Source organism: Diadema antillarum, unplaced genomic scaffold (genome assembly GCF_040938485.1).
Source record: "Diadema antillarum isolate AM-2024a unplaced genomic scaffold, OU_Dant_1.0 seq00001264_RagTag, whole genome shotgun sequence".
NCBI classification, from domain to species: domain Eukaryota; kingdom Metazoa; phylum Echinodermata; class Echinoidea; order Diadematoida; family Diadematidae; genus Diadema; species Diadema antillarum.
Genome location: NW_027272046.1, coordinates 266,955 through 411,133, shown reverse-complemented (window position 1 = coordinate 411,133; position 144,179 = coordinate 266,955). Strand labels below are relative to the sequence as shown.

General features: G+C 39.1%; 1 protein-coding gene across 1 annotated transcript; it reads left to right on the top strand.

Annotated features, from left to right (window-relative positions):
* The first annotated feature begins 64,196 nt into the window (after positions 1 to 64,196).
* LOC139745409 (B-cell lymphoma/leukemia 11A-like) lies at positions 64,197 to 128,074 on the top strand. The gene is made up of 2 exons (XM_071655800.1): positions 64,197 to 64,245; positions 125,189 to 128,074. Exons 1-2 carry the CDS (start codon positions 64,197 to 64,199, stop codon positions 127,399 to 127,401), a joined length of 2,262 nt encoding a protein of 753 aa, XP_071511901.1. The 3' UTR covers positions 127,402 to 128,074.
* The last annotated feature ends 16,105 nt before the right edge of the window (positions 128,075 to 144,179 follow it).

Genomic DNA, 144,179 nt, shown 5'->3' with positions numbered 1-144,179 from the left:
ATCCATTATTTGCATTTTGCTTGATAATTTGATCATTGTAGAAGATGTTTTTTTAAAGGATGTGGTTCTTTCCTGGAGATAGTAAAATGGCTATATACCGCAAAACATTTAAAAAATAAGATACCTTAGATGAGGCTTCACATTCATATGAGGACAGATCAAAGTCTGAGTTTAAATTAACATTTAAAAAGAAAGTGAACTGCATTGCTCACCAATGCAATAAATGAGTTTCCTCTTTCCAGTTAGATGCAAAAACAATAATAGATTCTACTCTAAAAATGTTTTTTTTTTTTTTTAATAAATAGGATCAAATATGAGTTAACTAGAATATGCATATATTTATTCCTGAGATTAATATTGAGAAAGTCATGGACCTAGCACTACCTAGTACTTCTGGAGTAGGAAAGCACAATAACACATTATTGTTTTTGTAGTCACATTGATTGGTACATTACTCAATGTTAAGAAACTTTTTATATCAATAACACTACATACTATGTGGAAGACACAATGAAAAATGGTTAAAGTTTTAGTACAATCATTGCTCACCTGTGCCAGTTAGTTGAGTAAGATTATTAATATCCAACAGATTAAAGCAGGGGCATTTTTTGAAACTTTTAGATGATTTGTAATAAATACTTTCAAGCAGATAAAGAGAAAGAAAACTTAGACTATCTATCCTTTCTTTATTTCTCTTTCACTCAAAAAAAAATGTTTGAAATATCAATAAGAATCCATACTCAATATATCCTTCAGTAATGTAATGCTCCAATTTGACATCAGAGCATGTACAGATCCTACCATCAAACCTTGTCTGCTCATATTCCACTGAAAATTCAGCTTTACATTCAAATTGTTCCTCAAGTTGCCAATGAGCTGGTAGATATGTTCTACGTTGAATCAGACAAGCTCCATAATGTTCAATGTATCATTTCATGCCTGAGCCAGCAACATATGGACATACTGCATGATATGGCAGGGTATGATTTGGGAAGTTGTTTATGTAATGTTGAAATATCCTCAAAGCAGAGTTATACGTGGCTGTTATCTTATTTCTCTGTCCTCACGTAAAGTGCAGTCACTTAATTGTCAGCCATCTGGTAGCCAGACAGACCCCAGATAAGTGGCTAGCAACCAGAGCTGTGCTTTCCCAACTTTCATGATGAACACTTGTAAATATAACAATGCAAAGAGCAAGAAAGAAGGAACGGTGTGGACAAACGAGAGAGGAGAGAGAGAAAATGGGGAAAGATGCTTTTTTGACGTGTATAATGCCATGGAATAAGTGAGACAAAGTTTGTTTTTTTTTTTCTGAGAACAAGACACAGTTACCTGTAAAAATTATGCAATTTCCTGGTTGCTGAGTGGAAGAAATATTGTGCTTAACCATAGATTCATTTAAGCATTTTAAGGAAGAAAATCTGTGGATGTGACATACTAGTTAAATTTCTGTAAGAGCTTCATCCCTGCATTCACATTCAGCTCCTCAGGTGGTACTTTATTCGTTTTCTACTATCTATGGCCAGCACAAATTGAATATGATCAACATTCTTTCACACTCAAAACAAATTAGTGAGGCCAAGAAAAGGGCATTCACATACTTCTGCCCAGCCACACAAGAAAGTTTGTGCAGCCACATTGAATGTATCTTACAGCAAGCAAACCCTTTAGGCTCTGTCCTATATTTTGATATGCTTATAGTGCATTCTATCAGATAAACCCATTTAGTACAGAAATTGAAAACAAAAGCAAAGAATATTGTTCCTATCATTCATTTCATTCAAATGAGCCAATGGAAAAAAAGAAGAAAAAAAAGAAGAAGTGCATTTAAAAGACTGATCCATAATCTCCAGAAATGTCATGTGACTCTTTCATTTCTCTGCGCTGCATTCTAGACCTGACCTATCAATTTCACCTCTAAGCATGAGGCCAGGAAAGGCAAAGGTTACAGACTGCGACCCTCTACATCTTACTCTTCTGTCTCTCTGTTCTCCTCTGTCTTCCTTTGTCTGTCTCAGTCTCTCTGTCTGTATCTCTTCACTCTTCTAATCCTTCTGTTTTCACCTCTCTCAATTTCTTTTTCTTTTTTTTTGCCATCTTCATCATTCTTTCTTCCAAACTTGAAGGTCTAAAGATACTTGAGTTCACACCCTGTAATATCTGTGTTACATTGTAAGATTATCATGTAGTGTAATAAGGATGAAAATATTGTGTGTCAGTTTTTATCAGGTGTCTTATGTTTTGGTGAACTTGAGTATCCTGGCTGTGAATCCCCGAGACCTGAAATTTTGACAGCCATGATGGGGAGAATAAACATGGCGACAGTGTATTAGTGTGCCCTGTCGCACAGATGCACCAACATGCTCAGGTGCTGGTTGCAGATCGGTCTGTATTATGCGATCATGGTCAAGAGTTCTATTCCGTGTCTGGACTGTGTTTTATTTGCACTTTGTGCTGCCTATGTTTGCTCATTTCTCTTTGATAAGAAAAGCATTCGGGCAAGATCTGGTGTAGCGTCACTGTCTGGCGCACATGGACGTGGTATGTTGCTGTTATGTCTGTATCAAGGTGGATAGATATCTTGTGCGCACCATATGCATGCGTACGAGGCACAGCGTACATGGACATCCATGTGTGATACCATGCAGTCAGTGAAAAAGAACATGGCTACCAGGATCTCTTCTGCCCTTTTCCTTGTTTTTTCCCTTCTTCTTCTTCTTCTTCTCTTTGCTGAGTCTTTTGCCCTCACCGCATGACCTTGAGTCCCGGGCGGTGAAACGTGACGGGCCAAACGGGGGCATGTTTTTTGGACATGATTTGCATGCTCTGAATCAAACATTAACTCCCACCCGGCTGGGTTGTCTGTGGGGCGGGAGGGAGCATCGGCCAGAGTGCGCCCTTACCACTGCCTTCCAAGCTTGAAGGGGGTCAGGTTCATTTTGACCCTGTCTGTTGTTCTCCTAGAAACCCACAAACAAAACGTGCACATGGTAGAGCACACCAGGGGTATGCGCACCATATCTTTTTGTGGTCCACATATTGCACACATCGCCTCCATGCTATCAGACGTGATCTGGACACAGTTGGCTAGTCAAATTCACTCTAGAACCAACCTCATTGGTAGTTGTCTCAATCCCTGCTTCTTTTCTTTTCTTTTCTTTTCTTTTTTCTATTATTATCTCTTTTTTGGGGGTATTCATACACATTGTAGTTGCTCTGTCTCTCCAAAGTGGGCATAGGTCTAGAAGCTATTATTCTAAATTTCCCATAATTCATCACTCTGTGCCCTTCAATACAAAATTCTATTACCCAGACTTTACCTGTATAACTTTTGTGCTTCTTTTCTCTATAGAAAACTTAGCCTGCAAGTATGCATACCATTCCCAGAGACAAACTCTTTGAAAGGCTCTGTATTAATCAGAAATACTAGTAGCTCATGTCAGTGTCTATTTCATGATGTAACATTTTCCTCTGGTGACATTATCATAAATGCTTTAAATCATCCTAAATCCAACCATTGTAACCTCTGATTACCATCATCTTTCAATATTAAAATGTACAGATTGTTATCACTTAGAATTCAAGCAAAAGTTTGTGACAGGAGATAATGATGCTTTTAATCAAGCGTGAGATACATGGTATCTACTACACATGGAATTTGCAACTTAGATATTCGTCTTTAGTTTCCTCTAACTTTGACCAAATTTCTCTTTTTAGGATGTTTTAAATCAAAGTAAAGATGTAATTGATGCAGTTTGAAAATAGATCTTAACATGTTAAGTTGTTGTTTTGTTGTCTTAATCACATTCAAAGAAAAGTGAATTTTGTGGCAAAGTTTCTGTTGATAATCACTTCATTCACATCCAGTTACATGATAGTTAAAATGTCTGTCTCAGCACATTGCTTGTAGGATCCAGAAGTCCAGCATAATAATTGTATGGAAATTACAATATTGCAAAAAGTTAAAGGTTGATATATATACTCTGAGCAGTTACGCTTTATACAAACCAGATTGTGGACATGCTGCATATTTTACCACTGGTCAGCTTGATGAGTAATGACTTTTACGTAGATACGGCCTTCTGCAAAGTATACAAAGTTTGTTCTAGAACCTGACAGTGGACAAAATGCCTGTCCCATAATGACACCCCTAATAATGGATTCAAGGTTTTTCTTTATTGCCCATCCCATTTTTCCCCTTCCATTCCTCGATGCATCGTGGCCACAAACAACAGACTGCGCCCATCAACTTTACTCCAAGCAAATACCTGGAAAAGAGAATTTTATGAACTTCCATAGGAAAAATGAAAGCACTGGCAGTCACCCGCTCATAACACTTGTTTGAATTTTCATCCTGCCACCCTGACAGCAGTCAACTGCCGCTCTTTTCTCCAGCACGTGCAGTTGGTCTTCGTATCGGATTGTTGGTCTTTCGATTCAAAAGCTATAAACTTGTGTGAACATACTGTTTGTCTTCCCTCACACACGTTAGTTCCCTCTACATGTATCACCAGAAGATAGGGATGATTGGACACCTACTGTGACAAAACAAAGCATGTGACATTGACAAAATTCTGCTGATTAGCAGTGTTATGATTGCTGGAGCCGTGGTTTGGTGCAATTGATGAGGTTTTCAAGATGTGCTTTGCTGTCCAAATTTGCTTTCCAACTTCAAACTCAGATGCATAGGGGAAACCTCGCCCACCTGAGCATATCCGGCATGGTAGAATTTGTACATTTGAGAGTTTAAAGATCTGAATAGAATTACTTTTTCCTGGTTTTATTGCTTTTTTTGAGATGATAATGAAAGTGTCATTTCTTGAACCAATGCTTAGAATTTGCCAGAAAATTTGTTCATATATAAATTGCCTTCAAAGATAATTTCAAAAGAGAGAGACTTTGTTAGAAAGTAGTAAAACACAGACAAAAAACCTGAGATTCATGGAAGTTGGAAAGGTAAATAGAAAGAAAAATACATGACCATCTCCAAGTCATGAAAAACTAAAAGATTTTGATCTGTCATCTGCTTGACAGTTGTCATCTTCTTGGTTTAACTCACTGAGCCTTTCTTCATAATCCTCAATTGTTGTGTACATAAAATATCATATCACCATTTCTCAGCAGAAGTATTTTCCCAAAGAGTCTGGTAAAGAATATGTCATGGACATTATATTCCCATTCTTCAACGCAAAATTAGCTGGAACTTACATTCAAAGAAATTAAGCATTTTTTTAAAACCAATACGAAGGACTGGCTCAATGCAAAACAAGTGACATACACATGATGAGGAACTCGTTGCTGGTGTACATGTATGTTTTAGTAAGAACAAAATGTAAATACTTCCGTAGACTGGTACCCTCTTGTCTGGTTTTAATTATTTCCTTCACATATGTCATAATTCTCTCTGTGGTAAGATTCTACCACAGGAATTTTGTTTAGGGTTTTCCTTGTTTTCCTCTCTCTCTCTCACTTTTGTCTGCTTCTCTAATGATTATGTGCTGGAACTTCCTTTAGTCATTACTTGCATGTATGTCTGCTGTATGTTGTTGTCCTTCCATTAATATTATGATGATCCATGCATTGGTAATTTGATAGGATGGCCATTAAATGAAGAAAATAAACTGCTAGGTCATTCTACCAAGGCTAAAACACTCGTACAATGTGAGTGGAGAGTGATAATGCAAATGTATACATGAAGCATAGATAGGGCAGGGTAAACAGCAAAATGAAAGAGGATATAGATACTTTAACAATAAACTCTTGTACTGCACCTGTTTTTAAAATTACATGTGATACACACCAGTAAGTTCAGCTTATGAGGGCAGTGTTGTTTACTGCATTATGAGTATGCAGTATCTATGTATATAATTCAGCATTAATAGAATCTTGTCATTAGCAGAGCCCCATATAGGTTCATTAATTGGTTCATCAGAGTTCATACATTGTTTAATATTCATATGTTTGTTATGAAAATGTGTGTTGGAAAAAAATGGATGTTTCAAAATCCTCTCTCAGCACCACCAGGTCAGCAGTTATCATTTGTTTTGTCAGTAGATTTCTCACAGTCAAATCTCCTATATGGTGTCAAGAAATGATTGAAAAGTGTAATGGACACTGTTTGTATAAAAGTGACAGCTCTCTGATCTCCGTCATGCAAAGCAAACAAAAGAAAATGGAGATGGCGTGACTTCTTTGCAGAAAATCAGAGCCACATTCTTCATGAAATCTACTGATTAATGTCAGAATTCTTTGGCCTAATATTGTGTTAACTACAAGGCACTAATTCAATCACTTACTGATGACACAAGCAACATCCATACCTCAGTGATGGTTGACCTAACTCCAGGGGAGGGCACAGTGTCAGCACAAATTGAAACATTGTACTCCGTCAACAACTCTCGATGAGCTCAGTATATGCAAATAGAAACCTTCCCAGAAATGCATGGTGTCACGTCTAATACGGGAAAAGTTGTTGCTTTCATTATCACATCCGAAATGATCACGATGTTACTGAAGAAAATGAAAAGGTAAATATTTTAAGATGCTACATACCTGTATTATGTCGAAGAACCAATCACCATTTTCACTTTACTTAGGGATGTCTAGCAAGCAACAAACAAAAAGCAAAAACAAAAACAAAACAAAAAACAAACTATCATTGGTGTACCACATGCAAGGTTCTAAGGTTTTGTAACCTAATGAACCACCAGCTAGACAGATATCATACCAAAAGCTAGCAAAGCAGAGTATCAATGTTTTGGTGGTCTTTGATTTTCTAAGAATAAATCAATATTATTTATCAGCAATCTCAAATCTAATCAGATCAGTGTTCATCGAGTAGTGACGCTCAAAAACTTAGATTGTGATATTGTACAATTTTATTTTTTATTTTTTGCAAAAGAAATAAAGAGCAAAATTGAATCGGCACCGTCCAAATATTTCGTAAGAATAATTTCTAGCAGTTTTTGTAGGTATTGTATTTTGTATAATATTCAAGGTGATTACAACACAATCTAATTCATCAACTTGATATCATTATCAGTAATATTGCACTACTACTTCTAGATCTACTACAAAAATTTCTGCTATTATCTTTATCCTCGTAATTAGCAGTATTACAATAATCATTTAAAGGAATCACAGCATCATCAGTATCATCTCTTTTATATTCCAATTCTTATATCTCATTTTCTTTTTCTTGCCTTACTTCTCCTTCTTACCCATTCTCCTTTTTTCGTCATTGATCATTTGCTCGATCTCTTCCTTCGGTGTTGTCTTCTGTCCATTTATGTGTATCATGTAGATGGATGCCACTCCCCTTCCCCCTTCCCAGACACCATTTGCTCTTAAAGCCTCAATCATCATCGTCCCTTGCATCCTCCTCCACCATCTCCCGGTATCCGGTCCACCATCCATCTCCATCTCCCTCCCGGTCCTTGCACCCCAACACTTAACCATGGCTTCCTTCCGCCACACCTCCTCTTGTTCATCATCCAACATCTTTGGGCTACAGCTCCGAACCCCTGTCATATTTTTCTCTCGCCACCATATTTCCCGCCAGTGATGTATGACCTGTATTTGCTCATACACTCTGATTTCCTAAACCTTTGCTCAAATTTATCCCAATCTCCTTTTGTCTCAGTATTTCTTTGTTCAATCCTTAATTTGTTGTTTAATTGATCAATGGACTACCTGTCACCCTTGTGGTGTTTTCCTTTTCCCTGTCTTCCTCCAATCAGTAACCCTCATCAATCTCTAACATTTTGTGGAGTTGTCTTGTTGCTACTTGTATCAACTCCTTTGATACCCACCAGAAAATGCAACTTCTCTGCTACTGACTTTGGATTCATAAAAAAAAGTAAAGAAGAAGGAAAAAGGTGCTGCTGTCTATAAATTGCCTCAACCCATTAGTAAATGCATAACTTCAACTCTCCTGAGCATTGATTACTAGATGACAGGTCCAAAGACTGAAATAATATTTGTACTCCACCTCCAGCGACTTTGCATTCTGCAAGAATACATCGATAGCACGGGGAACATTACATTAAACAAAACCAGCTTAAAAAGTTTCTTCGAAAAGTATAGAGTATGATTTGTTACCAAGGTCACCAAGTTTTGGCTTGTTTTCCAAATGTCTTAGATTCCTTTAGGGGTGTGTTAGAGTTTTGTAGAGCCTATAATGAGTAGAAAAATTCCCTATTAAAGACTGGATACTTCCAGCATTTAGTTCAACTTGTTGCCAACAGGAACAGGATGCATCCGATGTCAAATCCGTAGGATTTATTTTACCTCAGAAACAATAGGTTAAAGGGCTTGCCATATATCAAGGCCAGTTTTCTAGAAACAGAAGAACAACTATAACCAAATATCCTTCATTTAAATGCTTAGGCATTGAATATCAATCATTCTTAACATATTTAGTACAGAGATTTCACATTAGTACAATGAAACAGCAAGATAAGTTTTCAGTAATTTAAGGATAACATTAAATCTATAGAAACTTATTTCTCTGGCAACCCTTTTACAGTTATGTTTGTGTTGAGAAGAGTACCTCATTACTCAAACTCCTCAGTAATATCATATTATATGTAATAGGAAAAAGCATTTGCATACCTGCCAACAGTTCAAATAGAAATGTTCCTTTTTCCAAGGAGAGACGAAGCTTCATTCAAGCTTGTGGTTCCTATTTTTGTCAACACCTGCCAATAGTGATGTATGGGAGATGGTGGAAACTCCTTTTTTTTTGCATTATTTTCTGTCAGTTTTCCCTTTTTACTGAATTTTAGGGTTGGTAGGCATGCATTTGTTCATTTGATTCATGTGCACACACCAGTGATAAACTCAAAGGGTGAATACAAGGTTTTGTGCCTTTATCAGCAATATAATGTAAAATATAAAGACAAATATTTGTGCTATGAGCTTGTTTCGTCCTGACAGTAAATCTTAAAAAAGACCTGCCCGATATGCTGGATGTGGTGTATCCTTTATCACATCACCCAAACAATAGCTAATATGGAAAGTATCAGAACCAGTTGGTTTGCCCAAAAGTAAAATGTATGATCAATTCAAAATCCTGCATGGACTTAACCTAGGCCAGGGAATCTAAATCATCGTAAGTCAACTGACCATGTATTTTTCTGGGAAATAGATGCTCATTATAAAGTAGGTGGATGAATAGATGTGCTGTTCTATCTACAACCATAACCCCTTGCAAATGCAGTAGAGCAAACATCATTTGATTATGATAAAGTGTAATGATTTATACAAATGATCTTAGTAAGATTAAAGGGTCTGATGTCAGAACAAAGTTGCATAATCATAATCACATTAAAAACAAAATGTTTAAACAATGCATACCTTGCTTGCTTCATCCTTACATTTGTAAATAGTCTTAAGAAGAGACAAATGTATATTTTATCAGCATTTAAAGAGAAACGTCTTGTCAACAATTGTACATTACACATCAAACTTAAATGCCGGTAATGTATTGTTCTTTAAAAGTATAGAGGAGGAGCCTATAACTGCGATGAGCCAACTCCAAGGCGACTAACACATGTAGTGAACACGTCCTACAAACAATGAATGTACACGTATGTATTGAGAACGGGCTTTGCATTGCATGTCCAGTTAATAGTGTGTGAGCGGTTTATGGAATCTTACACGAAGAGTTACACCCAGTTGGGTATTTCCCCCCAACCCTGACAACCTTAAAATGAGCCTTTATAAGTGACATCATCATCTTGAAATGGCAACGCGTCAGAGAGCCATCATTCCTGCTGTCACTGAAAACAGGAGTTATCCCCAGAGATGTATTATGATTTCATCATTTGCCATTTTCCCCCTTCTTCCTATGCTGACAACAGACCTTGAAAGTTACCCCGCTCTGTAGAGAGAGAGAGAGAGATAAATAAAGGATAAATGTGTGGTTATTATCACTAATACTGAGATACAAACGCACTCTCTGAATTGTGTGCTTTCATCAGGAATAAAAGTTATTCAACTGCACTGTAGGAGAAGAAGTTTGTGGATACAAAAAAAAAAAAAATGGAAGAAAAAAAAATATCATTCCAGTGGTAGCCACTGCTGGCTCCTGGCTTTCCTAATGCTTCAAAGGCAGTCCACAAGCTGTGACAAAGATAGTCCCCTCATGTGCATACAGTCTGCCTTCAAGAAGAATGCCGAGCAACAATGGGACTTGTCCAGGAATTGGAAAGGGGGGGGGGGGGGGGGGGGGGGGGGGGGGGGTGCCATGGTTTTTGAGCGATACTCATATAGAGCATGGAGTGTGCGGTTACCTTCACCAACCCATTTTAGCACTTCTAAGAAGAGGTCAGCAAAGAGCAACATGTGAGTTGGCTGATCGAACTGTGAGTACTTAGCACGTTGCAGCCATGAACCTCACTGCATGAGAGGATGCGCAGTACTCTCCCTCCCTCTTTTCACTTTTTTCTCTCTCTCTCTCTCATTCCCTCTGTCCTTTTTTTTCCCAAGGTTAGATGATTCATTGACTGGCATACATGCAAAGTAAAAGTAAGAAAAGTCTTCTAGGACTTGAAATATTTTTCTATGTTTACGCCCTCTTCACACTGGAGTATTACAAGGAGTATCTTGGTTGTTTCATGTAGATAGGGGTCAACAGCACTAATTTTTCATCAGAAGAAGTCACAAAATAAGCCAGCTTCTTAACTTTCATTTCGCCACAACGTGCTTGCATAGGATGATGACCTGTGCAGGTCAAATTCTCTGGAAAAAGTGGAAGTGCAAAAGGTCTCTCATTTGATATTCTTGTAGGCTGAATATTCTGGGAAAATGGCTCGCGTGTCAGGCCTCAGCATCCTAACCACATGCATGAATTTACAATTAAGATAATCTGTATTAGAATTCCTAGTAAGCAGGCATCGCCATTGAAAGTAGATGCTTGGCGGAGATCATGCCCAAGTACGAAATCATGTTTCATATATATGTGTTCAAGGGGCAGCAATGTATGTTTCCCTAGAATATATGTCCCCGCTGAAGTGTAATGGTGCTCTGAGTTTTGAAGGAAATTTGAATACCAGTATAGGTACAGCAGAATTCACACTCGCGGGTGCCCTGTACACGATATCTCAAATTGATTGCCTGTTCTCACATAAACATTGGCCTCAAAAGACAGCGCCCCAGACCTACACCTTATGATATGGCATCTGGTCCCACGCTTCACCACCTGACACATGAAAAGTCACCTGCTTCGCAGAGTTCTCCCCGAATCTCACTTGAAATAGATTGTTTGTGGTCCTATTTATCTCGCATGTGCCATGCCTTCTGACATTTCTTTGTCATCAGAGATATAAATAACGTGACACAGTTTAAAAGTCATGGAGAAATCTAGGAAATTAGCGTTTAAGGGTTACGTTGATCTGTTTAATGACAGCAGGCTCCATTACGAGACATATCTTTATTCCACCCTTCAAGGCAAAAAAATCAAAGTATGTTTTCTTCAAAATGTCCTCCCACGTAATACCAATATTATCCATTCTTTTCTGAAGCCAGGAAAGTTTATTGATACAAAGCTAGGGTATATACTGTGGTACTTATATTTCATATCTATTATTCTAAGTAAGTCATCAAATGGAACATGCAAGGTCAAAATCAACTGTCTTGTCATCAATAATTTGATGTCATATTCCTTTTTCTGTTTGGGCAATATTTGTGGAAACAAACAAAATATTGAAACAAAAAATCTAACCAATCTGTGCTGAAGTTCAGATATCCAAGAATCCATCATAGGAATTTAAACCTACTGCAATAAAAACAAACATTTCATGCATCTAATATTTGTTAACAAAGAAAAGCATTGCTTCTATTAGGTTAATCTGTTGTTTTTACAGAAATCTTATGGATTATAATCTTTTCAGTGAGTTTAATTTCTGGATATAATAGGCATGAATTTGCATCAGTCCATCTGTTTGATTTATATTTTCATTCTTAGCAACTGACAACAGATTATCTTACTCTCATATTTGATATCTGTCATGTATATCAAGTTTTGATATTTTGTCATGGGCTTGAACTTGCTGTACTGCAATGGCATTACCAGGCCTTTGCATTATAACAAAGTCCTTGGGAACAACAGTTGTGTTTTTTTTTTATATCAAAACTTTGTTATAGCTGACCAAACAAAGTGTATAAAGATATATAGATTATGATTTTGGGACGTGAATTTTTAAAGAGTTGTTATGAATTTCGTTATAACTGTGTGCGTTATATGAGAGCGCACTGTATTATTCTGTTTCTTGTTGTTATTGTCTGCACTCGTATCCATGTGCCATCTCTATGTCTCTTGTCTGTGTCTCTACTCTTCGTCCCCCAATCTCATTCTCCCCCTCCCCCCTTCCTCGTTCTGTCTGCCCCACTCTCTCCATCCCCCCCTCCATGGGTTGGATTGGATCTTTTCCCCTCTCGTTCTCCCTCCGTTGCTTCCTCGTCTGTTCTGTCCCTCCTCAGTGTCAAGTCTAATTAGCGTTCCACATCCTTGAGTGCTGGCTCTGCAACGTATGGTTCGGTTTATCATCTCGGTAGGCTTCAAAGTTTGTCAAACTCATTAGAAGAGGTGACTTGTTGTCCGACATGACACATGTCATTCATGTGAATAATGCCAGGGTGATGTTGCGCGATGCCTGCTTGCGTCTGTCCGCCTCCCATTCTCACATTTGTTGTCGTCGGCTGTTACCGCGATGTCCAACAAACCAAAATTATACCCTTTGAGCTATACCTGGAAGTTTGTAATTGTTTTAATTCAAGGTGACGCAAATCTTGTTAGTGACATAACAAGCATGAAAACAGTAATAATGATAATGATAATAAAAAAAAAACACATGTGGGGCACCTGTAAGAAATTATTTCAGTTGAAGGTGTGCTTGGCTGGTGTCATAAATCCGTGCACGCAGCATTTTCCCCATTTTCCCCTAGTCTACGTATCATTCCAAGGGTTCCTCGTTTCATACACCTGCATGCACGCATACAAGCACGCAAATATAAGAAACCTTTCAGGCATGTTTAATGTGACCAACTTATTGCAAAAAAAAAAAAAAAAAGCAGAGACTTCAGCGCTCACATGTGGTAACCCACGGGGGAAAAGGCTCATACATCCAGGTCAAATTGACACAGTTACTAAACAAGTTGTAATAAGACCATGAACTAATGAATTAATGGGTAGTGTGAGTTTAGGGACAGAAGTCAAGGCCATATCGTTTTATTCTCCCCATGATGCGGGCGCCAGTTTGCTTCAAGTCAGCAACATATTTCCTCTCCTGTTTTTTCTGTTCCTTTTTTTTTTTTTCATTTCCTTCACAATTTACATTGAACTACATTTGCAGAAAATAGCCAGAGGGTGCTCACTGAAAGCAAACAAACTCACATGGATATGTTCATGTCCATGAAAATGAGAAAAGAACCTGGAATATTTGCCGACATATTCATTTGGAATTGAAATTAATGCGATAAAGTTTCTGGAAAAGAAAAATCAAGTAAGCTTCCGCTAGAAATATCCAGTCCTAGAGGTTTACATATATAAGGTAACTTATTTTTTTGTTTGTTTTAAAGAAACACTCAACTTTTTGTTTGTATAATTCAAAGTAAAGTCAGGCATTTGCAATCAGGCTGCAGGATATAGAAGAGATTCTTTACAGCAACTTTCCATTGCCATGGAAACTACAATACAAACTTCAAAACATAGATCTCAAAATTTGATGCAGTTTAGATTTACAATAGTTTGTCTTGTCATGTTTGTTGCTGTTTTAATTGCTGCAAATGCAAGGGTTGATTTGAGTGATAAGCAGTTGTAAATTAAGGTATTTTGTTTACTCAACTCAGATAATAATAAAGGTACTAGCCTCATAGAAAAAGAGCCAGGATATCATTGCAACAGAAATAGAAGTGTTCATCTTCCTACATCCAATCTTATCCATTTCTGTCTTTATTGATAATAACAATGCAAAGCATTTATCATTCCACTGTATTCTAGTCTATACTATTCTGAGTGGTGGAGGAGTACTTATTCAAACAAAACAAAAATCCAACCTATAACAAATTGATATATCTTTATTGTTTTCCTGCTTAAGGGGTGTGACATGGTTACAGAGTCTATAATACAATCAAGACAGAGTAGAAAAGTGAACATATGAATCTTTATTTTTGAATATGATGCATCAAGATCAAATCTAAACTGAAAAATATCTGTTACATTATTGAATAAAAAATACACTAGATTCCTTCCTGTATTTGTCTTAAAAAAAATCATGATAAAACTCTCATCCCATCTTGGAAAATATTTGGGGCACAATTAGTTTTGTGTATGCTCTGGCCATGTTTAGAAGAACCCTAGATCAACGGCTATGTATGGGTTACTAGTATGTTCACACAATATTTTAAGCAAAGTGCAACCAGCTCTCTCATTGGGGGTGGGGTCTGACATTGTATTGGATGAAGTGTCCACCTTGCAACATTGGTGACAACTGAAAATTCCAAATCCCAATTAAATGTCGCTACGATATTTGCAACTCATTGAATTTTAGTCTTTTAAATATCTTTGTACCAGAGGACCAGAGTTTGATAGCCAATGACGGCATTTTTATGATTTTTTTTCAAAAAAATATATACAGCTGTGTTTTAAGGCCTCGTTGCTGGTTCATGATTTTTCTTTCTTTCTATATGGACCGGGAAATCGTTTCCTTTGTGATATCATCAGTAAACATATGATAGTATCTATAATTACACCTGATCTCCTCTAAATCATTGCATTGTACAGATTGTCATGTGACTTTGAAGTTATGTCAGTTTATGTGCCATGTGACATTCAATTTTAAGATGATTGTAAACACTAGGGAAGTGATTCAAAGACATGCTTTTGTTTACAATTTTCACATTAATCAAATTGCCATTTACAATCACCATATTGTGGAGAAAGAATTTCTTTTTCAAATTATTTTGTTTGAACTAAATCCATGGCCTAGCTTGCTTTGTATTCCTATTCAGCCAAAAAGGAAGTATACTCGCAGGAATAGAACCAGACAGTTTGCCATGTCCCTCCACTACAAATTGAAAGTTTTACATAAAAGGAACAGCAAGTTTTGCTTATTGCTTATGACTCCCAAATTCTCAAAGTAGCAGTCAACATCACAATAATAAGCAATCACTTCTCCTAAGTTTTCTTTTGTTTTGTTTTTTGAAGGCTGTGCAAAAAGAAGATGACAGATAAAAGAGTTTTGAAAATAAAGCACCTGAGAAAAGACATTTCTTTGCAAACTATTAGCAATAAGCAGTTGCCCACCATTTTGTAACACCTTTGCATTGAGAAATCTGTTCAGATTCTTTGCTTATGAAACAGAAATATGAAGTATAATTCCTAATAGTAAAGTCAAAAGTGGATATTTGAAGAAAATTATACTCTTTCTATCTCTCTTGCTCTCCTTTCTTTCTCTTGTTCTCTCTCTCTCTCTCTCTCTCTTTCTGTAGATATATTTTTTCTCTCTATCTATTCATCTGTCAGACCTCTCTTACTATACACAAAGATTTCTAGGAAATGGACATCAGTTGATATGAGTTGAGGACATGGAAGTGGGAAATACTAGCATTTAACAGATATCTCATCGAGTGCTTAATACTGGAATAAAGTGTGAATTGTCAGCATGTTCTGTCATTATCATGCCTGATGCAAATTCAGATTAACAGGCAACATCTCAGTGTCATCAAAGTAGGAATGAGTGCATTGTCACATGCAGTCGTCAATAATTTAGAGCCGCTCAGTGTTTACGTGTTTCATCAGCCAGAATTTGGCATGGTACCAGGCCTCACAGAAGACAGTCAATGACCATGTCAGTAGTCTTAGGCCTGCAGACCTCGCATATCTGTCCTTTCACATCCACCACTGCCATCTCGTGTGCCTCCAGCTAGAAATGGATATGGCAAGAGTGTTGCTGGCAACATCACACGTGGTGTCAGCATCCCCTGCTCATTTGGTAACCGAAAGTGGTACAGTTGGATGATCACAACATCACGCACAAAGACAAAGTATGTTGTGCGATTTTCAAGGGACAGAATGTTGGAAGGTGTCCTGTCAGTGACGACAGCAGCTGAACTTGACCGAGGTGCAAATGTTGCCAATGTTGTCTCTGTGGCAATGAATCATCAGCAACGATTAGGCATAAGCTGATGCAGGGTCACTAATACATTTCTTCCTGTGCACATAACAAGGCCGACAAATTAACCTTTGTGATGAGGCCCAATGTTGTCTGTGCCATCATACTGAAAACACCTCCCCCCCCCCCCCCATGTCCCTTGCATGTCAGTCAAATAATTGTCTACCTTTAGGCACACAGTGTAATGCAAATTGTGCAGATAATAGTGTTGCTGCTTATTGTTAAGATTACATGAGTAATTTATTGACACATCACACTTGCATTAGATATCAGCTAATTTTGATGAGACCTGCTCATCTAACGCCATCAGCCTTAGGGGAGGTCTTTTTCTTTGTCAGTGTTGGAACTTGAAACAGGAAAGCCACATTTGAACTGATGAGTCACTATCAATTTGTGTCGCAGACATTTCTGGAGGTTTGACTCCAAAGAAGTCTTGCTAGGTAGACTAGTACTAGTAGTTGCATCGTTTGGACTGGTACATTGAATGACTGACAGATTTTTCTCTTGATGTGATAAGATTTCAACCCATTGAAAAGATTTTTGCACCATATGGATTAAACGTATTTCCAACATTGCAGTTTGCTATGGTATTCCTAGGGTTAAAGAGCTTCATTTTGCTCTTCTGTGATTAAATATGACAGTCATGCACAGGTAGTTATGCTTAAATCATGCCAAAGCACATTGCTTACAAAAGTTAATCGAGCAATATCCACATAGATATTCAGGCGTCAAGCGTCAAGCATAAGTTTTCAGTAACAGTAGTATCCAATGAATCACTGTCACTGTTTCAGTGTGTTTTGGAATAGCTGGCATACATGGATAGCAACATATTCTGTGTCTTCCCCCCCCCCCCCAATCTGTCTGTTTGTCTGTCTGTGGGAAGGATGTTAATCATATTGAACATTGAAGTCAACATTTTAACTTGGATTTTTTTTTTTTAGTTGTGTATTTTGACAATACCAGAATGTTGGTCAGACAGATGCTCAAGACCTTGACTTTGCTATCAAATATTTGTAATTATGAGAAGGTCTCTGTATCCGAGAATGTTCATGTTAAGATCGTGGCATTCAACATTTATTGCAAAATACAGTCTCAAATTAGAATGGAGATGCCTACTGTATCCATAATCCTTAAGCAGCTCAGTAGGTATTTGCTGAATATGCAGATACAATGTATACTACAGTGTCCCAAGCAAAATATTGCCCCCTGCCATTACCATTGGTCATCAGTTCCGTTGTATGTCATTTTGTGTGGCAAATGTGACATCTCCTATGTCCATTGCTTACATGAATTATACAAATATTACCCCCTAATTTTATTTGATATGTATACGTAAATATATAAAAATCACAATTACATACGTATGAGTATTGGCAAGTGTAAACCCCTACCATAAGTTTTATGATAACCTTCCTTAATAAGGAAATGTTTTGATTCCGTGATCAGCACCTAAATACTGATCTACCGATTGAATTTTGTCCAAGTACTATGTTGAGTGAAGACATTTTCTGAAGTATCATGTTTGGATATCAGAGCGCCAGCAGAAACCGAAAGAATACACAGTTTCAAGTCAAGTAAATACAAATGCCCATCATGAACGAGGTGTTATCCTGTGGAGAAGAGGGGAAAAAAATTATAATGTTATGAATGCCTAAAGAACAATGCTTTAAGGATATGTTGCAATGTTAATATTCTCTGGCTGATGATGAAAGGATATAATCTGATCTTTTTCATGTTTTTTGCTCTTTCACAAGGGGTTTAGTTTCTGTTCTTGTTTTTTCCGTCTTTATTTATCAGCTAATTCTGTTGACAGTTTGCTAGCACAACATTAGCTTACATATCTCTTTAGGGAACAGAAATCTGGTAAGGGGTGCCCCCCCCCCAGTAGTTTGATATTTATGCTGATTTTATTGACATATTTATTGATAATACTGGAACCACAAAATGTTAGTGTTCATGCATTGATGTTATCACTGTCTTAACCAATTGAAGACTAGTCCCGAGTATTCTCAGGCTGGGAAATGGGAAATGCGTGTTATAGGAAAATCGGGTATATCTTAGAAGGGTTAAATTGTACAATCAGATACTGGAGAGAATACATTGAGAATACTGGTTGGTATATAATCATGGGAAGCATACACTGTACATTTGTCCAGAATTTTAACACTCATTTTAGGAATGCATTCTGGTCTAGGTTAGAATGCAAAATTGTGTGTTTCTATGTAAATATTGATTTTAACTTGTCTTAGCAGTGTAATGTTTCTGTTTACCTTGATGAATTAAGAGAGATGTAGCTACTTACGTATAATAGTTTATGCATATGCTGTGTGTATTACACATGTAGCAGTTGTGTATGTATTTATTGATGCATGGATGTGTAATCAGTATTACATGCAGCTACCAGCTTTAGGTATACAATTCCAGTGCCACAATTTTGATGAGTTAATGCATTATGACTTGAGGAGAGTTCAATGCTTTCTGTGTCAAAGAGGGTCACGGCCCCTTGTGCAATCCTTGGGGGACATTTTATGTTCACATGGTACTGATCTTTCGTCCGCTCGGAGGCAGAGGGTGTGGATTTCTTTCGAGTACGCTATGTATGGTCTTGGTTGGTGGGGGGGGGGGGGGGGGGGGCAAGGGGGGAGGAAAGGGAGGTGGAAGAAATGTCATGGCATGGAGAAAAATGATCATTTCCTGGCTGGCTAAATATGAATGAGAAGACAGCGTTGACCCATGACGCCCTTTGTGATTTGATGGTCATACCATTCACACTTCTGGCATCCAGCTTGCGGTATGTTTGAATGAAAATATCCTAAGAGCACTGTTGAGTTAAACCCCCTCTTTCTCTCCTCCCCCCCCCCCCCCCCCATCTCCATCTCTCCCCATCTCTCTGAAGTCTTTGTCATATATGATTCGATATACATGTACATATACATGTATAATACATAATTGTCTTTAAAATGACAACTCACTTGTTTACATTATGCATTCCTGGAATGCACAGTATGACTGAGTATGAGGAAAAGGTCAAATGTGAAATGTTGCAAGATAGAGCAAATGTGTTATGTCAAACAGTATAATATTCCCAATTGCTTTGTCGTTTCAGGGAAGGAATGTGCTTGAAAAGAATGCATTGTGAGATTATCATTAGATTCCAGGCTTCATCCATGAATTAAAAACTGCAGTAGTATCTGCAGATTAAAATTAAACATAAAGGTTGACCAGAAAGTCATCTTATGTCTAGGAAATGGGAGTTTTGCTCTCATTTCAGCATTGCTTATTCCTGTGGCCTTTTTTCCATCAAAACTGTACGTTCTCAATAGCAGAATTGTTGCGACTTTTCACTTTTGATCTGTCCCCATACTCAGCTGTTTTGCACATTCCAAGAACACCCAATCATAGCAAGTGAGGTGTCATTTTAAAGATAATTAATCAGGCTTTCTTATGATGTCGTATTTAATGAAGATAATGCAGGTTTAATAGAAATATGATATATCAAACTTTAATTGCAGAACTTATTTTGAAGAGTTTATTATGTGATATAGAGTTTGCATATCTGTATATTCCTGTGCTAGGCTGATCTGTCAATGACAAACCTAGATTCTTGAAGATCATTTCCTCTTCTATGAGAGCTACATCGGCTTCCAATAAACCAACGAATATAATTCAAGATTTTGCTGATTGTATGCAAGGCACTCATTGGTCAAGCCCCTAGTTATATTGCTGAACTACTAGTAGGCCTACTTGAATCTCATAAACACTTCTTAATCTGCACAGTTCTAAAGATACTTTTTTATTCTAAATCCCAACATGTAAAACAAAAGTAACATTGGGAGACCAAGCATTTGATTGCAGTGTGCAATTACTTACTATTGGAAGTCAGGAAATCCCCGACTGTAGCAATCTTTAAATCAAGACTCAAAACATATATTTTCATTCAACTGTGCATTATTGTTTGCTCACCAACATTAAAGTGCTTCCCCAGTGGCCACATTAAAATGAATCTAAACAAATGATTTAAATCTATAAAAAAAAAAAAAAATCAGCTTGATATACTGAAGAGTCAGTGTGATGAATGTCTTATGCCAACAAATCTCAGTTCATTCATTTAATTAATAAAAGATAAAAAGAAAATCCAACTGCCAACAGGATATAATATACTATGCAGGCTTCGCTGGCATTGCATGACCTTCAGCAATATGGCATCGGTCTGTGAATTGAAACATGAATGCCTATATTCACATCCTAGCCCCACCCACTTAATGTGGCTCTCCTCACAGTAATCTCGAGATCATTCAAAGTGTCGTTGCATTCTCACTTCCCCAAGAAATTGAAATGAGAAGGGCATGAAGATAGAGGGGAGAGAGAAAAAAAGCAGCAGGAGAGGCACCAGGGCAAAACCAGGTCACTTCGCCAAACGGTCAATCCTGTGCAGCTATGTCATTCTCAGCCTTGAAACACAAGTGGATTACACTCTTTGACCATTGGCAATTACATCAGTGGTTCCCTTGCAGCTGTAGACAGGGACAATGGAAAGTAGGTCAGTCCCCAGAGTTAATCCTATTTGAATTGCACATAATTGATGACCACCCACCACACCAGTGCATCCACTGCCCCCCACACCAACCCCCCCCCCCCCCCCCCTTCTACCTTCTGGTCCAGTATAATGGCTAATGCAGATCATGGCTGGGCTGCTGGCTGTAGCTGTAGCCACATTGGTCAGTTTGTGTGTGGTCAGCGTGCATGAGTAATGAGCTGGTGTGACCTGATCAGGACAGGAGGCCCCACAGCTGGGTAGTGCCTGAATGGTTAGATGTTGTCTCCAGACCCATTTGACAGTTACATTGTGCTAGCAATTACAGTAGTTCTGGTGGCTATGTGGACCTGAAAGTACAGAGGCTGAGAATTAGGACTAAACATCAGGGCAGTACATTTAGTTTAGCTCTAAATATTAGTGCTGGTGATTAGTGATTTGCCCAGAGGAATTTGATCGTTTTGCTGCCAATAGCCAGCCTGGATCTGTAGACTATCTTGTGGTCAGTGGCAACTGAGAATGTGGAACAGACAGATTGTGACCTCATGGGGACACTGAGGTAGCTTGGCTGGACAAGGAACCTCTCCATGTGTATATATATATATTGTGTGTGTGTTTGTTCCGTGCATGTGTGTGTGTGTTTGGATGTGTACAGCCTGTACAATTGTATCTCTGTGTCTTAGCATGTATGGCTGGCAGTGCATTTGAGCGTGTGTGTGTGTGTGTGTGTGTGTGTGTGTGTGTGTGTGTGTATCTGGTGTGATTTGTAAAAGGGGAAGACTTGTTTGTTTCAGCCATGGTTTTGAGAGTTGACCACTGCTTGAACTTTGGACATGCCCTACTTTCTTTTTCCGCTGTCCAGCGTGATGAAGGCCACCGCTCCCTGGATTGAATGCCGCCTTTCCAGAAAAGTGCTGGTCAGATTTCTGTGGCTTGTTGTTTATGCGGCGGTGATAAAAACAGAGACCAGTGCCTGGAGCGAGGCAAGCCAAGGCCAGGTGCCGCTTTTCACAGTCAAGGCTAACTTTGTTGTTTGAGTTTCTGGAGCTTGGTCCTTTAGTGCCTCGGCTCATGGGCAGTGCCAGCAAGATTCCCCGAGGGTTCATATTGCACAATAATTCAGTAAACATTTCCTAACCAGTTGCACATTGTCAAAGTCACACACACATACACACGCGTGCATACACACACACATGTGCATAGATGAACACACAACTTCCTGGGAATTCTTAAAGGGTCAGTTAGGCCTATTTAGACAGGTATTGAGGGAAACACAGCTGAGTGAAACTTGGAAGAGGCAGTCCAGTTGTTTTTTGACATCAAGCAGAATATGCCAAAAGTGAATTCCATGAGTGGAAAAAACTTTATTACAGGTGTATCATTTTTCTTAAATGTATATTTTTGATATTGCTTCATAGCAGTAAATCAGGACACATTTTCCTATTTCCTTCTCTCTTTTTATCCATACAATATTGCTCAATGGCACTCCATCCATTGTCATGGTTAGACCCTTTGGTAAAAAAGCAAAAACAAAAACAAGACCAGCAACTGTCAAGGCAGGTGGCTGCATGATGTAGAAGTACAGCACATAGCCTCTTTACTTTTATGCACTGCTAGCCATGTCCACATAAGTGCACAAATAAAAAGAAATGTGTTTTGCACTAACAAGATTACACCAACCACGCCTGAAGGATTGTTCCCGGGACACATAATCCCATAGAAACTGTAGAAGGCCCCACTGCAGGTCTATCAGCAACCTTTGGCCCTGTGGCTCGGGCCGGGCTCTGACAGTCTCTGCCCTTTGCTCTATGGGGGAAAGTTCCCCCGACAACTAGACAGTAAACAAGGCGGTCCTGTGTGAAAGAATGATACTACAATGATGGTACGACCGGACTGCAGTGTGTCCACTGATTCACGGCCACTCTGTGGAGACAGAGTGGCTATGCACAAACACAGATTATTATTTCACGTTCCCCGTCATATCAGCTCACAGTCCGGCGAAATAGACTTGTGTCAAACATGAAACCAAAACCGTCAAGATAGTGTCATTCCACAGTTGGGTTTATACACGATGGTCTTCGCACTTCCAGGTCCCATAAACAATGGGCAACATGAGGAAAGAAGAATTATTTTGTGTGTGGTTGAAGAGAAATTAACTGGGGTGGACTCTAATGAGGTTTAGACAGGCTTGTGCACTGATGTTCAATTGCTTTATAGTTATTCAAATTCAGTTGTTTAACAGTTGCAATTACTTTATAGTTGTCACTGTTGCACAACAGAGTATAGTGAAATCCTTCCAATTCATCGACATACAGCCAGCCATAATTTCTTCTTTTCTGATGAAGATGTGAATTAAGTGTGCAGTATGGACAGTTGCAGTGTGAAGGAGTGCTATTATGCATACTGCGGCCATTCCAGCCAGCAAAAGTAGGTTCCTCCCCTCCAACCTTCGGTGACCTACTTCTGACCACAAAAAGGCAACCAAGCGGCTATCCTCCTCCATTCTGAAGGGGGGGGGGGGGGGGGGGTATGACTACAGTCATGTCATTAAAGCCGCACAGAATCATGGGATACCTACATGTATGGTTTGGCAGCATTGACCATGTCCACAGCATTCTGGCTGGCATGAGTTCTTGGATCCTGCTGTTCTCCCACACACACATCCTCTCTCCCTCTCCCTCTCTCTCTCCTCCGTCTGGACATCATCTGTTATCTTTTTCTATCCTTTTTCATCTCCCTCTCTCTCTCTCTCTCTCTTTGGCCAATCTCTCCATTGCTCTTGTTTCCATCCTCAGTCCCAGTCAAAACAACCTTGCCATTAACTCTCAGTGTTGGGGGAAAGCCGTTTCCTCTATGTGGCTCTCCTGCCATGTGCAGTGTGAACGGGCTTTCTTGAATTACATCCTACTACCCCTCGGGTGACTGTGTGGCACATGGGACTGCCTGGATATACCTGTGTAAGTTTTCACTTACTCCCATTCTCACCCCTCCCTCTCTCCCTCTCTCCCTCTATCTGCTTTCTCTCATCTCTCTTTCTCTCTTTCTCTCTCTCTCTCTTGCTCATTCTTAATCTCTCTATTCGTACAGATCCTTTTCTTTTCTTTTTATGGGTATTAAGCTTAAAGAATGAGGCTAGATTCATTCTGTGCCAGATTTGATATCTAGAAATGACATTGTTTCTAGCCTTGTTTTTTTTTCCAGTGGATAGATCTGATTGCTGTTCTTCCCCCCCCCCCCCCTTCCTTGTCATCACCTGGTTAACCCGTTGAGGACAAGTCCCGAGTATACTTGGGCAGGTGTCTAAGGGAAATGTGTGTTGTAGCAAAATCAGCCCGTCTTCAATGGGTTAAATGAAAAAAAAAAATCATCAGGAGTGTAAGTCCATCTGTTTAAAAAATAAACAACCAGTCATCTTGTTGCTGGTAATATCATTTTGTTGATATTATGCTCTGTTTCTATGTACAAGTGGTATCGTAAAACTGGACAAAACTTTGCAACTCTTGCTGTGTAACAGGAAGTGGCCAACACAAGGCTATTACCATCTTTAACCCCCCCCCCCCCCCCCCCCCGCCATTCTCAAAGTGTTTTAGCTGAATGCTTGATAGGAATGAAATGCACCATCGATATCCAAAGTGCTGCCTGACCGACTAGGCTGGGATAGTGTGCCATTCCTGATCAGTGACCCACCCTTTTGACATCTGTATATTCTTATGACATATGATGTCATAGCAATCTGTTGTTTTCTCTCTCTGTGTATACACTGTATGTATGAGAGAAGCATGTTATTTTGATATTCATTTCAACAATAATTTGTCTTTTATTACCATTTCTTACTTTGAGTAAGTTCTTTAATATACCTCCTTGTATTATATTGTGGATTACCTTCATGATCACAGTTTACTGCACTTAATACTTTGATACAAAGTACAGAGTTTATTCTAATTGATACAAACTTGCAGTGAAATTCCTCACAGAAATTGCACTGCAAGTATACTTCCATTCCAATTAGTTTATTGAGAGCAATAACTGAACAACACATGTAACTGTAAGTCCATACTGGGATCATGTCCACAGCAGCTTTGCTTTGTAACAAGATCTGCCATGCGATGATTTTTCATGTGTCAAAACCTTCTAAGTGCAGAAGTCTTTGACATGAAAGCAGCTTTTGCCACAAAATAATTACCCATTCCTACCTTCCATCTGAAATCCCCTCAACTTAATTTGAACTGCAAACCACAATTTGGCATTCTTTTGGCATAAATCTGAAATGCTTGTTAACATCCCTCAACCACTTTGCCGAATCTACCCCACTCCCCCTGTGGGAAAAAGTACACATTTATGTACATTTACATAATACAAAAGAGGAGAATTAGACAACAAAAAAAAGGACTAAAGAGCACATGTACTACCAAATTTTGTGCAGTGAAGTAGTTGATTGAATCTTTGACATCCCTTTCTTTTTGGGAGGGGGGTGTTTCTGACAGTAACATTAATGTGAGACTGACTATTGGAAAGAGCTTATCTCTAAGGTTTGGGGCCCTCCTGGGCTGTGAGTGATTTCGTAAGTAAACATGTGGTACATTGCTCACTCTCTTTAATTGTTCTACTTCCTGTGGCATGAAGGTCCGGGCTTCCTGACATTGAACATTCAGCGCAACATTCACGCGAAGGTCAAGACCACAAATAACACTGGGTTTCCCTCCCTCCCCCCCCCCCCCACCTCCATTCCGCTTGAGCTCATACTCCAAAACCTTCACATGAATATAGTTACGATGCACATTATATCATGCTTTATATGCTCTTGCCTCTGCTTGTTGTGGCCCCTGCATAGTCGCTTAAATCATTGGTCGTGATGTCCACCTATTCAAATGCAAATGTAGAATGGAGTGAATTAAAGTGTTCCTTGAATGTTCAGTCTATTCTTAGCATTTCCTTCCAAATTGAAGGACAAGAAATATGGATTACCAGCTCCATCATGTGCTGCTGGAGACATTGATACAGATGAATGTGGAAGAGTTGAATGTGCTGGTAGTTCTAAGTGATTAATTTTCTTTCAGCGTGCTGTGGGTTCAGGCAGATGGGTCACATTGGTTTGGCAGCAAATATGGTCATTGTTAGCAACCAAGTATGCTGCAATCATGCCTGGGCAACATTAATTCACCAGGCAGTTTACGTAAGGTTTGTGTGAATTCAGGGTGCATTTTGTTCTCATTATGTTGCTCTCTCTCTCTCCCTCTCTGTCCTCTCTCTCTCTCTCTCTAGCTTGCATCAAATGTTGATATCACTGCACCCTTAGGTAGATTGTAGCAAAAGCTCATTTGGAGGCATTATGCATGCAACTTGCTCAAGTTACCTGTATCACATTTATGAGAGCCTGGTACGCATGACATGAGGCTCACCGTTGGTGATGTAGGTCATCCCAGTCAGAACTGAAAGCTGTGTCAATCCACAGGCCAGTACTAGCATATTAATACGCAAGTGCAAGGGCATGTTACCAAATGAATCTATCAGTTGGAAATGGCAGAGGTAGTACGAGGGAGCACAACATGGACATAATGCCGTAATTGAATTTCATTTCATACGCGAGGCATGGCTGACCAACATGCTCAACATGATGCTCGGTCTGAAGTCCTGCATTGACTGTCAAACCAATGTGATACGAGACACCACCACCGTATCAAGCAATCTCCAAATTCGCCAACAAGAATTGCTGTCTACACTTCGTCTGGGGGAAAAATTGTTTGATGCTAAGTGCCCATACGCGACTTTGATCACTCTTTGCTTTTTATGACTCGACTACAATATATCTAGACCATGGTGAACCAGAAACGGTGAACTCAGTTACCTCATCAGTCTGAGAATTATATAGGGAGAGGGAGAGTGTTGTGGGAAGAAAAGAAGAATAAAGATAAAGGGTACTTATTCCTTGTTGTTAGTGGTAGATGAGGGGTATCCCTAAGCCCTCGTATTAATGTCTTTCTTCAAAGCATTGCACAAATGAAAAGCACAACTACAACATAGATTTTGCAATTTAGATCCTGTGTTTATTGTGAAGCCATCCCCTGTGTCTTTCATTTTGCCTTGATTATGCTGGTTTATAGAACAGCCCTGAAAGGTACTGGACATTTGGGCTGTAAAACGGCAGTCTCATTTCTCAGCTGGCCAACCATTGTGGAAAAAAACAAATGATGTTACTGGTACTTTGAGACTTCACTGAGTGATATATGACTTGACAGTAAATTTATCTCTTTTTTCCCCCCTTCAATTCATGAAATTTTGAATACTGTATTTGCTGGCAATAGCCCGCAGTGCAGTTTTAGCCACATCATGATTTTGGCGACTAAAACAAAACAAAACAAAACAAAAACAGAGTTGATGTGTCAAACTGTAAAATAAACTCACATGAAAAGAGGGCGTATATCATATACTGTATAAACTGTTATTTTCGCGAGGGTTTAATTTTCGCGAATTTCGCGAATCACAGTTGGATCACGAATTTAACAACACGCGAAATTGTCTCCATACATTTTGTTAATAGAGCATTTATAGGGTAACATAAGCATCGGCGTCGATTCGCGAAAACAACATCTCCTGAAAATGTCTGCGACCTCATCAATCGCGAAAATATCTTTACGCGAAAGTAACAGCGTATACAGTATGCAAAATGCTCAGATGGTACAAATTGCAATATATTGAGTTAGATAGCACTACTGTGTGATGCATTGTAATGCAGTTGGGGCTATGGTTATTTATAAAAGCCACACTTTGTGTTTGATACTCTGTTTAATAGTCCTCCTCAGTATTGACGAAGAAATGACAGCGATTAGTAGTTGATGACAATAAACCAGTTGTCACTTGGTTGCAGAACATAGCATTGTAAGAATTCTCAATTCATTGGATGTTATAGAGTTTGCTCCATGGCACATTGCATAGTACCATGTATGATTATGTGTGTAGGTGAAGCAGGTGACTGGCTGGGTTGGAAGGATCGTGATTTTGTTGTGGTGGTGTATAGGCCGTACAGTACTCCGAATTTACTGTGTTATTTCTGTTAAAAATAGTGTAACCTCATTGCCGGTGAATACCGTAGCGATATGAACTATACATTTGCCAGGTGTTGCAATCAGAAAATCCCTAGTGTGTATAATGTCTTAGGTCAAAAGTCGGTCGCTTGAATGAAGAGGTGAGTTTACATTGCTGTAAAACTATAAATGCAACATTGACAAATATGTGACTTATCTATTGCCAGTATGGTGATATAATAGCAAGCACTTAACAAGACTAGCTTAGAAATGCCACGAAAAAAGTCAACAAAGACAAAAACCTTTCTTGTTCCATGGGCAGGGGAGGGGGTGGGGTTCGTGGTGGGCTTACACCATGCACACACAAAGCTGGAATCTCTAAGTGAATTAATTGTATAGTTGAGTAGTGCTGGGGAATGATTTCTGTGGGCAAATGCCTTTGTGAATGGAGTTTGAAAAAACATTGACATTGACAAAACAATATTGCTCAAACTTAACTCGTCAGTCATATGGTAGAAGGTCTTCCATCTATTGATTATAAGAAATATCTGATGACTGTTCTGCACCAGTTTAAACTGAATTAGCTCCCACTTCCACCCTGAATTTTGTATACCTGAAGCTAATCATGCCAATGTTAAAAGGTGCCATGGTAGATAACATTATTTAGTAAATGCTGGCTTCTTGCTCCTGCCCTTTCCTTTCTACTTTTGAAGTTTTGTTTTTATAAGACAATGCAACCTTTTCTCTCTCTCTCTTTGTATTCTAATGGAGGAGCTAATCTGTAGAAAATGTAACAATTTTTAATGGTTTAACCATTAAAAAAGTTGCAAGGACTCTGGGTATGGAGGAAGTGGTTTGACTACATTTAGTCGCTCTTAAAATAGTTCATGGTCACATTCACAAAGTGCTTTCAGCCCAGAGAGTGGGAACATAACCCGATGGGGCTTTTAAAGTACTTGATGTGTGAACGTCAATGGAATAGGTTAGGCCTAGATGCAAGCGACAGTGGAATGTTCATAGATCATTTGATTCATCAAAGAAGACTTGACTTCAAGGATGAATTACCATATTGGTAATTTTGCTTTTCTTTTAAGGATAATTCCTAGAACATTGTCAAATGAAATCATGCAACCAAAAGAAGCAGTGTTTCATCAAAGTGAGTACATTCCCTGAATTTGAATAATGAATAATCTATGACCCTTATGACATGCAGGAGAGGGAAATCTCAAGCATATTCCTGCTGTAATCCAGGCTAAAACTACTTAAATGTTGTTTTTCCCTTGCCTCATAGCACCACAGGTGGTCCTTTAATGTCCCTTTAGCTATGGCACATCTAGGATCTGATTCATGTAGTAGCAGGCTCCCTGTCTCTAGCAACATTTGTGACTCTCAAGGTCAGTGCTGGCCTGCATAAATCACCAAACTGAGTCAAGATGAGGTTGACGAGTAGAGCCACAGGGATCCAGCAGACCTTGGCTCTGTCCGGACAGCTCAGACCCTGATCATGTGACATTGCTCCTCGCTAACCCTGCCGCAGAGGAGCATCCAGTGATAGTGGAAGGACAGCACACTTGAGCTCTAAGACTTGGAGAAGCAGAAGTTAACCCTTTCTATGCCAGGGACTTTGATCAGTGCGTACAATGCTATGGGGCTTTCCGTGCCAATTGGCACTCATAAACACACAAAGGATTAGAGTGGTCAATTACCTCAAAAAAATCATCATTTGTCCTCATTTCAGTAATATGAATACTTACAGATCAGCAATGGTTTAGCCACATTTAGATGAGAGTTGAGATGGCTATTGTAGCTGCCAATGCCATTGAGTCACATATTTCAGCATTTCATCGGATCTCCAAATATTGCAATCATGTTCTGGGGAGATCATAAGATTCTGCATTTCAAATCCCATATGTCACATGATATGTGAAAGGACAAAATGAAAAATATTTTTCTTATATCTATGCAAAATAAATTAATCAGGATCTTATTTCACATGACATTATTTTCATTGATATAGAATCCAACAAGACTTTATTTTTTTATTGATATAGAATCCATTATGTACCTTGTGCTGGATCATGAATGAGGTATATCTTTTTAGGAAAATGTGAAATAAGTTGTATTTCTAGTATGGTAGAAATTAGGAGCATCACACAAGTGATGACACTGTCACAAAGCCAGAATGTCTCTCTTTAGTTTCCCATTGGATAAAAACTTGATAGCATTTCAGTTATATGCTTTCATCTGTACACATGTGTGATTTAAATGCTTAATATACATATTTTCAGTTATGTGCGGCTGTTGATTTCATAGCATTTATGCAATGTGATTGTGGCCTCGGAGCAATGCTCTTGCAAAGGAATGCATCTGTAGCAATCAGTGAAGCCTTTTTGCAGTGCCTATGTGATCTGTTGTCGTTGTTGTTGTTGTGTTCGTTCATTTGTGTCTTTATGCATTTTGTGACAGATACATTTAACTGCTATCAACCACTGGGGGGAAATTTCAAATGAATTATTTTGTCTGTGTTCGTGTTGATAGATCTGCATTTCATTTTTAAAAATTGATTTTTGAGGATGATGTATGATGGGACAATTACTTGATTAGTTTTTCAGTGAAATCGGACAGAGGTCAAAGGTCAAAGATCAAGGTCAAATCCTAAAATTTATCTGTTTACGTGATAACTCAAAACTGGATGAAGCACCTTTCACCAAACTTGGTCCAAGGATGATGTATGATGGGACAATTAGTTGAGTAGATTTTAGTGACATTGACAAGAGGTCAAAGGTCAAAAGGTCAAGGTCAAATGCTAAAAATGTTGCTATTTCCCCCATATCTATGCAATGCCCGCAGTTATTTTCTTGAAACTTAGTGTAGACATGTACTACTGCATAAAGATTCTCCAGAGAGAGTTTCATGTCATAAGGTCAAAGGTCAAAAGGTCAAAGGTTAGGTGAAAATGTTGCAATATCACATTTCTCACAAATGGTTCAATGTATCTTCATGGAACTTGGTACATATGCATGTACTGACTGGCAGGGATTATCTAGGGAATTTAGGGGTCATGGGTGAATAGTCGGGGGTCAAAGGTCAAGGTCAACTCCTCAAAATGTTACTATTTCCCTCATTTACTAGTATATGCAATAATTGCAGTATTAGTTTTAAAATTTAATATATGTACATGTATTACTTAATGGAGATTCTCTTGGAAGTTTCCAGCCAGAAGGTTAAAGGTCAAAGGTTAAGGGTCAAAGGTTAGGTTTGAATGAAAAAAAAGATATATTTTGTACTGTACACTCTTTCTTCATACCTTGAAAATTATACTCAATGCATAAACTTATAATAAGGTCGGTCAGAAGTCAAGTAAAAGTTTTCAATTCCCCAAATATGTGTACCTGTACTCTTTAATAGACAATTATAGCAAACCCAGTTCATGGAAAGTGAACATTCAAGATATTTCTGATAAACCTGTTATTTCGATATTTTGCCAGTTATGTGAAACTGTCATCACACATTGTGAAGACATTGTACTATACACCTATTGGGAGAATCATGCATTATGGCGGAGGCATTTTTTCTTCCACATTCAGAGAGGAATCATGCTATTATGTACATCAAAATCTTAGAATAGAATTAAATGATTCTTCACTTCATACATCACATGGGTAATCTTTCACAGGGAAATATATCTATATGCAGCTGTGTGTTTCTGAGCAGAAAGTTTTGTGAGCACACTTATAACGCTACTCCCTGTATGGCTTATCAGAATCAAGCTGTTTAATTCTTCTTTTTCTGTTGGCATTTCTATATGACAGCACTGAAATCTAATAGAAACTGGCTCTATCAAACGTGCTTGATTCATATTTCACACATTCTCATGAAAGAAGAGAATGGGTATGCAAGTGACTACTGAAGGGGGGAATGATCTGAGCGGTCATTCCACAGCAGGTGTCTCAAAAACCATCAGCTCTTATGAAAAATGTATGCATGGAATGTGCATACAAGTAAGTATTTGTAGGTGTCAGATAGACATATTTTATAATGTCATACATGTATGTCGCTCATTTGCTGACATGGATTCCAGTAGTTAGCCAGTCATGTGCAGAATAATATGTGATATCAATATCATGCCTTGTATTTTTTAGGAGTCCTGTCTTGCGCACACATAAATTATACACACAGAAGTGAATCTTCATGATATCTTTTCTGAAGTGCATATTAGCATGTTTTAATTTGCCCAAGAAAGCGCACTTGATTGAAAATGTTATTTACAAGAAGGGACTTATGTTGCAGTTCAGTGATTGTTTGGGCTATTCTTTGTGTATGCCATTCGGTACTTGTTGGGATATACAATACATTGTACCACAGAAGGCCACCACTATCCGTGATATTTAGCTGAAGATGTACTTTGGGTCATTTTGTAAAAATTCTCTTAGGATTATTTATGATAACATTTGCCTGAGTAGACTCTTCATATGAATATCTATTAATTATTTTAATTCATTAGTAAATGAGAAAATTTGTGGCAAGGCTGGCAGGAATGTGTTCCATCAGGGGAAAAGGCCCTTATTTTTTAAATATACATGTCATTCAGAGGATGTATTTACAATCAACACACACGTACAAGCACAAAAGAAAGGTAATAAATACATTGGAAAGGACAAATTCTGCATTTAATGAAAGAAATTCAATAAAATCTGGAAAGCACAAATATAGGCAATCATTAAGAGTGGGGTTGTGGACTGGATTCAGGTCGATCTGCATAGAAAAACCCCCTACAGTTGGCTTTCAACTTCCTCTCCCGCTCACGGCCGAAAGTGCAGCAGCACTCAGAGCCTCTGTGTACAGTCCTTGCCGCTTAGCCAGCCGAGCTGCTGCAAGCAGGCAGGGACGACATTGTTCCTGCCGTCACCTCCTCACAAGCAAGCGCAGCGGCCGAGGCAGCGGCGTCGTGCGTGTGCATGCAGTTGCCCAACACTGCCCATTGTCTGGCAGGCGGGGGGTCGTGAATCAGTGGACACAGTGTAAGTTAGGGATGGACTTGACCAATCTGTGACCCCACAACTATGGCAGTATGGTGGAAGGAATAACCATACTGCCCCCAGGGTCTTCCCTTGAACTTGGCTATCAAATTCATCAACTAAAAGGCAAGCACAGTACTCACCTACATTCAAATGCAAATTTGTCAGGAGCATACAAGCTGAACTGTGCAAAGTGATACCCACATTTTTTTTTTATTTTTTTATTTTTTACTTGCAACCTGTCTGTCATTTAGATCAGGGAGGAGGTATTTTCTAAAGTATTATATGTATATATATGTGTGTATATATTTATATTTATATCATATCATATACATATATATTTATACCCATATATATATTGTATCAATCTCGTACAGAGAGTATAGACCTAACTCAAAACATAAAGCAAGTTAAGGATAGAAATAGAATTCCATCACTGATTCAAAGTGTGCAAGCCTCCGGCACAACTAACAGCTAGATGCCATAACACAGTGGACTTCTTTCTTGTTGTCTTAATTAATTTATTTGTGAACGTGCTGATGAGCTGAATACATCTGTCTAGACGTGTTTGCAAATGCTGCCATGGAGATGAAGTCCTATGAAATATAAATGGAAACGTGAAAGTGTTAAAGGCTTGACATATTATGGAATGGAGTAGATCTTTTTGGTATCTAAAAACTCTAGTAAAATGACAAGAAAAGAAAAAGTGAACAAAAGGTGTTGAGAACCTATTCATTTTATGATGATTATTTGGAAAAATATAAAACATGCCAAATGGGCAATATAGTATATAGTTTGGGAATTTTCCACAAGTCACCTCTTGAAGCTTGAATATCTTAAATTATGAATTGTTGCACTCAAATACAAAATAAAGATGTTTCTGATAGATAAATGAACAAGGAAATAGAACCATAGATATTATGGAGTCTTATTTATAGGGTATGTGGACATCGCAAACCATGGGTGTTCTTGGCCATGGACAGAGTACATTTAAGTTTATGCTTACTTTTTTTTACATCAAGTTTTAACTTTCATTAATTTAAGTTTTGCTAACCTAAAAAAAAAAAATGTGACCTTTCTGTTTTGTAGCTGTAAACCAGCATCTGTAATATGGATTTTATGTCATGCTGTTGAAATCCTTACACATAAAGTTTGTCAGAGTCTCCTTTTCTTTGAAATATCTCTCGATATCTCTTTCTGGATTATATGGACATATAATGTATTACAGAGGCATTGGCCTTTCCCTTTATTTACTTAGAACCATTTGAATAATTGGGTATATATATTTATATATGTGTTTTATATGTTGTGTTTGGGTTTTTTTTTTTTTGGGGGGGGGGGGAGAGGGACAGATATGAACATTCAATGCTACCTGTGGAATTGTTATCGCAGAATATCTGCAGATTACACATGCAGTAAAATCTCAAGCGTCCAGAAATAGAGCATGCTTAAGATTGCTTCAGAACCACAAACTCAAGTGTCTGCTGACTTCACCACAAGCACAGAATGTAGATAATCCTTCTGTTTTATTTCAAAAAGGCCTGAATTTCGTGACGTATTTTCCCACAAGTATTGAGAAACAGAGATGCGAGCGAGTTACCACCTTGCTTCTACCTACAAAAGAGAAAGGAAATATAGATGAGATGTTGTTTATAGCACTGTCCCCAACCCCATATGTCCATAGAATTTACATTCAATGTTGATAACTTGCAACAAGCACAGGTTGGTACAAGAAGAAGCTTAGTTTTGAATGTCAGTACATGGCTTAGAAAGAAAAAAAATATGTACCTAGCTAAAAATGATATCATGACTCACATTCTTTTCATTACCGTGAGTACATACATTGGCAATGTAGTTTTGACATGTAATCCACTGATGTTTCTACTTATCCTTTCTGCAGGCAGGACATACACAGTCAATGGGTTTCTAAATTCAGCGTTAACTTGAGTAGTGGGACATAGGTGTATATGTGACTCGTCATAATAAAAGCCATTGTCACATAGATGTCCTGATATGGTAGTTGGTTTTTTTTATATTTTTTTCCAGACATTAAATTCTTCATTGCTGTGCAATATGTCCCACTTTCTTTCCATAAACATGCCACAATAAAGATAAGAAAGCAGGCAACCAGATAAGCTCAGTAAGAAAAAAAAAATGCCTTTTGGGATGTAGATACCATGAAGCATGTGGAAGACAAGGTATATGTAAATACAATAGGTCGAATATACAAGCAACAAGAACATGCTTCATTTGCATATTTTTGATTGAAAGCATTCTTAAAAATTGAAAACCAGCCTTTCAATATTTCATACAAACATTGAAACTTTTTGTTTTGTTTTTTTGTTGCTGTACTGCCATAGTTTTGCAGGGGATTTGGGAACAATACTTGCATTTGTGGGTGGTAATGTGTGTAACGTGTCACATCTTATGTATGCTGCGGCCATTTAATGGTGAGTGCGTATTTTTAGGTCTTTAGGCAATGCTGATGGAAGAAGTTCTATTGCACAAAGGATAAGGGTGTGGACACTTCAGTATATAAGGAAATTGTGGAGTTCAACTGCGTGTGAACATCTTTGGGTACCTTGTGCTCTCCTGCTCTGAAAGAAATGCACCTGGTCCCCAGTACTTTCAGTCTGGTTGAGACTAAGTGACCAAGAAAAAAAGAAGAAAAGAAAGATTGCTAAATAAAGAAGGGAAAATAATAAGAATTGCATTACTGCCACACCATGCAGTTTGCAAGGGTTCTTTTTTTTTTCATCATTCAGTCATTGAACCATTACAAACTACTGTTATTGAATGAATTGATTATGGCACAGCCATTCATTGCTAACACTTGAAAGGAATGCAAAAACTTTGACTTCCTTCTTGTGTGCATTAATGTAGATTATGCTGTGGTATATGACACATAGGAGCCCTGCCTTTCCAGGAAACATTTGTTTCATCCTCATTATCAAGCTAACATTTTTTTCCCAGAGTTTGTTAAATGAGCAGTGGTAGTAACTCATAATAAACTACAAGGGGAAACTCTATAAGACATGCAAACCGCAACAATAGAAGCCCTGCACACAATTCTCTGAAGAACGGAATCAGAAAGTGATCCGCTCTTTAAACATGCAGTCAAACATATATTGCAATCAAGAAATACTTGTTTACTAAGTGATTAACCCACTTCTTCACACAATGGGGTAACACTGGGGGATTTTCCTTAATTCATCAGTTGTGCAGTCTTCAATGTTTCCTCTGCAAGCTCGAAAGTGAAGTGGGTAGACTTTGTACTTTATTCCATCCTAGTGATGTACTTTTTCTCCCACCTAGAGAGCACGACAAGCACAAGTCAGGGAGAGGGGGAGAGTGAGAGAGAGAACAGGAACAGTATCAAGGCATGTATCATCTCATCTGTCAATGCACTCAGTCACAAATAGTTGTTTATGCTAATCTTCCGTTAACTATTGATTAAGGGAAAGCCATAGTCTTTCTAGTGGAAGAAGGGGGGAAAAAAGACCAAGCACGTGGATGGTTGATCTACTGGAAAGTATGTCAGATGGCCAGGCAACCCATCCAAGACTAATGACATTTATTATCCAGATTTATTCCTCCATTGCAGTTCTACCTTTCCGATACTGGGTGTGGATACTCTGGGTCCTCGCACCGCACGCATTTTGTGTTTATGCTTTGTGAAGAAATTGACGCATTCATTTGGGTATTTATCGTGGCTTGAGCAAAAGTTACTCCATCCCTACTCCTTCTCTTTCCCCCCAACACAAGCACTTGCTTGGGTGGCGCAATGTGAATCAATGTGGAAGTCAATTGAAAAAGATACAGAGCATTGATGCAATTTGTGGTCTACCAAGAGAAGAGGTAGGCTCAAAATGACCATGAAATAATGCCAAGAATTATGCAAAACAATGGAGACATGCGGTATGTTGGAGGAAGGATAGGAGTTTTATAAGAAAAAAAAAAGAACAAGGAGGAAGAAAAAGAAAAGAGAAGAGAAATGAAGAAAGAGAGGCAAATTGAGTACTTGTAAACTCTGGGCTTGTTGCTTGTCGTTGGTGTTGTTACTTTTGAATTGTATCATCAACTTTGGCGGAGGAGACATAAAGCCAACGAAAAATCTCATCTGAAATCTTGACTGGAGGTGATTGATCTTGCAGCCCTCTGAAGTGGAAGTGATGGAGTGAAAATGTGGGTCCTCCGGTTTTTTCGGAGGGGGGGAGTGGGGAGGGGATGCATTTCCATCGGGGGGAGTCTTCTGGAACATCCAGGCAGATCCTCTCCCGAAGAAGAAAGTGCAGTGGTACTGGTCTTTGATGTAGAGTCTGTGGTGAGGGTGGCAGTGCTGGATGCATGACTTCACCCAGACATAGATGCACATGGAGTAAAGCCTCCTCTGCACCAACTTTTCCCTTGAAGATATGATGCAAGATATCCCTCCTTCTCCTCAGTTGTATTCGGGGGGAGGAGGGAAAATATAAAAATCAACATGCACCAGGTTCTTCCTCTCTCCTTGTACTTTCCAAGGTGATGTCCTGCCTTCTTTAAAAGAGACACAAAAACACACACACAAAAAAAAACAATACAAACTGTAGAAGAGGGGAAAATAAAAACATCCAAAACTTTGGGTAGGTTGTCAGTTAACTATCAGTTGCATTCTGCCCATCTTCCGCTTCCTGAAAATTGTTGTCGTTGTTGCTGTCGCTGTTTTCCTTCATGTTATGCTGAACCCTGATGAGCTGATGATCAGGAAAATGCCAAAACAGCAGCTGGACAGTTTAACTAGTGGTTTCCTTGTTTAATCCATGCCAATCTTGCTCACACCCCATGTTGGCTGAATGCATTGAAGAAAATGTGTGTGACAGTGCAACATGATTTTTTTAAAAAAAAAGGTTCTCTACGCCTTATCATGTGATACAGATGTCCTAAAAAGTTCGTAAACCAAGAATGATTATATCAAAGCATCCAGTAGTCACTGTTGTATGGACTGTAGGCTTGCCTCATTCCTTCAAAGAAGACAGACAATAATGTCTATAAGCTATAAATTCCTCATGCTCAGGGTTTTGTATTTCATGACCATTGTACAGAATGTGAGCGTGATATGAGAGTTGCATTTTTGTGCTTTTCAGTAAATCTTTGCGTGGTATAGAAATGATTCTAGCAATACAATACCAAGGGTAGTAGAGTGAGATATGCTTATCAGTACTTAAAATGTATATATATATATATATGAATCATATAAAGAAAGGATTCCACAGCAATACGGGTATTGTGGATAGTATCTCTGTACCACTAAATCTAATTTTCTATTCAAGTTAGAATTATTAGACAGGAAGCTCATTACATGTTTTCTGCTAGTTCTCATGCAACAATAGTAACCACTCTAGATTCAGTAAGATGCACAATACATTAACCTGCCTTCTCCTACAGTTATACCCTAACTTATGTTATCTTCAGAGCTTGACATACTGTTTACTTATAGCATTGTTTCCAGGGAGGGGTATTTCCTTTTTATTTCCCAAAAACTGAGGTTATTTATTTCAAAGTAAATTAAAGTTATGTTTTCAGATTCTAAAAAGAAAAAAAGTACTTCCAAACAAACTTGATATGCTTCAAAAGCTAGTGGACATCTTGCTGGACACAAAATTTGCACATATGTGGAATAACAAAGAGTGACTTTTTTTTCAATTGTCTCTAGAATTAGTTACCATAATTAGAGCTTATGTACATATTGATAGATAGGATTGGATTCCTGGTTGAACCATTACAGAGGCTTGTGGAGTCTCTGTGTTGTTTTTTTTTATATTTTCAGCTGAGAATCAAGAAAACATCTAACTCTGTATGCAAAGTCTAAGGTGTCAATTTGACAATATTGCTCTGTGCAGACTACACTTCTCATTTCAGTAAAGGGGAATTGCTTCCTGATATTATGTTGCTTTGTATGGAAACAAAAAAATCAGTGGTTCATTAGTAAAAGTAGTAGATCAGTAAAAACTTTGGGGAAAATAGATACACAGAAAAATAGTTATGAATTGGCAACTCTATGTGACATAGATGTTGAGCAGCTCTTCATTCTGTTTGTACACAAAAAGTCACAAAAATCTTAATTTTGTTCATGAGAAAAATTTCATCAAGTCTGTTCTTGGTATCTACTAAGAGTAACTATTTTTTTTTTTTGTGCACATCCTCCTCTGTGGATAAGTTCTGTCTGTGCTGAAATATTTGAGAAATATGAAAATAAGTAAAATTTTGTGTACAAAAAGAAAAGGTAGAGAGATGCTCAATTCCTATGTCACATCGAGTTGCAGATTTGTCATACTCTCTGAACTTTATCACTTCATAACTTTTTTTTTGTATGTGTCGTGATTTCTTCCCAAAATTTTCACTGATCTACATCTCTGATTTTCCTTTCTTCAACAAAGATCAGAGTGGACTTTCCCTTCACACACACAGAGAAAACATGAATATCAACATATTGCATTAATTGAAGGCAAATTTGGAACTGCACATTCATTCTCTGTAATATTTACTGCTCAGTTCACTTAATTCTAAATTGTTATAGTTGCAAAGTTGCAACATACCAAAGACATTGTGGTATTTCAACGGTTGGAGATTTAGACAATATTTACACCCTTCTTAGTAAGACGATAGCTTCTCTCCCAAATTTAACTAAAGACTTTTAAAAATAATAATGTTTTACCACAGTGAAAATACATTCAAGTTTTCAAAATATAAACACATCAATTTGAATGATATTGGATAATTTTATTTGATTGATTTTGGTTTCTAAGATTTGTGTCATTTCCCTTTTTTTTTTCTAAAGACAGGTGTTGTGTAGATCTTGAAGCTGCAAAGTTTATCATTCTGATGAACTGCTACAGATTTATCAAAATTCCTTCACCAAGTACCAGCAAATACACTGGAAGAATTTAACCTCACCAAGAAAAAGGAGGGGAAAGGCGAAGACAGAAAAGGGTTGTTGAGGTCAAAGCTGTGAATTTGAGGAAAATGTGACAATCGCTGGGAAACTATATATGACAATTCAGATGTCATTCAGCCAACTAATTTGCTATCTGATGGGCATGGCAATATAGCTGTCTTGGTAATGTGGAGCAGTCGCATTAGTTGCTGAAGGCTCGATGTGTTTTGTTGGCCTTTTTGTTTGTTTGTATGACAGTTCACTTATATCACCTCTTTATCATAAGATTTTTCATGTGAATCTGATCAAGCTTTTTTTTTTAAAGGGCATACAAAGTTTGCATCTTTGGAAATGTAGGAAACAAAATATTTGTATCGACAATTATGATCAAAGGATAAGTTATCCTTTTAAGTGTTGCTGTGATGTACTATTTAGGAACTAGTTGACGAACATGCAACAAACTTTGCTGATCAGAAATCGGGCCATTACAGGTTTAGATCTCCAAATTGCCTTAAGTATTTAACTATAGACCCCTCAAAAAAACATCCTGTAATTCCTATTTGATGTATCATATTTCACTTAAAACTACATCAATTTATTCAAATGTTGCACCATAAGAAAGCCTAATTAACTTTTTTTACAATGACAAGTCACTCATTTACATCATGCATTCTTGAAATGCACAGTAGACTATGAAGAAGGGTCAAATATGAAATGTTGCAAAATGGAGCAAATGTGTTATGTCAGACAGTATCATACCCATTATTCTGTTTTGTCTTTTCAGGAAAGGCATGTGCTTGAAAAGAATGCATTGTGAGATCATCATTATATTCCAGGCTCCATCCATGAATTGAAAATGGCAATGGTATCTGCATGCCAAAATTAAACATAAAGTTTCACTAAACAATCATCTAATGTTCACTACTGGAAATTAAAGTTTTTGAAAGTGCTAACATGTCAGCATTGGGGGACCAATGGCCTTTTTTCATCGAAACAGTACAGGTACAGCAGCAGAAGTGTTGCAAATTTTCACTTTTGATCTGTCCCCATATTCGGCTGTTTTGCACATTCCAGGAACACCCAATCATAGCAAGTGAGGCATCATTTTAAAGATGATTAATCAGGCTTTCTTATGATGTTATATTTAATGAAGATAACGGCAGTATAAGAGAAATGATATATCAAACTTTAATTGCAGAACTTATTTTGAGGGATTTATCATTGATACCTCTGCCCTGTCATCATAGTGTCCTGTGGTTGTTACATAACTTAAGATATATTATCATTCCTTTGTTTTATTTTCTGTCTCCTTTTTTTGTCAACTGTTTACACGAAGGATTTCACTCCTTTCGTCTCATAAGGATAAATGAGAACGTCATCTCTAATATGTCTGATTTGTTTCGTTTTGATTCTCCGTTGTTATTTCGAAACCACTCCGTCTTCAGAGCGACTTTTTCCCTGCGCTGCAGCAGCTGATGTCTGTCCTGGCAGGTAATAATTGTCAGTGATACTGGTGGATACAGATCAATAGAAATATTTGCTTCATTTGGCTGAGTGCATATTTCTGCATTGTTTGCGTTTGTGAGGTACCATCAAATAAGCTATCAACTGCTACTTTCTAGTGCATAGAGATAGGACACATTGTAGGCTCTGCAGCGCAAATAAACAAATTGTGGTCATAATTGTCCACATATTTCCGGAGGGGGGGGGGGGGGGGGAAATATAGAGGGGATCCTTTAACTCTCCATTTACTTCTCTGGTGTAGATCCTGCCTATTTCAATATGTTACCATTTTCATTCATCTATTTACGACTGACAATTCACTTCCAACATTTTACTACCATGCTTATTTTTACCAATTTAGTAAGTAAGCATTTCTAGGATTGGGTTGTTTTTGGTTAAAAGACCATACATTCACTATTTTCATTCATTGGCATATTTATTTTTTATCTATATTATGTTAGAGCTATGTTTATCCAGCCATCTTGCATTTGACCTACAAAACATATGTTGACCAATGATCTAGAAAGCAGATTACATATTGTATTTTTTTATTTGATAAATTACCTTTGCCTCTGGGTGACAATTTTATAATTGCAAATATCATTGCTTTTAGTTCATTTGCTGTGCAATGTCTTCAGCAGAACTGACAATCAAAGATGGGAAGCTGATGATGATGCCCGAAGTAATTGTTTTTATACCAGAAAGACTAACCATGACTATTGTTATCATTTGGCAAGTGATGTTTTTGATGATAGGATTTGGCTATCAGAGCAGCGAACATCCCTCTTTTTGCAGAATGTGTTGTCAATCTCTCACAAGATGACGAGATATGATGTAATCAACCTCTGCAGGTAGTTGACATGTCTCATAGTTTAATACATAGATTCCTGTTCAATCCACTACTCGGCTCTTCCACTGTATTGATATCGTAAACATGTCCGCCGCACTATATGTCAAACCAATCAGGAAAGCGGAAAAAAAAAAACCCTACGAACACATACACACACACCATGGTATTACCCATGAACCCTTTCTCTCTATCTCTCCCTCTCTATCCCTCTTTAACGTGCTTTTCAATCATCAGCGCCATTCCCCTACTTCAGTAACCCCAACAAAAGTATATTGTAAGAACATCACCTGAGCATGGATGAAGTAGTTCTGGTCTTAGCCCGTCTAAACATAGAGCTAGAGAAAGAGATAGACTGAAAGGCAGGTAGTGGTAAAGAGAGACAGAAGGAAAGGATGAGGAGAGGAAAGGAAAGAACGAGGGGGAGGGAGAGTCGGAGAGAGAGGTAGAAAAAACCCACCTAGCTGGTACCAGCAAAACGCTGCTTGCTTGCATTGTTGTGGTATACATAGGGAACTGTAGAAAAAAGTAGGCTGGTTCAATCTATATGTGTGTGTATGTGAGTGTGAGTGTGTGTGTGTGTGTGTGTGTGTGTGTGTGTGTGTGTGTGTGTGTGTGGTGTGTATATGTGTGTGTGTTTGTATTGGAGTGCATGTGTCCAACGCTAAGTTCGCTTGGCATACATCCTACCCTGGGGTTTGGGTTAGACAATAGTGTCTGGAAGCTGGGCAGTAGGCAGACACAACGACCTGTCTGGTAGTGGGTCACTGAAGCGTGATGACCATGGACTAGAACTCCCGCTCTCTCTCCCTCCACAGCCTGCGCTCTGCTCTCCAATTCTTGTTCTCTCTCGCGCTATCTACGTCCTTCCCCTCCCCCCCCCCTCTCTTACATATTCACTCTCTTTTTCTCTATGACATACGCCTATTGTCAGGAAGTCATTACATTCTGTTTTCATCATATACCCCCCTCTCGCTCTCTCTGTTATCTCAGTTTATTCCTTTGCTGTAAGTCTTCATATTTTCTTTTTTCTTAGGGTTAGATATTCTTCTATAATTCTGGAGTTAAACTCATGGTTTTCATACAACCTTGGTATTTGAAGTCCCCATCTATGATTTTATCTCCATTTGTATGCTTTTTAATACTACCATAATATTTTTGTTTTAGATTTTGCCTGGTTTCTCAGTTTCCATCCAAATCATTTTTTTTTTTCTCTCTCTCTCTGTACAGACAGGTAAATCTCTCTGCCTTGCACAAACACACACAGAAAACACACACACACACACACACACACACACACACACACACAAATACATATACATTCCTTATATTTCTATTTCCATCTCTCCTTCCCCCTCCCCCCCCCCCCCCCCACATTGCAACAGGATGGCACGGTGATGTTGGTAGTTGAGTTATTTGGTGGTAAAGCTGCCTGTGATGTGGGTGTGGTGTGCTACTCTGAGCACCCGCTCTTGTGCCTAACGACCCCTGTGGTCAAGCATGCAGGCGGTCTCTACGCACCTTTGCCCGTCAGTGATGTCTGTTTATTGACGTCACCGGGCAATTGTCTTCCGTCAGTGAGCCTTATGAATTGGAAGGCGTGTTTCATTCTTAGGTACCAAGATGTGCTAATGTGCTGCTTAATGTCCAACATGGATGACATTCTAAGCATTACTTTCTGGAGTGTTTCTTTTTACCTCTCTGAAATAAATTGGTGCGCAGAAGGCAGTCGAGCGTCATGCCAGATCTCAGGACACATCAGGAAACTCAGTCCATCAGAGATTGAAGTCTCATCAATTCAAGAGAAAAGTTCAAGTAAAAAAACAAACCAAAAAAAAGCCCAAGGGACTGTTATGACAGATCAAATGCGTTGCAGGAAGAGAGAGATATAGCCTTTCTCTTTTATAACACAACTCTCATCAAAAACGTTTCCAATGCACAAAGTAGCATGTTATCTTCTATACCAGAGATTCATTTTTCCGGATGGTTTGGCTACTGCTGGAATAACCAACTCTGACTCAATGCTTTCCGTGCAATACCTCAAATTCCTGACAAGATTGATATGAAATTGTTTACATTTTTGCAACTGCAAAACCCAAGAGTCTTCTTTAGACACATACGCTGGCAGATAAAGGACTGTATATCACCCATTGATTATTTTGGTGCCTGATTCAACTTGGATCAATTTTGAGAAAATACGCTTCTCTCTTGGCGAAGAAAGAGAGAAAAGTCTCACAACCACGATGAAAACAAAATGATGACAGGGTTTAATGAGTTTTGGAACAGTCAAAATTGGATGACTCATGCCTAAAATAATCAATCACTTACATAATGATCAGATTTTTCCTTTGACAGAATGAAGAAAAAAAAACCTGACATGAATATCTAGGAATAATTTCTTTTTCACTCGCAGACTAAAACCAGATCTAAATATTGATGAAATTCCTTCAGAGTAACATTAAGTGTCCTGCATTACTCCTTGTTAGAGCAATACAGGAAACAGATTTGGCTGTATAGCACTTTTTTTGTGCTGCTACCTTGAGATGATATGAGAATTTGTGAGTTCTTTTGAAATATTGCTCTCTTGCTGTCTTGCCTCTCTGCTCTTGCAAGTATTAGAATATTTTGTAGATGCCAAGAAATGTTTGCCCAGTATCATTTTATGTTGATCCTTGTCAGCAGAGCCTAGTCAATGTATTTAAAAGCAGAATTTAGACAATTTTGCCTTTTTGAAGTTAAGATATTTATAAAAGAATATATACAATATGCTTTCTAAACTTCTAAAGTAAGTCAACCTCTAAAGTGTACTACCATTATCTAATTGTCTATCTAGTTATTATTTTGTAGCATGTTTATATAATGACTACCTAAATTACTATATATTGTTGTTCTAGTTTAAAGGGTTATGTGCAATATGCTTTCTAAACTTAGTAAGTTGGTCAAATATTAAACTGTACTTCCATTATCTGTCTATCTAGTTATTGCCATGTTTTATAACTATAGGTAGTTATAATTAGTTATAATATATACATATATATTATAACTACCTGAATTATGTCATATAGACCTACTGCTATTCAATCTTAAATGCGGGTTAAGGACTCATGCTCTTCTTAGGGAGACCATATCATTTTACGCAATTTGAACTTATAAAAAGTAATGGTTTAACCAGTGAGATAATGTATATGATTTCACCGTAAAATAATATTGAGTGAAGTCAGAAAGCATATAGGTGCAATAATCATTATGAGAGATGTTTTGTGGCTATGTGTATATGATTACCAATGTTGGGAATGATTTCAATCATGCATCCACTGTGCTTTTAGCAATCATTCAACTTCATATCAAATTGCATTGCAAGCCCTTGTGGATGACACTGTTTCTGATCAAAAAACATCCTCGTTTAGTTTGTCACTTTGCGTGATGGCTAGACAACTTCTTACGACAAGACACTTAATCCCGACTAGTTTCTTCTGTTTTCCCCTCCCTGCAAGCCAACGATGTCATCATCATGGCGTGATTTTCTTTCTTTTTTTTTGGAGGTGGAGGGGGGGGGGGATTGGGGGGAGATGGGGCAGGGAATATGAAAAATTGAGGCCCTCTCCCTGACCACTGGCTGGAGATGCCAGCCATAGTGAGTCACGCTTTATCCAAACACATGGCAACACATTCTCTAGATTGGATTAAAATAATGAGGCGAGGGATGAGGGTATTGTTCAGCTGCATCTAACAAGTCTTATTCCTCATCTAGGAGATGCCTGAGAGCAACAAGTTATCAGAGTTCGCCAACAAAATTTGAGGCAGTGGCATCATTACGGGTTGATTAGAGGAACCTAGTAGGCATTTTGTAACAACATTTTCTCTCCGTGAACGATCTCAGCGGAACGCATATTTGGATGTTTTTTTCCACTTGCAAGGCTTACTGCAGCCTTGTAGAAAATTGTGTGTAATTGCAATCAAAACAGTGAAAATTTTTGTATTAATTTACCTTTGTTATTTGAACATATGTTTGTCTGTGAAGAAATTGTTTTAATTTGTTTTCCTGGTAGTTGGTTATTCACAGGGTTTTTTAAGTATTTCTTATATATTCGCTCAGCTTCTTGCCAAGAAAAAAAAATCATAAAAACCTTGTTGTAGATTTAAATTCCATTTATGCAGAGAGCTTGATTCAAGTTAACTTTGGTAGTGTTTTGTCTTTAATTTGTCATTGATTTGATTTACTTGTATCCTGTGGACTTACTGGAAAGCTTTTGTGGCAGTTCTAGGGAAGAAAAGCTTATAGTGAGATGTATGGATGGATTCATAAAGACAAAAATAGATCAATGGATGGGTAGACAGATAGACAGAAAAGAAAATGTAATGATTTATAAGTGCCCGTAGCTTATAGCTCTGCTACTGCACTTTACTTGATCATTTTGACAGTTTCCAATATAATCCGCATCGATATGTATTTTGCGTATTTCCCTCGTGTTATTAATGCTTATCATCGATTCATAATTGATAAGCATTGAGTGTTCTGTGGGGAAACAGAAATACCTTGGTTGTGTTTCATTTACATATATGATATAGGAGTATAGGTAAAAGAAGAGATAGTATACCTGTCATTTGATCAAAAACAAAAACAAAATAATAAAGTTTTTTGTTAAAAGATCACATGGCTAATGTTTCAGGGTTGGGGATTGTGCCTTTATGGTTGTTGTTGTTGTTGTTGTTGTTGTTGTTGTTGTTGTTGTTGTTGTTGTTGTTGTTGATGTTGTTGTTGTTACTGTTGTTTGGTTTGTTTAGTTTTGTTTGTTTTTTAGTGGTTCCATTTTGTATCGAATGACAGGAGATCAGGAAATAGATTTTATAAAAGTTACAAAAAATCAAATCTTCTTTTGCAAAATGATGAAAAGCACAGGATTAATGAAAATCCATGCATTCATTGCACCAAACAACTTTTTTAAAAGATCACAGAAAGCTGTGTATAAGCTGAAATATCCAATAGCTATTTCTTTTTACTTTGGGTCTGTTTCTGTTTTCATGAATCCTAAGCACATAGTGATAATGATTATTCACTTTATAAACTCTCCACTACAAATTTTGAGATACCAGCCCAGACTGTTATTGCTGAACTGTCATATGAATCAGATTTCAGGAAATTCTTTTTCCTGCTTTAATGATATTCCAAGAAACTTTTTTTTTCTCCTTCCTTGTGTAGATTCGAGTTGCATTCAGCATGATAGTTGCTTGACTCCTACCATATTTGAGATTTGTTTTTTTACTAAGTTCATGGTAAAATCTAAACTTAAAAAAAGTTGAGTTTGACTTTGTTTTGCTGTGTAATCCTCTGATTGTTTTTTCTTCTTTTTACGGTCTTAACTGCTCTTTAATTCTGTAACTGTTATTCACTTTCTTACTGTAGAGATCAATCTTTTCACTTTATGTAGATTTTCTTTTATCTCAGCTTGCAATATGACAACCAAAGAAAAGCTTTGATAAATGTGTGACACAAAGCCAGGTTAGAATGGTGGTGGCACTAAAAAGTGAAACATGGCAGTGTTTCTGGGTCATGTTATGGCAGCAGCCGGCAGAGTGTTTTGTGAAGAAAACAGCTCAGGCAGCTTCCTATTCCACAGCGCCCTAAACATGGCAGCAATGTGCATTCACAGCAGCGGCTGGCCGGCGTAAGTCTTTATGGCCAGTGGCTGTGCGGGTATGTGCTTCATTGTGGCGAGTAAGAAATGGCCGACCCGCTTTACTGATGAGCAGACTGGCTTGGTGCAGCGTGGATCTAGGTCTTGAGGGCCCTGCAATGTTCGGCTCATGGCAGACCTCCGACCCCCTGCTTTGTGCATGCACCAGGCACATGAACGCCATGCAAATGAGTTGGTGGACATTCTCAATTGGATGGTCATGTGACTGCCATTGACATTGGGCGCTGGTGCGGTGGTAATGGAAACATGCGGAAATTAAATTGATAACTTTGATCACCGATGATGTAAAGTCCACGGAACATACTGTTGTATGCAAAGGAGAGAGCAAATATTTGCAGTCTAACCCTGAAATGCGAACCTAGTGCCCACAAAATCCCGCAATGACCAATATTTCATGGCAATATAAAAGTTCAGAAAAATAGTCAATGATCTGTTTGAATGCAGGTGAGGGAGGGAAATATAGATTGTTATGTTTACAACGCATGACCTGCACGCCAAAGATCTGCAGTGCAGTTCCATGACGAGTTTATGAGGCTGAAGATACGTGTACACACACAACAACATTGCAAAAGAAGTAAATGAGAATGAAGGATTGGTCCATTATGTTGCAGGTAACTCTTCCATAGCAGGGAGCATCTTTGCAAATGTTCCTTGCTATGGTTGATTGGTCGCCGTTTGCAGTGCGGACTTCATTCAACATTGCCCATGGAGCTCAGATAAGAGGGTGCACTGACATAGCTCATGCATTTCCATTGCTCTACTACGTGCAATTTTTTCGCTCTTGGCAGAAGGCCTGAATGTGCGCACTGCCCTCGCTGGGTCATAGTATGAGAAGCTGATGCTGGTTCATAGCGTGGGAGGAGAGATTTTAGACCACCAGAAGGCCGTGACACACATTAAGGCAGCCTTCAGCTGTAACCCCCACCCTGCTCCTTTCTCCCCCGTGTCCTTCACCCCTCCCCAGTCCTTTTTTTCCCCCCTAGTCTGTCTCCCTCCTCTGTCCCCATGCCTTCCCAGTACACATCTGCTGGCACCCTAGAGGTTTGTTATTAATGTCCGTTGGAATGATTTAGGTTGCCCTGGGGATCCACATAAATGAATGCCTCACATTCGTGTTGTGCATGTTGTGTTTGAGTGTGCTCAAAACCAACAATATAATGCACTTGTATGGAAGATGCCGCTCCACTCACTGTAGTGTATACAGCCCTTTGTAATGGCGGCTACCGGGTACAGGTCAATAAAACAGCACACAAACGTGACGTCGTGACATGGGGAAATGTCGCTCCGACCAGCCACCACAAACCATGATGCTGATTTATCACATTATAAGTAAACATGAAAATGGGTTTTGTTAGTTCATTTGGCTATCGCTCGTGAAGTTGCATGCAGTCAAGAAATGTGGTCTTTTAGACCATTGTGACATCTTGACATTCTGCAAACAGTGCATTAAAACAATTTATTGGACTGCATGTGAGGTTAAATGTCAAACCGTATCCTTCTCAATGCACAGTTTCCTTTCACAGAAAATACATTTCCACCCAAGACAAGCAGTTTTTACATTAATTCAATTCCACTCAACGTAGAGAAGTGCAAGCAAAATGTGTTCTGCAGTTCACATTCTTCACTCCATCAATGCTACCTTCTGCTTCTACAACTGCATAGGTCTGTTTTTGTTGTACTGCTCTCGCATTTTTCACTCGTCCTGTGTATCTTCTGATCTTTTTCTAACCTATTCTGTGCCAGTGAGTCAAATGTGCACAAATTTTACACACAAAACCTATAGGCCGGTACAATAATGTGACATGCAGAGGTTTAATAAGCGAATCCATCTCTTTTTTGGAACCCACTTCCTTGGCACAGAATTTCACCCACATTTTAGCACCCAAATCTTGTAGATCTCACTTTAATTATTAACACCGAGAATGAGAAACAAGGAAGTTTTTTAATGATGAATGCCATCTCTCTGTGCAACATATCTTTGTGTACTGTATCTTATCGAGAAGTAAATTTATTCAATAAGATCTATGCCATTCAGTTCCTAGGCATTCAGACCAAGTTTTACTGTACTCATTCCAACACATCCGCAAAGTGTTCTCAGTGGGTGACCGTGAAATCAAATTATAACAAATAGACAGGAAAAATAAGTTAGTCATATTTACCTGGAACCATAGTATTTGCTATATATCTATGGCCCAAGGATTTAAGTTCAAAATACATCAAAATGTGTACCAGTCTTGTCACCCTTTTCATTTGCAAAATTATAGCTGTTTCCATTCAATCAAGACATCCAGAAGTTGCATCAAATGACATATAGAATGTGGTCAGTTGAGAACAGAATGGTCACTGCCACAGTTTAAAAGTTTATGGCGGTGATGCCTTCCAACGTTGAGCTAACAGCATAATCTATATAACACATTCAAGTGCAATGGCTAGTCCATCATGTTCATGTTAAGTTTTCACACGTCAGGGTTTCACATGTTTATCCCCAGAATGGGTGTGGTCACAACCACCATATATGCAAATGGGATGAAGTAATGACATCACTGCAGCACTATTATCTCACATGGTTTATACACAGACTAATTGTATCATTTTGTGTTTGGACAAGAAGTTGGCAACTGCGTACAACGCCTTCCAGCCCTTACCCCAAAGAGTATGTCATCACAGCAAAACAATAATTTGACACTGAGGGTTACAAGTCTTTCAAGTTTTACAAAACAAGGAAATATCATGAAGATTTACATGCAAGTCAGTTAGTAACATGTGACATTGTCATCTTTAAACATCCACTTGTCAGATACGGTTACAACTGATAAAACTTTTAAGTCCTGTATTACCTTTTTTATCATTGGAGTTCTAGCTTTGTTGAAACTTCTACCAATCTGACTGTACAATTCTATTCTAGTTAGTACGCAAATTTCTTCAAACATACATATATATATGGATTGAATAAATGCAGCAGTATTGGTAGAACGCATCTTTGAAAGTTTGAGGAAAATCAGACAATCCCATTCAAATGTTATGAAGTTTTGGTGCCACCATCACTGGATGCGAAGACTACAATGGTTTGTGATGTCAATGCAGAACAACGACATGAAAAAATACAGAGAGAACTAAAAAGATGTATATATTTGTGAAAAATGCACATTCTTTTGGCGTGTTACTGACATTATCATATTGAGGATAATATCATTCCCCTTTTGTTCTAGAAGAGGTAAGTCAATTTGCTCTTTCATTATGCTAGATAGATAAGAGTTTGTGGAATTCTCATCATATTTCCCTTTTCCTGCAGGGACATCAAAGATTGTTATTGTCTTTTCATCCAGCAATGAACCAAAACTTTAAAAAAAAAATCATAACTTTTGCATGGATGGTTCAATCTTCCTCAAACTTTCACTGATTTTTCCTACTAAGATTGCTTCATTTACTCAATTAACATGTATATTTGGGAGAAACTTCCCCTTTAAAATCAAAGTCCCTCTAACACATGGAATGGACTTGCACTAGAAAGATTTGTTCGAGTCTGTTTGTTACTGCTCAAGACTACAGGCGATCCTGGTCTTGGGTCATTCAGTGCTGGTCCTCTGTAGATTAATCTTATTCACAGAGAAATCTCACTGAGACACAGATTATCCTGAGACACAGATTATCTTGGGTTAGGTTCCATCCTCTAATCACTCATAAAGGTTGTCAGGTAAAAAGGCACTTCTGTCATGACATGTGCAAACATGGGAACAACCTGACTGAGCAGCAATTCACAATAAAAAATGATACCATCTCTTCGCTGTGTACACATCTGACAATATACACTTGTAGAGATTCGTAATTTTCAGTCATTCACAATTTATGACTTGGCTCTTCGTATGTGGTGCTGTTTTACACCTTCATATTACATTATCATTTTGATTTGAATTGAGAAAAATGATACTGTGTTCAACTAGTTTTGGTGAAATTTTTGTTATAACTTAATCCAGCTAGTTGTATTTGTAATTTTCCATTCAGCAAAAATATGCTACAGAAGATTTGAAGAGCAAAGAGTCTATGCCTCTCATGCAAAGTGAGACAAAAACCTATGTCTTGGATAATGCAGTGCTTGCGCATTACTTTCCAAAGAGTATCGGGGATTCTTTTGAGTTAAGCCATACTCTGTGTATGTATGTGTGTGTGTAGGGAGGGGGATCAATTTTCAGATGTGAAGTGAGCCTGACAATGCGATCACAGGGGGTGACATGTGTTTTGCTCTTGAACTTGAGGCAATAGACCCACATACATATATTTAGCTGGGTCCAAAGTCTGTTGCAGAAACGCCACTGTTTTGTCTGTATGCGTGCCCTCTTTGTTTGGCTGACCAGGTGCCTTGCGCTGCTGCATTAAGATAAGAAAAGGAGGAAAATAGCCTTATTTATGTTCTTGCAAGATTTTGTCATTTCAGCGATTAAGAGTAGTTTATTTATGATGTCATGTTGGATTTTGTTGCAAAACTGTCATCAGTGGTAACTTGTAGAATTCACAGGAAAAAAAAAAAACAAGAATGTGGACGTGATTATGGTAATGGAGAAATGGAGGAAACATCCCAAAGTGACTATTAAACCTCACAATACACTCATCAAATGCATAAAGACTTGGTAGACACACCATACAGACACGCACACAAGGAGACACACACACCAAAATGTACTCAATGCTATTTCTCTTTCACCATGAACAGAAAGATATGCTTGGGACACCCTCATGGGCTACCAAACTCCAGCATTTCATTGCAACATTACCCTCAAAACAAGTATGAAGCATAGCTGGACATTCGTCATATTACAACTGTGCATATTAGAGATAGGAAATCAGACAAGGTCAATCACACAACTATTGACAGCACCGTCTAAAATATCTGCAAAAGGCAGAAAAGGGTAACAGAAAAGTTCGAAACTGATGCTCGTGTGTTGATAGGTCTCAAATCAGCTGGTGAATTCTACATCTTCAATAGATGTTTTGCTGACAAGAATGCAACAGATTTATCACAGCTCTGATATGAAATCATTAGACATTCCCTTTCTTTTCATAGTGTAATTTATTGCTATGTCAGGCAAAATCTCATGGTGGCAGGCATCCTAGCCTTTCATGAGAAGAATATATTTCTGACAGAGTGCAAGTCAATTAGTATATTAACCACTTGCTATTTCTCAAGGGAGTTTTTCACCGCATAGTTTTCAACAAAGAGCTGAGATTTAGTTGCATCAGAACAAGGTACCTTAACATCCTTCTCTTCCTCCGATGGTAGTGATTTGCTATGTGCCGGAAGTCAAGCACCATTTGGTGATTCGAACAAAACAAGGCACTGAATTGCTTTGTTTTCTCGTGAGGTGCAGAAACATCAGGTGCGCATATAGCCTTCACCCCCCTCTCTTGACTCCTGGAAGACAAGTCATGTCACATCATGCCGGATTTTAATCTTCTCAAAGCTCTTACATCTAGATTGACCTTAATCTGTGTAATACCTATAGCAGGCGCTAATTAGGCCTTTTAATGGCCCAATGCCGCTCCAGACTAGATAGGGCTTTGTTTCATAATATACACCAGTGGTCGCCTTGAAGACTTTCTGTCACCATGACTCCATCAGGAAATAATTTTCAGCCGTTATTGACTCTAGCACTTAAGTGAATATTGTTAATCTATCATAACGACCGGCAGGACTGACATGATATGGTCGGCGCACGATTTTAACACGTGGTCCTCCCCGCCATCGCGTCACGATGGAATCTCCATCCCTCCGGGGGGAAGACAGCATTGTTCCACACTCGGCAGCTCTGGAGGAATGAAAACAAGTGCAACAAACAAACAAAACAAAACAAAAAAATCCGAGTGGCATTCACAGGTGTTGGTTGCCTGGTTGGTCATAAGACGATGTCAGGAACAATCCATCCATCCTCTTTTATCTGCAAGGATGCGGGCCTATCTTGTGAGTCAGTTAACATACCAACAGACATCCATCAAGGTGCTAAAATGTTGATGATGGGCTGACAAAAATATTGGGAGCCATCTATGACTTGGCACTGATGTATTTCTTGACCTCCATTTCAAGCATTGCCCCTAAGTGCCATCCAACAAAGAAAAATGGGTATGCCTTTACCCCCCCCCCCCCCCAAAAAAAAAAGAGGGTAAAAAGAAGAACGAGCCAAAGGTGTGAAATTGAGGTTTATGTCTTGTGTCACATTATATCATTCATCTACAAGACCAGCTTGTGAGACATCCATGACATCTTCATAGAAGTCATATTTCCATGGTTATGTTTTTAGGTCCTTACTCTCAGTATTTTAGACATTTTCACAGTAATTTAGGCAGAGAAACACAAATTTACCACTAAAATCACAACAAAAACACACAAATATTGAAGAGATGAGTAAAGGCATTCAAGCCATGTGTGATTTATACTTGGATCACTGTGTAATTTACTAGCATTGTTCCATTATAGTAAAGTTTGACTGGATCAGTGTAATGCTCCAGTTTTCTTCCAAAGTCAAGCTGAGGTTGTGTGTTTGTCTTTCCTAGTTCAGCTAGCAAAAAAAAAAAAAAATAAGAAAAGAAATATATGGATTATATTCATAGGCACACGCCATATATGAAGATTTCATCATTCAGAGCACATGGTGATGTGGTTTTTTGGTGCCAGTTGCCTTCACGGATGTTTCCTCCCAACTTTGAGGGCGAGTATCAGGATGCCGGAGTTCCAGAGAGAAGCATCATGCTGCCTCCCATTTGATATTAAGCAGAGGGGAGCTTTTCAATAACCGAGTAATAAAATAATATGCCTCATCCAGACGTACTGTCCTTGATAACAGTAAGTGAGAAGTCATGTGGATAACAGCAAATTACTTAACTCGTCGCTTCCCATCCATCAGGAGTGCCATCTAGCTCGGGGTGGACATCCAGGCTATGGTTGCGCCAGCATCGCTGTATTTCGACTCATTTACCCCAAGAAAGATGGCACCGTACCCGCGCGGCTCAAGCCAATTTGGACATGACTATATGGTTGATTTCCTGCAGCCCAGGTCTATCTTTGCCGAAGCGAAGGACGTAATCCCCGCCAGCACTCCCGAACGGGGTAAGGGGGAAGTCCGGAGAGCAGACGCGCGGATAGGTGGAAAAATGACTGCTCTGCTCAACCCATTCATTGTCGGAGGGGGATGATGAAAATATAGCATGGCACATCCAAATGTGGATACTTTCTTCCATGTTTCTGATACAATTCTAACCGAAATGCACGCTCGTCTTAATACAACATTGTATCCCAAATGATCCTGACAGTAATATCAAACCCTAGCATAGAATGGAACAGAAAGGAAAGTTTGTATCATGCATACCATTTTTTTTTTCTATTCTTTTTCCACACATTTTTTTGAAGATAATATCATACCACCAGTAGAGTCAATATTAGATTGATTACCATGCTTCTTGTTATTTGTAAAAAAGATGGCAAGTCAAACAATTTCATGCTGGTGATGACTTTCAGCTTTGATAAAGTGATAGTAAGATTTTGCTCTTAAACCAGTAGTGGCGTTTTTATATATATTATAATGATCATTTTGTTGTCAGTGCGTGTCTACGGGAGAAAGACATCGAAAAAAGGAGAGAGAGATGAAGAGATGCAGAGAGAGAGAGACAGAGAGAAGAATGATTGAAAGGAATTAAGGGTGTGGGATAGAAAATTGCTTTATTCAGATTGTCAGAAAGTGAGTGGAAAGTTGTGTGAAATGTACAGTTGACAGAGAAAACAGGAGGAGAAAACGATACAGCAGAATTATCAAGCGAAAAAGAGGGAATTCTACTACTAATGTGGTGCTACCAGAGATGATGTATATTGCGTAGTGATTTCCGAGGATCGATGATTTATGGATTCATTGATGATAAATCACCCCGCCCTAGCTAGGATGGTGTGATGCCGTGGACGGTGGTTTACTTTTGGCATTCCCATTCAAGATATATAACATTTTCCTTTCTTTCATGGGCCTGCCAAGATCTTGCCATAAACAACCAACTCCACTTAAGTTCTTCCCATCTTATTCTTGTGTTATCGCAGCAATATGTCAAACAGCCTCTGAATATGCAGTGCTTGCTTGCTCTTCTTCTTCCACATTAAACCTTTATTTTTCTTTGCATTGAGTACCTGAAATCACAACATTGAATGCTTAGTATGATGAAGCAGATAAGTACAAAAGGTTGCCCCTTTGTTTTTGGAAGCGAGAATTTTTTTTTTTTTAAGTGCTGCCAGATTCGAGGAATGTATGCTGGGTTCATTGCTGTGTCATGGATATGACATACAAACTGTAGAGGTGTATTAATCTTTGCTGTTAGCCTCCAAATGTATATATTTGAGTTGGAAAAACTGTAATGTGTAAGCCAAATCACAAAAACATTCTTCCACAGTCCTGTATTAACCATCAGGAAATAGAGTAATGAGTGTGATCATTGTGATAAAAAGTATATAATATGGGGGGGGGGGATCAGACCTATCCTACCACAACTTGCAAATTGTTTTATCCTTTAACACAAAAGATTTCTTCCTTTCAAATCCTTTTGTTCATTTCACTCAAAACAATCTCTTTGTATGGGAATAATTAACCAATTAATCGTGAGCATAAATCAATAGCTATAACTGATTTGTTTACCTTTACGTTCATTACAGTTACAAAGTACTTTTTCAATGGACGCAGCGCAGAGGAACAGAGCACAAAGACACTACAGTATTATCATGATTATTTTTCTTTTTTGTACATAAACTCTTTGGCCATTAAGTGATGTATCATGTAACACGCTTCAGATTCTTAATGCATTTAACAGCTGTGTCCGGAATATATCCTCGAATGCCATAAAACAATAATGGCTGCAATGGAGATAACCAGTCACAATTTTCTCAGAATGCCCACACCAAACAAACATACCAACATCGAAACCAAGAAAGAAAAGCTCTAGTTCAAGGTTATGTTGCAATGCTGTTATTTCCCTTGGCTCCCTCCGACCATTTTCTGTCAGTATTGTCGGTGGAAAGTCGGAAAAAGCATGTTCGTCAGTTCTGGCAAGTTGAGCTGTGGCCTGGCTTGGCAGTTATTTCAGGGCCTGTTTCTACTCCTCTTCCCGCCCGTTCACATTTTCCAAGGTGAACTCGCTGCACTTGAGTGCTTTGTTTAAGGAAGTTTGATTCTTATCTTTGTTTTTGAATGTTTGTATTTGAGCGAATTGCTGTGTTATATACTGGTAACGAGTCTCTTGCCAACTACATGAATAACAAAACCAGATAAATCTCCTCATACATCTGATGCGTTAATTGTATTTTTTTGTTTTTAATCCAAGCTTCACCAAAGTGCAATATTTCATATTCCATTATGCCCTTTATATAATGTTCTGCAAGAGAGCATAAACATGCTTCAAATTGAAACTAGACAGATTCAGAAGCCACCGTTTCTCCATTTCATATAGGATAAAAAGGTTTAATTGATTTGAAGTAACAATATAGTAGCTGCCTACGGAGTGACCAAACAGGATTTTTGTAGACATCTATAGGTCTGTCACTGCATTGAGTGAAACCAACCACAGTCCGTTATCTCTGGTGCATGGTACATACATAGACTACCGCACTCTCTGAATGATCCGAGATTTGTGATAATTTGATAAAGTTCAAATGCAAGGCAATTGATCCGTATGTATACAGACACAATGTCAATATGAAGTCTGGCCAGTAAGTCAACAAAGCACCCATCTCGATAACGACCAGCGCTATAATATCTTGCGTTGGGTAAGGATTGCTTTGTGTTGTGTACACATTGGACGTGGGGGTGGGGGGTGGAGGGGAAGGAGGAACTATGTTTAGGTGAGAGGAAAAATCAAGTGAGCTGAGTGAAGAATGACAGAGTCACTACCACAGTGGCTTCAATGATCATATTTTTATTTCTAATTTTCTCATTCTTAGTACTAGTTTGCCATGATTTGGTAGATCTTGAGTCTTTCTTGTGTCTTTCTGAGGGATAAGGAATAGAGGAATCTTGACCCCCAAACTGAGGGCATCAAAGTTGTTCTGAAGATAAACAATTATGTGAAAGAGCAGGAAGTTGGTGGTGATTGGAGGAATATCAGAAGTGGGAGGAGCAAGAGGTAACTCCATGACAACCAGTCTTCAACACCTCCCTAGTGTCTGCTATAGGAATTGCTGTCAATAGTGACATGACCATATAGCATCTCCTGTTGAGTTCTCATGACAGAGAGACATAATGTCCAAACTGGATTTTTTTCTTAATTCTCATTATAAGGACTTAACACCTTCTGCTGTAAAGGATGTTTACAAACCTAATGCCTTGTTTATTATTGAAATATCATACAGGAAATGCATCTTTTAAAGAAAAAAAGGAAGACAGTCACATTTTCTATGTAAAGCAAATTAGGAGCAAGTAACATCCTAGTAGTAACACAGTGAATTTACTCTTGGGACTTTTTTGTATACCAACTCATTTCCATTCAATGTTTCATCACTTTCTTAACTGTTAATTATCATTAAACATTTATGTTCACGGAGGTATTACAGCCTTTTGGTTTTAGTATACTTCAATTACAAATGGCTTTTTCAAGGTGAGAGCTTGTCGCCCCCCCCCCCCCCCAAGTGGCACCAGTCCACATTGTCTCCGACTGAAATCTGTAAATGAAGTTCAAAGAGCATAAAGTGGACGTGCTTGTCCAATGTCTATGGTATTTGCGGCTTGCGCATGCCTGCATGCGTGGTGACGTGACCCAAGTCCACCCATTTCCCAGTGCTGCCATCTTTGCAGTGTCACTGAGGCCAATAGATCTCTTCTGACCCCTGACCCCGAAGTCTTCCCATCAGGCACCACCGGCAGGCTGCATCGCTGCTTGTCTCACTGTTGTCTCTTGTCTTGTAAAATGGGCGTGGGATCGGCAAGGCGCTCTCCTGGCTAACTTTAGATAATCCAGTGCCTGTAGTCACCATCCTTAAAACTGACAATTGTATCTTGTGGCTTGAATACATGAATAAAGAGTACACAATCTAGAGAAGTAATAGCAGTATAGTAATAGGAGTGGCAGTGGCAGTAGTTGAAGTAGTCGTAGTAGTAGTAATAGTAGTAGTAGTAGTAGTAGTAGTAGTAGATGTACATAGAAGTGGTAGTAGTAGTAGTAGTTGTTGTTGTAATAGTAGTAGTAGAAGTAGAAGTAGTAGTAGTAGTAGTAGTAGTAGTAGTAGTAGTTGAAGAAGATATTGTTTTTGTATATGTGACCCGCTACAACAAAAGGAGCCGAAAGTCGGGGGAGGACAATATTCTGAAAATGGCATGACATCATTCCCTTACTCTTCTCCTTAAATTTCATATATATCACAACTCATAAAAGTATTCGGTTGCAGAGATATCAATGATTTTATTAGCACTTGTCAAGTGGTTGAGGAAATCAGAGTTTCGAGAAAAACACCTTCAAAGCTATCATGATCAAGGGGAGGCAAGACAGTTTTCAACGCTTAATTGACGATAGAAGGCATGCTTCTAGCGACCTCCGCGGTGTTCATTTAAGCCAAGCGCTAGTGGTCTATGCACGACCAATCAGTTATCAGGATGCCACCACTGACCAATAAGATCACTCCCTCGTTGCTAGGGGCGGAGTCTAGCTGTGGTGCTAAATCTTTAGACACGTTTCTGTTACATTGAAAGTCGGAAAATCATGGCCCAGAAAAATGCTGATTTCTTCCCTCTTGATCATTTAGCTTCAAAATTTTGGCAGATGATAGATAAAACATTAGACTACAAAATTATGCCAAAAACAGAAATCCAATTGTTTTGACCAATTTTGATGATGCGACTTCAAACTCGGTTTTCTCGGCTCAGCCATCAGCGACTTTAGGATCCTTTTGTTGTAGCGGGTCACATATAGATCAGATGTGGTAGATCGTTTTATGAACAGGAAAGTAGAGACCAAAAAAAAAAGAAACATTTTCCTTTCATCATTTCCATGCATAATTATATAGTATGAGTGAAACAAAATGAATTTCATGTAATGTAGGGCTTTCACAGACTTTATGGTGTCTAATGTACTGTGTGCTGATTTTACATTCTCTTACCTTCTGTTTGATTTTTTCCCCTCATTCATCTTCAGTTCTTTCCTTGTGAATCTGACTTTCATTCTGCATACATATTCACTATTTTCTCTACACTATAATTCAGTCGTATCATCTTCATCATATGTAGCTGTTCATGTCTAGATATACCCTTGTATAGTGTTTTAGCTTGGTTAATTCTCTGTCTTTCTTTCTTTGTCTCTCTGACAGCCTGTCTTTTTATATCCTTTTATATCACTTCTGTTTGCTCATTAATATTATCCCACAACCAGACCGGCCATGTTGTGGAAGTGAGTTTGTTTAAAATATAAAGCTAATCTCCATCTTGTCTTTGATTGTTCCCGCCGTGTCCCACTCAACGAAAACCAGGGGGATGTTATTCTAGCATCTGGGGGAAAAAAAAAAGAAATATGCAAAGAGTGAAGAAAAGCGAGAGAGGACAAGAGGAAGCAAAATAGAAAAAGTGTGCATATTCACAGGAAATTCTCCCTTCGGGGCTTGGTATTACAGATAAAAGGTTGTAGGAGCATTGGCTCAAGCAGAATCCCGAAAGAGTGAAAAAAGGAAAAGAAAATAGAAATAGAATCCAATAATCTCAAAATTTAAGAGTTTCTGCCCAACGAAAAAAAAAAGAAAGAAAGAAAGAAAGGGGGAGAAAAGTGGGACGAAACAAAACAGATGCAGGACGGCAGATGCAGTGTCCAAAGCTGAGAATGCATCAGGAGAAATCAGCAAACACAGAAGTGGTTTCTCCTCCATGGTTTTCCAGCTGGACCAAAGTTGATTTTCTTTTCTTTTTCTTTTTCTTTTTCTTTTTCGATATAATTTCTTTCAAGTGATGAAGAGATAAATGATGTAGCCAAAATGATAGCAGAAAATTATAACAAGAAAGTTAAAAAACACAAAAAACCTGTAGACTGTCGGCCCCACAAGTGACTAAACTAAACATCGTGATGACTTGATTTCAAAGGCATTGCCCACGAATTGGAACAAAGCCTGTGTAACCGGTAGACGGGTTTCCTCTGCACCTCACACTTGACGATCCGTTACATATAGATGTAATAGCTTGATGGCGCATATATGAGTGCATGTGAAATGTGCGCTTTATCTAACTTGATCCATGTTGATCATCAGTTTCTGTGACAGACACTGTATGGTTCTGTTCATAACTCGTTTTTAAAATCTTCTTGAATCAGTTTATCACTACAACCTGATCTTATTCTGCTTTGAATTGGTTTTGCACATTTTCCCAACTGCAAAATGATGGTGATTGTGAAGTCTATTAAAACTGGCCAGCTTTAACCTACTGAGGACGGGCTGATTTTACTGTAACATGCATTTCCCATAGGCATTTGCCCGAGTATACTCGGGACTTGTCCTCAATGGGTTAATAGTTTGTACAGCCATGATTCTTCTGCTGCATCTACATTTTTAATACTGAAAAGCAGAATGGACACGTTGAAACGTCGTCGTCATCATCGTGGGAAATGCATGCTTATCCGCAGCCCTGTTCCAAAAACAAGCCACCGGAGCAAAGGTTTGGTGTGTGTCATATCGGAGTTTCTTTTAGGGGAGATTTTGATCTCCCCTCACACTCCCATGCCAGGAGCTAAATCCTTCATGTGACCCCTTCCTCTCCCCTCACTGAAACATGGCCCAATCATGTTCTCCTGCAGAGGCGTGGATAGCAGAAACAGCCCCCCTTTGGTTTCTGCTCACACTCGTATACCTCCTGCCCGACCACCAAGTACCTTTGCTCAGTTTTAGGTCCCCCCCCCCCCCCACCCCCCTTACCAAGGGAGGAACTTGCTTTCGGTTCATGTGTCAACATGATCAGTGGAGATTACATGTGAATGTTAAACAAACAGACGCATATGTGTACCTTTATATGTATGTATATCTTATGAAAACCATAGTTTTGAGGGTAGGTTGGTTTGTTTGTTTTGTTTGTTTGTTTGTTTTTTAACTCCAGACCCTGAAGGTGTCAATCTAAGTTGTTAATTTGGAAAAAAAAAAAGAATTAGATTACACCCAAAACAAATTTCCTATGGTAATTCATGTTTCCTGTCAAGATACTTTTGATCTATTTTTACAGTATTCACAAGTTTGCATCTACCCACCTGTTTTGCAGTTGTTCTTTGGAAACACTCAAAGTTTGTAAAGATACAATCATCAAGATCACCAGGCCTAACAGGACTACGTACACAATGCTATTATCACTCTTTGAGCAAGTTTTCTGTGTCTGCGTGCAAGGTATCTAGCAGTTGCATTGTATGGATATATTACTTCAGTGGTGATCAACAAGAAAAATGATTCTGATAGCAAGTTTTATAAGTCTGTGGGCAGCTCACACTTGCAACCAACCCGACTTCAGAGGCATCGGAACCATAGTTGAGGAGATTTTAGCATGCCCAAAGTGGTTTGTCAAGTGAAGAGCAATCTAGTCACACCACAAGGTATCACTTCAGAGTAGAAGGAGAATTAAAGGCTGGAGGAAGAAGAAGAAGACCAAAAAAAAAAAAACACAGCCTCAAGGTGATGTTCATCTAGCCCGGAGGTAAGAAGAAGAAGAAGAAAAAAAAAAGTTGCAAAGTGCACTCAGAGCAGGAGCATTATTGGGCATCGTAATGACGTTGTGATGATCATTTGGGAAGACAAACTAATCTGTATTCCAGACTTCTTAAGTCTCTAAAATATTGCGCTATCATACACCTCTGATTGAATCAGCAGTTGGACTGAATGCCATGTAAGCTGCTTCGCGGAGATGATATATTGTATGATCGGCACCTTTACTTTCGCATCTCTCCCCCACGTTCTGTCAGTCCTTCTCTGCTACAATCTTCTTTATATGTATATATTTATATATATATTCTTTATATATATTTATATATATATTCTTTATATATATATATATATATATATATATATATATATATATATATATATATATATATATATATATATATATACACACACATCCCTGTTCAACCAGTCCTATATTTTCACTTTCTATTCCTCTCTCCCTCTCTCTTCTCATTCACATCTCATATATCACTTTCTCATTTCCTACCTTCTAATGGAAACATGCCTGTTCTTGGCCAGAAGATGTATCTTGTCTATAATATGGTAAGACTCCCACCTGACATGAAGGTAGCCCGAGTATAACATGGATGAGTCTCTCATGAATAAATATTGGCAGAATATGTGATTTAAGCCCCTAAAAGGTACTGGCTCGGGTGTTTGCATTGGTTCAATCCACGGTGATGACTGCACCGCATCTCCCAAGATTGTTTTTTATTCCATCCAAAGTCATATATCCCCCCACTCACTGGCATTTTTTTCCCAAAAAAATGAACGAGTTGAATTTTGTGGTGATACCTGATCATAAAATATATTTTTCTATATATCTATCTATCTGTCCATCTATATCAATTGTGTGTAGATATGTTTAAGAGTCTGATTGAGTGTTTGTGTATTTATGTATATGTGTGTGTATACATTGATATTGATGTATATGCTTGTGTATATAGTAGTAAAGAGAGACGGAGTATGTGCGTACTCACGTAAACATGGCTGCATAATCTTTTTTGCTGTCATCATCATTATCATAACTGACTTCAGGCTTCCTGATGAAGCACATAATCAATTTAATCCCATTTGCTACAATTCCAAACAGTTATACTCACATTTCCAAGCTTGCAGAATATGCATACTACAATTACGCTTGTTTATTGATAGGAAGCTTTAGATACAACTCTGTCACAGAAGACAGGTCTTCCATTCATTAGGTGTTTCATGTGCCAGAATATGTTTGTTGTTGTTGTTGTTTTCATTGTTTTTTCTCTTTCCAAAGAAAGAGAATATCATTAGCTGTTTTTTTTCTACTCCCAGTTCTATCAATGTACATACCAAAAAGAACGTCCTGCATGAAGTAAAGTAAAAGTTTCTAAACACATCAGCATAGATGATTGCGGCTGATTGCTGAAAGATGTTCGTGTCTTGTTCCCATCTGCAGTCCCAGCTGCAGGGGAGGATGCTGAAGAGCTAATGGAAGGAGACGAGCCCCCCTGTCACTGTGACCTGCTGCAATGTGGGGACTGCGAGACCACCTTCATGCTTTCGGACATTGTCAAGTTCATTGTGCACAAGCGCAAATGCTGGAAAAAGGACCGGGAGGTGGCGACCAAGTTGGAGCCGGGGCAAGCGGGAGGATGGGAGCCCGCCCCTCCTGGAGCCGCTCCAGGACAAGGAGGGCGTGGCCTCGGAGACCACCGACACCAGCAGCACCACCACCACCATGAGCCCCCTAGAGGCCATCCTGAGAGCCGAGAAACCAAAGATCATCACCCCCATCAAGCGCACAGCATCACTGAGTCTGAGCCGAGATGCCCCCCTCTCCAAGGGCCAAGGAGACCCAGACAGACTCTATACCAGGTAAGGATGACATGACATGCCTATGTATGTATTTCGCAACGTCAACCAGAGTGCTGTCAGTATCAGACCTGTCGCCACAAAACCGTGATCAATTTCCAATATCATGTTTTCCTGGTAGAAGTTCTTCTTTTTTCCTTTCAAAAATTGCCCCAGGGCTTTCATAAAGGTAGTTCTGATTTGTGAAAACAAACATCGCAAATTGATCAAAACCTTCATCCTAAAGTTACTATTCCGCAATGGGTATTTGTTTGCTTATCATACCCATCTGGAGTGTCCCCAGTGGAATCCCAGTGGAATCAATAATCATCAACAAGTATGTTATTTACACCTTCAAATACAGGTTACACTTTTTTAATGTACAGAGCATGGACCAATTTTCATTTGAAATCGATTGTTCTTTTTTTTTCCCCCCTTCACATAGACTTATATCGGCACACTATCTGTCGCAAATTTGTCTCAATCGGCCACATCATAAGCATTAAGATGTCAGCCATACTTGGAACTGACGATTCATCACACAAAAAATGATTTGGGGACTTTGGTTCCTGTCAATTCATATACAGTCAACAGCATGATATCCAGCATCAATATCCTGAGTTCTTCCAGTTTAAAGGCACTGACTTCCCTTTCTGTTAATAGAGAATTTTATTTAATCAAATATATAAACTATGTACTGTGTATATTCAAAAAGTGGTTGTGGGAGTTAATGGATTATTTCATCACATTATTGATCATCAAATGATTAATCACTCCACAGAATGATGACCATATTGTCAATAGCATCCAGATTGTGACACAATCCAAGTCCTTTGTGGAAACTTGCGAAAACACAGTTTCTTTTCAAAGTATTTAAGTGAAAGAAAACTTGAATTCAGAATGGCTGGTGTCAAACAGTCAGAAGGTCTTGTTGATCCGTCTTTTTGTCAGAGCATGTATTATTTCATATCATGAAGAACATGCCTAGGTTGACTCTTCCTCCAAAATGCACAGTGGCTGACAGAATAGAACCTTAAAGTCATGTACCTTTACAATCCACCGTGCTGTCGTAGAACAGTTTCACATCAGATTGAGATTTACATGGGGACATTTTGCCTTTTTCTCTCCATTACACGCAGCTCCCTGACACACTTTCCCCTAGCATTTTGCACAATTGCAAACAACTGTGAACATGTGTAATCAAAATTTCTCAAATGTTGGAGCATGCTAAATAAATATGTCTAATGTAATTGATCCATGCACTCTTCTGGCATTGCCCCTTGAGCATACCGTCACCTGTCGGTCTATTTCTCTTCCTTGCTTTTCTCTCCTTTTCGTAAGTTCATCAATTTTTCGTCTGCCCCATAAAAACAATGTTATCGATTGGGCCAAACATATGGATAGATCATCACATAGTATATGTTTATGAGATGATCAGCTCAGCATCTTTCAATTTTAAGCCCACTGGGAATGGTCCTCTAGCTCATGCTCCAGACCATAGGCTGTGCACTGACCTGAACCACTTGCCAATTCTCTGTCCCTCTCTTCTCTCTTTCTCTATCTATCTGTCTATCTTTCCTCTTTTCCTTCATCCATCCCCCGGTGCGAGCCCACATGTTGCCAGGGAACTGGAGCATACACACTCCTTTGCTGGGACTGACCTCCCATGGAGCCCCGTGCCTTTCCCTCCGCTGTACTCCCCAGTGGCTGCAAGACTCCACTGACAGAGAACCTCTTACGAAAAGCTGTTCAAATGCACGCGAGTTCTCAGCCAGGTGGCACCGAGTGTGGGCGCCTCTGCTCTTGCAGCTCCCCTGATTTTTGCATTTTCCTGCCATTTCTAACCTCCTTCGGGAGGATGGGCGGAGGATGGGACGTGGTTGGATGAGCTCACCTCCGGAAGCCCTTCTTCCCACTTTTGGTCTTCCTCCTCCAAGGTTATAATCTCTCAGTGATATTGCAACTTTTTCTCTGACATCTCTCTCAGGGCCACTCATTCCCCATAGGACATTTACTTTATTGTTTTTGTTTTCACATCAAGAGGCGTGATTATAAGTTACTCTGTATTCTGTCGTCCGTGTTCATCACTATGGCAAATGGCAGAATGGCCGTGTAGGACACTCTCATGTTTTAGTTTTGCAAGTCCCCTTCATTTTGCACCTGTACCTGCTTAAAAACCTACACAGATATCGGGATTACAGTTTTACTTGAAATAATCCCTCTTTTCCCAGCACGTAACATAATCTCTCGAGATGTTCTGAAAAGAAATAGGCTGCACACTTCACACTATGGAATGGGTCTAAGGCCATGCGTCCAGTAACATAATGAAATAAAACTGCACTGAACTGAACAGTACGCAGTCTTATATTTATCTGTTTGACAACTGGTTCGGTTGAGTTGTGCCGTGTAGCCCCCTCCCACTGACAGATAGGCGGGCCTGAAAGAAATGTGATTTACCGATTGTATGTGTGTGATGCGCCGGCTCGGAGGGATGACTGGATCACTCGGCCAGCCACTGGAACCATGCTCCGCCTGCAGGGGCCCACAGGAATGGCCGGGATGAAAGGCATCACTGGAAGGTTTAGGGGGAGGGGAGGGGGAGAGGAGGGGTGGAGGGGAGAGATTATGGCCAAAGCCCAATTGTCAATAAGAACTGGTTTCAGCAAATTGGCAACTACATGGTGTTGAGAGACCGAAAGCTGTTTCTCGATGCTATGCTATGTTTTGTTAATCAAAGTCCTCTACAGCGCAACATGGAATGATCTTCGTATTCTGGCCCTGTATATTAACATAAAGAATTGTAACCGTATCATACTTTTTAATTTGATGACGTTGAAATTGTGGATGTCTAATAGCCAGGCATTTGAAGATTTGATACAGCAGTAAAAATGTATGTATAGATTTCACAAAACAAAGGGAAACACAAAAAGCTAAAATTAATTTCACTTTTCATTCATTACCAAACTTAACAATAGGATAAGGAGAGATATTCCTCTTGATTCTACAAGATTTTGAAATGGACACAGCGACATATAATGCACTGTGAATGTGCAGCATCTCTTCAAAATGAAAGTCATATATGATGATCATACATAGTAAAATTCTTTGTGTTAACTCTGTTTAGATAATTATGTGTTCTAACTCCACAGTCTTCCCAATCTTATTCATGAAAAACCTTGGGTTATTCTAGATGGTCTTGGTGCACAATATTCAATGAATATTGTAGGACTTTCTTTTAGAGAAGATTGAAATCTTCATGGCATGGAGACCAACAGGAAACAAAGAACATAATATGTATCTATCCACCCACTAGCCCACATGTGCAAAATTATATGATATTCATATGAACAGTATAGTACTAGCCTCAAAAAGAGCTATGAACAAGGGCTTGTGCTGAAACTTGACTGATAATCAACATACTGTCTCCAGCATCCTCAAGCATTCCCTTCAAAGTTTATATGAAAAAGGTAATCGGTCAATAATTTGAATATGTCAAAGACACGTTCAATTTGCCATTACATGTTATACCTGGTCAGGTTGAAGTTAAGTATTATTGTGAGTTTCTTTCAGTTTGTTGAAGAGTTGAAACAAACTCCAGACGTCCTATTTTTTTTAAAAAAAAAGTCTTATTGATCTACTTGATGGTAAAATTATGGACAGAGAGTTTATGTAGTGAAGTATGGACGTACACCTGATTTGTTTGCTGAATTGATCAGAACTCAATCCACTCTGTGATCAAATCATGGTTACAAAATACATAATGAAAGCCAAAAGCTACCACTGATCCAGATGATCTAGGTTAACTGTATTACTCACACTCATCTATTAAACATGTAAGCATGTGTAAGACTTGTTATTCAAACAGTGAATTTTTTATCAGTTGATCACTCTGTTGACAGAGTTTATACATACTTCTGCTGCTATCATTAATTCTTTTTGATGGACAGGCCTGTAATCACATTTCTGAATACAGCTTTATAATATGAAATCGAGTGCATTGTGATTACATAATGTCTGAATGCGTCTTTTGGACCATCCTTTTGAAACGAAACATGGACTACACACAGATTGATAATCTACGATGGAACATATGATGCTGGTATTACAAGTGGTTATGGAAATGCACTTGCATCCCTGAGCTTTTCAAAAAGATCTCTCTATATGTTTTACATGAAGTTGGCAGTGTATTTTGAGAAACCTGCTGCATGGTGAAATTCAGAATTTGTGGATATCTCATTTATTAACTTGCCAAGCCACCTCGTGACCTTAAATTCATTTGATACTACACCTCACCTCCGTACCGAACTTTACCAAATAAGCAAGATTTGAAGTGAAAGGACTTCTTTTTTCCCCCCTCCATATGACTTCTGTAACAATCAACCCTTCTCCCACATTTGGAGACCCGCTCATAAGACGTGTATGTTGCAGTGATTAAACCCACAAAGACGACATGAGGGCACGGTGAGGCGGAAGGGTCTGCGGAAGTCGGAATGTTGGCTCACGTCACGCCGAATATCCTGCCAGCACTCGCGTCAGCCCTGGCAGGGCTATCAGGAGACGTTGGGGGAGAAAATGATTGTAGATGACAGAAACTTGTGCACTTCTACCCCTTCAGATGGCTACTTAATTAAAGGCCCAAATCAACTCTTTTGATAACCAAATGTCATGTTTCGGGCACCAGAGAATAAAGTGTGCTAGCACCATGAGAGTGTTGATAGCTATTGCCACAGCATCTACCACTTTGTTGCATTGAAGCAACCTCAGTACATTTATAGTCAGAGCAATTGGAATAAAGGCAGTTGATTAGAAAAAAAAAAAAACAACCAACCTTCTAATGACCCCTGTCCCTTTTCATAAGGTATCCACACATGCACTTTCTTAATGTATCATGTGATAGGTACTGTATTGATGTTTTGATAGCATTGTCTCTGTTAAGTCTCATAACTTTAATCATATGGATTTGACTGTATGCTTTTTCATGACAATTTAAATCATAGTTTAGGTCCTTTGCATTTGAATTTAGTATGAGCATGATTAATATCTAATGTCTGAGGTACTGAAAGAGGTGCATTGAAAAATTAACATAAATTGTTCCCAGTCTTATGTTACAAGTCATGATTTGAAGCTGTTGGATTCTAGTTGATCTGTTTGTCCATAGCACCTACAGGAATGTATGATTTTGATAATTCAAAGATTATAGAGAATATATGATCTAACTTTAGAACATTCAAGTTGTCTATGCCATGTGCCAAAATGTATTGATGATAAAAAAACTAAAACAAGAAGAAACATATGCAAACAGAGCATGAAGTAACAGTTTGTGGATTATATGAAAGTAAAAGAAAGTTGATTAAAGAGATAAGATTGACTTGAAGTGAGACACAGTTATTTCTGCAAAAGGACTACTCTGGTTTACATCTTTGTCAACGAGATTGTTCTATTCATGTACAGAGCAAAAACTTTCATCCACCACCGACCACCATCCCTTCAAAAAGAAAAAAAAGACGAAAGACAAAATAAAACACTGTCAGATACATTGCATGTAGTATGAGTGACAACACTTTCTCCCTACTTACTCACTATTACAAATACTGACTTCTCCCTCCCCCCCCCCCCAACAAACAAACACAAAACTCACACCTCGGTTGCTTATCCCATGCCTTATCGCTGAGACCCTGCTTATCTGAGACATCAGGAATGGTCAAGGGGATGCATTTGGGGTTTTCCCTTTTGGTTCAGTCATTTGCATTCATTTTAAAGTGGTTACTTTTTTCCCCAACCATAAATGCTAGTTGTCCAGATAATTGTGCAGTATCATAAATGACGCACCCTTCCGGTGTATTTATTTTTCCTTTCTTGTTCACTTACCCCATGTTAAAGTCCAACAAGGTGTTTGATAACAGGGCAATCGCCCGCGCTCAAAGTCCCTAAGTAAGTGGGACAAGAAAGGACCTCGCATGGACATGATAAGGCAGTGACATGCACGCACAGAGCCATGTGTGGGGGGAATTTTACTCCGTCATCTTTGATGGAAAACCTTTGCCTTACTTGCAAAGTATCCATGCATAAAAGTCAGTCTTGTATCCTGAAGAATTGGTCAGTGTAATGAGTATATAGCAGACTTTCTTGGTCTATCTTTTGGGTGCTTGCTTATGCGATTATTGGTACATTTACATCATGTAATTCGGTACGCCATACCCTGGGATACTGTCGTAACCCGGGGTACGGTATTGTGTAGCGCCATCTTGTGTCCATATTCATACAGTTGTGCAATGTTGTCATGGCGACTATTTTCTCATCATCAGTGCCGGCATAAATCGGCGCGATGATAACGATCCCAATGCAGATTTTCCTTCCATGTCAACTTGTGTAATCTCATCACAATGATGATACAAATTTCACTGAGTATCTATTCAGGAATTCGTTATCATTATTTTTATTTACAGTTACGTTTATTACACAATCATTTCAGGTTTGAATAAATTTAGTCCATAATTTGAATGAATTTAGTCCATAGTAATGATAGATATCATAGTAATACCAAAAAAAATATTTTCTATATATTATGATTATTATATGATTATTATATTATAATAATTATGTTATAATAATGAAAACATTTCTAGACATTTTTTGGTAACCCAAGGTACAGTGCTGAAAAAAAAATAATTCAACAAAATGGCAAATTTTCATTTTGTACCCCAGGGTACCAAAATCTCCACTTCCTCACAGTTTTCAGTCTTGTGAAGTTTGAATGTGCACTTATCTAAAACACATAGCTTACATCCTGTGGAATGTTTTAATGAAGCTTTCCACACTCACAGTGTACATCTGTTGATGATCTTAACATCAGGTTGATTAATCCTTCATGCTTAAAAACAAACAAATATGACCCTGGTGCAGACCATTAGATGATGTAAAGGGGGGAGGAAACACTTTGTTGGGAAGAAGCATTAGCTAAAAAAATGGGGGGCAAGATGATTTTTTTACTTAACCCTTTAGCCCCCAAACAACTGGAAGTGTCCTACCAAATAATGCTTGATAATACATGATTATATATCAATACATATATATATATATATACACATATATATATATACACATATATATATATACATATATATGCTCCATAATTTTATATAAATGTATAATTTTATACATACTTATTTATAGATAAATCTACGTATGTGTGGGAGTGTGTGTGTGTGTGTGTGTGTATTATATATATATGTTTCATTGCCTAGTTCATAAAATCCCTGTGTAGTTTAAGGCTAAATTAGAAAAAAAAACATGTCTGTGTTATGTCATATTTTTCAAACTATCTAATTACAAAATAAGTTAAGATTCCGTTTCCCTACCAGTAAACTTCACACACACAGAAATAAAAGAGAATGAAATTAGAAGACTATGGTATCATGTCAAAGTCACCTGCGAGTCTGCTAGATTATTACACTTGATGCTTTAGAGATTGATTTTGAATCTAACTGAAAAGGAGACCTGCTTTTGATGACCCATCACACGTATCAACTTTTAATTGTTTTACTTTATATTAAAAAAAAGGAACAATAACAGAGAGAGGCAAGACATAAAGATACAGAGAGGGGATGGGAGAGAGGGGGAGGGAGAGAGAGAGAGAGGGGGGGGGGGGAAGGAGAAAGAGAAAGAAAGAGAGAATGATGGCAAAGTTTGAAAAAGACACATAATACACAGTCAGGGCCACACTTACAGTGGACAATATTGAAGCAGGCCTGGCTCTGTATCGCACTGTATCATTTGCACATGTATAAATACATGCAGATCTATGTTCCCTCTATGGTATGTGAACCTTCCCACATACATGTATCTGACAGACACTCGAGGCTAATAGCTATTTGATTCTTTTGCATTACACCATGCAGATATTTCTTCAACTGTATGTTCAAGGATCTTTAAAACTGATTCCTCCCATGACAATTCTAATAGCAAGACGTTGTAGCTGGAACATTGAATAAAGCATTATCAGTTTCTTTAATAGAAATAAACAAAAGAAAAGATCTGTGTTGGCTTGATGCTAGTCAGATAAAATACCTTGTAGCCTATGGCTGTATGAAATGATGTGAACTTACACTAGATTGTAGACTTTTTGCATGACTCCACATAGTCACAGATTGCAAGGCAAAGATAGTCGTTCACATTCATCAGTCATATTGCAGCTGCTCTGCATATTTTTGTAAAAATGAATGTGAACATTTGAAAAAAAAAAGAACAACAATGCATTTTTACAGAGTTTTGCTAAACAGCTTTTTGAAGGTAACTTTATAGAAATCTGTTAACCTGTACCTCTAGAAAGCTCTTAACTACCTCAAAAGTGCTCTTTGATTCTTGCATTCTAGAATATTATTTCATTTATTTACATCTTACAGAATGCACAATATTTGTTAATTGATTATGTACTTATTGTAAAAAACAAAGAGCAAAAACAGAAGCAAAGATCCATTATGACGTGAGGACCGATTGAATCGTACATATTTTTTTTTCAACATCGAAAAAAATACTGTGTGTTATTCTTGCAGTAAAACTACATGTATTTGAGTACTTGATATGACTATCTTTTCCATATATGTTGATTACAGCATCCACTGATGCCAATTCAGTAGTTCAGACACCTCTTCCATCACAACTGTGTATTGTATATTGGATCTGGGCGTCATGCTAATAAGGGGAGGACATTCAAACCAAAGGCCACGGCTAACAGGGTCATCTTAGTTCAAGAAGGAGATGCAGTATAGTTTGATGACACTTCTTGCTGTTCGGGATAATTGGCCGCAAAGATTAATTATCCTTTGTGGATAATGAGACCTAACGATGGCCATTATTTGTTCATCAAAGCACTTCATTATTTGGACGTTTCACATTATTGTGACCAAATATTAATAATCAGTGTCTTGCTGGTATAAGCAATTATATTTTGAAGACTTGTGAGGGTCCTCCTGTACAACAAAAATATCTCTAAAGTTATGGCTTTGAAAGAAATAATTAACTTGGTTCTCCCCCCACCTCTCTTTTTCAGTTGTGTTCTAGACTCCAGCTTTTATGATCTTCCGAATGGTTGAACTGTATTAAATGCTACTCAATATAACATGATTGATTGGTGGCAACATTGAGTATATTCTCATATTTTCTTTAAGAGAAATACGTTGGTTCCAAAATGAACACTGTAAACACTGCTTTTAAAGTATTGTGTGCATTCAGTCGTTGGTAATCCAGTGCTCATATTCAAAGGTGTGTTTATTCTATGATCTTTCTTGTGCAGTTAACTCTTACAAAGTGTTACTGAAGTTCACAATCATATTCTTTGTAGGGAGGAAAAGTATGATAGCAGTAGTGAATGAATATCATCTTCATAGGTACAAGTACATGTTATTATTGATTGCCACACATATATTTCTAGCAGACACTGTGGAATGAAGAATAAACCAAAAGTCATTACAGTGTATTTTGAAGTACTTTACTACATCTGTATATAGTGTACAGGGGCGGATCCAGGAATTTCATAGAGAGGGGGCGCCTTTACAAAAATTAAGGGGGACACACGCACACCCCCCCCCCATTTTTTTTTGGTTTCTTTTGTTTTAGCAAAAAATAAAGGGGGGCGTGCGCCCGGTGCGCTCCCCCCTGGATCCACCACTGGTATATGTGTGATTTTAAACTGGTGTCCACAAAATAGCCCATGGATGTTACAGCTTATTGATTTATGTGAAGATGGATATGACTAGAGCAGGTTGGGTTGGCAGTGATAGACAGATCCTCTGATGTCTGACTAATCTCAAAATATGCCGAACTCAGATGAACAATCTCACAAAAATATATATATCAGGGGGAATAAAAGAAAATTTGTGAAAATTTGCCGGAAAGTAATGAAACACAATCCAATGGCCTCACAGGATGACGTCATGTAATCGGCCCCATATTTTTGTCCCAAGAAAAAGTCATAAAAGTCTGGTCCAATTGCTTTTTTATCAAGTTCTTGCTCCCCAAATATGGCAAATTGAAAGCATGCTTTGTGAGCTGTGTCTGCACAGGTTATACCTCATTGGACAGAGCTTACCCTGGGTCCGCCATAAACATGACAATGCCCATAGGAAACGGCAGCAATAGCCACATCACACAATCAAAGACCAGAACTTGACCCTGGAATACTGTGCTATGTGTGAGTAAATGCCTGATATGCGGGTGTAATTCTAACATGTATTCAATCTTCACAATCAATGCGTACTCACATCTGGGGCCATTATTGTCCTTAAAAAGGGTGTAACAGATTGACATTTTCTGGTAGGAAGCAGCATTACAATCACAGTTTGGAGTCTAATATCTACACATCCATTTCCAGAGATGCATTGTCTTTAACAGCCATGATGAAGACTACCTTAACCCATTGAAGACGAGTATACTCCAGCAGGGTCTATCAAAATGTGTTTTACAACAAAATAAGCCCATCCTTAACTGGTTAACTTTGAATTTGTAACATTTGAGCTTAGACATCCATAGCCTTGTAACATATGCCATATATACATCATTATGTAACATCATTATGTTTGACCAGCATGATAGTTTGCAAAGCAAGACTTGTGAGATACTCCCAAGAGTGGTAAATTTGCAAATAAGGAGAACTACAGTGACAGAATAAGAATAAGTATCAGCCCTTTTCAAGAAGCAAACTTTGCAATTTCCCAAATACATTACATGTGGGATTCACATTGCATCATATTATGTGAAGGCGATGTTTTGACTTGTTAATGATTTTGTTAGCACCAGTCAACTTGTGAAACTCACGTCAATATATGGCATATAGAGTAGGTATGCATTGAGGCAGATTCGCTTGTGTCAGGCTAACTTCAGATACATCACTAGATGTTCAAAATTCATTTACATCCAGAATGTCTTTCCCAAATGCTTCTGACTTGAAATGTTACAAAGATTTTACTTTGCTTGTTTGCCAAAAATTGATGATAGCGATCTGAGGATTGCATGAACATGGACCTTGCTGGTAATAAAGGAGCCCCCTTTTATAAAGCACTTGTTGTCTCATATAACCAGCACCAGCTCAATTCAAGAAGATAAAATGACAAAACAAAATGGCAGAGAGTTCCATATGGTCAATTCAAAATTAGAAATGATATAACTTTGATGAAGCTGCACATCATGTTATCTTTATCAAATAAAAAAAGGTGCCTTGTGGATTTCCATGAAGAAAAAATAAATGATAATCTTGGAGGGTGGAGGGATATCTGATATTTCCAAGATGCTATCTTTGAGTATTCGTATTACAGTATTATGTACCTTATCGCACCAATAATGTTCAACCTGACTGAAGTTGTTCGGCTGCAGTGTTTAACCAAAGCTGGACTTTGTCATGGGTGTTCATGTGCCTTATTATCTGCTTCATGGTTGGAGAATGTCACCCTTGCTGCAGAAGATAAGCAGTTATAATATCAGGAGCTCAGAAATCAGCAATGAATGAAATGAGGGTTCTTTTGCCTGGATTACGCTGCCTGTATCACGGCAAATGAATGTCTCGAGCTACTGTCATCAATCACATTCAAATTGAATAGCAAAAAAAGGGGAAAAAATCCAAAGTAAGGGAGAAAAAAATCAGTATAAAATATTCAGAAAGAGTCCACTCTCGCTCTTTGTTTCTGATCTGTACCTACTTAGTCTAATGCTTAGAGAATGGAAGCAGGGATCAGTATGGCGTGTATTTCATGTACGTGCGACCGGTACGAGAAATCTGGAGCACTTTGATCAGTGGCTGGCCAAGCCAGCGCAGCGCAGCGGCAGTGGCACTGCCACGGCAACTCGAATGAGGCATGATAACATTAAATATTCCAGCAGCGTAGCTCTATCCCACCGGGGATATCAGTCATGGAATTCATTCATGGAAACATAACCTAGACATTCAAGATATGAAAACATATCAGCCGCTTAACCCTCTCGACGCACCCCACAGGCTCTGGCGTGGAAGCAAAGGCCCATTCATTATAGAACTTCCTGCCGTACAACCGCGCTACATCTGCACTGCGATATGTGCATGTGTGTGTGACTGTGTGTGTGTGTGTGAGAGAGAGACAGAGACAGAAAGAGAGAAAGAGAGAGTGTGTGTGTTTGTGTGAGAGAGAGACAGACAGACAGACAGACAGACAGACAGAGAGACAGAGAGAGTGTGTGTGTTTGTGTGTGCGAGTGAACACATTTGGGTTAAGGGTGCTCCATGTTCTGGACAACTCCTTGTCTATTTATATTTACTCTAGCACATAGTGTCAGTAAGCTGTTTCTCATTACGTGTTGCTCATCATGTGTTTATTAATTCCATGGGCAATAATTACTCTCCATCTCGTTGGCGAATCGATAAGGAAAACACAACTGCAATCTCCACGTCTGTCGAGGCAGAGCTCCATCACGCCATCCCCTTCTTGTGGAGTAGGGAGAGCTGCTTGTGGGGGGAAAAAGGAAGAGAATTAGCTGAAACGGGCGGGCGACAAGCGAGGCTTAATGTGTTAACGCGTCCCCAGAAGATGTATCAGTTGCAGTCCAGTGCTGACTGGATCCCAACCAGGACAGAAGTGAGACCATGTCACCCCTCACCCCCTTCCATCTATCTCTTCACCTCCTCATCTTCCTCCCTCGCTCTCTCTATCTTCCTGCCTCCTTGCTTCTGTCTGTCAGTCGACTGTTCTCTTTTTCTTCATCCAGGCACCCTCCTGCTCTGTCACTCTCCAAATCCTTGTGTCCCTTCAATCTTTTTCTTCCTCCCCCTTCATCTCTCATTCCATCTCTTTCTCTGTCTTTTTCTGTCTCTGTCAATTCTGATCTATCTTCTTCCTGCTTCATACTTTCACTTATGCTTCCTTTTCTTCTTGGGCTGTCACTATCTTTCTCCATAAACTTTCACTCCCTCCATCTTCTTTCTCCTTCTTTCTCTCATTCTAGATTTCTGTTGCTGCTGTCCTTCTTGGAGTCTTCTTTGCGTGGTTGTACAGCTACCTGTCTCTCACATACTCTTCTCCTTCTTACACTCTTTCTCTCATATATCTTTCTCTTTCTATCTTTCTATCGTTTTTCTACCTTCCTCTGGCTTCTTTACCGCTCCCTCTATCTGACTCCTTTCCTTTTCTTTATCTCATCATATCTATCCTATGCTGAACTGCACCTCTTTCTCTCTGCTTTCCTCCCCTCCCCTCTCTTCTTTTCTGTTTATCCTTCTGTCTATCTGCCTATCTGTCTTTTCTCTCTCCCTAGCCGCTGCTCTTTTCGTCCCTCTGTTTAGCACTATGTCCCATAAATCTCCGCGATGAATGATGCATGTTTGCCAAGACATCCAAGACAACTTGTGTGAATGTGATTGATTCAATCAATGAAACACTACCTCATGAATATTTTAATGCTCGCTCAGGAATGAATGAAACCGTATAGTCGCGAGCAGATAGCGTATTCATACGGTTGCCAAGGAAGAAATTTCAGTGACTTTGCGGAAGGATAGTTATAGATTCATATATACCAGACGATGCAAAACAGCCCTTAATCCAGACAGAACACATGACATTTGGTGGACATTTAATATGGTTTGAGATTGTGCTCACTTTTTTTTTAGGGGGATATGCTATCGTGCAGAAAGTAAAGAAATATTAGCACCCACATAATGATTAATAAGACTATTTTCAGTTCAGTTCAGTTCAGTTTTTATTTCTGCATTTCAAAATCAATACAAATCAACAAAATTCTTACATAGTCATTTACACAGCTAATATTCGTAACATTTGGATTTTACATACATTTTCTTTTTTTTTCAAGAACGAATATCATATATGAAAGGAAGCAATAGGAAATGATAAAAATGAAATGCAGGGGACCATCATCATAAGCTAAGCTTGACGAGGAAGATGGCCCCAGGTAAAGAGATACATAAAGAAAATCTTGCCACTCACTGAGTGGGAAGTAATTGTGCGAAGGACGTGCGGTGCAGTGCGGTGTGCATTGTGTTCGGATGAATCTTGGTTTGTACGTTGAGTGTTATTTTGTGTATCAGTGTGATGAGGTGAATGTTACTTCAGTTATGGCCGTGAACTCATTGTTTAGGGTGTTTGTTGACCAGGTGGTATGAATATTTATGTGTCAGAAGTATACTGGATTATGAGGGTGTTTTTTAGTTCTCGTTTGAAAATGTTCAACGACGTACGTTGTTTTAAATTGACCGGAGTGAAACAGTAATTCATGTTATGGTTAGAGAAACATACATATATTGACAGCAAAAATAAATTTCAGTCTCTATAATGCACATACTCACAAACAGAATGGGAATATCAAATCTTGCATCACAGTTAGCATTATATATAGTATTTCTAAACATATACATATATTCTGCATCTATTCTGTATCAGTATAGTGCCAAACTGTCACTATAAACATGTATGCATGTATACATAATGCATAGAAAGATAGATAGATTATTTAGCTGGGCAGGAGGATAAACAGATGTAAATAAATAGATAGGTAAATTGAAAGATAGATGAATAGCGTGGTGAATATATGAATAGAGGTTCTTTTTCCTGTAATTTTTGGTGTGCTCATGTCTTCTGGCAACGATAATATTTGCTTTGTTGATGATCACTTGAAGAAATAGCTTTGCTTACTCAGAAATTGAAATGCATATCATGTCTTGAATTGAACATAAGTGTGGGCAGACATACATGATGGCAATGAATTATTTCGATAAAATGAATTGATGTTATGTCATTAAAATGTTACCATATATATCCCTCCCAAACTGCATGCCAAGGCCAAACAACACTGCCATGATTATTATCCCAAAACATTTTCTTTTTTTTTTCCGCTGTAGTGAAAACAAGACAAGTAGGGGGATGAGCAAATATCTTTAGAAAGTGATGGCCATGTATGCAGAATCATATGCGAGGGGGCTGCAAGTCTCCAAGCTGTAACAAGCTCAGATAAGGGAATAAAATACTTTTCATCGTCAAAGTCAAATAGCATGAGGAGCGTATTATATTGAAACAAAGGAGGGGCTGATAACGCAAAGGGCAGAGCAAATTGAACAGAAGCCTGTGAAGTCCCTTGGAGAAAGAAAACAGCAGCATGTCATCTGTGATGTTGCGCGAGAAACTGAAGAGATTGCAAAGATGACAGACACAATGATATCATAATCAAGATGATCCATAATGTGTGCGTCCTCCCCTCTCCGATCCTTTACAAAATGAGGATGCCAAGCGGAGATTTGCCGGCGGGATTAGCCCTCATCCCTTGGAGGAGGAGCTGGTCATTTTGGTGATCCAACAACTTTCACCGTAGCAACCCCTCCTCCCCCTCCCAATGCCTTCCCCACAATAACCCCATCCTGATTTGTTTATTTGAGAATCCAGTCCAGATGAATTCCTCCCTCAATACAGGTGAAGCTCGCAGAGTCCGTGCCAGCAATAAAAACTCCAACTGTTTGTTTCTTTGGACTCCACCACGACTAGGGGATGAATCTACAATAGTAACCAGTCTCTCTGTTTGTTTGCATGTGCTTTTGTATAGTCCAATACCGGGGCACAGGAGAGATACTTTTAATTCTGTTTTTAGATGGCAAAAAAGCTCCTCCCACAACTTGTAGATCTTAAAGGGTGTTCATGACATTTGCGTCAGACCCAATTACAAGACAGATTGGTGGAAATGGCAGCCATGCCCGGAACATTTACTTTGGTATGCATTAGGGTAAAGAAAAGCTATGAATATGTCACCAATACATCATGAAGAACATCCTCCAATTTTTCTCGCGCATTCCAAGAAATCCCTCTTACACTTCCTTGGGCGATTTTCACTCATGCAAAGTTAGGATTTGGCTATCACTCTATAATATATGATTTGATTATCATGTCGAGTATAAAGAAATAGAAGAAGTTAGAAATCCTTCATGATAATCAGAATAGTTGCTGAAAAATAATTTCTCTTTTTCTGTCATTGTTTTGGCTGAATACAAAAAGAAAAGGCCAATGGATTTACCAAGACATTTGAATGATGCCTTGTCAGAGTGTCGATCACCACAACATTGGAAGAAGCTTTATTGAGGGGTATAACTCCATGAAATATAGATACAATTTCCATGGTAATTTTCCTCATGTGTGTAACAAGAATAAAGAGGGGAGGGGGCATGCAATGACAGACATTCCCAAATGCCAACAGTTGCATTTCTTGTTTATTTCCAAACATTTAAAGGTCATAAATCCCTTTTGCGAGCATCACAAAATTTTGCATGGTTGAAGAATAATGTCTCAAACAGTGTGTTTGAAATCTTACAGTTAACACCTGAGAGTTTTTTTTTTTTTTTTAGAATAAGAAATGAAAAGCTAACTCCATGTCACCCAATAATATATCCCCCTTTTGTCCTGAAAATTACAACTGGTCCAAATGGTTGCACTTGAAATCAATAGTATTGTTTCCCCCTTTCAAAGTGAAGAAGTTTCCACTTTTATTATTCAATGTACAAATTTATGAAAGGAATCTAATATTGAGGGTTACAAAAGAGACACACACACTCTAAATGCACATGGCATCTCCACAAGAAAATATGTGTGAAAGCAAGGATTATGGTATAGCATCAGATTGCTTGTTGTTTTGCAGCATCTTACTTACAAATTTCCTGACAGTATGTTAACATTTTAGTGTTCAGCTTAAGACTTTGCTGGAGAATAATTGATAGAAAAGATACTGGTAGCACACATTTGCTTATTTGTCTCAAAAACATCTTGTCATCACTTTGTAACTTGTCTTCCATAGATTCATATCTTCTTTCACATTCTTTTAATGTTCCTCTTTATCACTTCAATCTGCTTGTTTTTTCTTCTCTTTCTTTCATTTTTTCTTTCATTCCTTTCTTGTTTTTGTTCTTGTTGTTTTCTAACCTTGTTTATTTTTCATCTTTTTCTTCTTCTTTTTTTTCTTCTTCTGCTCCCTCTTTACTCCTGTTGTGGTATACAGTTTATCTCAGAAGGATGCAGATATATTTTAATGCATAATTGTGGGTTGTTTCCAAGAGTGAAAGTCACTTTCAGGGGTATTTCCCCTCCTTTAATTTTTTTTCTTTTGTTCGTCAAATCTATGCTCGAACATTGAATGCACTGGTATTAAAGACCTCTTTCTCCTTTCTTAATATCATATTTCCTTCCACATCTTTAAAGCATGATGAGATGACAAATCTCACGTTCATTTATTCCATTCATCTTTCTCGGGCATGATATCTCTCACGGGCAAATTCTCTCCCGCTGGACATTTGGATCGAAGGCCAAGCCAACAACTACCAGGCAAACCCGGTGAATAATACATGGCTGGATGTTAGGTATTAGGTATTAAATGTAAGTCTGGGCTCGTCTGTCTGGGGTACAACCACCTGCCGTGGTATGCAGACAGCTCTCATCTCGGTCTGAATTCCCCTTTAACCCTTTCAGTGTCGCATCCAAACTGATGGCAATTCATTCGGCATTGAAAATGTTAACGTCCCAAGAGGCCACAAACTGTGAGCATCACAGGATTGAAAAGAAGTGAATAATGAAATGTGTGAGTGGTTGATCATGGGCCTCGATCCTCCTCGTGCAGTTCCATCAATCCTTTGTTTTTTCCTTTTCTCCTATAGAGGAAGAGCAATATACACATATGCAAGATACTTATAAAGAGTTTTATTCCAAAGCATTTCAAAGAAAGTCCATCATATCAGATTGAGGAAAATGAAACCTTTCCAATGATATCTCACTTGTTACATAACAAGGACTATTCTTCAAGTTGTGATAAAATCTTATGCTTTCTTATAATTTTCTTTGTTTTCTAGCACCTTTCAATGCAAATATCTCAAATTAACATAAATGGACTTTCCTCACTTTATGATCAAACCCCTCATATCATCTTGTTTAACATCAAGTTACTAAATTGTTACTATGTGGCCAAGTCGATCTGCCCTGGCATATATGACTTTAGTGCCAGTAAAAAGATATAGTTCAAGTAGTTTCATGGTTTGATTATTCAAATCTAAACTGATATTTCAAGTACAGAGTCTTAGTATTAAAAGTTTAAGTCACTTCTACCCAAAACTACTTCTTTTCCTCTACGTTATTGCTGAAGAAAGATCAAGATTTGAAATAAGTTTTCATTGGATGCACCATGAACAGGAAAGATATATCTTGGTGAAAGAGTCATAAAAAATGGTGTAGAATGCCACTTTACTTATCAACTGGGGAAAGTGGGTCGTGGCTCTTGTAGTCCGACTAGAAGAAAGCATGCGCTGCAAATTGTTTTCATTGACCAGGAGAATACAGGGAGTAAAAGAGTTAGTCAACTTCAATCGTGGGAGATATCGGATGAGTGCATCCTTTTAGTGAGCTGGAGTAGCTAAGGAGTGAAATTCATCATCCCAATAGAATATGCAGTCGTTTGAACAGCACTAATGGTCGTGTCCATGCCGATTCAAATGTATAGTGATAAGGAGTACATTGTCTTTAATATATCCTGTAGCACGTGTGTGCATTGTATGCTGTGTAAAAGGCTTATCCCAGAATGTACAATCTTGTAGCGCATCACAAAAGTATCAAATTATGTGTGTGTGTGCACTTGTGTGTGTGTGTGTGTGTATGTGTGTGTATTCATATGTGCATGCAGGTAATGCTTACCTATCCATTCGTTTCTCTGTTTATTTATCTGATTATAAACATATTTATATCACATTAAGAGAAAGATTCCCTGGGAACCTGATGTTGATGGATGAGATATGTGTGGGTGCGCTTTTTTTTTTTCTTGCTGGCTGTCATTGAGCGTCACAATGATACCAATCAAAACAGGGGTCTTGACATACAACACTCTTTTCCTCATTAGCTGTTAAAAGGTAATCCGAAGTAGATCTTGCCCAAAGCATCCGTGCGGTGTGAGAAATGTTTTGCCGTACTGAAACTTTCAGTACCTTATTATCCCAGCCAGGGCTTCTTTGGGGAATCACCACCACCAAGACAGCAGGACTCGACTCGGATGCAACCGAGTGGAAAGGGGGACACGTTGACGAGAGTATATGCAAATGAGCTTCGCAAGGAGGTTCATTGGGGCATTCTGTTGATGTATGTGTTCTTAATTGAGGCATTTAGTTCCAAAATATTAACCGGGGGACAAATAAAAAAGAGAAAAAAAAAAGTCGATTGAACAGTTGACATACTTAGCCTATATTCCCTAGAATAAGATATGCAACGATTTATCACATCGTTCCTCAATTTACAATTCCCCCATTCAGGGTTAAGTTAATGTGTGCCAGAGGGCAGCAGCAATACGCTTCATTCCCATTGATATGTAAGGGTCACCCCCCCCCCCCCCCCCCCCCTGAACTGACCTAATTACGTTCGTTCTTTCATTCTCATGTCCAGGATTTTCATGAATGAGTCATAGTTGTGACCCTCATGTATGAAATATCACCCTGTGTATACTTTATCATCTGCGAGTTCAGATATTCAATTTATTGTCACCATTCTTCAATACACATATACACATGCACAAAGAGATATAAGCTGATATTTACTCACTAGCATGGTGAAGTGCAATTGTGACTTAATAGAGTGCATCATCTTAACTTCATTAGATGGGAAGGTGATATATTTTGACAACTGTTATTACAACATGAATAATATTCTTTGCCTGATTTGTTTGCAAAAAGTGGTCATGACCAGAAGTTATTAATTTCAAGTGCATACAGCATCTGGTCTCATTTTATCCGTTATTTTCTACTTCCATATTTAATTTTATTTATTTATTCATTTATTTTTTGGATGAAAGAATCTTACCATATGCAAATTTCTGCTCTGGAGAAGAATACTCTGTTCTACTTTTGCATCAATGAGTTGAAGAAGAAGAGAAAAAAAAAAGAAGAAGAAGAAAGGGCCTTGAATTTGTTGATCTCCTTTGGAGTGTTTAGTGTCGACAATTAACTGCCAATCATTTTTTTCATGCCGCTGCCTGGTGTCACTTGTGTATTTGGACTGCCCGGGGTCTGATGTCAGCGGTGACTGGTGCAGCTTGATTGGTTAAATTTGAAAGAATCACAGGCAATTGACGTGTCGTGAAGTGGTTTTGGTGTCAAAGCCCACGTGGATGTCAGAGTTGTCGCATTGAGCCGAGGTCGGTTGGAGAGTCCGCTCCACGACGTTTTCGGTGATTACGGCCGAGAGCACCGGTGCGTCAGGAGAGAGGTGAATAGATCTCAGAGATGCGCTTCAGCCCGGGAAAACTAGATCAAGCAGATGGTGAGATGTCAGCCAAAGACTGTCCGCTCGTAGCCATCGATGACCTGGATTAAATGTCATGTATGTCATTAAAAATGATGCCGTTTGTATACATGTCTGGGCAAAGTACATTAGCCTATATAAAGCATAGGTGGATGGCCGCAGGAAGACGACCAATGAATTGCTACAAATTGGCCTGGAGAATTAGGCCACCCAGCAAGGGTGAATAGCAAAAAGACCCAGTCCACAGTTGGGGTATTTTTTCCCCCTTCTGTATTTGGGAGCAATATCTGGTGGTATGTGCATTCTGGGAGGCTGCACCAGGGCTTCATTTGCTCCTAAAATAATTCCCAGAAGAGGAAATAATTTCAAGCTGAACACACAGTTCAATTTGCTCATGGTAGTATTGATGTTGAACGCCCAGCACAAAGGTTACTGGATCTCGATCAATTTGCCGGAACCGGCATTGTACGTCTTATCATTTTTTTTTTCCTAACCGTGTGGTCGATACATATTCTTATCTCTTTTCACCATCACAGCTGATGAGTTGGTAAGATTGCTTTTTGTTCGAAATAGTGACTGCTATGTGACCGAGCGCTGCATGTTGGGATAGCCTGACCAAATTAGCCGATGGATCTAGGCCAAGTAGTCACATGTGATCTGAGATCTCCATCTTGTTATGCCTTATGCCCTGCTCCCAAGCCCTGTTGGCCCATATCTATTCAGTCGACCGACTAGTTAACCAAACTCACATGCAGACACTCACTCACTCATTCACGCACCCGTGACGCACACGCACACACACACACACACACACACACACACATGCACCTTACGCGCAAATTGCATGTGTTCTGATGCAATCAGTTTTCCCGAAAATGTTGTACACAATGTTTCGAGGGGGGCTGGAAGCTAGATGTAGGAAGAGATGTAGAGTGCAGCGGCCGGTCGAGTTACCCTGACCAATATAGCCAGAAGAAATAGGCCATGCAGATGGGGCTAAAGGGACAAGACGCTTTATTTGAGTATCGGCCATATCGGCTGTCACAGCCAACAACGAAGGGCGGACGGCCAAACACTGCTCTGCCCCTAAGTCATCAGACGGATTTGACATCCTCAGATGCCCCGGTCCCCTCCCTGCTTCCCTGCATCCCAAACCAGGCCCCCCATCCCCCCTTCTCTACCCTCAGCCCCACCTCCAACTCCCTCCCACCCATCCCAGCATCGCTACAAGTCATCACTACTTGATTCATTATTACATTCGGTCGCCATCTTCAACTTTTGGTGGCAGCAGTAGGGGGATAGTTTCACCTGCGTTGATGGCTGGTGGCATGGCCTGGGGCTCAGAGGCCTGCATCATTAGCCTCAATAAGCGCTCAAGACCCGGGCCGGAGAGCAGCGGCAGCGGGCGTTGAGGGCCGGAGCAAGGGGTGACATGCGGTCGGGCAGAGATAAGCCCTTCACTTGCCATGCCATCCGAGCTGGCTGATACTCAGTCCTGTCAGAGGGTCTATACCCCTTGATTCTTGTGTCAACCGCTATCCAAATGTTACCCTGCATGCAATCCAAATATTTCAACAGTAATCATTTTGCCCATGTTTGTCAGTTTGCACAGACCATACACGTTCAATGTCATTTTTTTTTTCTCTCTCTCTTTTGGTCATGCTCTCCAGGGGAAGTGTGGATTTACAGTGACAGAGTTGTAGGGAATTTACTGCCATTTACTGCTTGATGATTTGAATGATGTAGGTCACACCACACTTGAAGGCTTTAAGAATACAGCTTGGTATGATGTTTCAAGTAAATTGCCTTGTCAAACTAATGAGTGTACTGCCAGAGGCAAAACCTCAACCATGTAAACTTGACAAAACCTTGTGCTTCCCTCATAAGGCTTCATTTCCTTCTTTAAAGAGACAGCATGAATGATGAGTTTATGCTGCACTCGTCAAAAAAAAAAGAAAAAAAAAAGTGTTCCATCCATATTTAAATAATCTTGACGGTAGATTTTTTTTTCTGGGGGGGGGGGGGGGGAGGTGACAAAAATGTATGGCTTTGTTAATATTTTCCTCTATTATAAAAAGATTTTTGTAAGTAAGCCCAACTACTCCTGTCATATACACTTTCATTTTTTTCCAATTGAGCTTGAATTTGTGTATAAAGGGGATTAGGGATTGAGAAGAGGGCTACCTATTATATGACATCATTTATTCTTTGAAAATGTCCATGCACTTGCAATCTTGAGATTCACAATGTAATAAGCTTAGCAGCTTATTTTTTTTCTGTCAAACCCTCAAAAGCATGAAAATTGATAATAAAAAAGAATAAGTAAAGAAAATGGGATTCCGTGGGAATTCAAACTGGAGACCTCTAGATTGCTAGATTGCTAGATAGCTGTGGAAAGCCCTAGTACAGTCAGTATTCATCTGAGAAACCTCTTAATTCTCAATGCTTGTATGGTAAAAAGCTTACATATTTCATTTATCCTATATATCTTATCAGTTTCCATTTGATTGCATTTAAACTTGATGGAATTAAACAGGTGTCAAAAATGGACACAGGCCATGGTGTTTGTCCTTTTGCTGAGTTCTTTGCCCCCAAAACAAAAAACAAAACAACACAAACAAAAAACACCTCTTTTTATGCAGGTCTATCAGCTGAATTTAACCAAAACTTCTGAATGGCAAGAAGATTCAGATTGGGTCATCCTGAATATGAATCCAGAAGAGATTGGTAAAGATGCAGCAGAATTATTCGAGATATATATGGAAGATTTTTGAAGTGCTTGACAGTTCCCTTCTATTATTTGCATTGCAGTGAATAACATCAAGGATGGGAATGATCTTGCAGAATTGACCAAGCACTTGATCCATGAATGTGATTGGCTTGATACTGCCAGCATATTATTTCCAACCTATTTCTATACTCTCTTAGCTGAAGTGGTGAATAATTCATCTGATTAAGTCGTCTGGTGATATTACCCAAGGGAAAGGGGGTGAGGGGGGGGGGGACCCTCAAAGACATCACACAAGAAGAATATTGCTAGAATAAACAAATTTAATCAAGGGCTGTTTATTGATAACATGCGAAGTGACCACTACAGACATTCATCTCTCTGTGACCGAGAAAGATAATTCCAACTTCCTTATTAATTCATGGCAATCTACATCCTGTCCCTGGGACGGATTGGGGTGAGAAAGATGGGGGGAAAAAAAAGGAGAACCAAGAGCAAGAAGAAGAAACAGAGCAGTAATCATGGTGACATAAAGGACAAGAGAGAAAAAAATATGCTCCTTAATATGTGTGTATATGATATATTATATATAAGTGCTAATATTCTATGCTAAGGTAAAGGCTAGTGTGCATTACGATAAATGTGAATGATAGATTTTGATAGAGGGATTCAGCTTAACCTGTTTCATACTGGAACCTGGTGATCTATGCATTAACCCTATGGGGATTTCAGAATTCAGTATGGAACCGGTTAATATTGCATCTGTATTTTTATGTTTTAATGTATTTATCACTGCAAAGGGGATCACATTTATCTCAAGCCTTTGGCTTTCTTTGTGAACTCCCCGGCACATTTTACTCTGTATATATATACTGTTTTTATGATTATCAATAAAGTGAATTGAATTGAATTTATATACAGTCTGTGATATACATATGTACATGTATATTACATCACAATGGAAAGTGTAATGTTATCCCTTAAGATGATTTATATTACTTCCAAAAAACTTATAGGCATTTATAAGTATAACTCTCTGAGGTTTAAACAGATGTAAAAGTCAATGCAACTATATGGATGCATTTGTGTTGTTTTCTAAAATGTTAAATAGACTGAAACAAAAAGAGTTTCAGAGGATGTACAAACAGAGCGGAGGCCAGTTGCCAATTATGGGAGAAATCTTAGCCATGTGTGGCATTTGGAGGCATTTAGTTTGGTTGTTATGCCAATTATCTGTCATTTGCCAGCAATATGATTACCCTTAATGTGGTATCAATGTGAAAAGAGCCATGTGGTGAGATATAGGATTGTTCCTCGAACCGTTCATGATTTTTCAGTCAACGTCCTGGCTCTATGGCTCTCACAATACACTCCCAATGCCATGAAATGCTGCGATACATTTACATGGTGCTTGGTCGTTTAAACATACAGTGAACTTGTCTCTCTTTGAGACAACACCTGACCCCTCCTCCCCCCCCCCCATATCCTTGGGACTATCCCCATAACCACTCGCGGCAAATTTTTGCCTCCTGTTAATACACACAATCCCTCGGAGCAGGGACAAATGCACAGCGGAGCAGGAAGAGTGCGTTGAAATTGACCTTTGCCAGCTAAAGACCAGTATTTCAAAACTCGGTGATATAGCAGAATATCTGCTTCGTCCCCTCTCCCCCCCCCCCCCCCCCCCACATACACACATAGACAGGGTGGATTAGAAGTACATTCCTCAAATCTGCCCCTCTGCCACTGCAGCTCTGAAGAGGTGTTGCTGCTGTTGTCGTTGTTGTTTTTGTCTTTGTCGCTCCTTCTGTGTTTGCACCCCCCACATCTGGCCGGGCCTGATGGAAGGGTATTCACAGATAAAAGATACCGTGTATTGGACATGTCAAACTCGATACAGTTCATCCCCAATCCAGTGCCCCAGCTCTGGCTCCCCCCTGACAGAACCTGACTGGTCAAAAGGGATTAGGGAGGGCACGCCGACCAAATTGGTAGTGAATACTTCAATTTGCGATGCCGATCCGCCGATTGCTTAATTGTGTTTGCCTTGCGCATAATATGCAGATGATCTTTACAGATAATAAATCTTAAAGTATTTAGGAAAGGCCCCGTCATCATCTTGACCTGCTTCTGTTGGATTGCAATATTCCCTGAATTACTTATTTATTCACCTTTTAAACAGACATTCGATTTAAGTTTGCAAAGCAAACCAACTTCTAGCTCTGAGATTTATAAGTACTATAAAAAGGAAATCATCAAAAACTAAATAGTCCCTCTTAATTTTATCAAATTAATGTGTCATAATATGTTACTGCAAAACCAGAAATATTCACGGCATGAAATTTTGTGCTTGCTTTGTAATAGTTAACAAAACTGCCAACATTGTAACAAAAAATAGGCATAGTCATCACCATCACGCTGACATTTTGCATATAGGGGATTTTGAAACAGGACAAATCCCTTTGGGTGTAGTGATATATAAATCATCAAAAATTAATACCTTAGGTAGTATCATCATACACAGTTGATTCAATTGCAAGTGATAAAGAGCCCCAAGGTTCATGACATAAGGCCATAATAGTCACCCTGTGTGTATTCATTGCACTTTGTATTGTTGATAGTGTCATCACTTTTGTTGTTATTATTGCCATAGATCATTATGATTACTATAACTTTTAGTGATACCATCTACTACTGCCACTTTTTGCAACTGTCACTTGATTATGTTACAACCACCTATTGTATGTTATCTAATACATAGGAGGCATTGTTTCATCACAGAAAACAGTTCAAGACCTACAACTGATTATTCTAATGTATGACACTGTATATCATAGGAGCTTGCTTCAATTGTCAAAAACAATGTGAAATCTTTGCTTTCAAGCACTAGTGATTGCGATGGCCAATGTTGGATGCTGCACAATTGGGGTGAGCATAATCATAGTCAAAGTTCAGCAAAAACTTTACGATAAAAACAATGTAGAATTAATCTGAAAGTTGATGGTTTTATCAGCAACAGAAATGCTGTCAAGTGCCAATGTTTGATGCTGCACAATTGGGGTGAGCATAATCATAGTCAGAGTTCAGCAAAAACTTTACAATAAAAACAATGTAGAATTAATCTGAAAGTTGATTGTTTTATCAGCAACAGAAATGCTGTCAAGTGATAATGTATTGTAGTAACATGTAAGCAAGCAATAACGTGTTGATCACCATCTTATGAAGATGGCATGCCATGTACGTACACGTAGATAACACAGTCTTCATAGAGGTACATTGTATGTGTAATGCAGTATCAGAGTATCCCTTCATTATTTGTTCCAATGTACAGATGGTGTGTTAGCTATTTGTAGGGATTTATTCTGGATAATTTCAGAATCAGTCTCATTCATAATGATTCATTCTGCAATAGTTAACAAATATCAAACAAAAGTGCCTTTCAGTGACAGAATGCAAGGATCAAATGCAACTTGGGGGTGATATTTGCATTTAATCCCAAGTTGCGTTTAATCGCAAGGTGGGACACAGAGCATTCTGCATCCATCTCAACTATTAACAGCACACACACACACGCACACTGTGACATGAATACATGTCTCATAAGAAATGTTGATGTGAATCTAACCAGTACAATGCTAGGCCAGCAACCAATTTACATCAAAAGTTTCAGAACATAGGCTTCAGTTCCCCAGCTCAACTTCAACTGACAGAAGATAAATAATCATCCTGCCTAGTTGGCTTTTGTATCATATCCCCAGAAGCAGAGGCAAGGGTCAACTACCAGATCAAACTTATTTAGTGGCTCAGTGGTAAGTGCCACATTTGCATAAAACAATATACTATAATGGCAAAGTTCAAAGGGGATGGTAATTTGCCAAAAGTAATTCCCTTCTGTAGTTACGTAATCAAAAGTCGACCAGACAAAGTAAAAGAAAATAAGATAAATAAACTTGTTTTTAGAATAAACTGCCTACAGTTATGGTTTATTGAGAAAAAAAAGTGATATCTCTTGTTTTAGGCTTTATTGCAAAATTTTACATGGTAGGATGTTTTGTGATACAACTGACCTACACATACGCATCAAATGTGATAACTCGATCATTTTTTTTTAAATCATTGCTTCCAATGGTAAACAATACCTTTAAGTAATATGACCCAGGTGAGTAGCCTGATTGGGTGAAAGAAGGAGTTTTTATTCAAAACCTTTACATGTTAATTGTGTGATTGTTGGAAGAGGAGAATATACTGATATGGAAAGCTCAGGTCATTTCATCTAAACGTTTCCTATATAGACCTATGTATAGATTCATGAGTTGCTGGCAATCAACTCAGCTCACTTTTACCGTCATTTTGTTTTCTTCCATTCTCTCATGGAAATGTCCCACGTCAGATAAAAAGGGTGCAAGTTTGAATTAGAATAAGACGCTTATGATGTAATCGATGACTTCTGAACATAGCTATCGATAGGAAAGAACACTCGCAATAAACCCAGCAAGAGATTGAACAATGGCAAGCATGAACTGTGCGCAGCTTTTTCATTCCTGTGCTAATGTTGCTTAATGGTGCCGAGGGTTTGAATAACTTTTTCATCGACAAAGCCGGTGCCATCATCATCATACACACACACACACACACACACACACACACACACACATGCATACAAGATTCCAAGAGGGAGACGAATACCTTGCAAGTCAACTTTGGGGGGGGGGGGATATGGAAAAGAAAAACGAAAAAAAAAAACTCATGCATTAGCTGGAAGTCGGGCCTTCCATTCAGAAGAAAAACCCTCACTAGCTGGAGGCCAGGGAGAAATTTGGTTGTGTGTCCCAATCAGCCTTGGTCGAGATGCCCATTTATCCCTATTAACCTTTTCTGACTGTACAGTCCGCCGCAATCATATCAAACATATATATGAATGAACCACATGAAGATACCGATGCGAAACATCGCGAGCATGTGCATGCCGCGGCTTTTTGTTTTGGCTATGGAGAGAGACCGGGAGAGAATGAAAGTGTAGGTGAGAGACGGAGGTAGATAAGCTGCATGAGGCCAACACAAAAAAAAAAAATATATCCACACATACATATACTTGAGACATCTGCAGTATATAGATTTCAGTGGATGTCTCTCGTTGGGGTTAGACATATCTGGATTTGATCAATTTTCGAGGACTCGTGAGGTAAAACCCTGTTAAACGCTATGGCAGGTTATAATAACACAGCAAATTTTCAACTGCAATCACACAGAACAATGCGGCAATAGGATCTTATTTCTGAAATGCATGTCTTGCTCTCTGGGCGGGCCAAAATGAACTGAGGATGCCTCGAATGTAGATTTCATTTAAGCCCCCCTTTCCCCGAACATAAAAATATGGATTCGTTCTTCCATCACAATTTATCTGTCATTCACCTCTCTGTCTCCCTGTTACAATGCGACTTTATAGTCAAATAATGACTAAACTAACTAAAATAGTCATGTGTAATTGATCCGAAATAACTTGACACTAAACGGGCAGCTCATGACGATTATATTCCGCCATAGATTCAGTCAACCAGATATGTAATGGGATACGAAAGTGCACTGAATCCTGAAAGGATTCGCTAATGCCCCCCGCACAGATCTCATATAATTTTTTGGATAATGAAATGGCTTAAATCAACTGAGAGCGACTTAATCCCGGTAATTATCGGGATCTTTCCTAGTAGCTGCCACTTGGCAAATGTATACGTTTATATCGCACATTTGTTTGTTGTTGTTTCAATTTGTTTTCCATCGGCAGCATTGAGTCGGTAGGAATGAACTCGGGTGATACAGCCCACCGAGGATTACCACCATGGCCAGTTCGCTCACTCCCCTAGTCACCCCGAGTCACTGAGGATATCAAGCCATGTTAATTTGTCAGTACCGGAGATTACCGCGTGCAGCACAGGCCAACATGTTCATGGGGACAGGAGCTTGTTTTAAAGGCAGACCACTCTGATTGACCATCACATCATCATTCAGTAATTTGTTGTTGTTGTTGTTGTGTGTTTTCGGGGGGGGGGGGGGGGGAAGGGGGGCGAGGGAGTATCCTTTATCTGGGATTTGCTTATGATGTCACTCCCATGGCTTCCTGCAATCAGATCTGTTGATGTTTTAATTTATTCCAAAGCAATCTGGCTATTTGAACATTTGTATTGATCTGAAAAAAAAAAAAGAACACACACACACACAACAGCAACTTCAGAATCGAGAAACTGAAAATCTTGCTTTGAATTGTGGGCCACCATGTTACGTGATATGACGACACTAGATGGGAGATGCGCATTCCACTAGCGGCAGCGTGTCATCCGTCTGGTCTGCTGCAAATCATACCAATGCTGGTGGGGGAGTCTTCAGAGTCTGGGAGCGTAGAAGGCATGCTTATGTTACAAATGGCGCAAGGAGACAGAGGAGTCAATCTTGGGATAAATAGCATCGATGACATCAGATACTATCAGTTACTGTACTGTATTCCTTAATGCCAATATAGGCACGGAATATGTCTCTTTTTTTTTTTGCCTGAAAGCTATGGAGGGATAGTACATACTATGAGAAATTATGTCATAGGTTAAAAATCATTGGAATATATGCTTTTTGTATAAGAGTTATTTGGAGACGTAAACAGCGGAGAAGGGTTGTTGCCAGCTTGGGGTACCTGTACATATTACAGTGAATCTATTTAATGGATATTTTATTGATATTCAAAGCCAGCGACGGAGATCCATTCTTCGATGAATGTCAACAACATTGGCTCGAATGTTCGTCGTTGAGTATTTCTCATTATGCAGGAACATTCTTGCTCCTAAGGAGATTAAGAAAAAAAAAAGAAGAAAAAAAGATAGGAGATGAGTGATGAAAAAGATTCTGATCATGAATCAGCGTATGCAGTGTGTGTCAGCTGACGGGCAAGTCGTTTTTCATACGACTGGGGGAGGAGGGGAAACGGTTCCTTTAATCCATTTTTCATAGTTTTTATAACCCATTTTATGAGTCATGGGCCGTGCAGTACCCCTCATTGGACTTTCATTACGGTTTTATGTCCTTCAGTGCTCACCACATTACTACCATGACACTAATGTTCATTCATTCCGGGGGAAGCAGTTATAGGGGCGTGGGGAGGGGGGAACAAGTGGCAGAGCATAGGGGGCAGACAGGGAGAAAAAAAAAAGTGCAAAAACAGGGGCTACTTGCCCCTTCCCTTTTCCGACTTGGAGTTCCTAAAACTTCTCATTTCAAAAATGTCTTTGTCCTCATGAAATTAGTCTTTGCTTGAGAGAGTTAAGCAGTATTAAAACATCCTTTCATGTCGATATCATTTCAACTCAGTTGTAGTGTGAATAGATTGTTGTTTTCTCTTTTGAAGTGTTTTAAACCTGATTGATCCAACCCCAGTTCTAAAATTTGTTCAACCTAATCCATTAGAGCATAATACATAATGTATCCTCTTTCTATCCAAAGACTGATCCATGCTTTATGTTCTCAAAACGGCCATTCTCATAGGTAAGACTCGTCATAACTATAACTGAATTTACTCAGTGACATTGGCACTGCAGTTACAGATTGTCCACAGCAGGGCAGAACCATAATGCCTCTACATTCCTGGTAGGTATAGGCCCTGTAGAAAGACCATGCAGTTTTTCAAATCTCGTCACTTATGGCTTAATCTTTGATAGTCCTGGTAGGATTGCAGATACAGATATTTCTCACTCGATCACATGCACAGACAATTTCATGAATGGCATCCTTACATTGTTTCACTCTGATTTTTTTTTTCATTTTCATTAAAATAATAGTGATGAAAGAGAATGCTTGATTTTTGCATAGTTGCGTATTGTTATGTAATCTATGAAATATCGCATTGACCAGAAATGTTCGGTTATTCAATTTCCCTCTGTCAAACCCGCTCTACTTCAGACTAGAAATCAATATCTCCTTCTCCTTGCTCTACAGAGAGCCAGAAAATTACACAGCCATGCTGCTGTAAAGATCTGAATTTTATTAAAGGGATGGGTTTGATGTTTGATTGAGTCTCTTTTTTTAAAGCACTGATATTGAACAATCCTTGAATGGTATCAGGAGATATATGGGTGTCCTCTGCCCTCCTTTGAACCTGGAGACAGCAAGACACCGTTCCCATTGGCTTAGTGCAATGTGGGCGTGACTGGGTGACTGGTCAGGTTTGCTTTGCTCCGACGTCGACGACGACAACCGAGTGGAAGCGATACGCCGATGCTTCCTTTACCCGTTGAGGACGGGCTGACTTTCACTTCAACACGTATTTCCCAGATAGACATTTGCCCGAGTATACTCGGGACTCGTCCTCAAGGGGTTAATCCCACACATGTCCGTGGCTCAAGTATGTTTGTGTTGTCCCCTCCAATTCTATCGCGGGGTCTTTTCAAGCAAACTTGCGAGGGGGAAAGAGGCGGATGGGATGGGAGAGAGGAGGAGGAGGGGGAAGGTTGAATAAAGAAAAGAAATAAGAAGAAATGACCTGTCAATACCCAGAGGAGAAAAAAAAATGTAGTTCTCTCTGTCTCTCGTCACGCCGGCAGCTGGTCAAACCCTAAAGAGCAATCCTACTTCAAACTTCACATTTGCTAAATTGAATTCTTTTTTTGCCATTGAAATACTTGTTGATTTAAATTCAGAAGAAATTAGCCATGATCTGTAACTTAAACCAATGTTCTCCTTTTGCCTTCTTGTCATTTGCCTACGCATACTTCGTCATTTGCTGTTGTTGAGTTTGTTCGTAATGTCCGATGATTTCTGCCCTGGTGACGAAGTGTATCATTCTGTTAGCAGATGCCTCCAGGCCCCCTTTTGACTCCTATTTAAAAAAAAAAAAAAATGCTTACACTCATCTGCGGGACCACTTTGTGCTTTGTTGCAGGTATTTGTAACAACATGGACTGCAACCAAGTTTTTATCGGTAAAGCTTAACCCGTTGTGGACGAGTCCCGAGTATACTCGGGGCAAGCATCTATGGGAAATGCGTGTTGTAGCAAAATCAACCCGTCCTCAATGGGTTAAGATAAGAGGGACACCAAGGGAAAGGAATATGAGACAGAGGACTAAGGTCACCTCACAAATCTGCTTTCTTTCATTTTTGTCCACTTCAAGAGCTGCCAACTACTGTACAACATGATATATTCGTGGCATGAAATTTTCGCGAATTGGAGCCGCCGGCCTTTATCAGGGCATAAATTTTTCGCGAATTGCCACTGGCATTCAATACATATAGTGCAGACAAGAACTTTCGCGTGCATTTTAATTTCGCAAATCTTGGCACTCGCGAAATTCACGAAATTAAAATGAATGCGAACATTCCTCGTTTTACAGTACTAGTATATGCTTTATTGGAAGGGGGTTCCCCATCCATGATTCAAGAATTTGGGTTTTGAATGGAGTGTGTATTTCTCGTTTTTTGTACTTCTATTAATTTGAGGTGGTGCTTAATGATATCTACACAACATACACACACACACCATATACATATGTGTATACATACATACACACAGATTTGAAAGCAAGTCCAGCAAAAGCAATCATTTTCTCACTAGTAATTTGTCACACTCCACCAGCTAAGATGACATTTGTGTGTTTTTGATTCCACATAATCAAAATATGATTCAGAAATAGTATTACACATTACAAGCATAGAAATTTGCATGCTTTTATTTTTGTGCTAGACCGTGCAAAAATGAGTGAAAATTTCTTGGTATACAGTATCTGTGCTTGAATGGGGCTTCTTGTAATTTGTTATGGAGCCATTTCTGTCCAACAGAGTTAACCTGTTTCTGTAAACTATCGCACGCAACATGAGGAAAAATTATTGCTTCCCCATCGATGGCATTTGTTCTCTTTGCTCAGTGATATTTTCAGCCAAATACTAGAGGATCTGAGCCCGAAATTCACAAGGAATGAATGAATGAACCAAAGCAAGAAGAAGAAGAGAAAAAAAAAACCACACACACACACATAAAAAAAAGAAAAAACAACGTAATCATTCGGCGCCTCCTCTCTCCCAAAACGAGAAATACTTTTGATGAGTGAAGGGAGGATGTCCTCATATAAGCAGAGAACCGTACATGACTGTAGCAGTTAGTGGCTCATGCCAACATACGCGGGGACTGCACAGATTACTAGTTACTCTGTGTAAGCAAACTATGGGGAGATCACAGTTATGAATGCATGCTCTCAATTTGTGGCACAGTTATTTCGACATGACTTGAGGGACTGCGTGTGGGGGTGGGGAAGGTGGGGGATGGGGGTTGAGGGGGGAGAGATAATATTATGGTCTTCTTTTCTGGGAGATATTTCCCCAGATGGTAAGAAACAGATTAGCTGTGAAATTATTGCTCAAGCACAGAACTCATAATGCAGTGGCGAATCCTCCTTCGCTTTATCATTGAAACATCTATATCGAATATTGGTCGTGCCCTTGCTTGCCTTGAAGAAAGGGCACCGGTCTTTACGTTGATGAAAAGTCCTTCCTATGTTTGATAAAAAAAAAATGCACTTATCATAGCCATCATCATCTACGCCTAAATCCGCATCCTCTTTCGAGTGTATCAGTGTTCCTTCATCCAAGGTCATTTCAGCTGAGCAAGAAACTGGAAATAAAATGGAGGGCATATAAAAAAAAATGAAAATTACACCGTCAATTACAACGACAAGATAAAAAACCAAACATGATATACTAAATCCCTAGCTGGACTCTGAGATCTGTGAGACTGTGTGAATATATCCGTTCTCTGCCTGAGACGTGGCCACTGAAATGTTTGCATGTCAACCTGCACACGACAGGGTTTCCTTCATGTTAACAATATGTGGTTACCACATTCATATTATGATGGTTAAATACAGTTGGTGCTCCACTTCACATACTACAGTATCCAGCCAATAAAATATCAATAAAAAGCTCAATGGCACATATCAATCATTGGGAACATTGTGTCCCTAAATTTTAGCTTCGTCATTGTAAATAAACATGGATTCCACCATAACAAGACTCTAACTGAGTAGCACCCTGCTTCATGTTTCTCTCTGGTTTTACCGTGGAGATGTAGAATGATTTAAACTGGCACCCGTCAATTTCTATATACATTTTTTAAAAATGTCTTTGTTGAATTTTCAGTGAAACAGAGTTGCTACATGTATCTCTCTTGGTGTTGTTCTTTTTTCAGCCCAGCATGAGCTTAATAGAATGCACCCATTCTATGAATGCACAGGTATTCATTTATGAAACTTTTGAGGCATGAGATATCTAGGTTAAAGGATTTATGGATCTGAAATTTGGTATTCTAGGGAATTCTTAGGGGACAGAAAAAAACACACACATCAATCCCTCTATGAGAATGATACGACAATTAAGAGACTCTTTACTTTTCACATCATAACACAAATGAGTGCCTTGTTTGCTATAAAATACATACTTTTAATGATATTCATTCCCACTCATTTCGGTAATCATAGAACATTTGATTATGAGGAGAGAAATGTGATGATTATTGACGGTAAACCTTTCGAATTATTTGTAGCAGCAAGTCACGCTGATTGATTCGTTTGCTTACCATTCGACTCTTTAAGATCGCGAGTGTTTCAGGGAACCTGAACGTATCAATTCTGTCCTTCAATATTGATGTCACGCGCTGTTAAAACCTGTCTTACCTCTGTCAAGAAATATGACTAAATATTCTGCACAAGGAAGGTTAAGAATCGATGACAGATAACTTTACAACTACTGAGCGATCACCGGTAGAGGAGTGTAAAGTTGCCCCCCTGGAAGGAGGTAGTCCGGGATAATTCCTTCGGCAACAAAGTTTAACTCAGTCCTCACGGTGATCTCATTTGTCTCTAACCAGGCTTAATCACATCCTTGTATATATGTCTTGAGCTGAGGCTAATTCGGCCCGTATCTGATTTCAGCTTTCCTAGACATTACATCGGCGTGACGAGTCATTCTACATGGGATTTGCTGCCGAGGAGTGAGGCACATGTCGAAAGCCACACAGGCTAGCGATCTTCCCACCATCATAAGAGGGCAGTCTTTGCCACAGAGAACGCTAGTAGTGGGAGGCATCCTGAAATTACATTTCTCAGACAAGCTAGGTCAGAAAAGCTGTTATAATAAAGCAGGTAGCTTCAATTTTTCCTTGCATTTTTTATGGGGGGGGGGGGGGCTGAGATCAGTGTTTTCTCAGAAATTTGAATGCAACAGATTCCAAAACCATCGAAATTAGCTGCAAAGAGTAGTAGACATTTAATCAAAGGTTAATGCAAAAACATTTATGTAGCAGTCTGACTTGAGCATTAAATCTTATCTTGTGACAATATCAAGTAAGATTTGCATACCATGTAAGCAGGTTATACAACTCCTGTGCCCTGGAGTATATTCTCCTCTTCTTTTCTCAGTAAAAGGTTTTTTGCCTCATAGACCATAGTTCATATTTCTTTGCAGATTAAGGATTGTATAATATTTCATATTTCATTTATAGCAAAGGAAAATAATGTTCATATAAATCATAGCACAGAGACACTTAAGAGAGTGATTTGCAACATCAAAGATTGTTGACGAGCCCTGTACACAAGCGGCAACAGGAATGATGTTGTAGTAGGCAGGGAGCATGTGAATTCAGTGGTGCAAACTTTTAATTAAAAAAAAACCTGAGCTGCACCTCAACCCTAAAAAGTTGTATATTCCTTTTGCACATGTCACAAAATTTTGAATAGTTAAAGACTATTGTTTCCCAGCATCATTTATGAAATCTTATAGTAATGCACCTTCAAGTTAAAAAAAAAAGAAATAGAAATGAAAATATTAACCCCATGTCATGTAAGAATATGCTCCCCCTTTTGTACTGAGAATAATGGTTGGAATGTTTTCAGGATCGATTGAATTTACTAGACATCTACAGTATTGTTTGCCCCTCCATCATTTAAAAAAGAAAAAGTTTCCAGTTTTATAATTCTGAGGAGAGGTCTAAATTACCTACCTCTATAATTATACCAGCTTATGGAAGGAATCTAATTTTCAGGGTTTGAAAAGGGACACAAAAACCCTAAGTTGGCATGGTTGCACAGCGCAGGCTTCAACATACCCCAGTAGCCACTTATGGCAGTCAGCAATGGCTAGGCCAAGGGATCAAACGAGCGACAGGCTTTTAGGTTTTTCAAGAAGGGCATTCTCCTGTTGGATGGGGATTAACTGTCATTTATTAGTAATTCCAATGTATATACACGGACTTACTGGTTGGGACAATATTCTGACACAGGATGTTGATGTTAGCGATGACCGCAACTGCCAAAACCGAGCCCATTGGAACACTCTTTCACCCGCATCATTGACACCATTCTCGACAAGAACAAGTTTTCACACCTCTCACGAGGGAATGCCAGTACCCAAAAGCATGTGTTCCATTGTTATGATGATTAAACCAGGGTTGCCTTAGTTTCTTTTCCTTTCACACATGCAAATGCAACAAAAACCTTCTAAGGACTACATGTCATGCAATTAGATTTTATCAGATTGCCCTCGGAACTACTCTAAGAAAAGAAAATTGCAAGTAGGGGATTCTTTCTCTAATTATTCTGTCTACACTGAAGAAAGATGCGTGAAAGAACTGCAGCATGTAGAAACTGTAGAAGTTGTATGTTCACTTGTCAACATCAATGTGCACATATTATGTCAAGGTTGCTTATTTACCACTTGACCCAAGTGTGTAGTTTGAGTAGACATGCTACCCATCACGAAATTAGTTCCGTTGCAAAAAACAAAAATAAAAATGAATAAATGAAATTAAATACAGCCACCAAGCTTGAAGTCTTGTGACATTGTCTGTTCTGCTGTCTTGAATTTCTCACTTTAAACAATCACATCCATGGAGTTTAGCATTTTCCTAGTGGAACATGAGCGGAATAAATGAGCATCCATGCGCCCGCCCGCAACCAAGCACATACCCTTGCACGAATTTTATGGCACTGAATACTTAACCATATGTCCACTGATTATCATTAGCCCTCAGAATTATCAAAGCTAATAGAAAAGAGTGGCTTGATTATCACTCAGGTGCCTCTGTTCTCGTGGCCGACCATTATTACGGTGCGAAGAAGGAAAAGAGTAAAGGAAAATGTTTTGTTGGTGAAACGGGAGGGGGGAAAAAATTCCAGACATGGCATTGGCTTGCGCACCGTATGAATACAAATGAGAGAATGATATTTAAGGTTTCATGGAAGTTCTGATTAAAATGATTGTTTTTAATGCTGAGTGGGGGATAGGGGTAAGTGGGGCTCGTCGGAGAAGTGTGCGTAGCCTAATGTTGCGGTCCACTCTTTTTCCTGACGTACCTGGCGAAATAGGCTGTGCATGAGAACCGTGTTAATGAGCAGAATGCTAATTTTACACAGTCCATCTTATTTCTGTTATGCTCATTTCATTTTGGTATGTCCCTCACTTTCGCCATGGATTTCTTTTTTTTTTCACTCTCTTCTGATTTGATTTCTATATTGGGTTCCACTGCATATGTCTCATTAAATTTTGAGTTTTTCTGTCAGCCAATCATTAAAGCAACATCAGATGAGGAAAAAAGAAATCTAACAGAAATTTGCAAATATATTGTTAAAAATTATTGTTATCTGAAGGATATAAAATCTTCTTAATCTGTGATAGCCTTCATTAGATTTGATATTCTATATATGGTACAATACACCTCAGGGATTATATATTCATATGATTATCAATTTTTCTAACATTTTTCCTCTAACTTTCCATAGTATGCCAGATGCTCATTGCTACCCTTTGGGTTGTGAATAAAGAAGTATAATGTATCAATATGCAAAGAGTTGTGATAACCATATTGCACCTATGTGTCACAACATATATCTTGAGCTTGAATTCCTTAGTGGTAGAATCAGACAATCTTACAATTTGTCACTAGAGCAGTATCAGGATGTTAATGATGTCTTTTAAGCCTTTTCCTTCACACAAGAGCCTGTGTAAGAGCAAAAATGTGGCATTTGTTGCGAAAAGAGAAATGTATGATATGCCAGACACAAACGACGCACATATGATCCCAGTGAGCAGAAAAGGTGTGTATGATTCCAAACATAGTGCTGAATAAGAATCTTTCTGCAGTTACAATTTGGTGTAAAGTATGACATACATTGAGGTAAAAAACAAGACATTGAGAACATTGCTCACAAAAAAAGAAGAAAGAAGGAAAAAGCAGGGTTGTGATGCTTTAATTCTGGACTACATTGACGAGGGAAAGCAATGAATATTGCAATGACAGTATCATGGCATCGTGGCAGCGCATGCCTAATGACGAGTGTTATCTAGTCATATTTTAATTAAAGTCTGACACTGGCACTGACATCACAGGTCAAGATCAAGCCCCCCAAAAAAGAAGAAATGTTGAAATCAAGAGACCTGCACATTGCTATTAGTGCAGCAGCTACACTACTTCCCTGGGATTCCTATCACGTGGATGTCGGCAAGTTGCCGGCAAGAGAATGCCTGGGTATTCCATTTGCATCACGCGGGCCAGTAGCTGAGTGCGTCCGATACGCGGCTGACGGGATGAGCTCTGGAAAATGGTTACGGCTCTTCCTTCATGTGTGCGACGAGAAAGAAAAGGGGAGAGAGAGAGAGAGGGAGGGAGAGGAAGGAGAGTAACCCCTGGAGGTTGTCGGGGAGGAATAGCAGCAAGAAATGAAGAAATGAAAGTTGCTCACATCATCAGGACCCCATCGACCCACGTGACACCTTGCTTGCAGCCTGTTACATTGCCATCTTCACGATTTGCACATTCAGAGATTCCACTTGGCTTCATTTTCTTTACCGATGTAGAAATTGGCATTCAGTCAATCAATTTTTTTTTTTGCCATATTCCGAGTGATTTCCTCATTTCAGAGATTAATTTGGGTGAAATTAATTGTTCATGCTTAGAGCAGCTCGGGTCAAACGATATAAGTGTACCCAGCCAGGACAACATGAGCAGGAGTCAAAAGGAAGAGTTGTCATGTACTTAAGTACATTGTATTTGGTACATAAACTGTTGGCTTATTGTCTTTTTTGATACAGAAAATATCTTGACCAGTGATTTGTTTACACCCGAAGGATCACAATTGCTGCTCCTGAATGACCATAGCAAAACCAGATGAATGTTTGCTCCATGTACCTTGTGAGAGAAGTTGTTAATTTGGCTTTTTTTTTCTTTTTCTTGTACCAAAGAGTATACCCTATTTTGCTGTATGCAGTGATTTCTAGTTAATACTTTACCATAGAGGGAATAGACTTAGCATTCATCTACACATTTACTTCAAATATCATTCTGCATGGTATGGACATTGGGTTTGAAAGCTGAAATGACAAGATGATTTGCATCGAGCTCAACAAATTTCATGCAGATATTGTTTATAATGTTCCCCCCCCCCCCCAAAAAAAAAAAAAAAAAAAAAGAAAGAAATAACATAAAATAAAAGTAAAAAATGATTGACTGCACATGTTCCGGATACCACACTTATAAGAGTAATCCCTTGAAGAGATCTTTTTTTTTTAGAAATATGATAATGATAATTTGTGTTTTATGGGCACAAGCCGCAACATGATCCAATAAAAAGCCAAAGGGAGAAATGTGAAGTGTGAAGGCTAAAATCATGTAGTTTCTGGAATAACATTATCATTGTTTGGGACACAATGCCCCCATCCCTGCCTACCAGCCAGTGGCAAAAAAAAAGGAAGAAAGAAGGGGAAAAAATGAAAGATGGGAGGCACATAGTGTGACCTGGTAGAGTGTGGCTATCCATGCGTGACCGCTCACACTTGTCACCTTTCGATAATTTGTGCCGATATCATCAATCCACAATGTTTTTGACTTGTGTCCATTGTTCAGTGGCTTGTGGGAGGGATATGGCTGTGGTGGTAGTGGTGGTGCTGGAGATGATGCCAAGAGGGGTGGGGGGGGGGGGGGGGGGTGGGATGGAGGATTTTTTTTTTCTTTAATCCAGTGGTCTTTTCATCAATCACTGCTCCATAGAGGTATGTGCTTAATGCTGCTTGAGCAGCAACAATGTGCTCATACAGGCTCACATACTTTTTTTTTCTTTTCACAGATAGCAAAATGTGTTTTTTCATACTGAGATCAGCATGTCTTTGTAAAAACCTTTCATGTTGTTTTGGAGCTAGAGCCGCTGCAGGATCACCAAAGTGCACATGAAAAGTGAGATGAAGGAAGACGGAACAGAACAGAATCAAATTAAAAAAACAAACTGATTTGAAAACCAAAAAGTAAATCAGTTCTTGAACTTGAGGGCTTTTTACACTTGTGTTTCTTAACCCCGGACTTTCTCTGACCCAGGACTATCGTTAGTCCCGTACCAATTTTTTCAGCTTTTTACACTGGCCAATTAGTCCCGTACTATCTCTTGTCCGGGGCTAAGGAGAAAACTGACCTTTTTACACTCGTATTTCTTAGCCCCTGACTTTCCAAACCACATGAATATTCATGATTACGCTGTGCACTGTACACATACACGCACGCACCGGCAGCACTTGATTACCTCGTTTCTGATCGGTCAGTGGGGGTCGGACTTCATCTCCGTTGCTTAGCCCCGGATTATTATTTTGTTCTGTTTACACTCACTTGCTTGGCACCGCAATTGCGGTGCTAACCCTGCTATTTTGCAGGGCCAGATAGTACGGGACTATCGGTGGGGCTAGCCCACTTTGGCAAAAACGAGTGTAAACAGAAAGTGGGCTAAGGATAGTCCCGTACCAACGGTGGGGCTAAGCCCCACCCCCCCCCCCCCCCCCCCCTTAGCCCCACCGTTGGTATGGGACTAAGCAAAAATTTACAAGTGTAAAAAGCCCTCTATTCATAGAAGAGAAAACTGTTGCTGACGGTCAATGTGATGCCAGAATCGAAGTATTTCCTTGTTTTGAATTGTGGTCCAAGTACAGAGGTGTGTTTGTCACAGATTTAAGAGTTCAGCCCTGACAAATGCATTGTGGTTGTCCACTGAACTTTTACATGCATCTTTCTCTTTTATGCCTTTTTGCGGTTGTCCATGCACTTTTTTTTTTCTTTATTCATATCAACTTGAATTTAAGAAATAAAGAAAAAAACCTGTTTTAATAGGGCTCTCCGGATTTTGTGCTGGTCCAATTGAGCCCAACAAATGGGCTTAATGCAACATTAATCATGTGTAATGTCTTTTCAATAACTTTTCGTGCCATTTGTTTGGAGGCAGTACAGGGCTCCTTTGCAAACCAGATTCATAAGCCTACGTGAAGCATGATATTGTATGATTGTAGGTGCATTTGTTGTGCAAGTTTATCTTTCAGGACAGAAATGTGTTTGTCATTACAGATATTGTTTTCTTCTTCTTTTTTAAATAATTTTTTGATGGGGGAGGGGGAGATGTTTCACTGTTGTTGTTTGGTCATTTGTTTGTTGGGGTTTTTTCGCCAATACAGTATCATAAAAGTCTCAACTTTTAGCAGTCTTTTGTTGTGCTGCATGCCAGTTATTTTGTTCTTATTATTAGACATATTCGTCCACAACTATCTCGATACCCATGTAGCCTGCGAGATCATTCTCAAGTGCAGCGAAGATTAACACACCTGACCGAGGTTGGTTCATAAGAAGGGAGTGTAGCCGGACATACCTGAACATTAAACCAATACAATTACATGACAGACATTGGAAGAACGGGATGTCACTGATATACACACAACATCACTAACATAAAACAAGCAAAACAAACAAACAAACAAACAAACCAAAAACATTCAGAATTGATGTAATCATATATATCACAGTAATGAGTCAATTATCATGTATGATAGCTGAGATGTCATCCATAGAAGTCTTGTTGCTTCTCAGAGGAGCACAAAGGACCACACTATTGTCGCATTCAAGTTGCAATCACTTAAAAATCAGGGCATGTTTGAGATCATTCGCTCACATTTAAGTTCAAATTGAATCGCACTTAGTTTATGGATGGCGATCACTGCCCATATTACATTGAAAAATCATCCTGAAATACATATGGTACCATTTGCCCAGCACAGGCCAAACAAAGGAACCTGAACGGCAGCCTGTAAACCAAGTCAAATTTGAGTCAAACTTTAATAGTCTTTGTGAAACACCCCCCAGGTTGTATTCCAAACTTGACCACGTGGCACATTCCTTATCAAGAGTCTGGAAAATGTTTATAAAAAATGTCCATACTACTTAAAATACCGAGTGATATATCCCATGGTTGCATCACCTGGCCATCTGTTTCAAATTGATGACCAAAGATTGGATCAAGTATGTATTCAAGATTTGTTGATTGAAAACGATCGAAAATGTCAATTATATTGTCGACAAATGTACAAAAAGGGGAAAGGTGTGATAGGGCATTTATAGCAGGGTAACTCACTGATTGCCATTTAGTAGTAAGAGCGACATATTCAGCAAATACAAGGGGTCAGAGGTAAAGGTTCATTTTGAAATTTCACCCATTTACTCAGCAAAGTCAATACTGTAGATGAAGGTGATATTATTATAGTTGGTACATTGAGTTTGTAACCGCAGGAGATCGTAATTTACGAAAAGCATCGTGAAGGTCAATATGGCGTGATTGTGGTTAAAGATGTAAATATACCTGGGGAAAGACTTTGTAATTGTATATGAATGAAAAGCGGTCAATGCTTTAGTGACGAGCGTTGTAATGTCTCTTTAGCCTTGGAGCTTGCTTTGATGCAGTACTCTTCAGTAGAATGCACATGTCTGCCTTACCTGTGGGTGAAACCAGAACATGGACCATTGATTTGTTTCATAACTCTGTAGCAGTATCTGCCCTGCATGCAACAGATTAGAGAATCATTTGGACCCTAGAAAGGTTTCAGAAAGAGCTAATAGCTCTGATAGCCGCAAAGGTTGACAAAAAAAGACAATAAAAAAATCTAGCTAAAAGAGTTATGCGAGATGGGGGGGGGGGGGGATGAAACGTAAAATAATGTCTGCCACTTTGCCCATGGCCAATGGTGTCCGTGATGGTAAACAATTGTCTGGTTTTTCTTTCAGAATATCCATAAAATACCACTGTCACAGTCTGTGTGTCATGCATAATAGGAATGCCTGAACAAAAAAAAGAAAAGAAAAGAAAAAGATAATGGACGTACATGTTGCTCCTGTTACCATGCCAAGCGTAGGGGTGGGACTGTACGTAGGCTGGGCTGAATGTTGCGTGACAGGCTTGGCCCTATCTGGGCATGCATTGATTTCAGGGATGATCAACAGCCATTTGAATTGGTGGAGATAACAAACACGGGGATATGTTTTTTTCTTCCTTTCTTTTTTTTTCAGAATTAAAGATTAAAAAAAAAAAAAGTGTTACTGCCCGAGCATGACTTGCAGTCCCTTGGAGTACCCCAGCGTCATGGACAGGGATCAAAGACGTGCGAATCTTTAACCCAGGAAGTTCCGGGAACTAAAATATGTATGATTGCTATGTGACCATTGTTGGGTCATTGAGAGCGTAGGTGAGACTGATGAATGCATTCTTCATGGTGTGTAGAATCATTCATGTTAGCACCACAGATCCATGATTGTTTCTACTCACCAAAGAATTCCCCATGTCTACCTTTATTTCTCTCTTTCAAAGGAATCTTCCTGCAGTTTCGCGAGCAAAAAGAAGAAAAAATGAAAGAAAAAAGGGCATAACTTTCATCTAACCTCCATCCGCACAGCAACATGGCAGTCATTTTTTATTCAGCGACCAATCATTATTACCAAATGTCAGTACCTTAATAGTGGCTTTTAATTGGAGTGAAGAAATCTGATCGGATCATTACGACACTTTCATGTAATTGTAGGGTTGCTGCGTCCATCTCTTGTTAGTTTACCATGGGTGGTATATGTTTTTGAGATGGCGTTTCAGGTTTCTAACTTTTTTGTGAGATAACGACAAGCCTCTTGTGAACTATGAAAGAGCATACACTTGTACAAGGAATTCAAAGTTTATTTGATAAAAATTTATTTGATGAAAATTTATTTATGAAATGGCTGAGATATCCTAAAAACAAAGGGGTCCTAAAAAAAGATGGGTCCACCTTTTATTAGGACCACATTGTTTTCCTCTGTTTTTGGATATCTCAGCCATTTCAAAACCGATTTTCATCAAATAAACTTTGAATTCCTCTTAGAATTGTATGCTCTTTCATATTTCATAAGTGGTTTCTAATTATATGGCAAAAAGTTCAAATCTGAGTCCCCACCTCAACCAATAGTATACCACCCCCTTAAACGTGCGTTACAAAAGTCCCCCGGAGTTATCCACTTCAAACAAAGGCTACCAAATCAGGTTAAAAAAAAATAGGGCATAGGGTACTTGTGTAACAGCAGTGAGAAAAAAAAATACATTCCAGAGGATGAAAGCGGTATTCATTTGTCAAACACATTATTATCTTACACGGCTACCCTCGCATAATGACAGACTATGATGCCTACACCGTTTCTAATTAGCGTTCCTTCAAAAGCCAAGTAAACAAGGGACAAACAATTGTTTTGGTTCCCATTCTTACTCATCAACCAAAGAATGCATGCAGACAAAGCCAACAGTGTGGGATGTTGCCTGCCACATCCAACCTAGGGAGAAGAAGAGGAACCAACATCAGTATCAGGCATGATGTTATGTTATGGAATCAATGAAGGAAGAAATAAGGGAAGGAGCAAAAGAAAAGGAACTGTGATGATGTCCACAGCACAACAAAGTGCACAAAAAAAAATGAAAATGATGAGAGGTAGTGACGAAGCAATGAATAAAAGACAAAATGTGAAAGTGGCACGGCAGACTTAAAGTGCAAGCATCCTGTAGTGCTGTGAAATAAGCGGTTATTGAATGTAGACCGAAATACAAGGCATGTGAAGTGGAAAACTAATGAAGAGCCACAAAGCTAGATTTAGTGAAATGCACACAGATTATATAAAATGAGGATTTGAGAAAAGTTTACTCCAAATTATACGAAGAACAAAAATGCAGAGATAGCATATCACAGTGCAAGTAAACTGAAAGATCGCTAAGAAAAAGGAGAAAAAAAAGAAAAGAGCTAGACGAAAACAACAAATGAACTTAGAAATGGCCTAAATAATTGCAATGTATTCAACACAGCCACACAGCATACATGTATATCTTCCAACACTGAAACTAGTAGAGCTAATAACGAGCCTCAATACCTAATTATGTTACAAGTAGAATACAAAAGAAGGAAAGTATATAAATGTACATAAATGCGTGTCAAATCTAACTATACACACCAAAAGCACAAATTATAATACACTTGAACGGATTATGTGTATGAGAGATGAGACAAGAAATATGAACTATAGAGGATCAACTTAGCAGTTCCGTCCTGGTCATCGGAGAAGGCGACACCAACGAGAAAGAACAGCAAATAGATGTCGATAGATCCAAGGGTGATGATGATGTGTAGCATTCCAGTCATCGACCACAAGGAAGAGAAGCAGAAAGCAGACCACTACCGAAGGATTCCTAGCATTGAATTTGGATTCCAAGGCGATGATCCTTCCACAGTAGGTAAGCCGGCACCTTAAGTGATCAGCGGCTGGAGTTCCACTATCAGCAACCGTCAAGATACGGGGTGGCCGGTGACAGAATCATCCGATCATGCAGCACAAAAATTGATGAAGGCAACACGATGGCTGTCATAACATGAACAGCATTGCAGGTATCACAAGTTCAGAGCTCATAGGCTGATACTGTAAATATTCAACGATGAACCAGCATCAACAATAATTGAAGGTAAAACTGAAGAGGGCTCTTATGTCCATGCAGTGTTGTTTACAGGGACAAAAGTATTATACCTTTGTATGTAAATGAATAGTAAAGCCCCAAACAGCAAAGCGTCCACAAAGTGCAGTTTTTAGGAGCTGACCATTTCTAACGCGAAATGCAGTGGAATGCAGCTCAAGGTAAAGATGTAATAACAGGATTCTCCAAAAACACCAGAGCAGCAATGTCTATATAATGTAGAAAGATGAACTCACAAGTTCGATCTCCGAGCGGGAAGCGATGGCCCCAGTTTACCGCTGCTACCAATTGTAAGAGCGTGATTTGTGAGTCCCTTGTCGGGTTATGTAGCGTGGTACAATCACAACTCTTACTGTACATTCAGACGCGAAGAAATATGAAGTACACAGTTCGATATTCAGTTCATAACGTGTGTATATTTATTGGTAGTAGATATACACAATCTGTATATCCAGCGTAGAATGACAGCGAATATATATAAGAGCACTCCCGATAAGGTTACAACATAGCCATCTATCTGATGGCCAGGGAGAATCAGAGTTGAGGACTTCTGCCCAAGACAGGGGCGTCCAGAATGATCCCTCTCAACATGTGAGGGTCAGATATATCAGGGTTAGTAAGTAAGGGGTCTTTAATGTAAGAATGACTTTGGTTACCTGTACTAAAACTAGACAAAGGACTGACGGTGGGAATTGTAAATACAGGAGTCTGGATTGACTTGGGCTTGACCGGGAGAACAAAGGAAAGGATTAAGTATCAGTTTAATGGGGGTTTACTAGAGGAAATGGTATATTGTACTGGTGGGCTATTACATGACCAGTCTAGAAAAGAAAATTAGACTGGGAAGCTGGCCTCAGATACCCCCCCCAAAAGGTGGAAACGGAGTTATGGCATCAATATGAATTTAACCTGTTGAAGACCAGTCCCAAGTATACTCGGACAGGTGTCTATGGGAAATGTGTGCTGTAGCAAAAATCTGCCCATCCTCAATGGGTTAAAACATCAATTACTCTCTCAACTTAAACTTGAAAAGTGATCTGCATAGCATTCTTCGGTATGGTACTAGCATGTATCAAATTGCAGCTAAGAATTCTCCCAGAGGTCAAAGTGCAAATAGTTGAAAATTTCTTTGAATCTACCCTAGGGCTACTTCTTTTAATGACCTTGTTGATAAACCAAGTTGATTTGATAAGGTTAATTACATTTACAACCATATCGTATGCTGCTATGTAGTCATTTAATAAGTAAAGAGCCACTGATATTTCTTGGAGTTCATTTCATTCTGAGACTCTGAGTAGGTTTTGATTTACAAAGTAACCTGTTCTCTCCTAGATCTTCAAATTCCCAGAGATTTTTACGTAGCACCCTTCACATTCCGATGAAGCTATCAGTGGAAGTCATCCTTTGCTGGCCCTCAACTCTCTGTGCTATCTAATGTGGATAGCATGGTTGGTGCCACATACACAGGTGTCAGATTTTTTATTTATCTTTTTTTTTTTAAGTTGTTATCAACACCTAGGGCATACAGTGTCTCTCAATCTCCTCAAAATTGCTGAATATCGTAGATATGCATAAAATTGTGAACTTTTCATCTAATGTAGTGATAGGTTGATGCTGTAAAATGTCTTATCAAGCTGCACTGGACATGATTCGGTTTGAGATCTCCCCTCCTAAAAAGAGAATAGTCTTGTCGTTGTGGCTTCTTGCCCATCGATGCCCACATGTTGACTATCCAGTGTCTTCGATATCTTAATAACTTTCCTCTTTTGAAGATTACAATCAAAGGTTTTCACCACTGGTGCCAACGACTTATCGCAGGGCATTCACTGTTGCTTTTTTGATTCTTCGGTTGTTTGAGAGAAGCGATTTTTCTATCACCCTGCCATGGTCATCTGATATGCACTTTTCGTAAGCATCAATCTATCATTAGTAAACCGCCTGCCAATGTGTGGCTGAACAAAGGCCCCGTTATTTACAGTCCGCGTAATTTGGTGTCTACCAGCCGTCGACAATACGAGGCAGGGTTGGTTGGTCGGGCGGGGATCAAACCATCCGTGAACAACTGTTGCTGTAATGTTGGCAGGATGTATGTATGTATTCTCCCGAAAAGAATTTGTCTCCCATGTTCCATGGGGATGGATAGCAATGTACATGCACAGCCAGGTATGACCAATGTGCTCATCGACCTGTGAACGCTTCAATTGGGGCCGCAAGGCACGGGCAAACACCAAACTCTCAGGCGGCAAAGTGTTTGTCAGTTTTCCTTGGGCTCGATGGAGACAAAAAGCACACACCTGGTAGATGTCGGATGTCCTTGGGGTTGGGTGCAGTCGCTGTACATGTAAGATCTTCAGGCACTCTCTGCAGCAGAGAGGAACTCACCGTACCGGGGCTACTACTTCCCCCAACAGCTCGGGGGAGTGACTGTGGCTGTTTTCACTAAAATGTCTTTTAGATGGAGTCTGGTTCCTGTGCAGAGTATGCTAACATGACACAAATCTCATTTCCATTCCATTGAAAACCAATCGGGTGAAGCTTCAACCAGTACCGTACCTGCATAAAATAGGCGTACCGTGACCATTTTGCTACCATAAATTAATGAAGTGACCTGTTAACAGCTCAAATCTTATGTAACACACTATTGGGGTGGGAGGGGGGAGGTTAAGTACCTCCATTGTGATCAACCTGGTTTAGTGCGGAAATTTAGGTTCCTGTTACTGCAGTAGAAATTCCCAACGCATGCTGCAACAGCTGCAAATGGGCGAAGAAAACCTTTGAGGATATCTTCTTGTCGGCTTGGCAATTCTAAAAATTGTCAGAGTACCCTACTGTTGTGAATAAATTCTACAGTATGGTCCCATTTCTGCCATCTCCCATTCAGTTTGCCCAGATCTAACTGTCCCACTCTGATAAACAAATTCTCAAGCTGAATCCCAATACTAGAAAGTTTTTTTTCACAGAGTCTCCCACTATTTCTGATATTCCAAATAAGTGATATACGCATATGCCCAAGCCCAAAGTTGTCATGATTTTCCTGCAGATGCACCTCCTCTATGTACATTATACTTTGAAATCAAGACTAAAAGTACACACCAGCTTGAATCATTTAAGATGTAAGATTGTCAAAGATTCATGCCCTGGAAAGGGAGACACCCCTCCGCCCCCCATCTTCACTCCCGGGGGTTTGGTCGCTCCGCTGTCTAGCAGTGTCCCACTCCAAAGTCTCACTCAAAGGGTGCGTTTATGCCTCCATTTTGGGGGCCAAAATCAGGCTTTTGAAACGTGATTAGTGCAAAACACTGTTGCGTTCATGCTCACTTCGATAGAAATGCTGATTCAAAACGCCGATCCAAAACGCACAAAAAGGTGCGTTTACGATTGGCGTTTCTGACTAATCACGTTTGGACGGGGAAGCATGAACGCAACAGCGTTTCTAAACGCGTTTTGAGTGACGTCATCTAAACGCCTTTCCGGTTCACGTGAAAAAGCGCGCGCCCGGCCAGCCAGCTACTTTGGCCTGTGCAGTTTTCCCATGTACTGTGCATACGCATGTCTTTCCCAGCTGCTCTCCCAGGCCAGTCCACCGATCGCAGCGCGCACCCCAATTTGACCTGCCTCTGCTGAGGTCAGCGAAGCAATCGCAAACGCTCTTTCCAAGGCTCGAAGAAAGTGAGCATAAACAGTGCTCCCGTGAACTGCGTTTTGAATCAGCGTTTTGAATCAGCGTTTCAAAACGCTGATTCTGCCTTGAGCATAAACACACCCAAAATTGGCAGCCCTGTGGTCCTGAAAAATGTACACAGCCATGATTGAGGTCCCTGGTGTTGTTGCCAAAGAGGTAGTGTTACGTAACCTCCTCGCCCATCAAGTCCTACCAAGACACAAGCCATTTTGTAAGCATGTGGACCAAATAAAATCATAAAATATTATTGGGGACTGGAGCAGGCCTGCTCAACTTTAAAGCTTTGGAAATTAAGAGCTTAATGTCCTCACAATCCAAATTTGCAACTTCTCTCATAGAATTTGTTGTCCATATCATGAAAATCAAGCAAAGTCTCACACACAACACTGCCTCTAGACATCATTATAATATGATCTTGGCCCTTTTAATATGTTTGTATACATCCCCTCTATAAATAGAAAAAATTATTGGTTCTTTATGCATGAATCACTGAAACTGTCAAGAAAATAATGAGATGATATTGACTTCATAAGTCCAATGGAAAAAAATACTTACATCAATGGTCTACATAAATGCTGGTCAGTGATTGGTCATCATGCTATCATGTGATTAACGCATTGAGGATTTAAAGTGCTGTATTGCAAGCAGTGATGTCACTGCAGGTGATGTAATTACAGAATTTGACATGCTGCTGATATGGCTAGAGTAGAATGATATGTATTTATGTGGACCATATGATACATTGCCTTGTCTAGCATTAGCATTATGACACTTGACAGTCCCCTGGGAGTTATATTTTTCCCCCGAGATTATATTTTCCCTCAGCACTGCACACTACGGGAACATATAATCTCTTAGGGAAAATATAATTCCTGTAGGGACCAAATGTTAGGTTGCACCTTTTAATAGGTAATTTATGATGTGTTATCTTCCTGACAGTGAATGAATGATCCCTTATAATTGTGCTACCACATTATGAGAGAAAATTGTGCCTTTTTATCTGGGTTAGCTAGGTTCTGTTTCATTTCAGACTGGATTATATGTTTTGTGTGACTTGATCAGTACAGAACGGCACATTCATAGTTGAATCATATTAGAGTAATTTTGGTACTAGTGATTACAGCATTGATTTATTGGAGTAGAGGTGTAGTCTCCTTTCATCCAGTTTTTAGCATCTTTTATTTTCAGACTCCTATTGTTCCATTGAAGGTCAAAAATGAAAAAAAAAAAGAATGTGTTGAAGTTTTTTAGTGGATGTCTGGCTCAAATGTTTATATCATATTCTACCTTTTCTTTTTTCTCCCGGCCTCTAGGGGTGTACAAGTTTGTGTTTATGTGTGTATGTATTTTTTACGCTGTTGTCAGTTTCTGATACTTTGTGGAGCTTGAATGATGAAATGTGCTTTTACTCGCTGAAGGTCACTCCTGAATATAGCATGGTACCCTATATGGTGGGCTATTCAAGAATTATAGTCATGGTTTTAGTGATACCAATTCTCCATCTCTCTCTATATCTGCACATAAACTCCTCTCTTCCCCTTCACCCCCCCCCCCCCCTCTCTCTCTCTCTCTCTCTCTCTCATTAAACTCACTACCACACTGCTCCACAATAAACTGCATTACCTACCTCATGAATATTAACAGTTTCTGTGAACTTCAGCCGTAGTGGCTGACAGTATCCCGTGAAAAATTCATGCCGGGACTAAAGTGGGAGTTAACGTTCGAAGGATGACTCTTTGATCGTGGTTATTGATGAAAACTGGGGAGGACGAGCCCTCAATGGGTGTCTGTGGAGCCCCAGACAGGCAATGTTTAATGTGCTACTACCAACTGACTCACAGAAATTACTCCTTTTTTTATATAGGTCCATCTGTCTGGCTATCGTGGTGAGCATTTACGGTGGTCAATCTGACTCTGCGTTACTCAGTTTTGTTTGTATTGTAAAAGTTCAAACAAGAGGGGAAATGGTTTTGTTGCTGCCATTATTAGGTTGTATTAAGTTGGAAGCGATAATCATATTATGTTCTTCCTTCCTCTACTGTGATGCTCATTGCATACTGTGAAATTTGTTTGGACGCAGATTGATAGACAAATTATATAGTCCCATTAATGCCGTAAAATACGGAACTAAAACCTTCCTTTTTTTTTTCTTTTTTTGCTGTGAAGATGTCCTATGATCATCTCTATCAGATATGACGATAAAAGAGTTTTAAAGAATGTTTCTTTCAAACTCCCAGTGAAGAGAGAGGTCTTCACCTATCGTATACCAGTCAAACTGAAATTTGCAGACAGAACAATGTGCACTAGGAGACACTTTTAAATTGACAGCTACGTTGCTATGGATATTTCCAAGATGAAAAAGAAAGGGATTTGATGTCATGTCAGAGAAGTGACTACTTAACATTTTGGCATTTTTATTTTCTTTTTCAATTTTTTTTTTTGAGGGGGAGGGGTTGGGAAGGAGGGGTAAAGGAAGGGAAGGGGGAGGGGGAGGGGGAGTTAGAGGGGGAGGGAGAGCAGGGTAGGGGCATACAAACGTTCTCAAGATGAGGATGCCACCGCGTGTTGAAGTCGGCCGGGTGAGGGATGGGGGTGTAATATCTGATGCGGCTCGCCACTTCACCGTGCCTTACCTGTAAACGAGAGATACAGAGTTTGAGATCTGATTATGAAGCTGTTCCTCCAGAGTCATCAGCAAGGAAATACCGAACGACGTGAACGGGGCTTGGCCGTCGGTCGGAGCGCGGCCCAAACACATCAGGAGAACTCCTGAGTCATAAAAGAAGAGAAGGAAAGAGAGAGAGAGAGAGAGAGGGAAAATGCTGCCCCACACTCTTGGCACACTTATTCTTGTCTATCTTTTTGCTTTCTTTCTGTTTTCGGCTCATTTGAACTTGGGGGAGCCTGTGTCCTATCAGGAGTCATCCATTTTGTTTCTTTGCTTTGCTTTGCTCTGAGCATTCCGTAAGATTCTTCATTCCATCCCCTCATATTTCATCATCAGAATGTTTTGTTCCCATAAAAAAAGTAACAACTGGCAGATCTGATTAGTAATGTAATATCAGATAACATTGTGACTAGATAAGATTGCTGTGTGCCAGGTTCTCATTAAGACTTCAGTCATGCATATTTCTTGATATCCCCTTTATGATTTGAGTTTGAAACCTCTTCCAGATATGGTCATGGCATATTGAGGCAGGTAAATTGATATTGGGATATATGGGAAGACAGAGATAGTGTGCACCTTTAATGCTGTTAGTATACTCTGTCAACAGCACCCGATGACCAATGGTGCTAAGATGACCATTGGTAGTGTCTGAGGCAATGTAATCTGCCCCAGAAAAGATACAGAGTGGGGCAATATTTTTGACCCATATTGCAAGATTCGACTTTCAGTCAGTTGAAGCCTGATGTGTGAACACAACAGGGTTAGTATACCCCATGACAATGACAAACCGCAAGATTTTTATACATAGCTTGATGATGTTGACTGATAAGTGAATCAACACAATCAGCATTTTTCATTCAGCCAGACACAGTACTACGATCGGGGAACATGTGACTGGCTAATGTTATGGGCACGTACTCAATAAGGTATAGCATTTTCCTTTGACGCAGTGAGCTAGAAGTGAGCCAGTAATTACAAACACCACATTGCTAATACATACATGCTATGTGCCGGGGAAATGCGCACACTCATATACACACACACACACACTCACTCGCACACACTCACATACACACGTCCAGACACATACATGTACACACTCGTGAAGCCGTCCCTATGCTAATGCAGTGTGATGCGGCCATTCAACATTCCAGCGCCATACCGCAAATGTTTCATGAATCAAGAGTGGTCAGTGTGTCAAGAGGACATGAGCGAAAAAGAGAGAGAGCGCAAGGGAGGGAGCGAGAGATAACTAGAGTGAGGGAAGGAGAAAATAGAGCAAGGGAGGGAGAAGAAGATGAGGAGGGCCCTCGATGCCCGTGGCCAGTGTGGGTCTTCGCTGATGTTAATCAAGTATCGCACAGACCACCATGTGCTGCTTACTCACTGCCAGGCCCCTTGTGTTAATACCCGATACACTCTGGGTATACAAACGGTCCTGATTTCACAATTATTTTATCACTATATCAATATTGACTATTCATGCACGCTTTCTGTCACTTGTATTCACCTTTCTTTTTTCTTTTCTTTTTTTTTCAGTGCAGATGAAAGAAGAGATACTAATAGTGTATATTCTTTCAGAGTCTCCAGAGGAAATTTAGGATGTTTCATGCACATACAAAAACCATATTTTGCTACTTAAAAACAAATGTGTCGTTATAGGGTACAAATGTTTGCCACATTTTTATTCATTCTCGATTGCATACGGTAAATGCCAAGATTAAACTACATGCATGTCCATGGACACTGTATGAGTTTATATACCTGTATGATGAATAGCTTGCACAAGTACTGATGACTGCATGGATATACCCAGGGCATAAAACTGATAATCTTGTCGCAACGCACTGCGAAAGGCCTCGTGTCGGGAAAGCTCCTCCACGTACACGCAGTAACTACACGACATGCAAATCATTCGTTTTTACGACGAGATCATAAAATGTCGAGGTGTTGCAATATATCAAAAACAATCGCATAAATTGCACTGTTCCTTAGCTACTACATTTTCCCAAGTCATGCCATGAACGACCAGTCTGGTCTGGTAAAAATTCGGAAAACAAAAGTGGTCTTTCCTACACCAGCCACTTGATCTCGTCCATAGGGGAAAAAAAAAATCTAAGTGACAAATGTGGCATAACAGATCATCTATCTAAAAAATGATGCAGAATAAAACAAAGGCTACTATACTTTCTCATATGTACCTTATTTTCATGCTCATATATTTTTTAAAAAGCTGTCTAAAATGTTTTCATTTGAAATAGCTTATAGAGTTGACATGAATTGGTAAGCATTGTTGTAAAGTATCCGTATAAGCAACTAATTCATGTGAAATGATTACTTTGTGTGATTTCCACTGTCTCTCACATCTTTCTATCATCTAAAATACTATAAATAGAATATGGCACAAACATACAGATTTATGTTTACATATACATGTGTGTGTGTGTGAGTAAATCTTACAATTATACTTTCAATTACAGTGATGAAGAAAGAGAAATATATGTTAAGACCTAGATCTACAACTTTTTTTTGAATAAACACAGAGAATTTCAATATAAGTCATCACATGATGTCATTTACCAAAAAAAAAAAATAAAACTTTAAAATTTGGTTTTGTCAGAAATATCTTAATGCTCCTTTTGCTAACTAAAAACAGAGACATGTTTACCATTCAATTTTGTATTGTAATAGAGTCAAAGCTACATGGAATATTTTTGTTATGTGTCATGATGCAACAGAAAATTTGGAACATGGATTGGACGGATATATTTGTGTGACTAAAGAATTTCAGATCATATTGAATTTTGTTTTTTCATTGATAGTAATGTTCTAATATGTAATGTTTCAATTTAGAAAGAAGGCATTTTGCCATCTTTTGATAAAATGAATGAAATTGAATTTGAGTGTGTAGAAGCAGAAACAATCCCAGTGCAATTGAGAAATTAGATTGAACGTTAATTGAAATGGGAATAATTGAAGTAAGGGGTAGCGGTATCTACATAATATCAACAGTTGAGATTGTGACTTTTTTTAAAGATATTGTTAGAGAGTGAATGATGATAGAAATAATAATGATAATGATAATAATGAAAATAATATAATGTCAAGGATTGGTATTGATTTTTTTCTAATAATCTTTTAAGGCATTTCAACAGACGATTTGATTGTTTTAGATTGTTTGTTTGTTTGTTTGTTTGTATTGTTTTTATGACAATACAGATTTTGATGTGAGCAGGGAATCATGGGAATTGAGGATGGTTAGAGGGAGAGGCATGTGGGAAAAGGGTAAAATAAGACCTGTACTATAATGTGTACTATCTACCCTTATTGGAGGGACAGAAATACAAGACTAATGAATGAGAGGAAGAAATAAATGTTCAAGGGAAAAGAGAGAAGGTTGCCAGTACACAGAGGAGGCCTAATGGTTGACTCCACACACAGTGCAGGGAGTTCAGTCTCTCTCACACCTCCCTGCACAGTGTGGATGCCATACACTATCCCTGGTAGTGGTCAGCAGGGATGGACAGCAGTCCATTAGGTCACATGGAGTTCAGGAATGGTCTCTCCCTTGGCCTGAATCTGAGGACAGCAGTGTGCCCAGGGGGGTAAACAGTGCTGACATATTTATAGCTCCCTCATTCCAGCTGGTTACATAATCTGACATGATCTTGAGTCCATTGTCCTTGACTTGCTGCAACCAAGGCCAGACAGCTATCAACAAAAATCCCCCATGCCTTCTGCACTAGTCTAGCACATCAGACTCTTTATATCAAAACAAAGGCATTGCAATGCTAATGAAATTTCCACCTGAATGGAAATCCTGAGCACCTGGATTACAGATTTTGGAAGAGGCCACAATCCACTTTTCTTGTGTTAGATTAACATGTTTGATGGATTCAAAGAATGGGCACTTCTGCAGTCAAGAAAAACAGAAAGCACATATATTCAGATATGTCTCTCAAGCCAACAATCTTATAGCTACCAAGCCACTGGAGATGCAAGATGCCATGTCCTCAGTCAGGCCAGGTAGAATCTAGTCTCTTTTAATAGGGAAGGCAAGTGATGCTTGACCACATATCAAGCAAAGGTCAAATATAGGGGGAGAAAGCTATTAACCCATTGAGGATGGACTGATTTTGCTAGAAGACACATTTTCCCTAGACACCGGCCCCAGTATGGGGGGGGGGGGGGGGACTTGTCTTCAACGGGGTAATGGAAGACTAGGCAAGCCCAGACAATGGTGGTGGAATGGGGGTGTTTATGGGCAACTCAAATGCCCAGTTTTGAAGTTTTGATTTGATCTGGCTCAAAAGTTGCGTGGAGTTCAATCATAGGGCTTTTCTTCTGCCTCACTAACCCTGAAATTCTGTTGATGGTATTCACAAGGTGTGTGTATTGTTCCGACTCCTGCCCCCCAGTTATGGTCGGTCATCCCAGCAAATGCACGAGTACAATAGATTTGGATATAGCCCAAAATCAAGCTTACATCCTGCCTTTGTGTACATTCAAAGCCTGTTCATATGATCTTTTTTTGTTTGTGAGTGTGAGTGTGTGTGTGTGTGTGTGTGTGTGTGTGTGTGTGTGTGTGTGTGTGTGTGTGTACATGTGTTTTTCTTACATGGATATGCACGGAGTTGAAAGGGTAGTAGACTTCACACAACTGTTAGTTAGTTCTCCATCGTTTTTTAGTAGCAAGCTCATTTTAGGAGCAATTATTCAATGCGATGGTATAAGCATCCCAGCTACCCTTCTGTAACCTAGGCAACAAGCTGGTAATGTGCTGCAGATGTGTTCTGTAAAGTGAACATGGCTTGTGGATTATGCGGGTTGACATGCATTCATGTAACAATCTCATTATTCTGGAAAATTCATTCTGCCCCTTCCATGTTTTAATTAATAACGTTTTGTACATGACATCACGGGTAACACTCCCACAGTGTTAAGACTGCTCATTCCGTGTACCTTGGCAATGCCACCACTGCAGAGTGGTGCACTGCGTGAACCACACATTCCTTGATTAGTATACTTGCAAAGTAGAGGCAAGAGCTATGGAGACACATATTCTAGTGGACACTTGTACTTTCATGATCAAAGCGACACTTCAACAACTGGACTCATAAATTAGAAAATGTCAGTTTTTTTAAAGAGCATTTCAAAATCAGGAATAGACAGCTCCAATAGTCACCCTATCAGTGTATTAATAATTGATAATTTTTACTTTGATATATTAGTATGGAATAAGTCAGTTGATTTTAAAGCCATCCAAGATGCATCGTGATGTGTAAATTAGTTCATCTTAGCTATGAATAACCGTATTAATGGATGACACACTGTCCAGTTATTCTGGTATTCTGGCAGGCCAACTGGCAAAGGCCAAATGAGATTACCAGTGGTCAGTACTGACCAAACGATTTTCAACCCCATTTCTCTCTCATTTGTGCTACTACAATGAGTTGTTCTGAAAATAAGTGCACCCCTGGCCTTTTGTGACCTCACCCTTCATTTCGTGTAAGGGCTTACTTGTCAGATTCTAGTCATTTAAATGCTTTTCCAGCACACTCTCTGACCGGTCACCCGTGAATCTAAGTATTGGTCAATCTGGAATTGTGAACCCTCTTTATTCATCGCCCTGAGATGAGATGTAGGTTGGGTTTATGATACTGTGATGAGAATAGCATAGCATCATATAGAGTGACACAAAGCAGCTGTGATCATATATCCTATTATGAATCTATTTTTCTTTTGTATCATTAATACCTATATATCTCTATACCTATCTCTCTCTCTCTCTCTCTCTCGCTCTCTCAAATTTACACACACACACACACACACTCACATATATATATATATATATATATATATATGATGCTTACACAGAGAAATAGAAAGATTAATAGAATGATAAAAACATATAGATAGATAGATAGATAGATAGATAGATAGATAGATGAATAGATGGATAGAAAAGTAGATAGATATGCAGACACTAGCAACATAATGCATTGTTCATCATCTCTGGTACCAACATCGCTCTAAACATTTTGTCATGCACAAAGGTTTTGTAATGTGCAAGGCATGCAAGCGAGGTGTGAACAATGATGTATGAAGAGGCCTACATCACTCATTTAAGCTCTGTGGTCTATCAAAAGCTGATTGAAAGGTGTGGCTGCTTTACACTTTGTCATCTGAGGCCTGTCAGGCAAAACAACTGTCCGTACTGTGATATGGCTATATGGCTATACGACTATATGGTCATAAATCGTATCTACTATAATACCAAAGACACTTGTCGCATGAAACTTTCGTGAAGTGGAGCCGATGGCATTTTTCGGAGAATGAAATTTTTGCAAATCGCCCCTGGCACATAATGCTCTATTCAGACAAATAGTTTTGCATGTATTTTACTTTTGTTAATCTTGGTTCCTCACAAAATTTGAGAGTTTTATGCAGTTTCTCGAAAATTGTATGATATTCAAGTGTATTTCAGTGCCTCTGGGATATTAATGTCTTTTTTTTCTTGTCTTTTTTTCATCATTCATAGTACATATTTGTCAAGCTTTGCCATTCAAAAATTTAAAAAAATAAAAAACAACAACAGCAGATAGACCTAAGATTCAGCAAGGAATAACATGCTCCCTCGCAATGGAAAAAGAAACAACAACAACAACTTTCATCACAAATGTACAAGACTACTCTAACCTCATAAGCTTTGTTGGAGTCATCAAAACTTCATTGTGAGATATCGTTTTTCTTTTTTTCTACGCCAGCTTCTGGGTCGGCTTTCAAAAAGAAAGAGTCAGTTTCACTTTCATGTGCAAATGAGAAATCTGTTTGCAAACTGACATTGCAGTACTACACATCTTTCTTCCCCATGTCATCTCAGTTTTCTTGTCCCCTTCAAGAAATGTTCATATCCCAAGGACTTGGTTTATGAAACACATGCTGCCGTAATGCTACATTATTTTACACCAAGTTCCCAATGGCCACGACAATCACAATCACAATCACATTTAAGGCGCTCATGGACAAAACTGGATGGATATGAAACAACACGGGGAACGGGAAGGGCAAACATAACATGCCTCGATTGCCGTGGACACTGTGTCAGATTTTTTAATTGTAAAAGTATTCGCCACGGCAGTCAGGTACTGATGAGAAACCTAGTAGGCCATAATAAAACGGGGGTGAATGCACCAAAACGTGACAGCACGTAAGAGGCCGTGGCAAAACTTGGAGGCGGCCCGTAGTGGTACGCGATTGAAAATTGAAACTTCAGTCTGATGAAGACGGGCCTATTGAGATCAAATTACCTGGAGTGAATATTAACCAATCATGCCATTATTGGTAATCTTTGCATACTGATAGAATATTTTCACATCGATTACTTTGGCAGCATTGATCACTCATTTCATTCATTTTCATTTTCAACAAGGAATAGGAGTGTAAAAACATAATGCTGAGAAAAAAAAACAATATACATATTTTGAATATATCAAAAGATAGTATAGTCACACAATACTCAAAGAAATTGTACGGAACTTTTGTCTTCCCTATGTTCACATACTGAAAAAACAAACAAACTGTATTTATGTATATGTCAAACAATCCATTTCCTGGCGGATTTGCAAAACCATGATTTAGATTAATCACTGATCTTGCAGATATTGCATCGCATAGCTTCAGTGGTATCAAAATCCTTATCCCAAAGTTGATATGACATAATACACTTCTGCATTGTGAGATATACATAGTACATTTAGACACTGGTAAAAGATGCTAGCTGCAACCAAATTGCTTCTGAGATGTGGTAATTGCCTTTGAAGGTGATGCATGCCAAACCACTTCTGGCAGTCGATAAGTTAATTTGTTTCTTCACATCACAACAGATTGCATGTGCAAAAAGCCAGAGTAGACCATTTTCTATCTCTCACTATTTCAAATACTTGTAATGAAGTTTTTACTTAATTGACATTCAAAGGATCTGTACGGGTTTGAGTATCATTTTTATGAGGTATGCAATTAGGGGGAAAAATGATTGAGCACTCCCCGCATATCTCCAAACAGCCACCATATGAATATAATCACTATTGGTTATGATAAAATACATGACATCCGATTGAACTTTTTGGGTCTCACATTTTCTCATAGTAAACTTTGCAAAAATACCTTTGGATGCAGAGGCTGGAAGAGAAGACTACAGTCTGATTTATTGAACAGATCAAGATGTCTTAATGACAATATGAATAAAAGTGGCCTTCTTCAAGAGTCAAGAGAGAAATGAGGGAGCTGAACATAAGCCCTCGAAATGTTAATGGCTTCATCCAATGCATAAAATGCAATGAACTGCAGCCATCAGTCAGCAACACTACAAGATTATGATTTCAAGTTCATTACATCGTTGCCTCCTGTTTGACAGGCTTTTATTCTCCTCCTTTCCTTCTTGTTTTTTTTTTTGTTGTAACTGGAATAAAAGAGATGCTGAAGAAGACCACTATTACTAGTGCTTCAGAAAATGTAATACTTCGTTTAGATTTCTGTCCTTTTGGAGGGTACTAGGAATGAGAGAATGTGAAAAGGAGAAAGTTGATTTGCATCACTCTTCAGTATTCCAACTTTTCTAGAAATTCTTAAAAAGTCAATGACTTCATTGAGTTGCATGTTTTGAGTTTGTACTTGTCTGTGCCAGTCAAAGGCATCTATGAAATCCTATAAGTGCCAAGGATTGATGTATATTTGTTTATTTGTTTTTTCTTTGTTTGCCACAGAAACCCAAGCAGCTGAGAAATACATCTGTGTGTCTTGCAAAGGATTGTTTGAGGATGCTGCAACTCTGCTCAAGCATGTCCAAGAAGACCATGGCATGCAGATCTACCAGTCGCCGAAGGAGGAGCGGCCCGCCTCCAGGACTTCCCGATCCATGTCGGTGGAGTCGGTCTGCCAGACGGATTCTCCATCACCGCGTAGCACCACGTCCAGCAGCAGCAAGCAGGTGGTGGCCAAGCCCTCTGAGCAGAGTCTACCCCAGATCATTCACCCTCCGCTGGCGCCCATACCAGTGCACAGCCAGCATTCGCTGACCATGGATAGCGGCGCCCCGTTCTCGGTCTTCATTCCCCGCCAACCAAGTCTGCAGGAGCGCCTGTATTCATCCACCAGAGAGGGGCTGTACCCACATATCAATCACATGCACCGGCGCGACTATCCCCTGCCACATGAACCTCGCATCACTGATCTACCACAGCATATATCTCCCCTCAGCGTGGGAGACTTCCACAGTCCGCAAATGCCATTTCCTCCACCACCGCCGCCACCACCACCGCCAATACATCAGCCGTCAACCGACTCCAGTGCAGCAAAGCGTCTGAAGCAGTTGGCTGGTACATCATCGAGCCCACCGCTATCACCGCAGAGAAGGCTGCCATACCCAGGGTACCCAACCCGAAGGTTCACACCATTTTCGACCAAGGGGAAGTCATGCGAGTTCTGCGGCAAGACCTTTAAATTTCAGAGCAACCTTATTGTGCATAGGCGGTCACACACAGGTGAAAAGCCCTTTAAATGCCACCTCTGTGACCACGCCTGTAGTCAAGCTAGCAAGTTAAAGCGTCATATGAAAACCCACATGAATAAACCACCCTCCACTGTTGGGTCAGCTCCAGATTCAGATGAAAGAGACGACACCAACAGCAACGAAGATGAAAGCCCAGACAATCAACCAATCAACATGGTCGATGGCAAGAGCCTCAGTGACAACTCTTCACCTGAAGAGGAGGAGGAGGAGATGGAAGAAGAAGAAGAGGAGGACGAGGAGAAAGAGGAGGAAGAGGAAGAGGAAATTGAGGATGAACTTCCAGAAGAGGTGGTGGCAACCCAGATCAAGCCAAAAGAAGAGAAGGAGGAGGAGGAGCCCGAGGAGGCCAAAGGCGAGGCAAAATTGTCAGTGTCCGAGAGGGAGTCTGAAGATGAAGAGAAGACCAAGCATAGGCGACTGTCCAGCAGTGACACAGAGCTGATTAAGAGCCCCAATAGACAGAGTCCAAAAGATCCCCATCCTCACTCATCATCTCTCTTGAGTGAAATGATGAAAAATTCTGGATTGGACGAGATCCAGCAGTACAGCGAAGCATTCAAGCAAGCCATAGCAGAGCGTAGCCACTTTTCTGTCAAGCTTCACCCATCAAGTGGGGTGTCATCACCTGAAAACCATCATCCAGGCAATTCTCACAGTCGACCTCCTTCTCGACCACTAGACCACCATAGCCCTGTGGAGTCTAATCTCCTGGCGCGGCTACAGCTACGACATGAAATGCCACCACACAGCCATCCAGTACCACATGTTTTGGGTGAGCGCAGTGCAATGTCAGATTTGGAGCTTGTGACAAATCGCATAAAGATGGAACCTCCGTCACCACTGACGCCATGGCCACCTAATCATCTAACGATTCCGCGAGAACCACTCATAACATCACCCGTCCGCTCTGATGCAAGCCCGCTTGGAACCCCCAATGGGGGCCACGCTGCATTCTTCAGTCACAGAAGGATCATGGACTCTAATGGCGGAATGCCATCCAGTGCCATGCTGCCCTACAACAACCCTCCAGCCAGGATGAAGCCGCACAAGACCAACGAGAGGCGCAACGACACCTGTGAATTTTGCGGCAAGCAGTTCAAGAACTGCAGCAACTTGACCGTGCACAGGCGCTCTCACACCGGCGAGAAGCCGTACAAATGTCAGCTGTGCTCGTATGCGTGCGCCCAGAGCAGCAAGCTCACTCGTCACATGAAGACCCACGGCCATGGCGCCAAGGAAGTCTTCAAGTGTGAGGTATGCAACATGCCCTTTTCCGTCTACAGCACCCTGGAGAAGCACATGAAGAAAGAGCACTGGGGTGCCATCAAGGGCCTCGCACCGCGCCCGGAGGCAGTTGGAGGGCGCATGTATAGCTACAAGGCAAACATGCCCAGTTTATCAAAGTGACGCGGGGGGTCATCACTTTAATCAGAGAACCCCCTAAGACTTGCCTGTCTTGAATGAGAGCAGCTAATCGTAGCTGAATCTTCCTTGCAGCTGATTCCCGTCTACCACTCGCAGGAGTGAAGGTGTCTGTCTAGTCGACTTGTAAATGTCCAATATCCACCATTTACTGTATTTTATCAGCATTTTATCAACTTGGATAGTGGTGATCAAATTGTCACTCTAATGCCCACAATGATATCTCTTCAGCTGGTTTCTGTCTTCATTCACAAACAGGCAAGTCGGTTTATATTGTAGGATGTTAACTATATGTGTTACAGCTATCCATGTCTTTTCTAACCATTATATTAACAGAAATGAAATATTCACAATCTGAAGCAGTTGACATGGCTTGTAAGGAGCTGGGGGGAGGGAGCTTACAAGTGCGTAAGGATAACTGAAATGCTAATTAAACCATTGTTCTTATTTCTTTTGTATTGGCAGTTGAAATGATATACTTACTTGAAATATTCCTTGTCATTGTTCAGACTATTCTGAAATGTTACGTGTGCCGTACAGAGGGTAGATTTCAGCCTACAAAATACACAGGGGAAGGCTAAGATTTCATTGAAAACATTTGCTGCATAATCTAAGTCACTATCATACCAAACCTGTAGATGTAATACACATCAACGCATGTGGCCCACAGGTTTATGTATGTGTACATGTTCACTTCACAGTAATTGCTGCTTCTTAAAGAACTCTGAGAGTTTTTTTGCCAAATATAAATTCAAGGAGAATCAAACCTTTATCAAGAGATTTAAAGTACGTTGTTGCTGCATCTGAGTTCCATGACAAATGCTGAGGACATACATCCAACTTGCAGCTTCGAGTTAACTGAAATTTTATCTTTTAACATTATGCTGTTATCTTTTAATATGCTGCTCATAATGAATAATGTATGCTGAATAAAATATTTTTGTCTTAGTGTTATGTGGTTCTCACAAAAGATTTTAAGAGTCCAGTGGGTGAAATTTTTGCTGATGTAGTGGGATTACAAATCTGTGGATCCAGACACTTCTGAATATACTCTTATCTCTTACATGTTAACAAAATTTTAGTGCAGAACACACGGAGAAGCCACATATCAAATGTAGTATAGGCTCATTCAATATCAACGCTAACATTGTCATAATTTGAATGTAATTTTCTGAAATTGAGCTCTGTAATGCCAAAAACACAAAAGTTGTGTTACTCTTAGCATGAAAGTTAGCATTCCACTGCTATCCAATACTGATAATTACATTGCAACTGAGTGAAAGTGAAACAGAAACAAACAGCACAATTATTTGTAAGAGAAAAAAAAAGAGTTTTCCACAGTATTTGTTGTTGTTTCTTCAATTTCAAATTGGTGAAGTCCAACGTGGAATTCAGGGCTCAGTATTTTTAGTAGATTTTCAACGCATGATGAAATCATATAAAATGTGACTGAAATAAACTTCAAATGTGCCTACACTCATTACTGGCATTACATTGTATTTGCCCATGGTGAATAATCGGTGACCAATCATTCCTTGAGAAACAGAGAAGTTCTAGGAGTTTTACTAAGTGCCAGAAAGGATCAAAGAATATCAATAAATTCTTTTTAAAAAAAGTCAAATGAAATGTGGGCCAGGATGAAATTACATGAGAAAGATTCAAGGATTTCCTATAGTGTATTCCATGAAAGTTATCTTGAATGGAATTTTTTAAGGAAAAAAAAAAAGAAGTCCAAACTTCTCTTCTAGAAGTGTTTTGCTAAGAGTATTATGGATCCAGTGGAAACCTAAGGATGTAATGTTTTGGGGAAGTAATACAAAGAACTAACATGTGTATAAAGTGATATGGTGACTATAATGGACCATTTATTGGCTCAGCAGTAGAAGCTTTTGAGTGTCAGAGTGGCAGAAAGTAAACATGATTACTGGCAGTTGCACAATTATTGGGTTCAGGAGATATCATGTATTTCCCAATTGTTGGTGTGAAAAACCCTGAATACGGGGGTCATGCTCCTCAAATCTTGTACTGTGTGGGTTCAACACCATTGTCAGTGTCATAACTAATCTCAAGTTAGCTAAAAGTTTGGTGTTACGTGTCGGTCTTAGCATTTGGATCACTCTTGACCGAGACTGTATGTGACTTTCTGAAGATGTTTGACGAGCCTAAATGCAACCTGCTGTGAGGTGACGGAGGGAACAGCTGAAGGTAGAACAAAAGAGACAAGTAGTTACTGTACAGCATTTGTTTCTAGAGATGTACGAATTTCAGATTACGTTGTGAATGAGTAAGGCATCTTCATATAATGATAGCACTGCCATCGACTGGTCCAAATTATAACTGAATGTAAGTGACGCTATGCTGAGTGAAGTATTAAACTGTTGGTGGTCCGTAGCGGTATCAAACGGACATCTAGTGTGTGAAAACAGCCGTTATATAAAGGTGTTTTTTTGTTTTTGTTTTTTCTTGTCAGGAATAGCTTGGAGTTGTTGCTATTCAATACTGAAGAAGAGTGAAAAGATTGTGAAGTTCCTGGTATTTCTTTTTTCTTTTTTATTTTGGTGATACCTTTGTGTTTGAAAAACACATGATTCTGCTTTAATGCTGCTGAATGCTATATACAAGAGTTTTAAGCTGCACTTTGTAATCAATCGCTTGGTTTTTTGTTTTCTAGTGGTCAACTTCAACGTAGAGCTTTGTACTTTTCAAGTGTGAGAGTTTGTGATAGCTTCAGTGGCCGATTTTTGACCGGCAGTACTCTCACTTTGCTTCTTGGTCTCGATTGCATAACGCTGGAAGATCGACAACTCTTTGAGAGACTTTAACTTGTGCAATATCACTATTTTGTCACTTTTTATTATCTTTTTTTTTTTAATGCTGAATCGAGGAGAACTATTGTGAGATGATTTGCGGGATGGGATGGTCAAGGTTTGCTTGTTTTGTCATGATCAGTCTTTGATATGTATACTTTTTACTAGGTTTTATTCAAGGTGGTGAGAAAACCTCATAGATGATTCCCATAAGTTTTCTGTTTTTTTAAGCTCTCTTTAGAAGTGTAGGTAAGACTAGAATTAAGTTTACACAAATGTAGTGGAACCAATTTACATTAGGATAAATGTTACTACTTTTTTCTCACTTGGGATTGATTGTTTTACTAGAGCATCTTTTTTTGTTGTTGATGTGAAGAAATTTGTGTCCGAGTTTTGGGTGAATATTGTACAAAGTGAATTTGTAGGTAGAACTACAGAGGAGGAATTTATATATAAATGTAGTTTTCTATCTACGGTTTGATGATTGGTTGTGTGATGTTCAAAAGCGGGATCCAGGTGAGATGTAAATAGCACCCCAAGCCTCAGTGACAACATATTATCATACACAGAAGCACATAGAGTGAAAGACAGAAGGAAAAAACAACAACACATAAACCTTCAACACCAGTTCTTGGATACTTCTCTCTGACAGTTCATTAAACTGTGAAAAAAGGAAGATAACTTCAGGTTTAATCAAAACATCTCCACAAGATCCAAAGTGTTCAATGCTTTATGGATAGAAAAGATTGGATATTCTTCATACATGTCGCCCTCTTCTGTTGTTATCTGGTCAGCTGTCAAAGTTTGTGTGTGTGCATTTACTGACCAAGACAGGCCACACATACACACAAATTTAAAAAAAAAAGAAACTCATGCTCAAAAGTGTTGACCAGAGCACTATGCATGTATTTGTATACATGAGCAAATCATGCAGAGTAAGTGTGGCTGACAATGATGGAGAAAAGACAAAAAAAGACACAAAACTTGTGATGAAATGAGCACAGGGAGAAATGCTGTCGTTTGTGTGAATTCAAGTAGGAGTGTGTTGTATATGATTGCATTACGAAGCAAAAAATACAAATGGATGTACATATTTCAAAAGATAATACACAAAGCACACTTGTTGATTATTCTTGAAATATCTATACAAAAAGTCACTGAAATAGATGTGGTTACAATGGATTGTAGAGTCTAGTTGACACAATTTGGAACAAACTGTTGTGTTATGTTTGGTTGCCACGACAACCATCAATTCATATTTGTCTGAACGAATAAAATATCTAGTCAGCATATTGATATACATGGCTATATATTTATACCACAGTATTCTTATGGAAATGTATGTTTTATTTCATTGATTTTGATAAAGATGTTGCCAGAAATCGGTGTTATTATTTATCAGACCTGCAGCATACCTGTTTAACTATTTCAGTCTATGTTATGAGTTATTTTTCCAAGGAACTTTTTAAGAAGGTGAAAGGGGTTACCAATATTATAAAGTGGATTCCATTCTAGTAGCTGAGTATATGTATGTCAATACCATAGTCTTGTTTTGTTTGTTGATTTGCATGCAAACAGTCCATACCTGTTGTTTATGTTGGTGTATCATTACAATCTGTAGTTATATACTATTATCTGAAATAGTTGTACTTTTTGTGTATAGGAGATAAGACAAAATACCCGTCATCCCTCTTCCCCGTGTACTATATAGCAGCTGACACTTTTCCCGTTCACATTTTCAAGCTACAACCTGGTCAAAGTTATAACAGGGGGACAAAGCAAAATGCTTACCATGCTGTGTTTGCCGTTGTATCCCCTCACGAGGAGGGCCTGTCCACAGAAATGTATTTTCGTGTGTGTCCGTTGTGTTTCTTCCTTTTCCGCTCCTGTATTTCAGTTTACTTCCAGAGCTTTTAGTGGAGCATGTTGAAGGTCCAAGAAACCTTGCCACAGTGAGAGTATCAGATTTGAAGACTATTAGTGAATGTAACGACGTAACTTTCATGGATGTCTGTAAACATGAATTCCCGAAGACCTGAGCATGTGTGTGAGTGGGTTTATGAGACGGGATTATTACATGGTTCTAGTCAGAAGAATGTAAAATGATTGTTAGAGCCTTTGAGGGAGTGCGTGCATGATGCTCATTGATAACGCGCAGGTCTATATTTCACCAGCTACTCGAATTACCAGCGCCAAAATCAAAGTGTCCTATACTGTGTCCGTTCGGATGGCACCAAACTTGGTTCTTGGCGGCAAGTTTCCAACTTTGATAATTTGCCATGTTGTACCAGCCCCAGCACACTTTGGGAAGGACTTTTTAAGTTCACTGGCTCTGTCTCTCATGATTAACACTATGAAAAAATGTACCAAATTATGCAAAATGTGTAAGAGTAACCAACATAATTATGCTCGTGATTTGTTGCATCACCTCTGTGGAAAACAGCTCCATATTTTGTCTCGGGTGGTTGGGCTCCCTCGTATAGTTCTGAAACGTCCATCAAATTACCCCTGCTAGTGGTGCAGTTCCAATCAGCCACAGGATTCAACGCCGTTTCATTCTGACCTGTCAGAAATTGCCATCAGAATGCTGCAACAGGGGGTATAGAAACACCAACACTACGTTTTTATTAGTTTTAGGACCATTCTATTATTAGTTAGTATACTAAGTTAGTAAGTTTGTTTGTTTGTTTGTTTGTTCGTTCGTTTGTTTGCTTTCCCAAGAGATTGTGGCACCTGCTTCATCGTGTCAATATCTGACACTTTCCACTAGTCCTCGAGGGTTGATGCGCTGGTTAATAGTGGAATGAGATTCCTCCAAAGTTTTTGACATCAGGCATACAGGCAGAGTGATGTCATTCGCCATGACATTTGAGAGGATAAAAGGGGACTCCCTTTCCTCAGTTTCAACTGATGAGAATCAAAGATCATCAGCGAAATCCACCGTTGACATCCGTGACTTAAACTCCCGACATGCACCTGTATCGAGATGTATATGGAGGCAGCTGTTGTAATCGTAGAACAAGTACCCGGACTCTGATTTACTGTAATATTTGAGGCTTTATTATTTCATGTCATCCTTACGTTAATTTTTTTTATCATTATTCTCCTTTTCTTTTATTTTCTTTTTTCTTCTTCTTAATCTTCTTCATCCTCCTCTCCCTTTCGATGCATTCTTACCAACCATCATCAGTTACTTGCTCTGAGAAGCCAAGCATCCAGCAAATGAAGACACTTGTAGAAGATGCCGGAATGTTGGCTTTTCTCCCGCCGCTCTTCGGCGAAGTATCGCAGCGACGTGCTCAGGGGCGCCGCTGGTCACCCTCGTCTATGCATGTTTGTATCGAATATCGTCACTAAGGTCACGCCCCTTTTGTTGAAATCCTCATCTTCGCAGTGCATCGTCGCATCATTATCTCACTTCTCTAGATATTTTCATCGTCACAAACAGCAAGGAGAATAGGTCATTAAGGTGTTCATTGCTCCCTTTTATTCACCCACCCGACCCCTTTTCCTCACCCCGTCTTGCAAGTGGGTGGCTTTGTATGACAAAAAAAGAAATGCGAACTTATGATATATCTTTAAGTCTGTGAGAAACACTGCGTATAAACTGCGAAATACAGGACCAACTTTTTCAATCAAAGTTTAACAACGCTTTTAGAGAGAGAGAAAAAGTCACTATCTTTTTTAATCATTTTTGCCAAACTACGGTTAAAAAGATCTTAATAATTATCTTTTATCGAGCATCATTACTTTCCTACCATCTTTTTGAAGTTTCACTGTCATTTCATTGGTCGGCAAGACAATTTACATAAACTTATTGTAGGCGGTTATTACTATCGTTTTTGTTTTGTTTTTTACCTTTACATGCGGGAGTGTATAATGTTTCAATAGCATAGCAGCTACTTCCATATACAGTAGCTAAACCCGTGATGCCGTTCTCCTTGACGTAATTACACACACACACACACACACACACACACACACACACACACTCACCCACATGATATTAAGGAATGGTCAAGCCATGGTAAAATCTTATGAAAATAGTATGATGATGCTCGTGTATGTGACAGTCTACACTGATCAATTTTCATGTAATGACTATTCACACATGCAGAGTAGATCCATATCTACTCTTTCTTCTTTCTCCACTGAATTTGAAAATTTCTTTAATTGCTCTCAGCTAATTGAAAAAAAAAGTATAAGTGATACACGTTTCTGTTACATCGTCAGCTAGTAAGCAGTAGGCCTATATTATCCCAGATCCTTTATGCAAGCACGTGTCATTATTCTTTTTTTTCTTCTTCTTCTTCTTCTTCTTGTTCGGTCCTGCGAGGGCGCTGTTTGTTGTTCTTCAATATTTGCAGCTGAGTCATGGTAGAGAAATAGAACGGATTTAGGAAAATGAAATGGTCAACCTTGAAACCTCTGCTCCTTACTTCTCATCTTTTATCAAATTTTGACTGTTTAGAAGTAATCTCTGTGATGTAGTTATAAAACAAATGTTGAACAGGTGAACGAAGGGAAGAGAAAACTATAAAGTGTGTTTTGTGTATTGATATGAAATTCAAGTTTGCCGTGGGTTGTGTCTGTACAGCTTCAAGCTCTGGAGTAACCTCGTTCACACACGCATGATTTGCCTTTGTCAAGCTTGGTACAGTTAAATCATTGTTTTATCATTCTCTTTTTGTGGCTTATAAAGTCGAACGTCATGAAATAGGCAAAAGACCTCTAAACGTTATTCCAAGTTTCCCGGTAGTGAAGCGTTAAAGATCGTTGTTATAAAGTGTGTCCGGTCTGTTGGTTATATCCTGTGATTATTGAGAAATGTCGTTGGAACGATTTAATTTATCATCTTTTTTTAATCAATGCGTTTTACTGGAAAGTGGACATTTTAAACGAAATTCTTTTTAAGTGGTGTCTGTGAATATGTAACTCGGAGAGCAGAATACTTTCCGCTCATCCACGGCGAGTAATGTGTCTCGTCGAATACTGCGAATACAAGTAATCATTGTTATTTTCTGATATTCTCGGGAGTCGGGATTAGTGAATGAATAATGTGGTGAAAATCACGCATAGTTGCATCTCATTGACCAATTATTGGTATAAAATGAGCGGAAATGCACACTTTAGACGATACCTTGTAATCCCCCATCATACACTGCCCAAACAAGAAGACGCGTCTATGGAAGATGTGAAGGGGAACGCACTTTGATTGAGGGGCCCAAACCACTTGGGCCTATACCACCATGAAAATAGGTGGGGGATATGGGGGAGGGGGAGGTGAGGGTGTGTCAGTCAATCACGGGTGTGGCGCATGATTCTTGTTGTCTTTCAAACACTATATCAAACGGCCAAGATGCCAACAAGCGCGTCAGTTTCTCAATGGTATTCAAATTGTCACGGATATTTCCGGCTCGCATGATTATTAGCAAGCTGTGAGCCTCTTCATTTCGCCCGCCTGCCCGTGATACACCCCGCGAAAATAAAAATAATACTTTTTTAAAATCGTTTTCATCGCATCGGCTGCCGATAATAATACTACGGTCGTCCTCTTCTTTGTAATACTGTGTCTGTTTGCAGCTGCCAACACCAAAAGTCTTGATAAACCGTGTTGGACTACACGTTGACTCCCGAAGCTCTCTTTGCACTAGTTTGACCCCTCGTGGAGTTTCCGTCGAAATTTGACTTGTTAAATCACTCCGCTGACCATTGATCGAGATGGTCAATATCATGATAACGATAATGACCAATACATTATGTATCACGTTGATTTTATAACTTTTTTTTGTGTAAAGATTATATGAACTTGTGGGAAGAGTTGGTGTATACGTTTCTTGGTATGGCCGCTTGGGCCTTTATGATGTCCGACCAATAATCAATGTTTCCTTCATAATCAATATTTCGTGGAGTATTCTTATCATGTAATGTATAAGTGATGTTCTCTACCTTTTCAGTCTTAGATGATAAGAAAGAGGAAAGAGAGATATTTAACATTTTGAAGTTTAACGCATCGCTTTTCATATTTTTTGTTCTAAAATTCCAAAATTGACATTAAACAAAAAAGAAGTGGTTCATGCCCGAGAGTCATTCTGGCATTGTCTGGTGCATGAGGAACACACAGTAAGAGTGATTTGAGTGGATTTTGTCCAAAGTTTTTACTGCTGTTAAAAACAGCGTTTTGTAACTTGGTTTCAAGTACAACAGCTTCTGTGCATCGGTGCAGCACGGGAAATACAGTATACCGAAGGATAATTTGTTTGTGTTTGTCACACCTGTTGTGCAAGCTACGTTGTGCATTACTCGTATGAGCCGGTAATGTTTGGCGTGCAGCGTTTGGTGAATTTTTCGTAGTAATGATAAACTGATTGACCTTTTATACGAGTGAAATAGGGATTTCCTGTCTTTGTTTATACACTGAGCATTGAACGCGGGGTATGACCCTTTTATCCGTACCGTTTAGTCTTGTCCTGTAGTTTGGCCTTAAAAGGCTCATGTTTGACTTAACTCTTTATCACGATTGTATGATATATATATCGCAAACAGCTTCGACATTGCTCCGAGATATACTGATTTTTTTTTCTGTTTGTTTGTTTCATCCATAGCTTCAATCAACACCGTTTTTGTAAGTTATACTTTGTCTTGTGATTGTCAAAGAAAATATTTCCATTTTATTCTTTCGTGTTTTTTTTTTCTTCGTGCTTGTTTATACAAAGCATTAATTGTTGGCAAATAAAATGGCTCCAAAGGTTTATGGAATATTCTTCTGAATACGTTTTTGCTAGTCTTGTTCCTCTATTCGTTTTTTAGTGTTCAGTGAGAGCGCAGTGCAGTAGAGAGATTGGATAAAAGTTAATTTCCCACCTATGGTGGCATTAAAAAGTTTATACAGTGTACGTTCTCCATACACATATCCTCACACTTCCATACACCTTCACTCTGGCAATAACGTAGACGAATTAACGACTGTAACAGTTGTGTGTGCGTGTGTGTGTATGTGTGTGTGTGTGCGTGTGTGTGTATGTGTGTGTGTGTGCGTGTGTGTGTGGTGTGGGTGTGTGCGTTTGTTTGTGAAGAGATAGACAGAAAGGACGATAGGAACCATGCAACTACATATAGGTAATACTAGATAAATGCTACCCTTGCAAAATGATATACGAAAAATTATAATTTTTAGTCGTTCATTCGCCACGGATGCATTTCACATTACCTCAGTCTTACATTGTTTTGTGTTTGTTTTGCTTTGCTTTTAATTCTTATCTTATTCCCCTGAGAACGCGAATACAGGGCCAGGACTTCCGACAGCTCGGTTTTGACTTTCAATTTGCAAAGAAGGAAACGACTTTGTTCCCTTCATTAAAATAGCTATCTCTACAGACAGACGTTTGACCTGTACACTATCACTGATTTAGCAGCGATTGTGAGTCTTGTTTATGCTTGTACGTATGCGTATGTGCGTACATAGGTGTACGTCCGTGTGTCTGTGTATATTGGTTGTTTGTGTTGGGCATGTTTTCTATTCGGTTGGTTGTGCATGTGTTGTGCTTGTTTGCATGTGACGTCACACATTTTGCGTGTGTGTCTGAGAGCGAGATTTAAGTTTGCACTATAAGTATAAAATAGTTATGTGAATCCTACTAAAATGATTGGTTGAGAGCTATGCACGTGTCCAGTCTTTCTTTTATGTTTCCAAAAGACCAACCCGTCTGTTGAGAATGAGAAGGGCTTTAATGTCTCGAACACTATGGCCCGAATTCACGAAGGTGGTACAAATGAGACCGTGGTTTAAACCATAGACAAAAACCATGGAGCGCCAAGTGTCGCATGGAATATTTCGTTACGAAATCAGTCATTTCGTAAATGAAATGATTATTTTGTAACGAAATGACAACATTTTGCAACTAAATGAACATTTCGTCCACGAAATGATAATTTCGTTAACGAAACGGTCATTTAGTCGACGAAATGACCAATTTCGTAACGAAATATTCCGTGCGTCACTTGGCGTTCCATGGTTTTTGTCCCATGGCTTAAATCATGGTTTCATTTGTACCACCTTCGTGAATTTAGGCCTATGGGTTTAGTGACAACTTAACGCCCTCATCATTCTCAGCCGATTACTTTTCACCGGTTATTAGTATATCGATGACAAGCATTACCGACCGCTTGTCTGCGATCAGTTGCATTGCCTGTGTATCAAAAATGCATTACAATATTGTTAATATGTGCGGTTTCATTAGCTTGGAGCCGGTGCTGGCTTGAAAAACATCGAACGTGGCTTCCGTGTAAATCGGATCATATTCACTATATGTATTTAATAAAACAACTAGTGCACAAACTTGGTCGGGCGTTAGTAAAATTACCCACCCTGTATAACGTGCATCATTTATATTTCCTCAGCAAACGAGATAAATACAAAGAAATTTTGAATAAACTAAAAATCGAGTGCACCGTAACTGATTAAAACTGCACCAGTCTATACTGGTGTGAGTGATATCAAGCGGAAGACTAGAATAAATTGTCCGATATTTTCTTCTACCATTACACGATGGAAGGAGTGCCAACTGACTCTTCAATATCACCACAACGAAGTGAATCAAGGGCGGACGTAACACTGAACTGGAAACTTAAATTGTTTTGCATACGACGCTCGGGTGCCCGAGCGAGAAACGGGACGAGAATTCATACTCCGCTGCCCTCCTATTAACGTACTCCCGAAAAAGGCATACGCATGTAAACAGTATACAGTACATGAAGAACGCCAGACGGTTACAATGAACTGCGAAACCTATTAGAGACCATGCATCCTTACCACTGATTGTATCAAAGCAGTCAGTTTTTTTTTATTCGAAAAAAATGTTTGTTTAACTATACCAGAAGAGGATTAACCTTCGACTGTCTGCAAAATTAAATCAACAAAGGATGCATACGGCTCTTTGGTGTTATCTATATCAATCCTTGTTTAAGACTGCTTTCTGGCCATATTCAATAGATTAAAGGGATTGTATAGTTTTAGTCAAGACCTAACTTCAGGTTTCCAACACTCTTTCGTGAGATAATGAAAAACCTCTTATGAAATAAGAAAGAGCATGTAATTCAAAGAGGGATTCAACGTTTATTTGATGAAAATTGGGTTTGAAATGGCTGAGATATCCAAAACAGCGCAATCCTAACAAAAGGTGGGACCCACCTTTCATTATAGGATCGCTTTGTTTTACGTTGTTTTTGGACGTCTCAATCATTTCAAAACCAATTTTCATCTAATAAACTTTGAATTCCGCTTAGAATGTTATGCTCTGTACCATTTCATAAGTGGTTTCTTGGTACCTTGCAAAAAGTTAAAAGCCCAATCCTTTAAAGATTAACTTTAAATTTCAAGGAACAGTCCTTGAACAGCTGACATATAGGTAATGTAAATGAGGTCATAGTGTCATCACCTCACAATTTTCTTTTGATCATGTACCCATCAAAAAATATGACAATTCAATTTTTCTGTCGTAAAAGTGTTCAACATATTAATATTCCTGGTTGAATAACTTCAAAACAATGATCAGTCAGATGTATCAGGACTTGAGACTGGATCATGATTGTATTTGAACGCAAAACTATAAAAAGAATTTAAATTCCATTTACAAATTATATTGCAACTTGTGAGAGGAGGACAGCATTATTTCAGCATTTGCATATTCATATATTGACTATTCGAGAACTGCTTCGTGAAACTTAGCAAAACTTATAAACTTTTATTGCTGCCTTAAATTTTCATTAGATTTTGATCAAATTTTCATTGCAGTGCTTGGAAATTTTACTGTTTTTTTTTCAGACTAACCCTTGAAGTGGTCCGGAATTCCCCTTTAAGATGCGGATCTCTGTATCTCACATGTAACACAAACATAAACACATACGTGTGCCCCGTAAAGAAACACTTCCGTGTTGATTTGTCAAAACGTTCGATTTACACATTGTTACTTGAAAATGCTAAAGAAACACAGGAAGAAATGCATTGAGCTAACAGAATAACACTAAACAAGTAAAACACACATCATCAAAAACAAATATAACCATCATAGGGAATTAAACCGTTCTCATCTTGAAATACATTTCTAAACATAATTATTTCAATATTGTGTATTTTTTTGCCAGAAAATCATATCTTATACAATACGTAATTACGACATCTTTGTTGAACTAACCAATGTGATTCTCAATTCTTTTATGTCTCCTTTACACAGCATCGAAAAAGCATAAAATGCACAGCACATAATAACATCAAAAATGTTAATGCCTGCTAGTATGTCTGACTGTGAGATATTGGGCGCACTCGAAACTCCCTGCCCCCCCCAAAAAAAAAAATAACTAAATAACTAAATAAATAAATAAATAAAAACCAGATAAATAAATAAAATTACTCGATGTTTCCAACATAATATTGCTATTCCCCATAAAGATGATATCGTGGTATGTCTGGTTACCAATATGAACTATCACCGTCTGACCCATGGAAATTCAGTGTATAATTCGTTTACAGTTTAGTGAAGAGTTGTCCCATTTAGAGCATATGAACTAATGTCACCGAATTGTGAAAAAGAAATGTGAAAATTTTCAAAAAGCCGCAAATTTGTCTAGGTTATCAATTTCGAATTTAATCACATCCATGACAATTCTGTTTGTGTGATTCTACTCATGTGTATTAATGCCAACTTTGGATCTCAAGATGAAAACGATAGTTTCTGTCACTCTCTAGATCCAATTTGCGAATCAGTAAATTGCCCGTTTTATCCCACGTCACAAGAGACAAGCTTTTTTTTTCTTTTTCCCCCACGAGTTAAGGCGATCGAATAAAAGTGGCAAAGGGAATATGATTCCGTCTGCACCTGTACAGTTGCAACCCTGTGCATAAAAACTAGTCTAGGATGCCAGGTGTAGATAACTTCCACTATGACCCAACCATAGCAAAGTGCACGGGAGGCGGTAGAAGAGTCCGTCGTCACACCCCCTGCCAGTATACTCGTCACACACCCTGACGGTTACCCCATCACACACGGTGATACACCCCAGCCGTCACAGATCGCTGAAATCGGTCGCGGAAAGATCGCCATTTACACTGCCCGATTGCCTGTGTCTACTAATTTGCACTGAGGTGCAGCGGCCCACGATGCGCCCCAAATGAAAAACTTTTAAAAACTTGTCACTGGGGACTTACGGGAGTCAGCGAAAGAAACATGAATGTCTTATCTGCGATCTCTGCGAAATTGATAGGACATGGTCGGTCCGAATGTTCCAAGCTAGGGGACCACACGATGGGACGGGGGAGTGGAGTGGGGAGAGAAGGGGGGGGGGGCGCACGGGATGGGGTTTCTTCTTTCTCGCTAACCTTCGCCATGCACATTGATCATGAATCATAGATGCGATACGGAACATTCGTGAAGGTCAGGCACAGGTCAGGAAAGCAAACCCCTGGCCAGCAAAACAACATTCTACTGCGTGCCAAGTCTACAGACCGCCCAGTGCCCCCTTGATTTACGTGCATAGACCAGTTTACACGACATACCCGAGTCTGCATGTTCGAAGCGTGTATATACCACGCAAGTCACCTATTATGATAGCTGTCGCCATTTTTAGTTCATGTTGCGACTGAACCGTGTTTCTAACGTTGAAAAAAAAAATCTGCAGGCCAATGATTGGTTTGCAAACAAATAGTTCAACGAAGCCATTTCAAGAAGGCACATCGGCTGAATGACTGGAGGATGTAAGCTCTTGCAGAATTATATTCTTACTATTTCTGCGAAGTGGAAACAAAAAAATAATAAACAATGGGACTTTACGGATGCATTTCTTATTCATGTCGCATTTAGGGTTTATGAGGTCAACTAGAGTTACTCAATGTGGCCAGAAAAGATGGAACACTACAAAATAACACAAAGTGAGGGTTTGGGGCATTGCGCCTCCTTTAAACAAGATATCCAGAATGTTTCTTTTCTCCCTTCTTCTTCTATTTCAAATCAACTGCATGCAGATAGGAACAAGTAAAGCGACGCCCCATAATCAGTAACTTTGCGACATAGTCTAAATGCGATGACGACCATTTGGCGCTGCCAATCATATCGCAGTAAGAACGGAAGCGATTATGGAGTAGGCCTTATGTTTGTGTCGTCATCGTGTGCAAATCAAGGTATGGTATTTAGTAGGAATATACATGATGCTATTCCTAACCCTAATACTAATGATGATAGCAACTATAATGATAATAAGATGACTTTCGATAGAGTAATGATAATAACGTAATGAGCAAGGTAATAATGACCACAATTATACTCTTGGTAGTAACATGACAAAAGAAAATAATCAAGTGTTGTTAGGTTGGAAGTGGTATCGTTACTAATTAAAAGGCGCAGTTCTACATCATGTTGATTATAATATCATATTGTTTATGTGCTCAGCTTGCATAGTGATGTTGTGCACGAACCTACACTAACACATTCAAAATTCACCACCAACTTTTGCGGATGATTTGGTGAAAATGACACATTAAAAAATATACACCTTTTTCCTGAAAAAAACCCTGCAAAGTCACAACTTCTACTAACAATATTCTCCGATTGTGCATGCAGTGTGAACAATCTAGCCGAAAAGAAGAAAAAAGAATCCAAATCAGACAGTCATTCAACACTCTAAAAGAGGTACGTCTTTGTAAATATTACAGACATAGCGTAATCGTTACAAAACGTGCAAATGAGAATGGACATGGAGAAAATCCGCCAGGATTAAACAGTAAATATAAAAACAACGCACCTCGATTTTTCTCACAATTTCTCACCCGACCCACACTCTTTTCAAACCTTCTTCTACTTTAAAGAATCCACCCTTTACAGATATCAAAATGCCACAGGATTCTAAGAAAGAGAAGAAATTTTGCGATTTTACCTCGGTATATGTGTTGCTCCACTTCATAACTTATTATCATCTGCGTCATAATAACCTTTCCAGTCATCATCAGTAAAGCAAAAAAAAAAAAAATCCCCATTTTGCGTGGCATGAAACTAACACCGGAATAGTTTGCCCCTTATTACTCGTGTGTACTTCCATTTACTCCTTTGATTCTGCGGAATTGAAAACATGCGAAGTTTATCTTACCTGGTTGAGCGCGAAACTTTACTCGAGCAAAATTTTCCACTTTTGCTCTAATGTCTTAATTAGAACATACATTTTCATTTCTGCAACCAAATTCCAACGATTTCAAATAAACTCGTTCATCTGTGGTTAGTTAGTGAGTTGCTGCTTTATTGAGCAATTGCTATCATACAAGGGTAGTGTGTGGTGTGAGCAACAAGCCATGAAAATACAGGAGTCAACGACGGGTGATGAATAAGCTTGCGCATTGACTGACCGCTCCCATACGCTAGATGGCGCTGTTACCCATTACTGCTATCGTGTGCTAAAATTGTGCACACCGCGATGCTGGAAATAAAAAGTGGGAACTACTACGTCATGCACTCTTGTTGAGATGTTTTGAGAAAAATGCCTTTGATTTGCCAAACTTTTGAAGCTCCCAAAAAGACACATGGCTATTCATATTTTACATATCATAGAGAGAGATACACAGGTAGGTAGATATTACGTGATAATAGACGTACACGAGTACAAATAAGAACATGTACAATATAATTTTGAATTGGCAAGGGCAGAACAGAAAGTTTCTTGTTCTGGACACTGCTCTTAGCTCTCTGTGTGCTTAGATGATACTATAGTAGAGTATTTTTGTTCCTGATTATATGTTCCTCGTTTGTTTTGGGAAGTCTGTGTTGTCTTGGGTGCTTGGGAGAAGTTATTGCATAAGCAGTTTATTACACACTTGATGGTCCTTATAATTTCTTAAGAAATGATTAAACAATATTTGTGTAATGTATGCTTTGTACTTTGTTGTAAATCTTGTTGAATGAAAGTAAATGCCAAATC

What these genes read in the sequence shown, in the direction of transcription:
- LOC139745409 (XM_071655800.1), top strand. Translation starts at nt 64,197, where the DNA reads ATGCCCCCCTCTCCAAGGGCCAAGGAGACCCAGACAGACTCTATACCA. An exon ending in CCAGACAGACTCTATACCAG is followed by an intron (nt 64,246 to 125,188) that starts GTAAGGATGACA and finishes TGTTTGCCACAG; the next exon opens with AAACCCAAGCAGCTGAGAAA.